Source organism: Canis lupus, chromosome 21, assembly GCF_048164855.1.
Source record: "Canis lupus baileyi chromosome 21, mCanLup2.hap1, whole genome shotgun sequence".
Lineage (NCBI taxonomy): Eukaryota > Metazoa > Chordata > Mammalia > Carnivora > Canidae > Canis > Canis lupus.
This window is the reverse complement of record NC_132858.1, coordinates 20,754,991-20,899,169: the sequence shown is the minus strand read 5'-3', so window position 1 is coordinate 20,899,169 and position 144,179 is coordinate 20,754,991. Positions and strand designations below refer to the sequence as shown.

The 144,179-nt window shown below is 44.4% G+C and overlaps 2 long non-coding RNA genes across 3 annotated transcripts; one reads left to right on the top strand and one right to left on the bottom strand.

The window, feature by feature from the left end:
• Nucleotides 1–26,730: 26,730 nt before the first annotated feature.
• On the bottom strand, nt 26,731–61,789 carry LOC140612839 (uncharacterized). Of its 2 annotated transcripts, XR_012013952.1 has the most exons (6): nt 61,541–61,789; nt 51,345–51,794; nt 50,183–50,307; nt 35,114–35,248; nt 33,619–33,853; nt 26,731–26,931 (listed from the first exon to the last, which is right to left on the bottom strand). It is a non-coding gene; the product is annotated as an uncharacterized lncRNA (long non-coding RNA). The 2 variants fall into 2 exon arrangements; XR_012013951.1 differs by lacking the exon at nt 50,183–50,307 and having other exon boundaries at nt 61,541–61,775.
• Nucleotides 61,790–102,401: 40,612 nt separating this feature from the next.
• LOC140613473 (uncharacterized) lies at nt 102,402–106,534 on the top strand. Its single transcript, XR_012014485.1, has 3 exons — nt 102,402–102,489; nt 102,608–102,700; nt 102,908–106,534. It is a non-coding gene; the product is annotated as an uncharacterized lncRNA (long non-coding RNA).
• The last annotated feature ends 37,645 nt before the right edge of the window (nt 106,535–144,179 follow it).

Genomic DNA, 144,179 nt, shown 5'->3' with positions numbered 1-144,179 from the left:
AATAAGCAATATTGGAAGAAGATCTGGAAACGTGTATTCTCCCTGGTGTTCATGTATGTTACTAAATAAAACAAAAAAGGAATACCTTTTAAAGTTAATTACTCTATCAAAATCTGCAAAAAAACAAAATTCCCTTTTTCCCCTTGAAACATATTTTAGAATTATAATGCTTTTCCACTGGGGTATCTGGGTGGCTCAGTAGGTTGGACGTCTGCCTTTGGCTATGGTCATGATCCCAGGGTCCTGGGATCAAACCCCACTCTGGGCTTTCTGCTCCACTGGGGGATTACTTATCCCTCAACCCCTGCTTGCGTGTGGTCTCTCTCTCTCTCTCTCTCTCTCTGTCAAATACATAAATAAAATCTTAAAAAAAAAAAAAAAAGAATTCTTTTCCACCATTCGGCCCATGGTAGGAGGTTACATGACTTTTGGCCTCAGTTTAGGCTCAGCTGTATCAACAGAGATCAATACATAGATTCTTCTGATTGAGTTGCCAACACTTTGGAAACCCTATTTGGCCATATTTGGTAACTGTGAGTTAGACATCCTTGTGGAGGAAGCAAGAAAGAAAGCTGAAAGCCAACTTGAATCAAGTTAAGTCATCTGCTCTTTATTATTTGGCTCTAGTCCATGGAGTAGAATGGTTGATGTGGTCTTATCTCTGAAGAATTGGTCCCTATGAAAGTCTTTTGTGACAATATCGTGATAGAGTGGGAATTAGATCAAAGGAATGGTTGCAACCAGGATTTTTTTTAGGATGTGTAATGGACTGAATGTTTTCATCCTCCGCAAATTCATGTGTTGAAGGCCTAGCTCCCAGTGCGATGATCATTGGAGATGGGACCTTCAGGAGGTAATTAGGGCTGGATGAGGTCATGAGGGTGGTGCCCTCACAATAGGATTAGTGTCCTTATAAGCAGAGACACCAGAGAGCTTGCCTGTGCCCCACCCCTCCATGTCTGCCATGTGAAGACACTGTGAGAAGGTGGTCTCTCCAAGCCAAGAAGAGAGCCCTCACTAGAGTGGAGGCAGCTGGCACTTTGATCTTGGACTTCTCAGCCTCCAGAATGGTGAAAAAATCCATTTCTGCTGTTTAAGCTGCCCAGCCTACAGAGTTTTCTTGAGGTGACCTGAGCTGATGGATACAGCATGCTTCAGTGGCAGTGACAGAAACTTGAAAGCAGCTTTGATTATAAGAAAACGTGTTGGCTCATATATCAACACACAAAAAGAGGGCAGACTCTGAGGTTGATTTGGACCAATGTTTCTGGCCCTGTTTTTTGAGCTTCTGCTGTCTCAGTCCTCTTCTGCACCCCAATGTCACCTTCAGCGTGGTACTGAGGTGCCTGTGGTAATTCCAGGCTTTGCATCCGAGGCAGGACAATAGCCTCAGACACAGAGACTGGCTTTCCTGGGGTGTCCCTCTTAACAGTAAGGACACTTTTTCCAGAAGCCCCCATCAACTTCCCTATGTAACTTATTGGTCCAAGTGAGATCACATGTTTATCTCCACACAAATTCTTCAGACCAGTGGAATGCCATGTTCTTATTGGGTTAGCAGCGAGTTCCTAAACCAGGGGGCAGAGGGGGCCCCTGGCAGTCGGCTTCGACTGTCAAGAGTCTACCCCTAGAGCTAGAACCCACTCCCCAGCCACTAGCCTCCACACAGTGGAGGGGGAGTAATGAGTATTCCGGAGCTCACCAAAGTGTTTACCTCATAATCCTTCAATTTTACTTTATTAAAAGGATTTAAGAATCTAACCCAGAAAAAAATTCACATGAGCCAACATCCTGTAAGCACTATCATTAAAAACCTCATCCCCGGATCCATAAATTATTCTTTATTGCTAAGAGGATATTATATCATAATGATATCGCTAGTGAATTACCAGAATGAATGTTACAAAAGTCTTTATGCTCATCTATTGGTCGACAAGGGAAAACATGAATTTAGCAAAAAATAATATGCATGCCTTTGACAAGTTATAGTTTATTCCTTGCCAACACATTTTTCCCCCTGAAATGAACTCATTTATGAAAGGATTTTGCTGCCTTGGTTAAAAACTATCCAAGGCTTGTAATATCTAAATGTCAGAGAACAATGGGATGCATGCATCTTGATTGCTACAGTAATTTGTACCAACCAAAGGGGAAAATTACTGATGGGCCAGATACTGCAGGTGAATAAGTGAGTCTTTGGACCCACTGGAAACTTTCAGAGGGTTATCAGCTTCCCACGGTCATTAAGTAGACAGGACTTCACTTATGCCTCAAATAGCCTGGAAATTAGAAAATAAAGAGAATTAGTAGACAGGCAGACAGAGGGGCACAACAAGCTTTGCCATTTGCCAGCCTGTGACTTTAGGGAAGCTACTTAAGCACCGTGGGCCTCAGTTTCTTCCTCTGTAAAATGGGAACAATCATTTCTGCTTCCAAAAGTTTTATGAAGAGAAAAGGTAATGCACATAGCTTAGAACAGAATTTGTGATATAGTTGGTGTCTAATAAATGACAGCTATCGGGGTGTCTGGGTGGCTCAGTCGGTTAAGCATCTGCCTTTGGCTTGGGTCATGATCCCAGGGTCCTGTGCTCAAGCCCCACATGGGGCTCTCTGCTCAACAGGGAGCCTGCTTCTCCCTCTCCCTCAGCCCCTCCCCCTTGCTCATGCTTTCTCTCTCTCTCTGTCTCTCTCTCAAATAAATAAAATCTTTAAAAAGAAAATGATACCTCTCGTTAAAATATCCAGAGTATTCCAGAGGTTACTGGATTTTTTAGGAAGAGGGCTTTTAGGTGAACCTAGGCTTCTGTGGGTCAGTTAGCTCTCAGTGGACTCCATCGAGCCACAGACCAAGCAGGGGGTCACTCCATGGCCACCCACGGTGACCCCAAATTAGAAGTGTTTTGAGCCTGGATTTATCATGTAGATTCATGACATGGACCAAAGTTTAAAGCAGTGTTTGCTTGAAAACAAGAACTAAGGCTAACCCAGAGAAGTCTCTGGTCTGATATAAGCTTTCTGGGTTAGCTTCTTCATGACTCCTCAGTTGATAACATGAAAGCACATGAAAAATTCTTTTTCATTTTGTTCTTTTTTTAAAAAAAAATTCAGTTTTCTTAAAACTTTTTTGAAAATGCATAGTATATCAGAAAAAAATATTCAAGCAGTATGTAGTGAAAGTCCCTCTATGATCCAAATTTCCCTCAAGATTGGTTTGTATCATTCTTCTAGAACTTCCAAGCATATGTGAATGTAATAAAACTATATGTATTTCAATATAAATGGGAAAATATTCCATCGATTACATTAGGAGAGAGAGAGAGAAAGAGAAGTCCACCATTCTGTGAAATACTTCTTTTCCACTTGGTGAACACCTTTCAGTGTGAATGCATAAAGGCCTATCTTTCTAACAGCAGCAGAATATTTAATATATCTCTTACATTTTGTTTCTAACCTTTCATTATTAAGAAAAAACCAAAAGAATGAACGTCTCGTGCATACAACTTTGTGCACTTACCTGCTGTCCTTGTTTTTACGGAGCCTGTGAAACTTTTAAAAATGCAAAACAAATCTTTGAGCACAACACAACAAATGTATTGGACAGGTCATGGACGAACAACCTACTCCTGTGCAAAGAAAGCAAACTGAGCTACCTGAGCTTAGCTGAAATCTTACCAGTCTTTGGGCCTTGTGGTTAAGAAGCTGCCTTTGGGGGAAACGGAGGTCCTGTCCAGTGTACTGCGGTTGCCATGAATTCTGGAAATGACTGTCCCTGGGTCATTCCCAGAACTACCCAGTCAGTTCTTCTCCACTGGGCTCAGTCCAGCAGGTACATCAAAGTGGACTTGAACGGGCAAAGATTTCATCTGACTTCTAGGGGTTTCGTGCAACTACGTAACAGAAGGCTGCTGCAGTAAGTTTTGGAGCAATTTATTCTATCTGATGCCGGCAGGTTAATTCATTTTTTCAGTGTGGATATCTGTTTATGTATCTAGGTGCCTATGCATCTATCATCTATCTATCTATCTATCATCTATCTATCATCTATCATCTACCTACACACACACATGCAAACATTTAGCATTTTCTCAATTTTTTCTGAGCTTTCTACCACTTCAGAAATATCACTGACCAAAGAAAAACATTTTTAACCCAAGTCAAAAAATACTTCCCAATGCACCATCTCTCCTTATTGGTAAAGGAATATCCATGGTATTTCATCTAAGAGCAAAGTCTCAGCTCTCTTGTAGTATACAAACATATTATTTCCTTCTGGTACATTAATTTTTGGATTACTTTGGGGGACAAAACACCACCAAAGTAGTGGTTTGGCTATAAACTCCCTTGACATCTGGCCAAACCTCCAAATAACAAGGATGTAATTGCTTTCCAGCTCTCACTACTGAGATTTTCTGGCCACCTCTTGCATAAATGAAAAAGTTAACATTTATACTTCTGTGGTAATAAAACCCACAACCCATCATAATATTTACCAAGTTGTGATAAGATAAAAGCTCACTTTGGGGGACATCAGGAATAATATTTAGCACAGTCAACTAGGGAGTGGTGAGCATTGCCAGAAATGACTATTTCTAGAAGCTCCTGGGATTTTAGCTTCTCGTCTTGTGCCATGAAAGGCACAGAGACAGCTTCTAGATTCTTCTAGAGGAATTGTGGTTTTCATGAGTTTGTGCCTGAGACATTGCCTAAGGTGCACAGAAAGTTCAGGGTGAGTTTGTGGGTGAGCTTCCTTTTGCTCTTCGTTGGGCTTTCCTGTCTGTGTCTTTGGAAATGAGTTCACCCTCCCATAGAGGGTCCTTCTCTAGGACTGTGTTTTCTAGAACATGCGACACACACCTCTAGTGGGAGAAGAGAATGTCTTAGGTAGTACCCAGCCTCTAGGCACTAAGGCACTAAACTTGAATCATAGAATGAGAAAGCTCTTCCTTTCCTAATTCTCCTTTGAGGCTCTGATTACCCAGAAGAAAGCCTCTATATGTCTGTACGGCCCTTGAACACATGCTAACTTCCCTTTTGAACAAAGGGAATACAGGCTTCCGGCTCAGCCCACCAAAATCTAAGTAGAATTTAGTGATTTGGACTTACATTTGACTTTCAAGTGACTTTCTGCTTATGGTAAGCAGGTGTTATTGATTTTCTATTCATGTTAACAATGCCAAATTTCTTTGGCAGTACATTTAAGTGAAGCTTTGTAAAAGTGAGTCACTTTAAAAAAAAAACACACAGGAAGGACATAAATGAGGTCAAATCCACAAGGGTGGTATGGGAATGAGGAGGTTTGGGAGAATCTGAGGGAAAGCTCTGGAGCATTCCCGACACTGCCCATCCCACCACCCTTCTTCTCTCCTCTCCTACACTTCACTTATATCTTGCTGGTTTCCCTGAAGTTTCCAGAAGATGCCTTGTGTCTCTGAGCCATCTCTGTGGTTCCCTCTACTAACACTTCCTTCTCTCCAATTTCTGGTTATTTCTGCTTATCAGATAAGACCTGTCTCAGGAATCGGGATGTTTCCTAGCCTCCTCCCTCCGTCTGTGCCTTTCTTGTGTTCAGCACCCAGAGATTCCCATCAAGGCACTTCTTGCACTGTCATTGCAAGTTCAATGTCCTTCCCTCCACGAGCTCCTTAAGAACAAAGACTAGGTCTTATTTGTCTTCTCACACGCTAGGTGGTGCTTGGTACATAGTAGAAACCCCAAAATGTGTGTTAAATGAAGGAGTCATGGCAAATAAATGAAGAAGGAACTTTTGGCTTCTCAGAGCTTCTCAGCTGCCTTGTGAATCTATCCCAGAAGACCCCACCTAAGCTACCCAGGGAGTCCACCCACCCTGCGTGTATGTCCTCGGGGAGCAGCTGAAGCTGGGGACGCACCCACCTCAGTGACAACCACCCCTTGCTGCAGCGAAAGGATCTTTTGCCTACTGGTTGTGCGTCGCTGTTAGCAGTGAAGGCCGTGCTCACAAGGACATCACATTGCTCCTGGAGCTACTCTAAGGGCCTTGGAGGGAACCCAGGGCAAGGCTCTGCTCTGACCCTGTGCTCAGGCCCCGCACACTTGCCGGGCCTGGGACAGGTGGCCGAGCCCAGAAGGCTTGGAGCAAGACTTGGCTTCAGCAGCCCCAGGGTTAGAGCATTGGCCTGGGTAGACCTTAGGAGGATGGCGGGAGGGCGACAAAACAAAACACAACACCTTTTTTCTATTATAAAATGGATACCTTCTCATTACAAAATAAATTGAAGAACACAAAAGGAAGGAAAGAAGGGGTTCGGAGGGCTACCTGGAAACCTTCCAGATTTTTTGCTGCCTTTTTCTTCTTTTTTTGGCTGTTAAAAGATGGTTATATTTACACTGTAAATACTGTTTTGTACTCTGATTTTGTCATATTTTTCACATTCTTGGTAAAATCTGAAGATTTTTCTTTATCTTTTATCATGATCATCATAAAGAATAATCTGAATACCTTTATTCGAAGGAAAACAGTCGTTGCCATGCATATAGTAAAGGAAGAAAGAGAAAAGAAAAAAAAAATCGCCTGCGCTTCCCCTCACTGGTGTTCACATTTTCAGGGGCATTATTCTGGTCCTTCTCTGTCCTCCTCCTCCCTGTGCATCTGCGTGTTGTAACATAACATTAATGGTTACCATTTGCTGGATCCCTATGATATGCCAAGCACTATGCCAAGCACTTTACCAACATTTTCTAATTTAAGCATTCCTTCAGCCCAGTCCAGTAATGCAGTCCCACTGACAGAGGAGGGGACAGGTTTAGAAAGATCAAATGCCTCGTCCAGAGTGACAGGTCAGTGAAGGAGTTGAGTTTACCTGCGACTGTGTGAGGCAAAGCCAATGCTCTTAGCCCCTAGGCCTCCTCTGCTCGGTCTCCCACCTCATTTTTTTATTGCTTTATAGCAATCCAGGAGGGTTATCTCCACAGTAGAGGTTCTCAGCACCAGTTGTGGATGAAAATCAACTGAGGAACTTTAAAAAAAATGTGGATGGTGGGGCTTCTAGTCCAGACCTTCCCACTGGGGCTAAATCAGTAGTGTTTTCAAAGCCCCCAGACAACCCTTACAGGTAAACAGGGCCGAAATGCAATGTTCCTTAGTTCACTTAATTTGTGGAGTCTCTGCTATTGAAAATGCAGAGCCTGAAAACTAAATGGAAGCTCCAACCAATCTGCTAAATAAAAACAAAGCAGCGGGGCAGCCTGGGTAGCTCAGTGGTTTAGCGCCACCTTCGGCCCAGGGCACGATCCTGGAGACCTGGGTTCGAGTCCCACGTCGGGCTCCCTGCATGGAGCCTGCTTCTCCCTCTGCCTGTGTCTCTACATCTCTGTCTCTCTGTTTCTCATGAATAAATAAATAAAATCTTAAAAAAAAAAAAAAACAAAGCAGAGCCTGGCCACTGTGCAAAAGATGATCTCCGTGTTCATAAACCTTTCGCTGGCACAAAATTGAAGGCAAACATCAATCCCTTTACGTATGACCTCAGAGGAGAGTAGAGGGCCAGTGATGGGTGGAAGCTGGTATTCAGGATCCCTAAATGTGAGTGACCCGAACCTTGGACACGTGCAGAACATTTTGGGTCACTGGTCCGTGTGTGCCTGAGTGAGTGCCTAATTTCCTTTTTCAGACCTCAGTAATTTCTAGCAGAGTGTGTAGAGTTCATGACACAAACACATCTGGATTTGGGGGTGTGGGTCTGAAATATGTGCAGGCCGATATGTTGGGAGCAGATGTTGAATTGGCAGCCAGGGACGATGGGGTGATCTCATTGGAGGCCCCATCTGGGGCTTTGCTTGGAGCAACGTAGCCTTCCCTGCTGACTTCAGCTGTGCCCTAAATGTGGCTGCTTCCCTGCCTGCCCAAAGGCATCTTGTAGCCTTCTCCCTCACAACCAGGGACACCCAGAACCTCGGCCTTGCTGTATCTCGTGCAGAAAATGTCAGGAGGATGGAAAACAGTTGCTTCTTAAAGGAGACGAGTGTCACTGATCAAGACCAGTCCAAGCTAGACACCGTGTCAGCTCAGCAAGGAGCCCTTGGAGGCCAGAAATAAGAGTCAGGCCCTGCTCCCTCTGCATGGTGAGGAGAATGGACCGGGAACTATACAACCAGACAGGGCTGGGTCTGAATACAGAGTCTATGACTTTCTAGCCTTTTGATCCTTAGATGAGCCATTTCTCTGAGACAGTTTTCTTGTCTGTAAAAGGGGGACATGAAAGCTGCTTGCTGGATTGTTCAGCCATGGGTAGATGTCACCTACAGGCTGCCTTGCCTCTCCCTTCCCCTTCACATAACTGTATATCATCATCCAAGAGCCATTCACTGTCGCCAGACTGGCAATTCAACAGAACTCAATTCAACAAGTATTTCAAGGACCTCCTGTATGCCAGGTGCTGTGGTCCTCCTTGTTCTGTCTCTGGGCCACCATTCATGCTATTCCTTTGCCTAGAATGTGTTTCTCCGTATTTCCTCCTATTCTCCTCCCACTAGGTCTGTTCTTACCTTCTCACTTCAATTCTCCTGGCTGGATGTTATCTTTCCCCTTCTAGACTACCACAGTGCTGAGGCCAGACATTCTCAAACGTTAATGCATGGAAGGGGCACCCAGAGCCTTTAATGCTCTGGGCTCTCTGTCCAGGTCCACAGGATAAAGATAGCCACTCTCTGAGTTATTTGTTAAGTGTTTGGTGAGAGGTCATATATAAAATATTTAGCACAGGGTTGGACATATAGTAGATGCACAATAAATGGTGGCTAATATAAAAACAACATGTTCTAATAAATAATCATAGTTTATATAATGTAACAAATTTTGACCATAAGTAGAAGAGGAGGGAATAATCTGGGACTGGCAATTGAAAGAGCAGGATTGTAAAAACCAAATAGATTCCCAGACACCAGCTTCTGGAAATGTGACTACACTGCTCAGAGTTAATGAGTTGCTAGAAGAAAGTTCTATGCGGAAGGAAGAGGTTTCAGGTGCCAAGTTCTATCCACTCCAATTCTCATGCATTGTAACCCTTGGCAAATCTTCTTCACCCAAGAGTTCTGATTCTGGCTCAGCTTTCAAGCATGGTACCAGTTAATTACAGTAATAGGATAAGGCATTCTTGGGCAGCAGGTAGGTGCTGGACAAGTGTGGGATAGCAGGGTATGGGGTAGGGGATTTATCATAAGCCAAATAAATGGCATCAGAGGATCGATGAGGAAGTTGTGACCCCCGCAATGAAGTCAAGGGCTGGTGCCGTGGGGGGACAGCTCAAAAGGAAGATTGGGGAGGATGCTGGCACAATTGTTTCATGGGGATCAAGGGGCCATCCCAATGTGTGAACATGGAAGAGAACTGGAGGGGTGGGGAAATTGCCCTGGGTGAAGACAGAAACCAGTACAGACAGAATGAAGTGACGTGTGCTATATATCAGGGCCACGAGTTACCCACAGGCCCTGGAGGAGTCCTCCAGCATGGATGTCTTTCCTCTGGCTGGATGTAGCATGCCCAGCTGCTCTGAGACAGGTGTCCCCCCCTCCACCTTAACAGTCCGTCAGAGCCCATCCTGAGGCCTCTCTCTGCTGACCTGGAACGTGTTCTATGATCCAGAGTTCCCCGACTCTGAGATGCCAAACATCACTAGTTCTTTCTCTCTTTGACATCAGCCCACTTGAGCTCCATTTCCTTGTTTAGCACACGCTAAACATCTTAGCCCGGATGTTCCTTTGCTCTGTTACCTTGGACAAAGTACCTCGCCTCTCTGAGTCTCAGGCTCCTCAACTGTAAAATGGGGATCATTCAACTCATTTTACAAAGCTGTGAATAGGAACAAATGAGAGAACAGAGAAGTTTGTGATAGAGTGGGATAGTAGGGCTGAAGAAATGAATGTCTCAACAATTAGCCGTCTGGGGGCGGCTTAGTTCATTTCATTCAATCCTCCCCACCATGCTGTACCTATCCGCCTTTTATATAGGAAACGATGGCTCAGAGAGGCTAGGTAACTTGTCCTAGGTCACAGGACTAGAACGTGGCCCAGGTGGGATTTGAACCCAGGGCTCTTGGACTCTACACCACCATCCTGCCTTCCACATCAGGTTCCTGTGCATCTGTGGGTTATCTTGTTTCTGAACACAGGCAGCGTTGGCTTCTCTGCTGGACACAAGAACCCTGCTGGACCTGCTGACACTAGCTCTAGGAGCCCCGCTTCTTGCCCTTTCTCTTCTCATTTATCCACAGACCCCCAGATGGCCATGGAGGTAGCCAGGTGGCCAAGAATTTCAGTTAGAGAAAACTCCATTTGCTTCCCATCCAAGATGATCGCGCATTTTCCAGGTAAAGTCAGGAGCCCCTAATGCACAAGAGCAGTTGAGTGTGGCCTGGGCAGCCCCTTCGTTTCTGAGTCAGTCCCAGCAGAGGGCTCGCCTGTGTTGTTATGTGTCCTTATTCGTTAAGGATTCTCTATATTGAGATGCAACCTAATTAGGGTTGAGCTCAAAGCCTGTTCGTTTGGGGGCTTAGTTCATAAAAGATTAATGTTCATTTTCCTTGGGTTTTGTTGCAGAATTCAGCTGGAAAAAATCCAGGGTGCACTTCTTCCAGGAGAAGTAGCACTTTGGTGGTTTGTGAAAATCCCTCTTCCCTCACGTTAAAACCTTGTTTTTATGTCTTCCTCCCCCTAGCATTTTAGTTTCTGAAGATGTATGGGAGAAAAAAAAGTGAATTCTGGAGTCAGAGAAAGCTACTGGAGATATTATTCAAAAGGAACACATTTACTTATGATTTTTTTAAAAAGAGGTGGCAAATTAAACACGGAATATTGAAAAAGTTGTACATTTATTCACTTATCCATTCCACCATTCAGCAGCCATCTATCGAACACCTGTTATATGCCAGACACTGAGCATGTATATATACATATTTAATATGTATACACATATATGTATATATATATATATTTAATTTTCACCTGATTTTTTCTTTTTGTGATTTGCTTGAGCAATTTAATTCCATCATTAGAGTGTTAATACATATGAGTGAGTAGCTTCTGACAGTACTTCTGCAGAACGAAAACATACCTATCCAGTTAAAAAAAAAAAAACTTCCATATTTTCCGATAACAAAAGCAATATATGCTGATGGTGACCAATATAGTTTGATCACATTTAAGAAGTAACAACGTTTTATAATCCCAACCCCTAGAGATTCCAATTGTTAATGGATTGATTGTATATTCTCCAGATTTAGTTTTCAAGCATAAACTATGATGATACCACTTTATTTCCAGAAATGGAAGAGAGCACTTTCGTTCTGTGACTTGCGCTGTTCACTTCAGAATGTCCCCTGTCCAAAAAAAAAAAAAAAAAAAAAAAAGAATGTCCCCTGTCCTGATGTGCTGACTACAGCCAGAGACAATGCTGTGGAGTATTCCATTGTATAACCTCACTTATTGCACTCATTCTCCCCCTCAAGATATTTTGTTTGCTTCCAACTTGCTATCATCACAAGCAATGCTTCAGTGGAGCTCCTCGTAACTAAGTTGGGGCATTTCTAGGAGTATTTCTCTGGATAGATCCCTGGCTGTGGAATGTACGGAGTCAAAGTGAGGAATACTTTTTTTTTTTTTTTTTTTTGCTCATTTCTCCATCGTATGAAATGTCAAGACCCCTTTACACACTGAAAGTTCCTCCTCTGCAATTCCCCCCCTCATATGTCCTCTTCTCTAATGCCATGCCTCTCAACACAGTTTTAAAATAAGCCCAGGACCCAAACAGGTGTTTGGGGGAATGGTGCTCCAGATGTGAAGGGAAGAAGCAGAATGTTATCTTTGCTCGGGGCATCTCTGGCTTCCTGTGAGCGAACAAAAGTAGCCTTTTCTCTTCCTTTGAGTCAACATCCTAACAGATTCTTGCTGAGGTGATCTCACCACCCCCCCCTCCCCAAGAGAGGCAAAGGCCAGGTTTGCTTTTCTCTGTGTTCTCTAGGTGACCTGGCTGGCAGGAAACAATAGTCACGGATACTTGTGGGGGAGTGCACCACTTACGTGTGATGCAAGTGACCATATTCCTGAAAGCCACAGTGGCAACTTGGCCGGTTTTCTAAAACCCTGCAAATTGTCATCTCAGGATAAAGCGTCTTAATGGTGTCAGATGAGGCATTTCTGTGTTGCACAAACTTTGGAATAAAATAGTTCTATGTCTAGTTCTCCAGTGTAAACTATTCACCAACACGGATCTCTCCAAAACCTACATCTTACTACTTTTGACATTTTTCTCTTTGTTGAGACTGAAAACCCATGACTGGATATATTGTAGAAATGCACATCATTGTGGATGTAGGCGCCTCTAACATTTTTACTTCTATTTTTCTTGTGCTGCACTTGAATGGGAGATCTGTGTCCCCTCAGCCAAAAGACCCCAAGGAGGCTTTCTCCAGAAGGCTGAAGCTGCAATGCTTTCTTGCCGCCCGGCCGATTTTGCTAAGTCTCCAACAGAGGGCAGTACATTTCTCTCGTTGGGCTGCTTAAGTTTGAAAAATATTAGGTAAAAACAGACTATTTTCAGCTCTCAGAATCCAAGCACTTTTCTCTTTGTGAAACTCACTCTGGCCCACTTCTGAGAACAATATGCCAGGGAACATTTCAAACATAGGATAGACACAAGAGATCTAAAGGCTCCTTACGCTAGAAATAGTGCCGTCTTTTAGGTTCAAAACTATGAACAGAGTGAAGTATTTTCCTAAGGTCCTGAGTTGGTGTTTTTTTTTACTGCTTGATGTTTTTGCTTGAGTTCTGGTTGTTTAAATCTCAGTATCCTGAAAGGTCAAGAGAGTTGATTTTGAGGATTCTGTGATTCTAGATGGTTTAATTTGTCCTCATACTATTCATTATCAAGTTTTATCCATTGTCAATTTAGATATTTCTTATGGGGGATAAGAAGAAGGGTTAGAAGCCTGCTGAGTTCCTGAGCTAAGAAGGGGGGGGCCGGGAGTGATCATACTTTGTTGTGTTGATGTGAGGAGCTGCCACTCTTTGGCGAAAAGAATTTGCCATCAGTTGCAAACAATCCCACACAGTCTCTCTTAGATTGGCACAATGATTTTCAGCATAATGAAGAATTGGGTCCAATGCCAATCACTGTCTGACTGCCAGTTAGAGTTTCCATCCTTCAAACTCTACCACGAGGGAGATAAGGCTGAGGAAGAACTGCCCAGAGAAGTCTGGGGGGAGAGTAGGAGAAAAGCAGAGGAAGGAAACAGTTATTGCCAGAGCTTGGGCTTTGCCCTCTCTGGATCACTGTGTGGAGACTGTCTGGTATCCTGAGGGCCTCGGCCTAGCTGGCCTGCTTCCTGGTGGAGCAGCTGAGACCCGAGCTGGGTTCCTATTGCTTGCATTCAAGTGGTAGTTTGTCTCCCAAGGTGGTTCCCATAACCAAGGGTCCTGGCATTCATACCCTGTGAGGCCCCCTCCCTCCCCACCCCAGGAATCTGCATTGTTCCTATGACTCACTTCCACCAACAGGATGTGGCGGAAACGATACTGTACCAGTTCCAAGCCTTAAGAAGGCCTAGATAATTCCACTTGTGTGCTCTTGGAAACCATCCACCATGTAAGAAGTCCAGCTACCCTGCTGGAGAGAGGCCACCCAGTGGGGCCTTGGAGGGTGACTCCCTATGGAAAAAGATACCACATGTGAGAAAGCCATCTTTGCCTTCTGACCCGGTGGTCCTCAGGTCCTCACGTAACTCCAGCCCACTCGCCATCGGATTACAATGGCAGGAGTGCTTCCCAAGCCCCGCCAGCAGAAGAACTTCCCGGCTGAGTCCAGTCAGCTCACAGACTCATGAGCAGGAATAAAAACTATGTTAAGCCATTAAGTTTGGAGGTGGTTTGTTATGCAGCGTTAAATAACAGAAGCTATTGCTTTAGCACTTTCTGGGTGAACGGTCTTGATACTCTATGAGGCATAGAGTCTGGTTGCCATGAGAACCAGACTTCCGGCTCTGCCGACACAAAGGAGGAAAGTGAAGGTGGTAATTGTGAGGCAGAGGGGAAGAAGTTCTCTGCTGTGACCGGGAGACCTGAGGTCTAGGCCTGGCTGTGGCACCAACTAGCTGTGACTTCTTTCCTAGCTGGCAACTCTGCTCAACCATGAACTCCTGAAGGCCAGGAACAGAGTTGTATTCATCAATATATATCCTCAGCACCCTGCCTGTGACTAGAACCTGCTATGGTTAGATAGATACTAGATGGGTGACTTATGGATGAGTTAATGAAATATCTCATGGCAACGATTTCATTTATTAGTCTTGTGGCGCAGCCCTGGGTTTGTTCTTTGGGGCTCCAGCCTTTCACACCCATCTTCAACAAAAGTTGAACACAGGCTTTGGTGAGCTTGAGCTTTGCAACTAAAGCCCCGCCAGAAATCAGGCTCAACCAGGAGGCACCTAACAGTGTCCATAGAGTCTTCAAAAATTCTTGATTGATGTCACCTGAGACCAGGGTCATAAACTCACATGCTGGCAGGACAGATAAAGTGAATGATGCAGTGAGCATGTTCCATGCGAAGGCCCCAGCCCCTGTGGCTCTCCCACTGACAGTCAGTCACCATGTGGGGTTATGAGTCTCCAGGAGGGCCAGTGCTCTCTCCAGCATCCAGTCTAGTGCTTGGCACCAGGATGTTTGTTGAACAAACGACTACACCTACTTCCCTTTCTAGAACCATCGGAAGAATCAGCAAAGAAAAAGGAGAAGCGAGGAGGGAGAGGTAGAAGAGGAGAGGAGGAGAGCAAAACTGGTTACAATTCATTGAGCATCTACTATGTGCCCAGTGTGGTAGTAGGATTTTTTCCCCGTGTTACCTCGTTAAACCCTTACATCAAGGGTGAGAGCCTGAATTTCTTTCTTTCTTTACCTTTTTTAAAAGATTTTATTTATTTACTCATGAGAGACACATAGAGAGAGAGGCAGAGACACAGGCAGAGGGAGAAGCAGGCTCCACACAGGGAGCCCGATGCGGGACTCGATCCCAGGACCCTGGGATCACGCCCTGAGCTGAAGACAGACACTCAACCGCTGAGCCACCCAGGTGTCCCAAGAGCCTCATTTTCTGATCCCTGTGTAATAAATGAGAGGCTTGGAGCTCAGAGGGGTTAAGTATATACCCACGTTCACACAACTAGGAATTGGCTGAGCTGGAAACTATACTTCATCTCACATTTGAACAACTCAAAACTGCTTTTCCGTCTTCTCTGGCCCAGCTGTGTGACCTCATTATTCGGTTTCTTCACCTGCAAAATGGGGATAATAATAGTACCAACTTCACAAGGTTGTTGTAAGGATGATACCAGCTACGACACGTAGGATGCTCAGAAAAGTGCATAGTAGCTGCTCAATTAAAAAAAAATAGCATTGTGTTCATTTTTGGTATTTTCCTTTTTTGCTCCACTCGCTGCATTTTGCCCAACAGTGATTACACCAAAAATTGGGTACCACTCTTGGCAAGTTGCCTACAATTCGGAATCTGCACTCTGTTTTTACACTTTATTTAAAAATGTTTGCTGCAACTGTCCCTTTTCTATGGTTGTTATTCTTGCCTTTGTTGGTTGCTTGCTTGCAGTCTGCTTTTAAACGTCCACATTGACATGAGCTAGCGGATTGCATTTGTACCTTCTCAAAACGGACCAGTGCAGAGAAGGTTTGGTGTGTGAGATGCTTTCAGATGTTAGAAATAGCGATGGTCTTGGAGGAAGAACGCCTGGGTATGGCCACCCCCCGATTGGCTGCATGACGCCGGCAAGTCACCCCATCTGTCAGAGCCTTGGTTTCTCCATCTGTAAAATGACAACAGTCGTGAGCTGCTCACGTCCCCCTCAGTGCTGCTTTGAGGACCCATCGCAGGGCTGCCTGGGGCTGCACAGTGATGCAGATGGATGAGAGGCTGGCCCTGGGGTGCCGCAGGGTCCCCAGAAGCTGGGGCGAACCCTGGGCAGGTCAACAGCCCCCTTAAGAAGGCTGAACATCTGAATAATGAACATGTTATTTAAATGGAGCTGTGGCCCTGTGGAGTGCTGAGAAGTCATTTTCCACAGCTCACTGTTCTGCTAGTCAATGGGGCTTGACTTGATTATCCTTCCTCCGGGCTTCAGGAGATGTGGGCAACATTTGAGATTTGTTAAAAATTAACGAAATAAAATTGCCCCCTCCTCCCCAGCAATAGTTTCTGTGAGTGATGGGGCTTTCATAGGCTAATTTCTTAGGTGGGTGTAAATCTGAACACAGAAAATACACTCCATATGTCTATATATGTAGGGCTGTGTGTGTGTGTAGATAGGATTTTTCATATTTAGAGAGGAAAAAAATTAAAACAAAAGGCCCGAATAGGAGCCTCCAAATAAGAGTGAGCTTCGTCGTGCTGATTTCACGGACGCTGCCCCTTGCCTCCCCCTGTTTGGCTACTGTCTGTGTCTTCAAACAACTTGAAATGTTTTCAACCGAGACATAACACCTATGAGTGAATGAATTAAAATGTTATTTAAAAATAATTTTTAATAAAGAACCCTATTTGCAGCTTCTAAAAGTACACTGCGGAAAATCTGAAAAGTGCGGAAAATAAAAATCACTACGACCATCCCATTCGGAAAGGATAATTTAGGCATTTTCTTGCCATCTCATTAATGTACACACATAAATCTACATAGAAACGCCCGGGCGAAATTGGATCATGCTGGATATATGGTTTTCTGTATTGCTTTTTTTTCACCTGACATTGTGATGTGCACTTTTTGGCTTCCTAGGCTTCTTAGCCACCATTTTCTCCTGACTGTTGAATAGCTTTCAAAATCATGATTCTTGATGGTTGCATAATTTCATCAAATGGATGGGGGATGATTTATTTAAACACCTCTTGGTTGCTGGAAATTTAGGTTGCATTGGAATACCTTTTCCACAAGAGAAAAAATGATGCTAGCTATTTATGAGGCAACAATGATTTCTCACCCTGCATGAGCAGCCAGCAATAAAAGTCAGTGACACAATCTGGTATGTGATGAAAGGTCCAGAAATGGCCAGGAAATGGATGGAGAAATCGTAAGGGATGAAGTGAGTTATTAGTGTTTATTATTTATATGGTACAGTAAATACATACAGCTCAGGACCAAGCATTCACTTGTCAGCAACCTGCAACTAGTCAATGGTCCCTCGGAGCCTGGACAATGCTGAAATCCACAAATCAAGGCAGCACCTTTAAGGGACACGGTGAGTCGGCCATTCCTGATGGAAGAGCTCCTTCTGGACTATCTCAGTGTAAGTCTGCTCCCTTTGCCTTGGGAGGTTTCATTTCAGAGGACAATACCGATAGTCCCCTGACAACTTGGCAGGAAAGAGAGAGAGAGAGAGAGAGAGGGGAAAATGTGTGTGTGTGTGTGTGCATAGGAAGGAGGAGGAGTGGCTATTTCCTTTGTATCTTCAGTAGTTTTGTCTCCTGGGATAGCAACCTGCAGCGGCCACACCCTGGCCCTTGTTTGTTAATCTGAGATGAGGAGGCTTCTCCAGCTCATGTACAGAAGCCAAAGATTATTATGTCCAATTTACAGGTAAGAAAATACAGTCAAAGACAAGTGCAATGGCGATCAAGACCTCTTTGCAAATAACAAACCAAAACTAAGACTCAAGACCCAAAGTCCTACACCAGCTGCCACCCAAGGACAGCATTTGTGAGTGTCTTTCCAGGCTCTGCTTTCCTATTTATAGTTATCTGACAGTAAAATCTCCTTGATGAAGTAGAGAAAGGTAATTTCTTATAACCAGAAATGGGGCTTCCCCTCAAACCCCACAACCGCAGTGCTCTTCATTCTTCTTTCCCATTCTGGTTTTCTCTAAAGCACGTATCCCATCTAACATAGTGTAGATTTTATGTAGATTTTACTTAAAAACCAAAATGTCTCCCCATTAGAAGTAAACTCCACTAGGTCCTTTCAAAGCAGTGTGGAGACAGTAGTAGCTATCAGTAATAGCTAGGATTTATTGAGGACCTTCTATGTGTCAAAAACCTTCCAGACATTAATTTTTGGAGTAGCTTAGTAGGAGGAACACATTTTTACCATGTTTTTACAGGTGAAGAAAACCACAGCTCAGAATGGTGACTTCAGCACCTCCGAGTTACAGAACTCTTAGAGATTGGGTTGTAATCCAAAGCTGTTTCCCCTCACATGGTTCTGGCTTTAGAGGGTTGAGGAGAGACTGTGGCATCCAGCCAGGTGTTTCCTGCCTGATGTCTAGGTGATGACTCGGGGACACGGAGCAGGTCCTGACTCTTAGGGCTTTCCAGGAAGGTTCCTCAGCCTCCGAGACTTCTTAGCCACGATTTTCTCCTGACTGACAAATCCCTTGCTTCCTTCTTTCTCTGAAACCATTACTTGTCCTTGTAGGACATAAGCTTGGACTCTCTCAAAGTTGCTTATGAATGGGTTTATCAGATTCTGCTCTGGGTGCCGAGAGCAAAAGTACCCTTGACAGCCCAGAAAAGGGAACATTTAGAACACTGGGCAACATAGAAGTCAAATTTCCCCCACTTCTGCACGTACCTCTGAATGGAAACCAAGCCCCTGATTTAGACATATTTCCAAACACAGAGACGTAGGGGAGATTTTGTAAAATGGCCTAAAGAATCGAAAGCTGTATCCTTTCTAATGAAGGCCCCCCTCTGCACACATGCATGCATGATCTCAGAGGTGGGCAGTTCCTTGGGGAGCTGGATCTATATCACTGGCCTTATCCTTTGCCAGCTCCTTTGGGACTTTGTAGCTAAATATTTTAAACTCCTTTTAAGGAAATAACACCTGAATATTTTCATCAAAGAAAACCTTACCTTATAACCTAGTATGCAAATCAAAGCAAGACAAGGGTGCCTGGGCAGGAGGTGGAAGTCTCCCAATAGCCCAGCCTTGCTTCACTTTCTCCCTCTGATCCCAGATCTGTCTTCCCCCAGGCCCCTAGGGCCTCTGGAAGGACTGTCCTAGGCCATCTGAGTCAGGAGAAGAAGGCTTCTAACAGCCCAGAAGTGGCACAGGGCTACCCCCCAAGTCTCCATACCCATTAAAGATAGTAATGGACCCACTGGAAAAAGTGCATTCCGGTAAATTCAGGTGGACAGCAGTTGTGACTCTGAACAGGCCAAGCTTAAGCCAACACTGTGCCTGTGTCCCAGACTATCAGAACCCCCAGTGCTGGGAACAAATGTACTGGGTAGCCCACATGGGGTAGGGGACAGAGGAAGGAAGCATATGATCTGAATATGGAATCAGTAATTTCCCATGATGTGGCTCTCAAGTTTCTATTCTTTTTTAAAAAGATTTTTAAAATTAATTAATTAGTTTATTTATTTATTTATTTATTTATTTGAGGGAGGAGGGACAGAAAGAGAGGGAGAGAGAGAATCTCAAACAGACTCCTTGCTAAGCATGGTGCCCTACACGAGGCTTGATCCCATGACTGTGAGATCACGATCTGAGCCAAAATCAAGAGTCAAATGTTTAGCTGAGAGCGAGGGACCCAGATGCCCCTCAATTTTCTGTTCTAACCAGCCATGAATGTCATCATTTTAATATCAGTTTAGAGAACATAAAATCTCAGATTAAATTTTACAATTTACACAACTGATTTTATTCATTCATTAATTCTGCAAATATTGTCATGGGCCTCTAATGTGCCACGCCCTATTCTGGGCATTGGAAAAGTAAAAACGAACAAGATGAATGAAAATCGTGGGCGTTTCACAGTTCAATCCTATTCTTTTTTTTTTTTTTTTTTTCCAATCCTATTCTTGACGGTTATAAACAATACTTTTCCTCTGGTTGGTTGGGTTTATGCTCCCCAGTACCTCCTCCCATGTGAACACCCAAAAGTTAACTTCTATCCTCCTAAGAGGAGACTTTTGATCTGAACTTCCTCATGCCATCAGAATGGTTATTTTAAACTGGTCTGGTCTCTGTAAAAAAAAAAAAAAAAAAAAGGCATATATTCAGATTTGCTGCACTACTTATAACACAAATTTAAACCAGTTTATGATCAAATGGCATTTTGAAATTTGTCTTGATTCATGTGAAAGTAATTTGGATTCGCATTAGTGTTCTGGAAACTGATCATTAACACTTTTTAACTGATTTTGTAAACACATTTTGCTTCCAAAATAAACATAAACAGGAAAGGCGAACGCTGAGTGTAGCTGAGGCATGAAGACACACACATTAAGAAGAAGGGCAGGATCCCCACCATAAAATGGTGAAGGCATTTGGGAGTCGTTTGATTACCAACTCGCTTCATGAAAAATCTGCAAGAAAAATGTGAATAATTTAATATTTGCCTGATTGGCAGGGGGGGGGCGGATTTCAAGCTACAGAGTTGTTTGTCTATCACGGATCATTGCAAATAATTAAGATGGGGTGGGAGGTGCGTACTGATTAACGTTTAATAAGTCAGGAGAGGGACAACGTGGCAGGGATGAGCAAATTGGCTGAGCTTTCTCCATCCTTAGCCGGGATGGGAGTTTTAGGAGATACATAAAATTGGAAAGGTGTGGTGATCCAATCACACCTGGGAGTCTCTCACCAACATTCCCACTGAGGGGTCACCTGGCCTCAGCCTGGATACCCCCAGCAGCTCCGCTCATCTTCCTATGACATCCTATTGACCCACATACTTTAGTCCTGAGTAGTTTGGCATTTAAACATACCTCTTCCAAAGGAACCAAAAATAATCGTAGTGTCTACTGATCCCATGGGAATCTGATTCATAACCCCCAGCAACAATCTTGTACCCCTTTTTTCTTCTCATGGTGGCCTCATATCCCATGCTCTCATAGACACGCTTCCCTCAAACTTCCCTCAATTGCCTCCATCCTGCTAAGTCTAGAATGCCTGCTACTTCTCCTCCTCTCATTTTTGCTCTAGATTTTGGATGCAAAAATGTGGAATAACCCTAGAGTCCTCTTGGAGGGCGGGAGAGGAAAAGAAACGCCTTCAGTAAGACCAGACTATTCTATCAAGCCTCTTATATTGACCTGCAATGTGACGCCCCATAGCTTCTGAGTGGACACAGCATGTGTGATTTAGGCACATGGGTGTAGGAGTCAGGAAGATTCCTGGAAGATCAAGCATTTGGGCCCAGTACATGCTAGGGAAATGTTCTTACCACTCCAGGCTTGCCTCTAAACGTTCTAGCATCTTCTGGTACCAGAAGGTTCTGAGCTGCTCCCTCCTTGGTGTTAATCCAATTCAACAGACATCGACTGAGCACTTGTTCCTGCGAAGAGCTGTACTGGAGCTGCAGATTTGGAGGTGACAAAGGCAAGATCTCTCTTCCTGAGAAGCACCAACACTCCCTTGTCATTCCTTATGGAATTCATGCAATGGAACCAATAAACTAAAGTTTGCATTTATGGAAGAAAAGGGAAAGACTCTCCTTTAAGATAGGCCAAGTTGTTTTGCATCTGCGTTGGTCTGAGGCTGGTGAAGGAGAAGCCAAGGTGTTCTACTACCCCTTAGCTATAGATGGGTCAAGGGCCTCTTGAAGCCTCGGTTTATTCTTCTGTGAAATGGAGATTCTATAGCTTGCCTTGCCTGCACCTCTAAGCCTTTGTAAGGGGGGAAAAAAAAAACTAGGAGAGTGAACGGGATTTGGAACTGTAAAGTGCCAACTGTAAAATCTAAGGTCATTTCGTGAGAATGACTTTGGATCCCCCAGTTTTTCCTCAGCCTCCCCGCTATGAGTTGGAGGGGTAGAGCCCTGAAGATGGTACAAGTGTAGGAACCTTGCCCTGTCCCCCCACCTCCGTTTCACCCCTCCCCTAACACGCTGGAAGAGCCACTGCCAGCAAGCATCAGGACTCTTTGGTTTTAGGTGACAAAGACAAAATCTAAACTTGAGAAAAGAAAAAGACTGCACAGACTGTGTAGGGTGCTCATGAGTCATAGGACCACTCAGAATATGGTTCTGGGAAATGCTCCTTCAAACTGTAGAGTTTTTGGAAAGGACATCTCTGGCCTCAGTGACTGATCCATAACAGACACTGTGCCTGCTGCTGCTGGCCCCCGTCTAACCTGCACACGGGGCAGGCTGCAGGTGCCAGAGGTAATTAATACACCCCAACCTGCGACCAATGAAGGGTAAGGGTTGGGGAGTAAATATTCCAGCTTTCTCACTCTTCATTTGGTGTCTACCGGGTCTGGACCTGGGTGCCAAAAAGGGGGTGCCCAAAAACCGGGTAATCAAGATAAATCAGGTTCTGAAGCAGTATTTTTGAAAAATAAAAGTTAACGCAAAAATTCCGTGTGTACAGAATATCAAAAGTTTAAATAAGAACAGCACTGGTATTGCTGATTTTTCTTTTTGCCTCAAGCTTTTAATATGGCCCAGCTGGGCATTGGTGTGTGTCTTGTAACCGCTGTTTTGCATATTCAGTAAAAAATGGAAGTGAAAGTTGCCTCAAACAGGCTGAGCTGTCCTCCTCATCTGGCTTCTCACTCGGGCAACCTGTGGTCTGCCTTGGCTCAGGGTGCCACCCCCCACCCCCACCCCCAAGGCCGCCCATGGCTCCCAGGCAGGCAGGGGCATATACAGGGACGTGTGGGAGCAGTAGATCAAGGACATATGGCGGTTTATTCTTCGATGTCCTTGGAAGAGTGGTCACAGATTGCATGATATAAGTCAACAACCAGGATAGATAACCCTCAGGAGAGCGAAGGTCATTTCAACTAACAAATCACTTGTTCCATAATGGAGAAAGCAAATAGATCAACACACAAACATAGTAAGTTCCCATGAGAGGGCTTTAAACCAGCTCTCTCTTCTCTGTCACTCTGTCTCTCTCTCTCTCATATTTTCTTAACATCTGTGGATACCTTTGCCAGATAACTGAATAACCCCAAGCACATGGCATATAGAAGAATGGCTTCTTCTTAAGCACACCCCAAACGACAGAACTATCTAGAGAATAATGCCCCTTTTTTGTGGGGAGAGTTTGATCCTTGTGCCATTAGAGACCGAGGTTGGAGGAAGCCAAGCCCACAATCAGAATGTAATTGAAGTATGTTACCTATAATAGGTTCAGATGTTTGTGATCTTCAGCACTTTATGAATTCTGCAGCAGATGGGCGAGGGCCAGGTAGCGGGCGAGAACAGACTGGGTAAGGCAGGCTGGCACTCTGACAAGGGCAGCCCCAGCTGTGGTTCGGGTGTTATTCAGCACGCCCACCCACTGCACCAGCAGCCTGCCTTCCCGATCTCACGGCCACGGCCGCCTTAATGAAGAGTGGAGGTAAGCATGAATCCTGGCTTTCCAGGGGTCACAACATTTGAGAAACCCAGAAGAATCGACATGATGGAAATGGTGCCAAGTTCTTTTGCCTCTTGCTTTTCAACAAAAAGAGAAAGAAAGAGAGAGGAGAGAGACGGGATCTGCTAATAAAATGCGTGTCTAAACACTTTCTAATTTTCCTGGGCTTTTAATTTTTTCTTTCCGCCCTCAAAAATTCAGTGCTGGAGAGGGGAAAGCAGAGAGCACAAGCTGACAAAAGGAATCTGGAATGGAAACGAGAATTTACCTGAGTTGGTCGAATGGACAAGATGCTGTAGTTGGAATTTCAAACCCTTGCTCTGTCAAATTCCCATTGTGTGACATTGGGCCAGGTTCTTGACCTGCCGGGCTTCCTGTTTCCTCACCTGTCAAATGACCAAAATACTGAGTGTCTCATAAGCTGTCTGCATCATGAAGTGAGGTAATATGTTAATAGCTCATATTTACTGAGCCCTTACCGTGGGTCAAGTTTTTACATACTAACTGTTAAATTCTCCTAACAACCCTGTGTGGTAGGCTCTGTTGTCATTCTCACTTAGAAATGAGAAAACTGAAGGCGGAGAATATAAATAATTTGTCCAAGGTTATAGTCATTAAGTGGTGGCTCTGAATGAATGCCAGCTCTGGGTTTCAAGCACTGGGCCGTCCAGGTCCCCAGGTAGCACCAACATCCGAACAACCGGAAGTTCTTCTAACTCATTTGGCTCAAAACTGGACCCAACTTGGATTGTTAAGCACCAAAAACTCACCTGAGCTGACTTGAGGTTATAGTGTTTATTTGTCCCAAGTAAGGTGTATATTCATACATTTTCACAGCAAAGTATACATACACATTTGCTGTTTGATCATGGGGGGTGCTGCTTCAGTTGTTGCTGGAAGTTAGGTAAAACACCCTTTATAAAATTTGGAAATTCTGAATTCTGAAACCCTTCTGGCTCCAAGGGCTTACTACGGCATGGTGGATCCATGCTGCCTTTCCGATGTAGGCACTCAACACGAGCTTGATGACGTCAAGATTTCCTTATAATACAACAAATGCAACTAGTAAAATCCCTTAAAAACAGATTTGTTTGGGTATTCATTCAACAAACACTTTTTGCATGTCTGCTGTGTGCTAAGTTTTAAGTGCTGGGGACAGAGTGGATGAAGTACGTGCTTTCCTTGCCCACATAAAACTTATAGTCTAAGAGAAATAATAATAGGAGAAAATCAAAGAACAAATGTTAACAATAAGGTGCTATGGACCAGAGTATATGAGGATGCCCTGCATTCTTCTATGTCTCTAAGCATACACAACAGAAATGAGCATAGCCTGTAATAACGGAGAAATAAAAGAATTTGGGAGAAAAAAAACAACAACCCATAATTATTCTGAGAGTAAAACTGTGTGCCTTGAAATATTGAAGTAATTATCAGGTTAAATTTCTATGATCCCTGCAATTTCCATGAAACCTGGAAATGTTGGGAGCGTAGGCCTGGCATATCTCTTAAAGTAAAATTATACTTCTTTTTCACTCAGACTAAAAGGTCATAATTAAAGATATAATGAAGCTAAGTGAGTAATGGGATCTGTGACTCACTGGGGAAGCGGATGTTGCCTGAGGCCCCCTCCTGCCCCTGAAAGTGGAGGTCACCAACTGAGAGGGCCCTGGCACCCCCCTCCCCCAGAACCCAGAACCCTCAAGGAGACGAGAGCTGCTTACCAGGACCAGCAGGAAGTGGCCCTTCAAATACTAGGCCAGAGGAGAAGCTTCCCACATTTATTTTCCCCCAGGATTTTTAGCATTATTTTTCTCTGAATATTAAAGAAACACCTATTCACAGTAAAATATTCGGAAAGCTTTTATAAAAATCCAAAGAACTATGAAAATGTCACCTATAATCATCTTGCTATTAGTGTCTTAATATATCTCCTTCTAGATCTTTCTATGTGCTTTTCCTCATAGTTGAGATTTGCCCACTTTTTTCACTTAAAATTGCCATCAATAATAACAGAAGGAATTCACTGACCACTTTCTACCCTCCTTATTTAAATCTATAACAATCTCATAAAATTAGTTTCACAACTGGCAGTTACTTGATATCTCTATGACTCAGATTCCTATCTGTAAAAGGGGATATTAACAGTGCCTAGCCTGTTGAACTGTTATAAAGATCTTGAGTTAATATATCTAAAGCACTTGGCTGGCATATGATAAGCACTAGATCGTGTTGATTATTCCTGTTATCGCATTTTGCAAGCGAGATAACCCAGGCAAGAAAGGTTAAGTAGCTTGCCCTAGGTCAGTAAGTAGCAGGGAGCAGGGTCATGACTTGAACCCAGGCAGTATGGTTCCAGAGTCCATGGCTTTAAGTCAAATATAGTAAGAGTCAAGGTGCTTTTGAAAGAAAAGGCTAGAATTTGGTCCACAGTTGGGATTATGGCATACAAAGTTACAGCTGATGGATTTCCTGGTGCTTTTATGGACCAAAGCGCCAGAAAAGACATTAGGAATCCTGAGGGAAACTCTTTCGTAAGGAAAGCTGATGTCTCCAGGCTCCTTGACCCAGAAACTACATCTGTACTCTTTGCTACTGTATCTCTAGTTCATAGGATGGTGGGATCTCACCTGACACATAGTAGGCATTCAATAAATGGTTGTTGACATGATAGAGTCACATGTAGCAAATGGCTTAGAGATCAGAGAGACTGATGGTTTCAGGGTGGCTGCTGACGTCAGAACTCATCCTGACTTACCCATCTTGGTAAAATAGCTGCTCCTTGAGAGAAAGAGTCATGAAAAGCATACTATGAAAAGAGCCTCTCTAAACTCTGTAATGCTGGAGAGCTCCTGCTGTGGGATTCCCATTCTAACTTAGCCATTCATCTCCAGCTCATCTCTTGAAACCATCATTGACAAGGACACACTGCAATCGAGTCCCATGGACATCTATCAAATGGTGATGGAAACATGGTTCCCACCTGACCTGTACAGAGGTGATGGTAGTTACTTAGGATACAGGGAGGAAGCAAGGCTCGAATCAGAAACAAAGAGCTGTGTTAGTAAGCTAGGAAACATTTCTATCTGCTGTATTCTATCCTCAAGTGAACGTAGCTCAAGTAAAGGACAATCTTACTCATTTTGCAAGTAAGGGAACTGGAGGGCAACCTACAATGTGGGGGAGGCAGTAGCAGGACTCCTGCTCCTTGACATCAAGATATTGTCAGAGAGTAAAACTTCATGTCCTCACCCAAAAAAGAGGTAGATACATGAAGTGATTAAATGTGTTTATTAACTCAGTGTGTGTGGGCGTGGATCCTTTCACAACATATACATACATCAAACGATTATGTTACACATTTTAGATATTGTACAATTTTATTTGTCAATTATACCTTGATAAAGCTGAAAAAAAAGATATTGCCAGAGATGTGCCACAACAAAAGTGGCACTGGCACATTCCAGCTCATGTTGTAGGCAGAGGTTCTAGAAGACCAGCTGAGCTAGACATAACGGCAAGCATCAATCTGGACACATTCATTTCAGTCCTTAGTAGAAGTCCAGAGAGGAGTTTCCTTCAAGAGGTTGTACCTACAACGTGAGTTAGCAGAGGTTTGGGGTTAAGGGAATTTGGGCACTAAAATGCTAATGGAATATTTGGTTGTGGTGGTTACTCAAGTTCCACGTAGCTGGGGAGGCAGGTGGAGTGTTTTTTTTTTTTTAAGACATGGGTTTTGAATTCAGATAGGCCTGGGGTGAATTTCAGTTCCATTTCTTGAGCAGATTATTTAGACACTCTAGCTTTGGTTTCCAAATCTATAAAATGGAAATGAAAATACCAACCCAACTAAGGTTTCTTGAGGATTAAATATGCAAAGTGCTTAGCGAAGGTCCTGGCATTTATCATCTATTGTCAATAAAACATCCTCCTGCTTTAGCACAGGCATGTTCATGCTTGTTGCCTCATTTACTCCTTGCAAAAACTCTTTAAGGCAAGTATTGTTATCATTCCGGGTTCATGAAGGAGGACACCGAGCCTTAGGGACCCTGAGCAATTGCTCCAGGTCAGCGATTGTAGTGGACCTTCTGGGTCCCTTAAATTGTTATTGATAAGTAATTTAATAAGACAGTAAACTAATTGACACATAAGAGGTTGGCTCTTCCTAGTGCAAAATGATCCTGGGTGCCGGACTTAAACCACAAGCAGTCCTCAAATTTAAGACATCAGGCTACCTGTTTTTGGAAGGAGTTGGGCCCCAAAAGGTGACACCGCCTCCTCTCAGAAACATCTTCTTATTTCTCTGCTCCTTTGTTGCCTGAAAGAGTTCCAAAAGACCCAGGAAGATAACAATGGCCCTGAGAACATGGAATTAAGGATGTGGTAAATTACTTAAAATGTTGTTGCAGTGGGGGTGTCTAAGTGGCTCAGTCAGTTGAGTGTCTGACTCTCAATTTCAGCTCAGGTCATGATTTTAGGGTCCCAGGATTGAGCCTTGCTTTGGGCTCTGCTCTGAGTATGGAGCCTGTTTGAAGATTCTCTCAAAAAAAAAAAAAAAAAAAAAAGATTCTCTCCCTCCCCCTCTGCTCACGCTCTAGCTCTCTCTCTGTCAAATAAATGGATAAATCATAAATAAACAAATAAAATGCTGTTGCAGAAATATGTCTAACATTAACAGTAAGGAAAGTTTATCATGGAATATTATCACAACACAGTAGGTTATGATCCCATTTTAGACCAAATATATCATATATGTATGGAAAAGACTCTGGAAGGATATATGTTAACATGTTGCATTGGTTGAATCTGAATGAGATTAAGCGTATTTTTTAAAAGTTCGTTTTGCCTGTATAATCTAAGGCAAAATCTAAGATCTAATCTAAGATCATTTCAGAAAAGCTGGGGTGAACTGAACATATTACCTAGGGTTAGATATTCATGATCTGCTTCCCTTCAAAGGGACAGTTAAGTTCAGACTAGAAATTCTTTGAGCGCTCAGAACCACACTCACCATAACTTCCTAACCCTTTGTTTCTATCTTCCTTACCACCAACCACTGGATATTTTTTAATTATTCGATTGCACTCTGAACTCCCAGTGGGAAGAGATAAGTTCCAGAGTGCGGGGGGTTTAGTCTGTTGTCCACTGTCTGGCACAGAGTATATGCCTAATACCTATTTGTTAAGTCCCACATTTGTTAATAGCGGTCAGATGACTGAAGGCCCTTATAGAACTTCATTCTCCCATGAGCGGCAACTCCTCCTCTTCCACTACCAGGCCTCTCCCCAGCACCCATCATCATCATCCGTTGATACTGTTCAGGACCTAGAGAACCCTGGTGTGTAGTAGCTAACCTGTGACATCAGTGTTTGTGACAATGATTTACATCTCTTGGGTTGTAGGATGTTTTTCTGTATATTGTGTTTTCTAGAGTTTTCTCCCTATTTGTCCTTTAAGGCTTGTGGCAACTGTTGGATGCTGATGGAGGGGAGAATGTGGTGGCCTGTAGGAGTAGGGATAGGAGGTTAGGTTATGGGGTGAAGAACAAATGGGCTGCTACTCATCGTTGTTAGTCCCCAGCCTCCGATGGGGAAAATGAGGACAGTGAGACTCAATGATTTGCTCTAAACCCCTAGGATGTTGAAAGCTTCCCTTTGAGGACCCATAGCACTTTCCAATGAGGCACTCATGCTTATCTGAGTCTCATTAAACTGCAAATCCCTGAGGCTAGGGTCTAGGTTTTGTTTGCTTTTATAATCCCACAGCCTAGAATGGTACCTGGCACACAGTAGGTGCTCAATGAATATTTGTTAACTCAATTGCCTAAAGTAACAAAGCTAGTAAATGACAGACTTTTGACTAAAGCTCAGGCCTTCTTACCTTTGCATTAGATAAAGTCTTGGAATGATCCATCTTTCATGTAACCAATGCAGTACTTCTCCACTTTGAGTTTCTCATCTCTTCTTTTCCTGTTCTCATTTTACCTTTTGTGATCGCTCTGCCTTCCCATCAACCACTCCTTTGCCGGGTCCTTTGGTGGCCTTTTATAACAAAAGGGGGTTTCTGAGCAATCATCAAAAGATCTTTGCAAACTGAGTCTCATTTATGGTCAGGACAAGGTGAGGAATCCAGGGGTCCCCCAGTGCCCCAGCCACTCACTAGTGGGTAGCGTTCCAAACAGCAGCAGAATCTTTTTGCCTCTTTATCCATGCTTGAAGAAGAGGGTGAGAGAGGAGGGATGTGGAAGCAAGCTGAAATTTTAAGGAGCTACAGAAATCCATCAAGTAACCCTAAAGCCCCAGGAAGGCAGGCTTTGAATAAAATTAATGGCAGTTAAGTTTCACTTACATGCCGTGTGTTGTGCTAAAACCCTTTTCATCAGACTTCTTATTTAATCCGCCTGGCGATCCTAGAGGACAGGCCTTATCATACCCATTTCGCGGAAGATAAGACAGAGGCCAGGAGAGGTTAAGTGACTTGCCCAATAGCACACAGCGAGTTTTAGAGTCGATGTGAGAACCCAGGGATATCTGTCTCCCGAGTCAGGTTATTGATGCTCTTCTGGGATGCCCATGCAGGATGTGCCTTTCTGGGGGTGGGGGGTCCCTCCTCTGAGCGCCCCCACCACCCAGGGGAGGGCGCTGTCCCTGGGCCGGTGCTGTCCTGGGCCAGGTTATTAAGGCTTTTCTTTTCTTTTTATTGGAGTTCGATTTACCAACATGTAGCATAACACCCAGTGCTCATCCCGTCAAGTGCCCCCCTCAGTGCCCGTCACCCAGTCACCCCATCCCCCCGCCCACCTCCCCTCCCACTACCCCTTGTTCGTTTCCCAGAGTTAGGAGTCTCTCATGGTTTGTGTCCCTCTCTAACTTTTCCTACTCAGTTCCCCTCCTTTCCCTTATAATCCCTTTCACTATTTCTTATATTCCCCGTATTAGTGAGACCATATGATGTTTGTCCTTCTCTGATTGACTTACTTCACTCAGCATAATATCCTCTAGTTCCATCCACGTCGAAGCAAATGGTGGGTATTTGTCGTTTCTAATGGCTGAGGAATATTCCATTGTACACATAGACCACAGCTTCTTTATCCACTCATCTTTCGATGGACACCGAGGCTCCTTCCACAGTTTGGCTATTGTGGACATTGCTGCTATCAACATCGGGGTGCAGGTGTCCCAGCATGTCACTGCATCTGTATCTTTGGGGTAAATCCCCAGCAGTGCAATTGCTGGGTCTTAGGGCAGATCTATTTTTAACTCTTTGAGGAACCTCCACACAGTTTTGCAGAGTGGCTGCCCCAGTTCCCATTCCCACCAACAGTGCAGGAGGGTTCCCTTTTCTCCACATCCTCTCCAACATTTGTGGTTTCCTGTCTTGTTCATTTTCCACATTTTCACTGGTGTGAGGTGGCACCTCATTGTGGTTTTGATCTGTATTTCCCTGATGGCAAGTGATGCGGCGCATTTTCTCAGCAGACATGAACAGAAATCTCACCAAAAAAGACATACACATGGCTAACAAGCACACATTGATGCTTGTCGGGGATGTCCATGCAGGACGTGCTATTCCGTGGCGGGGGGGGGGGGGGGGAGGGCGGGGGTGTCCCTCCTTGGAGCGGCCCTGCCCCCCAGGGGAGGGCGCTGTCCCTGAGCAGGTGCTGTCCTGGACCAGATTACTGATGCTCTTCTGGGATGCCCACGCAGGACGTGCTGTCCCCGGGCAGGTGCTGTCCTGGGCCGGGTTACTGGTGCCTGTCGGGGATGCCCACGCAGGACGTGCTGTTCCGCGGGTGGGGGGGGGTCCCTCCTCGGAGCGCCCCGCCCCCAGGGAGGGCGCTGTCCCCGGGCAGGTGCGCGGCTCAGGGCGGGCGGCGGGCCGAGGCGGGCGGGCGGCGCGGCCGAGCAGATGGCGCCGGCGGGGGGCGGCCGTTTGGCGATCGTAGCACTTTCCTCCGCGCATATGTTGCCGACGGGCGGGAGGAGGGGACGACCTCGAGCCGCGGGGGCGGGGGGAGCGCGGTGGTCCTGACGCATCCGCTCAGCCCTGGGGAGGGGGGGACGACCACACACTGCACTTGCTCCTCTCCTCTTAGGGCCGCGAGGATGGGCTTAGTCCCATTTTACAGCTGGAAAACTGAGGTCCAAGAAGGAACTGTCACGGTGAGCAGGCCCCGGACTAGAACCGTGACTCCTGCCCGAGTGCTTGGCTCCAAGGGGGGACCACTGCGTCCCCCCCCTAAGGGGCCCATCAAAAAACAAGGAACTTTCTAAAGTTTGCCTGTCCATGTTTCAAAAATATTCTTCCTTCCGTAGGGCCTTTGCATATGATGTCCCTTGGACCCCTCTCCCCAGGTCCTGCCAGCACCTCCTTCGGATCCAGATGGAGCCCTAGTCACAGCTCTGACCACAAGGCTGATGTGTGTGTTCCCAACCCCTGCCCCTCAAGCTGCGGGAGGACAGAAAGTGGGGGGCGGGGGACGCACTTTTTGTCAGCATTCTATTCCCAGAACATAGTAGGCACTTAAGAAATAGTTGTGAATGAATGAGTAGTTGAATGGATGAATGAATAAATGAACAGGCTTTGTAAACTAGCACCTGCTTCCTCACCATCCAGTGATCGGCTGGTTGGGGGTGTGGGGGAGGGCAGGTAATACAAGAATGAAGGGCTGTTTGGAAATTCTGGGCCATCTCAACTGCAGCTTTTTATTAATTGAATGTGTCCTGTGGCTGTTTCCCCTCCATCTCTAACCGCCCCCCCCCCCCCCCCGCCATCCCCCCCTTACCCTGTGACTGGAGACCCAGCCCTTCCTCTCCTGTTGACAGAATGGAGTCTTCCTTATGCTGATGAATGAAGTGACCCTTAATAAGATGCAACCAGGCCAGAAAAAGCCAAATGAGAAAGTTGGCAGCATTGTAAGTGGTTTTTTTCAAGGGAAAAGTGGAAAAATGGACATTAAAATGAATACTTTAAGTTGCTTTTCTGACCTGCTTGGTGGGAGAGCTAGGGATTCCAGGACGTTGGAGAGCTTCCCAGATGGGAAGAATTCAGAAGCAACAAATATTTACTGATGTCTACGAGGTGCCAAAGGCTCCTTGGGGCTTTTTGACAAATAGCTCGAAAGACGCTTGGCACATTCAAGACCTCATTTGAACCTCCCCCAACCTGGGGCCTGAGTTCATTGCCTTCATTCTTCAGAAAAGGGAACAGAGGCTCATGGAGTCAAATAGTTTTCGTTGGTTTTTGAAAAATCCAAATATGATTTTTGGGGTGATTTTTTTTTTTAAACCTCTTAAGTGTGTTGGTACTCAACTTGCGGGTTGATAATTTCACTGCTTTTTTACCATTTCCCTGACTGGAAAAACGATTTCCTCCTTGAGAGGTCTCGTTTTGATAGAGGTTGATGTACCTCATTTACTGAATTCAGTAACTTGCAGGTCATTCAAAAGACTAAAAGTAATAAGTCCTTAATAGGACTAATAGGGCTTATTAGTACTCATCACTTATTGACTAAGTGGCACTATTAAATTAATATGTCAAATGCTCCCTTAAACTTTACAACAACTCCAATGAAGCAAGCACAATTTCAGGCCCCATTTTACACATGAAGGAACTGAGGGTCCCAGAAATTATGCCACTTCCCCCGAGATCAAGCACTAGTGAGTTACAGAGTCAGGATTCGAACCCAGACAGTTCGCCACTAGGTGCTGCCATGTGAATAATCTCCAGGCTGCTCTCCAAGGAACCCCAGGGTTCCATCCAGAGGTGAAAGAGATTAAGGCAAAGGGACTTGTGGCTGGGCAGGTCTGAGAGCCTAGTCCACTCCAACCAGCTCTGCTCTTTTTCCCTAAGGTGAATCTGCATGATTTTGTTGGGCAAAGAGTTTCCAGTGCTAAAAATATTTATTTATTTATGCTTTTAAAACGCATTTATTTGAGAGAACGAGCGAGCATCGTAAGCAAGGGAAAGGGGCAAAGGGAGAGAATCCTCAAGTAGCCTCCCTGCTGAGTATGAACCCCCCCACACACACCCCTACCCTGACCCAGGGCTTGATCTCATGACCCATGAGATCATGACCTGAGCCAAAACCAAGGCAGACGTTTAACCAAGTGAACCACCAAATGCCCCTGCAGTGCAAAAATATTTAAAAGTTGGGATGTAATAGACACTATTATTGGTCCCACTACTTCTGGAAATCCAGTCTTGTCTCCTCTTTGGATCACCCCACAGTACCCAGGTCTGTGTCTCAGTAGATAAAAGGAGCATTGAATGAAACGTACTGGAGTATTTGGTCGGGGGGTAACTACTCCACCGCACTTTATTCTTTGCTCCTTCCAAAACTTCCAGGGACACCTGCAGCTGTGCAGAGAAGAGTTTTCCAGATCTACCTCCAGCTGGTGGTCATGCAGAGGAAGGATTTTGTGCAGGTCAGAGATGAGACTTGGTGGAAATGGCCTGAGAACAAGCCCAGAGAACACCTTCATACTGTGGCCTTGATTTGTTTCCAGGAATTTCCTAAAGTTATAGGAAAGGTCAACAGCATTCAGATAGAGAAAAATAGGAAGCCCCAGGCTTTGGAGGTGGGGAAGAGCTGCTCTGCTACCTGTAGAAAAGATAACGATTCTGCCTTTGGGTGATGTTGAAGACTGAGGCACTGGTATACATACAATCAGCCTACTGGCTGTCTAACTTAATCCCCTCTCCATACCTTTCTCCATCTACACCCACAAATTTTTGTCGTCAATATCTTCAGGGTTACTCTTGATGTTTATTATGTACTTATATCCCATTACATTCTCCAGTGTCAGACATGTGGCAAAATTGGGCAGTAGCAAAAACCAAAACTAAAACTAAAAACTGGGCAGCCAGGGTGGCTCAGCGGTTTAGCACCGCCTTCAGCCCAGCGTGTGATCCTGGAGGCCTGGGATCGAGTCTCACGTCGGGCTCCCTGAATGGAGCCTGCTTCTCCCTCTGCCTGTGTCTCTGCCTCTCTCTCTCTCTCTCTCTCTCTCTCTCTCTGTCTCTCATGAATAAATAAATAAAATCTTTAATAAAGTAAAAAAACCTTAAAAACCATTAGCTAAGACTAAAATCTGATAAAAATATAAATTAAAATAAATGATCAAGACGGAGAAGAGAGTTAGAATGCAGGTGTACAAATATTAACATTCTAAACAGTTGCTAAAGACGAGCTTCAAAACTAACTCTGGGCTTCCTAGTGGCCAGTGTGAAAAGGAAAACAGAATCTGTTATATGATTCTGATTTTCTTTGAGGAGATGCTGAGCTTTTCTTAGAACCTAGAACAAACAGAATTTTCTTGTGCAGGGCTTCATCTACTAAGCAATGTAGAGTGTAATGTCCTCTACAAAATTCTTACAGTAAATCTCAATGTGGTTTTCATTTCACAAGATAAGCAGACAAAAACACAGAAAATTGCACCTCAGTGAAAACAATGCTTTGAAGGGCCGTGAAGATATGGTTTTAAAGGTCCTTGAATGAAGAAATTAAGGATAGGTTTTGGAGAGAAAGAGATGTCCTTCAAATAATCCTCCCTAAATACTGCTTCCCTCCAAGTTAAAGACTTGGATAGCAGGTGGTTCAAGCTTTGAGTATGGGTACTGTGTTTGTTGATTAAGTGCACGTCCAGCCTCAGACTTTCTATCCAGCCCGTGACCAAATTCACTCAGTCAGTGAACATTTGTTAAATCCAGAGAAAAAGCTGAATAATTTCTGTGAAGTGTATGTCACCCAAATGCATATTTTTAAATTCTTACGATAAAACTTGTATTGATCTCATATAGGTGCCTCTTCTGCTGCTTCTTTTCCAGATCCTGGTCCAAGCGAGTTCTGGTAGTCTATTTAGACCTGGCCTTGGTATTTCTGGTTCACTTAGCGGGTGCACCATTCAGCTGCAAGGAAGGAAGAGAATAAAGATGTCATCAATAATATTCCTACAGAGCGTCCAAGTCAACCAAGTTCTCCTAGTGTGGGAGGCAGTAATTTGTTCCCTGATATATGGGGATTGCTTTTCTTCGGTAGCTGAGACCCAATCAGTCTTCAGAGGTGGTTGTAATTAATAGGTAAGGAAGTGCAAATACATCTGAATTAATAGAGCCACTAGGTGTGACTAACTATAATATGATTACATGTGAAATTAACCCAGAGATCAAACTTAATCAATCCAGACTAATAACTGCCAGGACAACAATTTGTGGTTTTAGATGAGTTTACGTCAAGGAACTAAGGAAAATGAACTCCGTTAGAATGTAAGGGCTGCATTTTTTTTAAGTGTGAGCAGCATACTAAGATTATAAATATGCATGTAGATGATATTAATGTCCAGATGTCAGATAACCAAACCATTATTTATATTGACAAGTGAGAGTAAACAGAATTAGAAAGTCAGAATTCAGTAAAGAGAAGCAACAAACTTTTTTAAGAAAAGATTTTTAAGTGATCTTTACACCCAACATGGGGCTTGAACACATGACTCAGAGATCAAAAGTCACATGCTCTATGACTGAGCCGACCAGGTGCCCCAAGAGAATCACAAGTATAAAAAGTGAGGCTGAAAGAGTATAGAACCTAGATTCCCAATGCTGTCACTTTTACTTTTATTATTCATTCATCTGACTCCAATAACTTAAAAAAATACTAGATAATATTTCCTACACAGAATACGCATTCTATAAAGAGCAAGGTAATAAACAGCCATGAACTCGCAACCCAGCTTGAGAACCACAACGTCAACAAATTCATGGCAGCCCCTTGTGCATCACATCCTCCTGCTTATAAACCTTCCTGCCCCCACCCCCATCCCAGAGGCAAACACTATCTTGACTTTTGTGTTTTGTTATTGTGGTAGATTATATTGCCCGTCCTGATTCTTCACCCCTCGCTGTATCCACACCTTTTTCCTATTGCAGAGCCCTCTCACTATGGGTAGGGCACATTTCCCTATTCTTTTTCTTCATCTGGCCACATAACTTTCTTGGACCGATAGAAAAAAAAAGCAGAAATCATATATTGGTTCTGAGCCCAGGCCCCAGTAGTCCTTCCGTCTTCCCACTTGCTTTTTTGCATCTTTTCCATTACCATAAAAAGAACCTGCCTGGACTGGTATGCCAGTCAAGGAGGAGGATGAAAAGCATGTGGAGCAGAGCTGAGTTATCCCAGCAGGGCCCAGCCTAGATGGGCCAAATCCCAGTTCCGTGAGAGTAAATGACTATGGCTTCAAGGTACTGAATTTTAGGTGATTGCTTCTACAACACTTTTTGGGGGGCAATGGCTAACTTCCACACACATTCTTTATAGTTTTATTACAGACGTGCCTTGAACATATTGCTTCAAACTATGAAAGCATATGTTTTCAAACTTTATAGAAAAGGTTCCATTCTGGTGGATTCTTTTGCATAGCAGGCATTAGGATGGCAAAAGTACAACTCAGTGATTGAGAAGAGCCCTATATCAGCCAAGAGTTTTATGAAATTATAGTAGTAAGCAGGTAAGCAGACTGCCAAATGGGCATCTGGCCAAGAAGCGTCTCCAGCCAGGTCAACATAAACAATCAGAGCACCACACAGATGATACTGCTGTTGGGCAAAACAGCAGAGAAGATGAAGAATGAGCCCTTCCTTTGTGGGTGCATTCCATCCAAGGGAGACTGGAGTTAGGGAGACCCATTTCATGGCCTCACACTCCTTTCCCACTGCTGTAAATTTGAGCAGTTATTTTATTCTCTAGGGGGCTCAGTTTTGCCATCTGCAGAATGGGGATGAGCATGTCCCCCAGCAGAACACTGAAAGACCATCCATTCCCTCACTCCTATGAACCCAAGGGTTTCAATTCTAACTTTATCGTGGAGATGAGAGGTGATAAAGTAACGGCATGGGGTGGAAAGGAAGAGGAACTCTTTTTCTTCTGAGGCAGGGAGGACGTGTGAATTGAAGGAAAGATACTGGGAGACCGTCCTGCTGACATCACTTCCTTTCTCAGTGACGAAGAAGACAAAGTCGTCTACAGATGTGGGTGAGTCAGTAACAGAGATAAGGTTCTGTGGAGAGAGCTGTGAACAGCCAGAGGAGAAAAAGGCCACTCACATTAATTGGTGAAAGAGATCTTGAAATACTTAGAGAATATCAGAGTATATTAGATTACATATTGAGGGGACCCTTGGGTGGCTCAGCGGTTTAGCACCTGCCTTTGGCCCAGGGCGTGATCCTGGAGTCCTGGGATCAAGTCCCGCATTAGGCTCCCTGCGTGGAGCCTGCTTCTCCCTCTGCCTGTGTCTCCTGCCTCTCTCTCTCTCTCTATCATAAATAAATAAATAAATAAATAAATAAATAAATAAATAAAATCTAGTTCATTTAAAAAAAAAAGATTATGTATTGATTTCAGAAGTATGTTAGGTCAACACTCCCATTCTGCATGTGTGACACCTGAGGTCCAGAGATATCAAATCTTGATAAAAGTCATACAATGAATTAGGGCACATCTGGGATTTGAATCGTGGGCTTCTGACTCCCGTTCATTCTGGTGCTTATTCGTTACCATTTGTTTCTAGAACCTCTAAACTTCCTCTTGAGGAATGGTATGTGTAGCTGTCATATTATCACCCCTTTTAAGATTGGGCAAGCCAAGTTTCAGTGATATTTCCTCATAAATTCCATTGCAGAAAACCTTAACCAATTTTTTTGTCTTTGTCTAAACTTTTATCTCATATTCTCCTGATCCTTCTTCAGCCAGAATTTGTCCCACCATTCCTTCTTTTCTTTTTTTTAAGATTTTATTTATTTATTCATGAGAGACACAGAGAGAGGCAGAGACATAGACAGAGGGAAAAGTAGTAGGCTCCTCGCAGGGAGCCTGATGCAGGACTCCATCCCCGGACCAGGATCACGCCTGAGCTGAAAGTAGATGCTCAACCACTGAGCCACCCAAGCATCCTTCACCATTCCTTCTTAACAGCTCCCGTGATGGGTCACCAAGACTGCCATGTTGCTAACTTAAGTTGTTAATGACTCCTTTTTGGCAGAGCCGATCCCTCTTTTCTCCTTAAAACACCATGCTCACCTGGTCTTTAGGACACCATGCTCCCCTGGGTCTCTTCCTACCTCACTACCTGCTCCTTCCCAGCCCTTTGATGTTTTATTTGTATGTGCCTGCCCTTTTATCATTGGAGTGCTCCAGGTCTTAGTTCTTGGGCCTCTTTATCTAAATTCACTTAGCTTGGTGATTTCATCCACTCATGTGTTTTTAAATACTATATACATGCTGATGAATTTCAAATTTATGTTGTCAGGCTGTATCACTACCCAGAGCTCCAGATTTATATATCCAGCTGCTCAATCAACATCTACCTGGATGGGTGAAAGATTTCTTAAACTTACTTCCAAAACAACTCCCCCATCACTTTCTCCCCAAAAGTGTACTTCCCACAGTCCTCTCTAACTCAGCAAATGGCAATCCCATACATTCAGCTGCCAGTTCAAAATTATTTTTTTAATATTTTATTTATTTATTCATGAGAGACAGAGAGAGAGAGAGAGAGGCAGAGACACAGGCAGAGGGAGAAGCAGGCTTCATGCAGGGAGCCTGATGTGGGACTCGATCCCAGGACTCTAGGATCATGCCCTGGGCCGAAGGCAGGCACTAAACTGCTGAGCCACCCAGGAATCCTCTCAAAATTCTTGAAGTCATCTTTGACTTCTATCATTCTCTCACGTCTTACATCCGGTCTATTAGATGCACTTTTAAAATATGCCTGGAATCTTCCCATCTCTTGACATCTCTACCACTGCCATCTTGGTCCAAGCCACCATTAACTTTCACTTGGATTATTCCAACCTCTGCCAACTTGGCCTTCTTTCTTTCATGTTTCCCTATAGTCTTTTATAACATTATCCAGAAGGAACACATGTCATCTCATGCCATATCATGTCACTTTTCTGTTCAAAACCCTCCAATGGCTCCTCATTTCTCTCCCAAATAAATCCAAAGACCCAAGGCTCTGCATAGTTAGCCACAAGGTAACTCTGACTTGACTACTACTTTCCCACTTACAGACATCCTCCACTGTCCCCTTACATATGTGATCACACTATATACTGTTCAGTAGTTTGCTTCAACTTAACACTATATATATCTTTTTTTAATCTTTTTTTTAAAGATTTATTTATTTATTTATTCATGATAGACGTAGAGAGAGAGAGAGGCAGAGACACAGGAGGAGGGAGAAGCAGGCTCCATGCCGGGAGCCCGACGTGGGACTCGATCCTGGGACTCCAGGATCAGGCCCTGGGCCAAAGGCAGGCGCTAAACCGCTGAGCCACCCAGGGATCCCCAACACTATATATATCTTGACACACTTTTTACATTGGCATTATTTACTCCACCCGTTTTTTAAAAAAAGATTTTATTTATTTTTTCATGATAGACATAGAGAGAGAGAAAGGCAGAAACACAGGCAGAGGGAGAGGCAGGCTCCATGCCGGGAGCGCGACACAGGACTCCATCTTGGGACTCCAGGATCATGCCCTGGGCCAAAGGCAGGCACTGAACTGCTGAGCCACCCAGGGAATCCCTACTCCACCTTTTTTAACAGCTTTTTTTTTTTTAATTTATTATTTATGATAGTCACAGAGAGAGAGAGAGAGAGAGAGAGGCAGAGACACAGGCAGAGGGAGAAGCAGGCTCCATGCACCAGGAGCCGGATGTGGGATTCGATCCCCAGTCTCCAGGATCGCGCCCTGGGCCAAAGGCAGACGCCAAACCGCTGCGCCACCCAGAGATCCCTTTAACAGCTTTTATTAGCAAAGGAAAATGTTTATATTACTTAAGTGACAAAAACTCTATATAAGAAAACATAGAGGAAATATTGCCTTAAACATGCAAAACAGCAAAAATATTAGATATAAATATGCCAAATGTTAACAATTTTGCAACTGATTGATAAATCTTACTGAGTATTTTCTGCTTCTCTTTGATTGCCCAATTCCTTACATAATAATTACATAAATTCACACAGTATTAGATGCAAATATGTATGTGGGGCAAAAAAAGGAAAGGACAGTCCTATGTAGAATCAGAAGGAATAAGTTGGTATGCCCTTTGGAATAATAAAAGTTAAGACTTATCTAGTACTTATTATGTGGCAGGCCCTATTCTGAGTCTTTCGCAAGTATTATATCGTTTACCTTTCCCTAGAACCCCTATGAAGTAGATACCATTATTGTTCCTACTTTATAGATGAGAAAACCAAGGCAAATACAGATTGAATGATTTGCCTAAAGTCACAAAATTAGTGTGTGTTGGAGTTAGGATTTTATCCCAGCATGTTGAAAAATCACCTGGGGGTGGGAAGTGTGTGCTACTGGTATCCAATGGGTAGATGCCATGAATGCTGATAAATGTCCTACTATGCATAGGACAGCCCCATGACAAAGAATTATCTGGCCCCAAATGTCAACTGCTTATAAATCCCATGCTATATTTTATATTGGTTAGGGTATGGCGGGGGGAGCCAACCTTCCTCCCTCACAAGAAGCATGTTACATCAATACTATTGGTGTTACTGGGTGAGGGCATGTGATGTGATGAGCACTGTTACATGCAAATGATGAATTACTGAACTCTATATCTGAAACTAATAGGTACTGTGTGTTGGCTAATTAAATTAAAAAAATACTATTGGTGTTATACTTCCTTATAAGAAGGTGGGTCTGGTTATTAAATGTAGTGACCCAAAGGGGCACCTGCACTCAGTATTTTTAGCAGCAATGACCACAATAGCTGAACTATGGAAGGAGCCCAGATGTCCTTCGACAGATGAATGGATAAAGAAGACATGGTATATACATACAATGGAATATTACTGAGCCATCAGAAAATGAAATCTTGCCTTTTGCAATGACATGGATGGAACTAGGGGGTATTATGCTAAGCGAAGTAAGTCAATCAGGGAAAGACAATTATCATGCTATTTCACTCATATGTGGAATTTCAGAAACAAAACAAAGGAGCATAGGGGGAGGGAGGCAAAAATAAAGCAGGATGAGATCAGAGAGGCAGACAAACCATAAGAGACTCTTAATCGTAGGAAACACACTGAAGGTTGCTGGAGGGGAAATGGGGGGGTGAGGTAACTGGGTGATGGGCATTAAGGAGGCATGTGATGCAATGAGCACTGGGTGTTGTATGCAACTGATGAATCACTGAACTCTACCTCTGAAACTAATGATTACACTATATGTTAATTAATTGAATTTAAGTTAAAAAACAAACAAACAGAAAGTGGGCCTGGTTAACTTTAGGGGGTTTGTTTTACTGAGAGGACTATGCAAGTCAGGAGCCAGAGCTGAATTGTTTAAGATAATAAAGGAGCGATGGAGCATTTTGTGGTAGAAGGGCAGCAGTGGAGCAAGGCCACAGGTGATGGTGGGGTAGAAGGTCACTGAGGAAGGACACATACATGTGGTGAAGGTGTTTGGACAGTTTTTCTGTAAGGGGTGCACACAAGCCCTGTCTTGCAGTTCTCTGAAAACATTTTATTAATCTGCATTGCCTGATAATATATTTTACATAATAGCTTTTCTCTGAAAGGAATAAAAAGAAATGTAGAAGTATGTACCCCCTGACATAAACATCAAAGAGTGGAATGGGCTGCTTGCTCATGAGGAACATGGCAGTTACACTCCTCAGTCACTTCTATAGCCTTCCGGAAAGAATGAAGGCAACACATCGTCTATATACCTAGCACTATCCATAAAATTCTGGGTCTGGTCTTCCACTCTCACTGCTACCTCCTGATGACCCCAAATTTCTGTCTCCAGCCTAGATCCTGCTCTGCGCTGCAGACCTGTTAATCCAAACTCCTCCTGGATATCTCCGCCGACTTCTCAAAAATCAGTATTTTCAAACCTGAACTCATGACCTATCCCTCTCTCTCTCCCCCTTATCCTCACCTTCCTGGTCGTTAGAATTACCCTGCAACTGTGTTTAGCCAACAACCAGCAGAGCCCCGGTGCTGCCTCTCCATGTCTTCCTCATCCAATCACCCAATCCCTCTCCAAAATATCCCTTGACTGTGACCCCTCCATTCTCATCCACAAATCCCACAAATGTGTGTCTGTTGTTATGAATATTCAACAGCAAAGTGGAAGGGCTGAAACACAGTGCCTCCAAATCAATATCTTGGGCTCTTTCTGCCTCTAGCTTTATAAATGACCCAGAAAAAAAAGAACAAATGTAAATTCATGGTGAGTGCTGATGATACAGAATTATGTGGCACGCTGAGGCTGGGGGCAAGGAGCAGGAAAGATTCATCATGACTTAGATCAGCTCAGCAATCGAGCTGACACATGGCCAATTAAGTGTGTTCATGGGAGGCACCAGAGAAGTCTGCAGCGAGGCCCACAGAAAGAAGGCAGGCATGGACACGCTGATTCAGAACCAAATCTCATCACCTCGCCTAGAGAGGGAGCCTCAGCTCCTGGCACATGAACGGACAGGGTTGAAGAGAGAAGCTGAGATCCACCAATCCCAGGCAGGGATATTCCCCCCTCTTCTTTCTAATATTGGAGCAAACATAGTCAGTTTTCCTAAGGATTTTTTTTTCTCATTACTGGGCAAACATGTCATTTGGATTGCAGATTTTGTTGATCTAGAAAGGCCCTGAGAGGTCACCAGGGCTGAGGCTCCCGACAGTGGACTATGAACTTCTGGGGAACCTTGAAGCCGTTGCAAGAGATGCTCAAACCCATGTTTACGCTATACCTGTCTGTGGGCTGAATCAACCTGTGAGGCTTAATCCAAGGGCATGACTCTATCCCTAGGCAGTTCATGGTGGATGTTTGGCCTCTATGAACCTTCTGAAATTAACTGCAAATATTGTTATATGTATGCGCATTTGACTATTTTTCTGGGGAAAAAAAAGGACCATTGCATTGTATTAGCATCCCACTCACAAAAACGTTCTACCCAATGAATACCATGTATAAATCTTTTAAACATATATTAGATTTTGTTATGATTAATGTGCTACAAATTCACTTAAAGCATTGATTGGGAAAAAAAGAGCAGTTTCTTATTATTATTATGTATTTTCTCAGTCAAAGGATTCATTAGTACTATACATTATGATCATATGAATCTCCTGGAAATGTTTTGTTATTTTTAAAAGAAGAAGTCCTCACAAAATGCATATTTGATAAAGGACTTGAATTCATTGACCTCTCACACCTCAGTAACAAGATAGGATTCTATTTATGTGCCATTCTGGGAAAGGCAAGACTTTAAGAGTCAGGAAGCAGATCCAGGAGATGCCAAGTCAGGGCTGGTGGGCTGGGACTCACTGCAGAGAGGCATGAGCAAACCTTTTGGGGTGATGGAGGTGTTCTATATCTCATGTGTGGTTAAATGACTACATACATTTGTCAAAACTTATCAAACGTTATACTAAAAAGTGTGCACTTTACCATATGTAAATTAGACCTTAGTAAACCTGACTTAAAAGTAAAGAAGTCCTCATATTTGAAAACCTGTCGATTTAGCCCAACCATTGTGTGTGTGAGGAAACTGAGATCCAGACAGGGCAGTGATGTGCCACGTTCCGCACCATTTTCCACATCTGTTTGCTATAGCTGGGCTCTCACTCCATGTTCCCGCCCCTGGGTGCAGACCAAGCCTGGCAGAGTCTTCCATGATTATTTCCATGACAAGCTGAGGAGCCACACATCCCAAGCTGGCCTAGGAGCCACTCCTCAGTGCCTAGAGGGGTGAGACCTCTATTTTGGCATCCCACCTTTTGAGCTGTCTACAAAAGTCTGCAAGACTCTCCACACAGTAGCAGTCCTGGTTTTGAAAACTGCTCACAGAGTATGGCCTACAGGGAAAGGCAACCCTTCAAGACTGACCACTTGGAATCCTTGACATGAGACTTCTGGCTTTTTTGTGGCGGGGCCTGTCAAATGGTAGGATGGAGGTAGACCTCATAAAACACCGTGCTACAGTATGACAGTCATCGGAAGCGAGTGCGGTGTGCCCAGAAACCCTAACGACCACTAACTTATGTTGTACATATGTAGGACACTGTTCAGGTATTTTCAGGAATATTTGGTAGTGGGAGCTGGGGACACAGGTGAGGTCTTGCCTGAGGAGGCAGGGACGATGTGATCTACGATGTGATCTAAGGTAAACATGACCTTGTCGATATCCTCAGAGGCTGGGAAACTGACTTCACACAAGCCACCCTGGCCACCATAGAAAGGACTAGAACTTAGCTCTCATGTTTCCTTGTCTGAGTCCTCTTGTTCATTCAATTTCTTATGAAGTCCCTAACTCCACTTTCAAAAAACTGTGGGGTGCAAGGGAAAGGGGACAGTCCTTGAGACCCTGACAAGACGCTTTAAGAATCTGTTTTTTTGTAAAGTAAATAACTATGCATAGTTGTTGAAGCTTTTTTTTTTTTATTTAAAACTTTGCGGGGGGGCATCTGGGTGGCTCAGTCAGTTAAGTATCCAACTCTTGATTGCAGCTCAGGTCATGATCTCAGGGTCATAAGTTCCAGCCTCACTTCAGGCTCTACTGTGGGTTATAGAGCCTGCTTAGAGATGCTCTCTCTCACTCTCCCTCTGCCCCTACCCCTTGCTCGTGTGTGCATGCTCTCTCTCACAAAACAAAACAAAACTTTTTAAAAAGCTTCCTAACCTTTCCAAAATATCCTCACAGATCCACGTGTTTCCAGAGTGAAGTCCCAGGGGTTAGGCTAGGCTGTGTGTGTAGCAGCTATAGACCCAGACATGACCAGGCATTCTGTAGCCCCAAAAGGTGGCCTCCTGGGGGCTACATGTAGGAGCAACCACACACCTCATAAGAGGTGAGCTTCAGATGGGAAATTCTGTCCTCCAGAATTCTTCAAAGGGAAACCACAGAATTTGTTAGAAGGAATGACTTGATGAACCCTCTTGGGGTAGGAGGTGAGGTCCCAGGGAGGGTGTGTTGGCTGGCTCCAAGACTTTGGGGGTGAGGGTAGCAGTGTGATAGAGGAGGAGAACTGGATTCTCTAAAAGTCAGTCCAAGGAGAAGGTGAGGAGTAGAGGTAGGAGGAGGGAAGAGAGAATACAGTAAGGCTGTGTGTTCCACAGTCATTCCCCCTCACCCCATCACCACTGTATTTGACTCAGAACTTAATCTAAATTGATGAAGGGACTAAGGTTGAGGTCTGCATGGCAGTGGGAGTGGGGAGGGCAGTGGGCTACATGGGCAAAGTAGGAATAGCACGTGGGCATTCAGGAGCTGGACCCCTGAACAGAAGCTCTTGGAATTAGCAGACAATGTAGCCAGGACTTTAGACCCTTGGAGGCCATACAGATGGCTGGGACCCAATCTCTGTATCTCCAAGGATATCTGGGTTATATATGGAAAGAGAGAAGCAAGCTTGGCTAAGAATAATGGGGAAAGTTGTGCCACTCATATTTCTATTTCCACCCTCTCCCAGCATCACGCCAGCAAAGAATAAGCTCAATAAGGGAATGATCCTAATGGAGCCCGTCAGCCACCTCTGGGAGGTCTGTGCCAATGCTGAACTCTGGAGGAGGAGAGAGACAACAGAGGACACCTGACAGCGTATGGGAATAAGAGTGGAGCCCTTACTCCGGACTCTGGACTGGCTTGGAAGCGTTCGAGAGGGGCTAGAAGTCCCTAATTTTGTAGGTGGGAGAGGAACAGAGAAATACTGTTTTGTTACTATTGTCATTTCTGTTTTGTAGGCTCAGTTGAATACCACTAGGATGCGTCACACGATTTTGAATGTGTTGACACCTCGGCCATGGAGCAGCCATCTGGTAGGAAAGCATTTACCCGGGCAAAGTGCTCTGGTGATTTAGATGAGTCAGTGACTGGGTGACAATGGCCAGAAGTCAGAAAATGGAGAGAGGAGGCACCATGTGGCAGAGATTATGCTAGATCAGCATTCAAACACCTGAGTGCAAGTTCCTGCCCTATTGGTGGGCAGATTACTTATTACCTATTGTCTGTGATACTCAAGAGACATCAGTGAAACAGGATAATGTCCCCAATGCCACAACGGCAGACCCCCTCATCAAGGCACAACCCCATAGCTTGTAAGCTGCTGCTACAATCCTTTCTGCCCTGGCTTTATAAATGATCCCCTCTAAAGAACAAATGTAAATTCATGGTGAGTTTCGTAAGCCTCAATTGTTTCACCTGTGAAATAGAATCAGTAACCCCTACCTCGTACGCCTACTACATGTTTATGAGATAATGGCTGTAAATGTATTTCACAAACTGTAAAGTGTTGCACGTGTATAAATGACCACCATTAGGTTAAACCACCTGATATTCAGTCATTTTAGAACTACTACAAAACAGAAATTTCACATGGTTCGACCTAAAACTATCATTTTTTTGTGATTATCAACATTAGGGTGACAAATCGCGTCTGTGGAGATTTCAGGAAAAGGTAGGTTTAAAAATGGACTTTTGGGGATCCCTGGGTGACTCAGTGGTTTAGCGCCTGCCTTTGGCCCAGGGCGTGATCCTGGAGTCCCGGGATCGAGTCCCACGTCGGGCTCCCTGCATGGAGCCTGCTTCTCCCTCTGCCTGTGTCTCTGCCTCTCTCTCTCTCTCTCTCTGTCTCTCATGAATAAATAAATAAAATATTTTTAAAAAATAAAATAAATAAAAATGGACTTTTTGGTGCATGAAGGTCTCTGATCGCCTCTTTTGCAAGGGCTTAGTTTAATGAGTTAGTCTTGGTTCAGCCTAAGTAATCAATAACCAGCCATACCTCTGCAGTATAAATTGCTTGAAAAGGGTGGTATGTTTGCAATTCATAATAACGGCATTTAATTTGAGGCCTAGGCATTTCATCTTGAAAATAAATGTTGCCAGCACCAGCAGATACTGGTGGAAATTTGTATGACTCGAGAACGGCGTCTTGGGAATCTGAGTTTGCAAACTTTGCATCCTAAATCTCTTCCCTCAGAGCTGCTGCCATTCTGATTTCTGGGCCCTTCCATTCTATAGGAATTAACTGGCGTCTTAAAAGTGATTCAAGTTTCGATGTTGGATATTTTCAGAAACACTTAACAACTAAGGGATAGTCCTAGAAACAAGTTCTTTCACTTTGATTGCGATAAATATTAGTATCCTCATTATATAAACTGAGGTTTCACAGGATACATAGGTTTCCTGAGAGCTTACAGCTCTACCACTTTCTAGACTTTTGTCTGTTGGGTGTTTTAACCATTTTATCCTTAATGTCTACCAGAGAGCCGACACAAAGTCGGCACTCAACATTTGTTGGATAAATTAATTTAGTCATTGAGACAGGGTGACAGAATGGGAGGAGGAGAAAAATCCCAGGAGACCCCTAGTCTGGGCTCTACCCTCCTCTGGAGAAGGAAACGGGTTAGTGTCTAACTAGTGTTCTCTGTTGAGGAGCTGGCACCTTGAAGGGTAAGAGAGATGGAGGTTCTCTCTAGACCAGCGGTGAAGCTTAGAGCTTAATATTTCACCCACAAGTTCTTTCCTTGACAAAAAGGACGTTTTTGTCTTTTCCTCTTTCCCCTTCTACCGTGGGGTTAGGGTCAGAGGGGGTCAAACAATTTCTCCACGGTTCTTTAGTAATGGCCTTATCTGTTCCCGAACTCTCCAGGGTTTACTTTCTGCGGCAGAGCAGCATGGAGGCAACATTTCCACTCAGAAAATTCTCCCTACGCCCTTGACTTCAGAAGGGCTCACTCTGCTTCTTAGGAAAGTGGCCACCTGGGTGTTGACAATCTCCTGCTATTCACCTTTGAGCTTAGACATAATCCTTCATTACACAAACAAATAAGAACTTGTGTCATTTGCCCAGAAACGTGCCAGTGCATGTGTTGCTTCCATGGTGGCCATGCTGCGGAGGACACCCGGGAACGTGGCTCCCTCTATCCCAGGAGTTGTGGCTCATTACACTGTCTCCAGGGACCTCTTACCCTGAGCGAAGCATAATGGAATGACAGCTCTGCAGCTTCTTAGCATGAGAGAGATTCCATTTGATTCATGGTTTGCCTGGAGGGCTGAGAGGCCAAGAGGCCATGGGGTTAATTCACTCACCCAGCTTAGGTTCAAATCCCTCTCTACACACAGAAGTGGACGGGATGGGTGGCAATCAATTTAGCATTTTAACAGACAGCTGCCTACCCCACCAAAGCCTCGTGGCTTCCCAGGGTGCTCGTCTGGAGCTGAAGAGAGCAAGATGGTACTGGAAGGTTAAGGCAGTGGAAATACCCCATAGCTGAACTGTGCTCCTGGATTAATGAGCTTTTGAAAAATCATTCTTTCAAGGAGCTCTTTGCTCCTGGAGAGAAAGGAAGCATATTGTTCCACAGAGCAAAGGAAGTCCAGAAATCCAGCAACTTAATTGCCCTGGAAGGTCCAGTCCATCCAAGTACAAACTGACCTGCTGAAGACCCAGCTTTTTATGACACAAATTCTGTTATGTCATTAAAAAGGAGATGCCCTCTTCTTCTCCGAGCCTGGTTGTGTCAGGCTTTGATATAGTTGAGGGATTTCCATGTGTGTGTGGAAGGAAACGGATTCTATACCAGAAAAAAACAGAAAAAAATAATCAGGCCATGTGGGTATCACTGAACTGAAGGCAGAGGAGCCTAATGGTTACAAAGCAGGTTCTAGAACCAGGCTGCCTGGTGTAATTCCTGCCTCCACCACTTACTGAGTGAATGTGAGCATGTCTATCAGCATTTCTGTCCCTTGGTTTCATCAGTTATAGAAGGAAGGTTAATAGCATTTCTAACTCAATGGGTTGTTGTGAGGATTAAATTAGTTAGTACAGGTAAAGTGTTTAGCATATGCCAGGCATGTAATGGGGACTCAGTAAATAGCTACTATTGATGGCAATTTGGCACAATTGTATATATATATAAAGAGGACAGAAATTAGGAGAAAGTAAGGACCCCTGTGTGCCTTGGGCTTACTTTCCTTCAGTCTCTTGTTTTTTGACTCTTTTGGCATCTTTTTGCTTCTGTCTCCTTACCCCACCCCATGCCTCCACATACCTCCACAACCACCACCAATGGTATGTCAACAACAAAATCTGCCTATAATAAAGCATATTTTTAATTGAATTTTAAAAAGATTTGTGGTTCGGTTTGGCTTAGTTTTCCTCAGGAAGTTCTGAACACCATTCAAGATTGCTTCTGAGATTCCCGTTTTATAGCTCAGAGCTCGCAAGCAACAGTCCTAGAATAAGTCATCCCAATGGATACAAGAAATAACTCAAGGGGATCCCTGAGTTATACAAGAAATAACTCAAGGGGATCCCTGGTGGCTCAGCAGTTTGGTGCCTGCCTTTGGTCCAGGGCATGATCCTGGGGTCCCGGGATCGAGTCCCACATTGGGCTCCTGCATGGAGCCTGCTTCTCCCTCTGCCTGTGACTCTGCCTCTCTCTCTTTGTGTCTCTCATGAATAAATAAATAAAATCTTTAAAAAAAAAAAAAGAACTCAAGAATGATTTGAAAGTTCAAAAAAAAATGATGAAGCCAGTTCTTAGGTTCTGGAAAAGGTCACATTTTGCTTTTCCCTCTGGAATTTCTGGGTTGCAGGAAGACTAGAAATCCCACCAGCACCCCTGAATATCATGAATGGAAACCTAAAACAGGAATCTTCTGCTGGCAAAGTCCTGGAAGATCTCATTCTTCCCAGGCTTCCAGACCTGAATTACCCGAACAAATAAGATGTAGAAGACCAGGGAGTGGTCAGCCAATCAACACTTTGTTTTACAGCTGGGAAAATTCGAGCTCAGAGAAGCTAGACAACTTACCTCAAGTCACTCAGTCACTTAGACAGGCCCAGGATCCCCGACTGAAATCCAGCCTTCTGCTTACACTCTGCGACTTTCGATCTCTGCTGACCCCTGCACAGTAGACCGAACTTCCTCCAGAGGGTCTTATCAAAACCAATCTCTGACTGGTTAGCACATTTACTCTCACATTGTTCCAAAAGGAAGACCGTGGGGTCTCCACTCTCAGAGTCATCACTGAGGCGTGCCCACCCACTAGTCATGGTTATTGCCCTTCACAGGAGACTTTGGTTCACCTGCAATGGATATTTTCCTAAGAGGACTAAGGCTGGGAGGTGTGGAAGCATGATAAAGACTCATGCTGTGTCCCAGGATTCAGAGATCCCAAGAATGCTGGGATCATGGAGGGAAGTGTAAACTCCTGAGAAGGGCTGAACAAATCCAGGAAATCCTGAGATTGCACGTGGGCAAGACCAAGAAGGTTACATACCTTTTACCCACCCACTTTAGGATCCACTTTAAGAAGGATGGTATGGCATAGTGGAAGGGGAGAATAAGGCCCAGCTCTGCCACCAGTTCACAATGTGACTTGGGCTCCTGCCTCCACATCTGAGTCTCAGATACCCACTGCAAATGAGGGATTACATGATCTCCAAGTCCCTTTCTAGCTATCAGAGCTATAGCTGGACATATTTCCCGCTATAAGGTATATTGCTCAATGATTAAGGCTCTAGACCTTGACATCAGATGGACTTGAGTTCAAATCCTACTACCACCATTGTTAGGCCTTCGGCAGGTAACTTCTCTGAACATCCATTTTCTCATCTGTAAGTATAGAAAATGGTACCATCTACTTTGAAGGTTGTTGTGGAGATTCAGCTGTGTAATACCCGAACAATATTCAGCAAGGAGATTAATGAATGCCAGGAGCTGCTCCATCTACCAGCCCCTCCTTCATCATCCAGAACAAAGGCCTGAAGCCCAGTTAGATTACTCTTCTTTTAAGCTAAGTGTCCTTGACCTTCCTGAAAATCTTACAGCAGTTGCATCAGGGTAATGTGATGTTGTCATGACTAGAAAAAAAGTAGAACACTCTGCTTTTCATTCTAGCTTGGATTTGTTGAAGGTGGGAAAAGCTGAATAGCTCATTGATTGGCTTTGACTTGAACCCCATACTTTGTACCTTGCTCAGTGAGTTCCAATTTAGATAGATCTTCCAGCCTGTGGGCTTAGCCTGAAAATCCCAGAGTTCTGCCCAATTAATGCCGAATAGCATTTCCTTACAAGACTCCTGGTACCTGGAAATGTCATTAAAGAATCACAGAGCCAGGGAAGGACCAGACAAAGGGCAGCTTCATCTTTCCTGTACATCAACACCATTAAACACGTTGTTACAACAACCACTGAAGCTGTCTGATAATATCATCAGTGGCAACTGGTCAGTGAAAATGTTTTTTAATTGTGACTTGAATGTGTTTATCAACCTTGCTTTGTGACATCGAAAAGACAGCAACAGAAACACAGGGAACCACAGTCCTCCAGGGAAAACATTAGTCATCTGTGAGTGCGCAGGCCTTGGCAGATGGTCAGCTCTTCTCCTGAAGTCAGACTTCCAAGCCACCGCACAGCGTCACTGCCAGAAACGAAGAGTGTTATCTTGACATTAAACATCTTTATAATAAAATTACTAATTGGTGACTAATACCACAGGCTTTGAGCTGAAGAAAAAAAAAATCTCATAGAAGCTGTTAAGTGGTTGGCTGCATATTCCATAATTAAAAACGACTCCTAAAAGTCCACCAGTGCTGTACCACGGCCTTTCTAGACTGTCCAGGTGATCTTGATTGCCTGAAGAGCTACCGTTAGATATTCAGATACATCATAATATCACAGCAGTTAAATTCCTATTTTTTAACATCTTTAATTATACTATTTTGCATTACAGTTTCCAGGATCCCCCCCACCCCCCTCATATTTGGCAACTCCACAGCATCTGTCAAAACAAATTAGCACTTTGGGTGGTAGAAATATATTTTTTATGAAAGCAGCAAATGTGTCAGTATTGGACAGAAGCTTAAACCTGATTTATTGGTTTGTTTTCTTGGGTTTCAGACCCAACAGGCAGAAGCTTTGGAAAGAATTTTCCAGTCGCATCACTGGCGCACTTGCAAAATATGTAAAACACATTCAAATTCCGCCAGAAAGAGTCACTAATTATGATATGTATTTGCATATGTTTAATCACATATATCTTATTTCATTTTGCTATTTCTGCAGGGCCCCTTGCTTCAGGGAGGGGGTCCTCGGCGCTGGTACCGCCTGCGCTCAGCAAAGTTCTCTCTGGCAAGCATTCCGCTGCCGCACTGTTAGTTTTTTGTGTTATCTTTTCCAATGAAATTTGAAATTTACAATTTTTAAATGATGTGTGTGAAATTATATGACTCTATTATGTCATAATATTATACATCCCAAAATATTGGTAAAGGGTTCTCCCCCCTTTATCACCTCCCCCCCAACCAGAGATCAGAGCATTACTGAGAAAATAATGATTAACCTTTAAAATCAGATTGGCATTTCTTTTTTCTCCAAATCTAGAATTAATACGCATTTTTTAATCATTAGTGTAATGTTCAGGATGATACTTTTGTTCTTTTGCCTGTTGAACTGTTACGGCTGCTAGTAACCCTTCAAATTGTTTGCTTCATTCAAGCATTCTTTCCTGAATAATTCATTAGGCATTATTATCCAAGCGTGGAACCCCTCATTTAGCACTGCTGATCTTTTCCTTATGTGTAGCTGACAGGCAATCAAAGTTTTTATCAGTGCAGAAAATTTGCAATTCAGAAATGTAGTTGCAGCAATTAGTAGCTATCAGGTAGCATTGGAGGGACAGCTTCATAAAAAGACAGAGTTGAATGAACGCCACTGATGTTAGCACAAAAGTAATGGGTAAAACTAACCAGCTGTTTCTAAATTTACCAAATGGAACATTCCCTTCTTCTCAGAGTGGAGGCTTTAATTAACTTGGAGTTCTGTGTGGCTTCCCAGAGGGGGAAGGGCGTGGGTTAGGGCCCTGCCTCTACTTGGGGCTGGGGCAGCGCTCCGCCCCGCCGGGAGGGAGCTCCGGGCTGCCCTCTCAGACGGTCCCGGAGGCAAAGGGAGCAAGGGAGTGGCACTTTTGCCAGCAAGATTCCAGAGGGGAGATGCCCGTGAGATGCCAGCTGGGCTCCCCCTTTTGGCATCCCAGATGGGATAGCTCTGGATGCTGCACTTTTGTCCTGCTCTCAAACTCCGGCCCTTCACCCACACGCTGGCCCCAGGACCTAGACCCATGCTGAGGCAAAAAGGCGGATCTGGGCTTCAGTCGTTCCTTCACTGGCTGACAGATTCATTCTTTTCTTCAGTCTTTTGTTTCTTAGTTCATTTTGATTCATTCATTTGTCCATCAGTTTGTTAGATCATTTATCCATTCATTAGTGCATCCAAACATTTATTGAAACCTCGGTGGAATGCAATCTTGAACCCACACGGTGGGGCTCCTGGTTCTGTGTGCGGGACTCCTAGGATCTTAGCCCCAATCTGTCCATCAGAACCTGCTCTCAGTCTGAGCCGCCCATTTACACAAGGGGTAAAGTGCAGCCCATCTGGGAGAGGGGGCTGGGCTGTTGCTTGGTAACACACTGGCAACATCAGCCTCTGGGGAGGCTTTGTGGGGTCTCTGAAACCATGGTATGGTATAGGGGTAGCCTCTGCTCCATGTCCTCTTGAGGCTGCTGCAGCCAGGAATTCATCCCAGAGTTAATGGGAGATGCTGAGGAAGGACCCAGGTCTTGTCTATTCTCTACCTACCAACCCCAGGATGGCTGAGGTGCCTGCTAGGTGTTGAGCGACCACCCCAGAGCCAGTGATGGAGAACTCAAGCTGCAGAATGAAATCCACTGAGAGCCCAGCTGGGATGACCAAGCAGCCAATGGCTGCCCAGACCCAGATCTCCACGTCATGTATCAACTTCAGCTGTGTTCACAGGCTGTATCAGAGAATAGAAAATAGCACAGTACTTTCACAGCTCAGACTTCGGAGTCAAGGAGACCTGGATTCAAGTTCCATCTTTGCCACTTGAGTTGTTATGTGCTCCTTGGAGTCATAATTTTTTCATCTTGTAAAATGGAATATTACTCCCTCCTTCATGGGGCCATTGTTAGAATTAAATGCAAGAAAGATATTTTAAAAGAAAAGAATAAATAAAATATTTTTAAATGAGTAAATAAAATATTTTTTTAAATGCAAGAAAGAGTGTGAAGGGCCTGGCATGGTTAAGCACGTGATAGGTGTTCAGTCAAGACTGTCATTATTATCACTAGGCTGTGACTTCTGTAACAAGAACACTAGAGGTTGGAAGCACAGACTAGAGCCGGAGAGCTGAACTCTATTTCTTGTATTCTAAGTAAACTTGGGCGAGGAGCTTAATTTCTGCATCTCAGTTTCCTCATCTGTAAAATGGGAATACTAATAGTACCACCGCATTGAACAGTTCTAAAGATTAAATGGATTCATATGTATAAAATTCTTAGAACTGTGCCTGGCATGCTAAATGCTTCAGAAGTGTTCACTGTGTGGGTGTGTTTTTTTAATTTTTGTATCTTCAAGGATCAGAGAATGCCTAGCTAGCAGAGAAAAACAGTGAGAATGCAAACCTTGGGACTCTCAGGCCATTGCCCTCCCCACACTCACAAGATACCCTCTTGTCCTTGACCTTGGATGACTTTGCCAAGAAAGCAGCCAGTCTCCTTTGCCCACTGCCCCTGCTCTGGCCAGAATCTGTCCCCTGTTTTCTATAGGAGACCAGGCTGCATGGAGGAGTGAAAGAACCCTGAACCAGGTGTCTGGTTTCTGAACCTGCCTTCTGAGAACAAGCCTGCAGGACAGATAAGCTCTGTTCTCCTTCTAGCACAATATACACTAAGCTCATGGGTCTGGGTTCCCTCTAGTCTCTAGACAGCTCGGTTATTGGAGCAAAAAAGAAGCAGCTCTGCTGGAAGATGCCACAAGCCACAACCATACAGCCACTTGACTACCTTGTCTTGTCCTCATCTTATCCAAGACTATTTTGGTCTCGTGAAAATAATGCTTCTGTACAAGTTGATGTAGGTTTGTGTCTTCACCTGCAGAGCCCTATTTTATTTCTAACACAGCAAGAGGAAGTTAGTTACTCAAGGATGCACAATGAGCTGTCAAGAAACAATCCCTCAGCTCCCGGTCTAGTGCACTTTCTACCACACCAAACACCTCTTCAGAAGGGGATGCCCCCTTTGAAATGTAGAGAACCAAGGCCAAGAAGTATGTATTTAATAAAAAGCCTTTCAGAATATCATTCCACCATTAAAATGAATCTGCGTGTATTGTCATGGAGAGATGCCCATCGTTCAGTGAAAAAAACAGGTTACAGAATATGTGTGATATAATTGCGTTGGTGTGTTTTGTGTTTTTAAAGAGTCTAAGAGAATATTTAATGAATGACTAATGAAAATTATTTCGGTGGCAACTAGGTGACTCAATCGGTTAAGCTTCCAATTCTTAGTTTCAGCTCAAGTCAAGATCTCAGGCTTGTGGGATCGAGCCCCATGTCGGGTTCCCCCCTGAAAATGGGACATACTTAGGATTCCTTCTCCCCCTGCTCTTCCCTCTGTTCTCTCACTCTCTCCCTCAATATAAGTGGATAAATTTAAAAATCTAAAAAAACTTGATGATTATTCCTGGAAACATGAGATAATGGGAAAACTTTTGCTTTGACCTTGGTTCATACCTCTGTATTGCTTGCATTTTTTTTTAAACAGGGACCATGAACTGTTTTATAATCATCAAAAATGATGAAGATGCATTTCTAGAGAGAACACTAAATGTTCATATCCTAATTGCCCAGGAGGGCCTGAAAAAAATGAGGTTACTTGGTAAGCTTTAGTGTATCACATTATTTAGTTAAGTTCCAGGGACTGGAGAGAAAGGAGAGATACTGGGATGGATGGCGGTGGGCAGGCTTCTTGCTATGGAGGTAAATGTGAATTTGGAGGGGTGCAGAGCTGGACACCACACAGAGAAGCCCTCTCCGACAGAGTGGGAAGGTGCCCAGCAAATGTTCATGTCCACAAAAGGTCCCCAGGCATGGCTTGGCACATCCATCTCTTCCAACTCCTTCTCTTTGGGCAGAAAGAGGGAAGGGGCATGGCTGGCATTAGGTGGGGGAAGAGAAGATGGAGATAGTCCAGGAATAGGGGTAAAGTGATGGGATGCATGAAGTGTTGGAGCCTGGAGGCCTTTTGAGCAATTCAATGTGTTGGTGGAAACTTCCTGGAGGACAGTTCGGCACTTTTTAACCGTATTCAAATATGTCATACCCCAGATTGTATGAACCATTTTTGTATCCCTGCTAATGATAATGTATTTGAAGTAAACAAACTAACTAAAAAAATTTTAGGTCCATGAAAAGAAAAAATTCATACCCTTTGGTCCAGCACTTTGACTTCAAACAACTTGTCCTCCATAAATACTCGGAAAAGTGTACAACCACATATGCATTCAAGATATCAACAGAAACTATACACACATCACATCTTACAGTGTAGGAACTTTACATATATCCACCTATTTAATCCTTGCAATAATCTCAGGAGGTAGGTGCTATTGTTATTCCCATTTTTGAGATAAGTAAAATGAGGCACAGAGAGGTTAAACCACTTGCCCAGGCTCACAGAGCTATTAGGTGCTGGAGCTGGAATTTGAACCTAAGCAGCCAGGCTCCAGAACGTGCACCTATAATCCCGGTGCTGTCCAATCTGTCCCTGTTGGCACTTTTTTTTTAATTAAAAAAAAAAAGTTCTGGAAGTCAACTAAGTGTCTACTACTTGTAAATTGTTGAAATTATAATTTCTTCATGCAAGGGATATTATGTGAAAAGGAACGAGATCAATCCATTGATGGTGACATGGAAAGAATGCCAAGGCGCCTGACGGTGTGAAAGAAAGTGTGCAGTGGTATGTATGTATCATCTCATTTGTATAATTAAAAATATGACATGAATATATTTGCATGAAATTTTCTGGACATACCCACACAGAAGTATGATTATGGGTACCTATGGCAGGTAGGAGGAAGGAAGGGGCAACTATATGTGAGTTTTATGTTTCAGTGTTTGCCTTTCTGCACGTTTGAATATTTTTACTCTGAACAGATGTTACCTTTGTGATAACAAAAAAATGGGGACCAGGTCACACCCATTAGAATGGCGACCGTAACAAACCATAGCAAGTGTTGGAGAGGATGTGGAGAAGTTAGAATGCTGGTGCACTGTGAGTGGGAATACAAAATGGTGCAGCCACTATTGAAAACTGCATGGCAGGTCCTGAAAAAATTAAAGGCAGGATCTCAAAGGAATGCTGGTATACATTCATAGCAACATTAGCCACATAGTCAAAAGGTGGAAGCAACCCAAGTGTCTGTAGACAGATGAATGGACAAACGAAAGGTGCCATAAACACACAATGGAATATTATTCAGTCTTTTAAAATGAGGGAAATTTCATACAAGCTACAACATGGATGAACCTTGAGGACATTATGCTAAGTGAAATAAGCCAGTCACAAAAAAAGACAAATACACTATGATTCCATTTATATTTGGTGCCCGGAGCAATACAAGACAGAAATACAAGACAGAAAGTAGAATGGTGGTTGCCAAGGGCTGGGAGGGGAGAGAGAAATGGGGAGCTGCTTAATGAACATAAAGCTTCAGTTTTGCAAGACAAAGGAGCCCTGGAGATTGGTTGCACAACGATGTGAATATAGCTGACACCACCAAACTGTACACTTAGAAGTGGTTAAGATGGTAAATTTTATGTTAAATGTGCCGCAATTAATAAACAAACAAACTAGGGATTTTTGTTTGGAGAGAAACAAAACTGCTATTCCCTAAGTGCTTAATTGTACCCCCTGGGGCTCTCTCACTTTCTCTCACCCACTCTTCAGAAAACACCACAGAAAGATCCAGAAACTGAGAGTCCAAGTTTCAGTTATAGAAACAACCTTTCCTATTCGTAGAGCACTTTCCAGTTTTACTGCGCTCTCCTCATTTGCAATCCTTGGGAAGGACAGGGTGGGTTTTCTGTTGTTCCAGTTCTACGGATGGGGAAACTGAGGAAGAACTCATCCCATGTCCCTAATTCCCTGGCTGTGAATTCACAAGGGCTGGCCTCCATAAACCTTGGAAGTGTGGACGAAGAGGCAGAGAAGGACAGGAGGCCCTGAAGGATGTGGAAAGTTCTATGGCCCCAGGCCCAGCAGGGTGGAGGCAGGGCTCTTAGGGGTTAGTAGTGAGTCCCATCCCTTGAATTGCTCAGACCGTCAAGATTCCGTCCTTCCCACGAAACTCTTGGACCTTGACTTACTGAGGTATCAACGTTTACATCTGCCAATTAACGTTAAAAATGAAAAAGTCAACTATCATCCGCTGCCACCATTTTAATACCAAAAAAAAGAAAAACCAGTCACTTAAATGGAATACATTTCGTTTTTTGAAAAAATTATCATACTTTCCCTATCTTTTCGCATTTCATGCAGCCTGGAGAAAAGAACGGCCTCCACCAGCATTTGAGGACTTCTGATCAGTAGGGTTGTGAAGTCATTCACAGTATTTGTTATTGATCATGATTAAAGCAACAACATGTGTGAATGAGTTTTAAATAATTTTGAGCAGATTCAAGGTTATCACATGTGCTAGGCAAAATAATACCACCACCACCCCACACACACACCCTGAGATGTCCACATCCTAATTCCCAAAACCTAAGAACACGTTGTATTACATGACAAGGGGGAAACTAAGGTTGCCAGTGAAATTAAGGTTGGTAATCCCTTGATCCTGAAATAGAGAGGCGACCCTGCATGAATGAGGTGTGTCCACTATAATAACAAGGAGTCTTAAATGAGGAAGAGGGAAGTAGGAGAGTTAGAAGCCAAGAGATTGCACTGTGGGAAACACTCAGCTGATCACTGCCGGCTTTGAAGATGGAAGGTGGTACAACTCAAGGGATGGGGCAGCCTTTAAAAGACAAGGGATGGGGGATCCCTGGGTGGCGCAGCGGTTTGGCGCCTGCCTTTGGCCCAGGGCGCGATCCTGGAGACCCGGGATCGAATCCCACATCGGGCTCCCTGCATGGAGCCTGCTTCTCCCTCTGCCTGTGTCTCTGCCTCTCTCTCTCTCTGTGACTATCATGAATAAATAAATAAAATCTTAAAAAAAAAAAAAGGCAAGGGATGTTTCTCCCACAGGGAATCTAGAAGGAACACAGCCCTGCCAATACCCTGGATTTTATCCATTGAGACCCATTTCAGACTTCCACCCGCAAGAACTGTAAGATAATACATGTGTGTTGTTTTAAGCCACTTAGTTCATGGAGAGCTTGTTAACACAGTCATAGCAAAGAAATACAGATTTCGTGCAGTCTGGAGAAAAGAGCTGCACTCACCTGCCTTGGAGGACTTTGAGCAATATCAGTTATAAATTTGTTCTCAATGTGTTACTGATAATGACTAAAGCTATAGGTGTGAATGAGTTTTAAACAATTTTGAGTCCTCTCAAGGTTCAGCCTACAGAAATGTTACTTTCTCTTTTGTTCTGACACACAAAAATCTTTATTTTTTATTAACTTTTTAATTTTAATTCCAGTAGAGTTAACGTACAGTTCTATCAATTTCAAGTGTATAGAGATTCAACATAGAGAGTAGAAATCTTTCTTTCTTTCTTTCTTTCTTTCTTTCTTTCTTTCTTTCTTTCTTTCTTTTTCTTTCTTTCCTTCTTTCTTTTTCCTTCCTTCCTTCCTTCCTTCCTTCCTTCCTTCCTTCCTTCCTTCCTTCCTTTCTTCTCTTTCTTCCTTCCTTCCCTCCCTCCCGCCTTTCTTTCTTCTTTCTTCTTTCTTTCTTTCTCTTTCTTTCTTTCTTTCTTTCTTTCTTTCTTTCTTTCTTTCTTCTTTTTTTCTTTCTTTCTTTCTTTTTTCTTTCTTTCTTTTTTCTTTCTTTCTTTCTTTCTTTCTTTCTTTCTTTCTTTCTTTCTTTCTTCTTTCTTTCTTTTTCTTTCTTACTTTCTTTCTTGCTTTCTTTCTTGCTTTCTTGCTTTCTTGCTTTTTTAAGAAAGAAAGAGGGGTGGGGTGAGGTGAGGAAGGGGCAGAGGGTTGGGGGAGAGAATCTTAAGCAGGTGCCATGCCCTGTGCTGGCCCAATGTGGGGCTCAATCTCACGACCCTGAGATAGGACCTGAGTTGAAATCAAGAGGCGGATGCTCAATCAACTGAGTCACCCAGGTGCCCCGAAATGTTACTTTTCTAAATTGCTTCCCTGAGTGAGCGAGAAAGAGGGTGGGGTTATAGGTGGGGCCGAAATCATGCATTGCTCACAGCTGCCTTGCTTTTCTTTCTAATTGAGCACTTATTTTGTGCTGAGCACTGTCCTCAGTGCTTTATGTACACAATCACATTTACCCACTCACCCATCCCTACAAACCTTCAAGGTAAACACTATTAATATTGCTGGTTCGCCTGGGTGGCTCAGTGGTTGAGCGTCTGCCTTTGGCTCAGTTTGTGATCCCGGGGTCCTGGGATCGTGTCCCACATTGGGCTCCCGGCATGGAGCCTGCTTCTCCCTCTGACTGTGTCTCTGCTTCTCTCTCTGTGTCTCTCATGAATAAATAAATAAATCTTAAATATATATATATATATATATATATATATATATATATATATATATAGACTCGAGAGGTTAAATCATTCACTCAAGGTCATGCAGCTGGTGAGTGATGGAACCTGGCTTTGGACTTGTCACTTGTGTGACACTGACTGTAGTCATGGCTGTGTGTTGGGCATCCTCATGCCATCGGTCAGGGGTGTGGTACAAGAGGAGGCTGAGAACCCTGGCTAACACGATGTCTCTTAAGCTACCCTGCCGTCCTCCCTGGGCCAGGACACCCTGCTGCTGTCATCACACAGGGCAGTCATCTTCTCCCAATTTACAAAAACAAGACAAAAGTAATAATCATTTCAAGGGAAAGGCATTTCTCAATATGAATTTTTCTCTGGTACATGTTTTAAAAACTTTTGTTACTTGCCTACTATTGATGGAGTGTCTACAACGTGTCAGCTCTAGCTGAGATAAAATATATCACTTTTTGTCATTCAGTCCTGACAGCAGTAGTTGTCCCTTTGACAGATGAGGAAACTGAGGCACAGAGATGTGAAGTAAGTAGTTCAAGGCCAAACAGCTAACAAATGGCAGACTACAGTCGGGACTATCTATGACTCCGCAGCCAGATGTCCCAAGTTGTATAGTTAATCCTCTACCTGTAAAATATTGATGCTTCATGTTTTCTGCAAAAATCCTCTGGACTCCCAGATGCTTGGGCATGGATCGGAAGGTTTGGGGTTTGCTCTGTTGGTCACCTGGTGTCCCCCACAAGCAGACTGTTTATCAGGCCCCAGCCGACGCCATTCTCCTCCCAGTCCCCTGGCAGTTATTATCTTGACACTTCAGAGGTTTAGAGCAAACAGGGATTGGCTAACAAAACATTCTAAAGCAGGTGAGTCATGGCTAAGTCTTGGCCACGCGAGGAAGCCAAGTGCAAAGTCTGAGGGGATTCAAAGGGATTTCCCTGCCTCTCCTGCCTTCCTCCCCCCCTCCCCGAAACCCAACTGTGCTCCCCAGATGCATGCGACATGGCAAGGTCACGGCTATCCCAGCACACTAATGGGATGGATTCTGGGAGCGATAAAGGCCAGAGGATGGAAGCACTAAGAGAAGCTTTTGTGTCTCCAAGCCTCCGACCCCTTTGATGAGACAGATGTTTGAGCCGGGCCCTCCTTTAGAGGGAGAATTAAACCTCATTAAACAGCAGGACAACCTCCTCAGTGGCGATGGCCAGCCCACCTGCTGGCCTTCCCTGGCAGCAGACGGGCTGGGAGAGAGGTGGTCTCCTGTCATCAAGCCCAGCGTCCCCTGGAGACTCCAGAGCCGGTGTCTGTGACACGTGGTCACCTTGGAGGCTTTGATTTATGGTTGACTTTCAGGAAGGCCAGCCCCCGACCTTGGCAGCCTGTCGCGTCACCATCTTTCCTCTTGGTTGGGAAGACCTTCCATCAGGATCAAGGAGCATCCCAAGGTTGACCCCCAAATGGAGCTTCGGAGAGACCCTTCTGGGTCAAGTGAAGCAGAGAGGCTTCAAACAGAGGCTTTTCCTGATTCACCAGCGTCCTAAGATCGCTCTGCAGACACGCGTGGGGAAATGCAGGGCTAAAATTCTCCGGTGAGTCGACTCTCAGTGCAACATCTGAAGACAGTATCATCCCCAAGCCCATCTGGCTTTTCTAGGTTTATTCTGAAGCAGCAACTGCCCAGCTGCCTTGCCAGGTCGCATTACAAAACAAAAGACATGGGAGTTCCCCAAGGATGACTTTCTCAAGCTCTGCCAAGGAGTCCACACACAAAGTTCAGGGTGTGGGTTTGGGTGCGGTCAATTTATTTTCAACAAAATTACAGATTTAGCGTCATCTTCCTTGAACTGGAAACATCTGCATGGAACATATCAGTGAGCAAGAAGTTAGAAATGGGTCTGCCTGGTGGGTATAAGGAGGAAGAAGAAATATGTACGAGCTGCGTTTAATTGAATAATAATATTATTAACTCATACACGTTGAGTGCTTGTCAGGAGCCTGGCACTGCACTAAGCATTTTACATGTATTGACTCTTCAATTCTTTCCAAGGAAGCAGACACAGAGAGGGGAAATAACTTGTCCAAGATTGCACAGCTATTAGGTAACAAAACAGGCTCGAACTCAGGCGGTCTGGCTCCAGAGTTCATCTCCTCATCATATGATCTTGCCTTAAAAAATTACCGAAGAGTGAATTAAGGAGAGAGGGTTGCCCCTCTTGAGACAAGATCCTACTCGGGGTTCAGATTGGCTGCATAGAGCATGACACAGAGATACACACATACACACACATCATGAAGGGAGCCTCACAGCTCTCACAGGCGCCCTGTGCCCATCTCCTGGGAGCCCAGGGACAGGTCTCACCTCTCCAACTTTTGGGCAGGCCCTGAAGCTGGGGAGACCTGGCCTGAGCCAGAGGCCTCCACTGGCCAGGCGACTGCCGGGAGGTGGCGCTGTGTCACTTTCCTACTCTGGAGCTTTTGTCTTGCGCGGGCTGCGGGCTGCGGGCTGGAGGCGGGGACCTGATTTGAGCAGAGCCTGTCGCCAATTTCCCTGATTTGAAATCTCACTCTCTACTGTCACTTCCTCCAAATGAGCTCGGAGATGTTCGTCAGATGACAGTCTTGAAAACGAGCCAAAGCTGTTCTCTTAATCCCATCTCAGGTTGGATTTGAAAGGGTGTTTCCAAAGGAGCAGATTTCATCTGTCAGAGTTACACTCAAGCTGACCTCTTGGCACTGGAAAGGAGAGAGGAAAAACACACCAACACTCAACCAGCTTGGAAGTAGCTTTGGGAGGGTGGTGAGGAAGACTCTGGCGCTCACTGTGCCCCAGGCTCAGGCCCCGTCACAAACAAGGATGCACGCTCTCTCCATCTGCAGGACAATCTCAGGCCTAGCTGAGTGCACCCCAGAGTGGCACATCTCCCCAGGCCTTCCCGGACTTGCCCAACACCGGTCCAGGCTGGCCCACCTGCTGCCATTCTCTTTCCGAGGAGCTGAGCAGCAGAGAGCCCAGGGCCCTGCTGACATGTGCAGATCAGATGAACCACGGGTCACAGGAAGGATCACTCAGCATGGTGATGCTCAGGGCAGGGAGGGGCCCTCCAGTCACTGAGTTTCTATCTCCCAGTTTTCCAGATGAGGAAACTGAAGCCCAGAAAGAGGAAGGAAATCACGAGCTTAAAAAGTGGAGAAGCTGCAGCTAGTTCTCAGAATGCCCCCAGCCAGCAGGGTCATCACTTCCATAAGAGAGAGTTTTCATCCTGAGACATGGCAGGGAGATTAGGGCTTCGGACTCAGACACACCTGAGTTTGGACCCCAGCTCTTTGAGGCTCCATCTGTGTGACCCTGGGAAGGTCACTAACCATTCCTGAGCCTCAGTTTCATTTGAAAAATGGGGGCCATAATAGCATCTACATCATGGGGTGTGGTGAAGAGTAAATGAGATAACATACACATAGAAAGAACCCAACACACGTGTCTTCATCCCTCTTGGGGGAGGGGGGTGCGGTGCGTATTTTAAACCTCAACCAGAGAAGCTGGTTTGAGGTTGGGTGAGCACACAGGTACCATGAGAATCAAACTGTGCTCCATATCCTGCCCTCAAACCACAAAACTACTCTAATCTTAACTTGTTAAAGAAGAGAATTGTCTTTTTTGTCCTTTTAGATCTGGAAAACAAGCCAGGCTTAGGCATAGGCAAGTAGCCACATAACATGCTAGGGAATCTAAGAAGGCTCTCCATGCTTAAATATTTTTATCTTTCTAGAATTCATCCTTTAGTAGCCATGTGTCCTAAATGCCCTTAGTAAGTGCTCTAATTTGGGTGCATATAATGCCTTTGTATAAAATCAAATATCCTCATGAGTGTGATGGTGACCTCAGTCACTAACACATTAGTATGAATTTTTTCAATCAGATTGCCTTCTTGCTAATATCTGCATTAAGGAACTAGGCCTTTTTACGGGGATTGGGGAGAGGCTGGAAAATAAGGGGTGTAATTTTTCAGGTGGCTCAAGAAGAAGTTTGAGCAGCGAGAGGTAGCTTAAGAACAGTGGGGATGGAGGAGCGTCATTAGGAAATTAAGTTTGTCAATCTTAGTGCAACAGGTATCGATGTAGGTAAGGTGACTCAGAAGTACCAAAAGGCTCAATGGCCCCCGAAATAGCATTTGTAAGGGCCTGTGGAAATGCCTAGCACTTGGACGCCACTTTGAGACTCTCCTAAGAATGTGAACGAAGTCTTGTTGTCTCAGGTAAGGCATATTCCTGGTACACGCTTCTCCCTGCTTCTCACAGGATGGGCCCCTTTGCATCATTCAGTCTCAGCTCAGTGGTCACCTCCTCTGATAGGCTTCTCTGAGGCCTCTCCTGACCCCCAAATCTAACCCTAACCCCCACGCCCCACCCCACTCTCGTCTATTGTACCACTTCTCACAAAATGTAAGCTCCATGAGAGCCAGGAGCTGCTCCCCCTCCACAGCTGCATTCCAGCAAACTCTTATCTCTCTCACTTTGCTGTTTTTTTCCTTTGCCTACAGTATGCTCAAATTTCCAAGCTCCAGCTATAATTCAAGTGGAAAATGTGTCATTTCCCCTCAAGCCTGACATTCTTTCCAGCTGCCGTTTCTTTTTCTTTCTTCCGTTTCCAGACTCCTTCCTAGGGTCACCTTCATTGGCCCCAACTCCTACCTTACCTCCCATTTCCATCTCACCAGCTTCCGATGGGGCTTCTGCCTTCAGCCCTTGGCTGAAAAGATTCTCATGAGCAGGCTGTCCTCAGAAGCCACACAGGTGATGCACTACAGAATTGCTGGGTCACCACCCCACACACAAGGGTGTGAATGGCTCCCCCTGGAGGTGTGCAGCTTGTACTACCTCTCCTGGCTGCCTCGCTCAGAAGCCACCTTAATCACCAACCATATCCTTTTCTCAATCATCAATCTCCTTGATCTCTTGGCAACCACAACACTGTTGGTTCTCTCCTCCCTGGCTTGATGAGGTACTATCTGCTCTCAGTGTCCCTCCTACTTTGACTTCTCCCTCCCGGCCTCCTTTCCTAATTCTTCTTGCTGCCCTTCTTACTAACTGTGGGTGTTCTCTCAGCCTTTCCTTGTCTCCACATGGCCTTCCTCAGGGATCTCTGCTCCGACTCCCATGGGATTGACTGTCATTTCTACACAAATGACCTGCCTCATGGTGCTGCCTGGATGCCTCCGCTTGACATGGAGGGGACCCCAGAACCCAACTCTACCTAAAGCTCAACCTTTCCAGACTCTTGCCCTAACTGGACCAGTATTGAGGCCATGCAGGAATGTAGCAAGAAACATGGTGCTGGGAATTATCCTGGCCTCCTTACCTAATAGAATCCTTCACAGCACCTCCATAACTGGACCCAGGCCCACCTCATGAATAAATAGCTCCTCACACTGAAGAGCAAGCAGACTGGTGAAAAGGTGAGGAAAAACACCCAGCTGAAACTGTCTCTGCTTGGAAAGAGACAGCCTGATTCCAGGGACTTCTCGGGTCACTGAGAGTATTTACTGAGGAGGGAATCTGTCCATACAGAGATTGGAGGGAGCCAGCTTTGACAGGTACAGAATAAAGAGTTGGCAGGGGCAGTGAACATTTCAGAGAAGAATGGGGGGAAGCCCTGACAGCAGCCTGACCTGGTAGTCAGAGCCTTCTATTTACACTTGACTTCCAGTGTGGGTGTATGACGAGAGTCAGCACAAGAGAAAGAAGGGAAAGGAAGGGGTAGTTGCCTTGCACTGGCATCCACCTGTCAAGCTGTGGAGACATGATGCTGGAGGCTGGAGGTGGATCTGGGCACTGCTGCTTCTGCCCTGGCCGAGGGCTGCCCGAGTCCAATTGACACGTGTGACCCTTAACCTGCAGATGAGTTGCCTTGCGCGGGAGTGGTCAGATTGTCCCCAGAGACAATGGCCCAGTGCCAGCTGCCTTGGAAGGACTTCCTATTTCAGCAGCCTTCATGGAAGTCCGCCCCCAGTGCCTGCTGTGCCTTTTCTGCACCTACAGGTCTGTGGAGGAGGAAAAGGAGCCCTGGATGCATTTTGTTTTCTTTTGTGTTTGGGAACTTGTCTGGTTTTCATTTGATCCTCTCTAGAGCTGGTGCAGTTTAGGAGAGTTGGCCTTTTATTTCAAAGTTCAGTTTAGACTCCAAAGATTCAAATGTTGCTCTATGTGGGTAGGTCAGAAATGCCCCCACTGTGTGGGGACAGATGTCCAGCTCTGACAGAGCTGTGCTTTCCACGATGGCTGAACAGAACTCCTCAATGCCCAGCTCAAACCTGGGAATCCCAGCAAGAGGGAGGAAGACTTACTGGGGCAGGAGCCTGCTCCGTTCAGAGGCCAGCTAGGTACTTAACACAGTACTACTCAGGGTAAGGCCCATGGACATGATAAATACAAAAACAGTGGGTACGCAATGAGAGATTTTTATAACAACTAGACATTATGTGACCATGAACTCATCCAAGTCATGTGGGGAATATGCATGAGCCATGAATTTATCTCACTGAACTGGGCTTATCTAGGTTGGGTGTTGGCAAAATTGTGTGGTAAGCTGCACACAGAGGCAATAGGATTGTGTATTGGTTGGAAATTTAAAAGTCTTATAAATCACCACAGACAGTTCAAGGAGCTCTACTTTAACCTGTTAAATTCTCTGAGAAGTACTGCCATAGATAACAAGTTTGCCTTTGTTAAATCCAATGCTTCCCAAACTTATTAGCTATCAGCTCCTTTTGGGGTGGGAAAGGGGGTGCTGCTAACATATCAAGGACCTGCTGTTCCTCAAAACACCCGTTGGAGAAGACACTGTAGATGGTGAGAATGAGCAAGTAGATAATCCTTTGGTCTAGAATCTCCAAACATTTTCCAACCACAGGTCCCATTTGGCTAGATGAGTTCAGGGCCTCAGGTAACTACTCTGTTTGGATTAACTGGAATAATTTAATGACTGCTCCTGATCACTTGATGTCTTGGAAGATCTTTTTTCCTGCTCTCAGGGGCCCAACTTCCACCCAGGGTGGGGCAGCAGGCACCACCAGCCCATTATCTCAAGCTTCTGGTTTTAATTAAATTACAAAATGGCGCATCTGAGGTAACAACAGCACAACAAGGCCAGGTAAGTTGGTCACTGAGGGAGAGGTATTAACTCCTTCATGCCACAAGGGGCCCATTTACTGCAACCTAGAGCTGGACCAGGGCACCTGGGATCCAAGACTCGGGTAACTTCTAATTCTTGCCTCACAGTCCTCTGTATGTTATAAACACAGACTTGTACATTTTCATTTTAAGTTTTACTAGTTATGTTAACTACTTTGAGCACCAAGTCATACAAAGACTTCGGTTTTCTTTCCTTGTAGTAAATAGTACGCTGGTAAATGTTTCACAACTGGCTCTCCATGGAAGGTGAGAAAGTTTTGCCTTATAGCATTTGCCAATTTCTGTGGTGTAAATACTCCCATCATGGCCAAACTCAACCTGCCGTGATGACCTGACTATGAAATTGGGAAGTGATACACACATCATCAACCATCAGGAACCGGTGCCAGCCAAGTCGGCATAGGCAAAATGCTGCTTAAAGTCTGACTCTTCATAATACCAAAGTCTGATTTTTTTGAACCATACAGTGTCTGAGCAGGAAAATATCTAGATGATCTAATCTAGTCTAAATGTCCTTATTCGATAGATGAGGCAATGGGCCCAGGGAAATGCAGTGACCTGCCCAAGACCACCCAGTAAGGTAATGGCAGATGAGATTCATCTGGATCTTCTGGCTCTTTCATTCATACTATGCTTCTCTTTAAACGTATGATCTGATTTGATTCTCAGAATAGCCAAGTAAGAACTCCTGTATCCATTTAATAGAGGGGGAAACTGATAGAAGGGTAGTTTTTAGCTGAGCAGCTATATCCTCAGCAAAAATTTGAGAGGTTTCCTGAAGAGAGGAGAGGAGAACACATAGTGAGAAATATTTAGCAGTTGTGGCTATGATGTCTGAGATGCTGGAGCCAGAGGAAGGGGTGGAGATGGGAAGGACGAGAGAAGGAATTGTGGAATGTAAAGGCAGCCACACAACCTGAGGGAAAGTCAAGTATAAGGAAAACAATTGCAATCAGCCTGTGTGCCCTGCAAAGTCAAATACCTATCATCCTAAGAAGTCTAATATAATCTAGGAAGTTTCTGGTGATAGCTTCAAAAATTTATTTTGAATGGGATATTCAGAGGGTTTTCTTATGACCAAATGTAGGCCCATGCTTTCTGATAGGTGATGCCATCTTCAGGCAGCATCACTCAGGACTGTAAACGGTAAGGCCCCAGGGTACAATGATCAGACAAAGGACTCAGGGCTTCAACTTCAGTCGTGTGGACTGGGTTGAAATTTATTTTTATGCTATTCCTCCCCTCTCTTCTGGGGCGCAGCATGGGGCTCTGCATTTTCTGCTCACCTTCATCCCAAGCCCTGCCCCTAGCCACCTTCAGAAAGGCCATCGCGTGAGCGTTAGTAAAAGGCCTGGTGAAACAGAAACCAGAATAAGAGGATGCATACCTTTCTTGAATCTCAGCAATGATCTTCTGTGTTACCCAACCAAAGTGACTGTACCTCTCAGGGCATCCAACTTCCTGCTTGAGGGATGAGAAACTACCTGGCTCCACCTACAGCTAAAGCATAAGGACTCAGGTGAGAGTTCCCCGTTGCTCTTCAATGAAAGAAAGAAAAATCAAGATTCAGAATCACTGAGAAAGGCTTTTGGGGGTTGATACTGAAATGCTTAATCCTTTAAAATACTTTGAGACCCAAAGCTCAAATTCTGGACAACCTCTCCCTTTTCTGCTTTTGATTCTCTTGAGTTTTGCATACATACCCGGAGTTATGAGTCTGCTGCAGGGCAGGCAGTTTGCAAGGCTGAGGTGGTCCCCAAAGAAAATAGAATCTGAGTATATGGAAAGCCACAGGAGGCAGCCCATAGATGTTAGGAGACCTGCAAGTACCCGTGTCCTTCTCTTTTGTCTCTTGCTATGATCCTGAAGAGAACCACGTCTGAATCATCCTTGTGTTCCCAGGACCCCTCAGCACAGTGCCTGGCACATGGGAGGGAGCTGATAGTTCCGGATGGATCAGTGACCACTTTAACCCTGCCCTGAGGTCTGATTTTACCTTTTTAAATTTCTTGACAATGTTTCCTCTGTGTTCCTGAAAAACAGTGACCATTAAGAAATCTACGCTCCCACCCCCTCTCTGTCTTTCGTGTTCCAAGAAATGTTTCACTGTGAAGAACTATCCTCTCCCATATGACTCAGGTGAGATTCACAGAAGACCCCCTTGTTAATCTGCGATGCGGTCAGACACAGGCCCTCCACATCCATTCTTCCCCTCATAGATGAGTAGTTGAACTGTTTGTCCCTACTGACCAATCTAGACAAAATGCCTGCCAACTTGACTTGACCAAATTTAATCAGGCTTCTGTTCTTCCTCCAGGTCCTTGAACTTTGACCTACCCTTGAGCATTCAAACATGGAACAACTCTTCATTAATTTAAGGACCTGCCAGAGAGTCAGTTGACCTCAGGGAAAAACATTCCCTGAACAGCTACCCCATAACACAACCCACTAATCCCATTCTCCTGTACTGGGTTCTTTCTAGTCTTATTTATTCCTTCCAATAAAAGCAAATTCCTTTCTATCTGACTGTGAGGGCACTTACTAACCTCATGGTCAGAGCAACCTCTCTATGGCCATAGTCAGCCTCCCCTTATTGCAATAGTCTTTTCAATAATGTCTCCCCTTACCTGAGTCCAGATTTGTTTTCATTTGACATCCTCACCACTATCTGCTTCAGTGCCCTGGGCCTTCTGATCTTGACCTTGACCTTGTGGCTCTCTCCCCACCCTCAATCTCCACTCCTCCCCCGCAACCAACAGTGTCATTATTCAGGACTTGTCACTGCACTATTTTCTTCTCCACAATTTCAAAAGTCAGAATGCTTTCTGAAAATGCTTATATATATATATATATATATATATATATATATATATATATATTCAGTTGCTCATAATCACAAAAACAGTCAAGATATCCCATTATCACATGACATTGTCCAAAGCAGGAAGGAACTGAAGGGATAAAGAGTTTCCTTGATGGTCATTCTCTTTTTCATGGAGGAAATCTTATTCACAAGCTCCTTGGAGATTTCCCCTTACATCTCATTAACCAAAGCTGGTCCCCCCCAAATGAGGCTGGGAAGGTGAGTTGTTGGAATTTTCAGCCCCAACTATGGTTGGTGGTGGGTTCCGTCAGTTGGAGAAGAAGGGAGGAGAGGGATGGCTGTTGTATCTGCCCCCTTGTGTGACCCATAGGACCTGTTCTATGCTCTCCAAGGAATCAATCAGTCAGCCATTCTGATAAATGTGTCTCTGGGTTGATGGGCTGGAAAACCTCTCTCTTCTAAGTCTGCTCGATAAAATCAAAGCTTTTCTGAGTGCAGAGTGCCCACACAACCATCTAATACTTTAGTGAAGCTGGCTTTTTCAGGCTGGTAGCATAGCCAGGTGGGATCTCAGAAACCTTTCAAGTGAAAACCATTCAGGAGAGCTTATTCTCCAATGCCCCCATTTCCCCATCTGTAAAATGGGGTAATAATACCAATTGCAGAGGGTTATTGGGAAGATTGATGAAATGGTGCTGTAAGGTGCCTATCGCAGGGCCAGCCACATGGTGAGAGCTTAGTATGAGCTAGTTTTCCTTTTCCCATCCAGAGGGAAGGAGCCTGAGCCCCAGCCGCAGACAGGCTGCTGTCTCTAATTCAGAGCAGATTAAGAGATAACAGGGAGAGCCTTTTGCATCCCTATGCCTTCCTGGGGAGTCTCTTCTCTTCTACTCAATCCCACCAGAGTACATTAAGTGCCTGCTGTGTGCAAGGTTTTTTCCCCAGGGGACTAGAAGGAGATGTCAGACACCATCTCTGCCAGGGCTGAGCATGTACCCTACCAGCAGGAGGACCAGGACGAGAGTTCACATAAGTATAAAGCGAGGCAGACATTTGACACTCTGGAACTTGCCTCATTACCTCTGAAAGCTCCCTCGCATAGCAGGGAGTTAGCAGGATGTGGTTCTCATAAACCCCAAAGTGGTGATTTCCATATTCAGTGACTTTGATTTTTTTCTCCCACCACCATTTATGTTTTCTGTTTCAGGAGATAAAGCCCTTTAGAAAATTCTAATGCATTCTCTTTCTTAGACATAGAGCTGCTTTGAACAGCCCAAGCTAATTGGAAATATCTCCTAAAATCATGCTGCATTTTCCAAGACCACTTGAAAATTTGTGATCAATATTCAGATTACCTCTGTGAGTCTAGCCATTGGAGTCTTCATACTATTTAAAGTCCCAGCCTTGACTTTGAGAGCAGATATTGTCAATCTGCAAGTTACCCCTAAAAGTCACAAAAAAGACAAAGCTCTCAGACTGAGGAAAGGCCCTCTCTGATTAAGAGTGAATCTTCCATTATGAAAAATGAAACTGCTTCCATAGATGTCACTAAGCTTGATATCAAGGGACCTTCCTACGTTTAAGAAGTCCAGGGCAGGGCAAGAAGCCTCTGAAAATAATTGTATGAGAGTGTCATTAGAGTACTAACCAGGCAGGCAGGGATTTTGCTTGATTCCTAGGCTGTCTCTCTGACCAAACTGCCAGGGCTTATCTGACACAGGGCCTGGCCCATGGTGAGTACTCACTAACGAATGAATGAATGAATGAATGAATGAACGAATGAATAATAAAATGTGTCAAAAACTGGCATGAAAAGGGGCGATACCATGACAAGATGTGATCTTGACAAGTCTTAACAAGGTAGGTCATGAAAGTCCCCAGTGGTCACAGCTCTACCTCCAAGAGACCCAGAAGAGAGGGTTCCTCGATCGTCAAAATGTCACAACACATTTCCAGTTTTTGTATTTGATGCTTTGATATCTTGGGGCCTCAAGGGCCCTGGAGGGCCCTGGAGGGATTGTCCCTCCCAGTGTTAGACAACACGATAGTAAAAAAAAAAAAAAAAAAAAAGACAACACAATAGTAGAGAACTCACCTACAAGCACAACTTCCTATGCAAGACAACCCGTGCGGAGCCCACATGGCCAAGCTTTACAGAGCTTTTATACTTAGGACCACCATTTCCCTGCTCTAATCACTGCAGGCCCAGGTACCAGACAGCCAGGGACAACCTCTATGCCCAGAGCCTGCCAAAATTATTCAAACTAGCCAATCCTAAACTTGTCTCCCCACTACCCGTTCCTTCCCGTGGAAACCACAATAAAGGCTCTTGCTCACGTTTTCCCCTTACTGCCTGTGCCTCTTTGGGGCTTCCCCCTGTGGTCCCCTGTGGTATGGTACAGTGTGCCCTCTCCTCTTGAGGTCCATGAGTATAACAAACTATTTTCTCAAGGGCTGTCATCTCATCTGCTGGCCTCACCATATGGGAAAAATAACAAAACCTATAAACAGAAATACTCCTACCATAAGAAAGTAAAGGATACCGATATGTTCACTTATTTATTCATTCACTCCTTTATTTACAACATTTATTGAGCACCCACCATGAACCAAGTACTCTGCTAGGCTCTTGAGCTACTATAACAAAACACTGTAGACTGAGTAGCTTAAACAACAGGCAATTATCTCACAGTTCTGGAAGCTGGGAGGTCCAAGAGTAAGAGGCCCACAGATTTGGTTCCTGGTACAAGCTTGATTCCTAGCTACAGACAGCACTGTATGCTCACATGGCCTTTCCTCGGTGTATACAAGTGGATAGAGAGAACTCTTGTGTCTTTTTCTCTATAATGGCATTAATCCCATCAGTGGGGCTGGGGTGGGGGAGGTGGAGGGGAGGCACATATTATAGGGAGAGAGAGAAGAGGTTCATTGGGCATGTTGGAGTAGCATGCGGGTGGAGAGAAACAGCAAAGGGACCATCTCTTTCCCTAACTACCATAGAACCAGAGGTGGTAGGGTTTTTTGCCTTTTCCTATGTGTCAGGAGCCCCTTTGCCTCATATCCTGATTTCCACTTGTGGCTAATGTTAGTTCTTAACATTCACCTTCTCTAGGCTTGACTCTGGATATATTCATGGGAACTTACAGACTCTAGAAAGCACTTTTTTTTTTTCTCAACAAAGCTTGTCCTCAAAATTACAGCTTTGTTAGAGACTCAGAAATCTCATTTTGAAAGTCAAAACTGGAAATTTACTCTTCCCTTTGCAATCTTCTTGAACAAGGCCAGTTGTCTCCAAGCAATAGATGCCCCTGGCATAATGGGAGAATGTCACAAGCACAGAAATATATGAGAAAATCTTATTATATCTTTTAAAAATATTATCCCTTAAGAGAATGAAAAGATAAGTCATAGACTGGGTTGAAAATATTTGGAAAACATATATCTGATAAAGAGATTTCTATCTAAGATATACAAAGAATCTTTAATACTCAACAATAAGAACACAAACACCTCAATTTTAAAGTATGGTCAATATACTTGAACAAATACCTCACCAAAGAAGATATACAAATGGCAAATCACCGTATGATGATATTCTGAACATTATATCATTATGGAATTTCAAATTAAAACAACAGCGACAGGAAAAAAACAAAAACAAAACAACAGTGACAGGAGTTGACCAAGATGGTAGAGATACCACTAACCACCTATTAGAGAGGCTAAAATCCAAAACACTGACAACACCAAATATTGACCAGGATGTGGAGCTCATTTGTTGTTTGTGGAGCCCAACCAAAGATGATACAAAGTGGTATAGTCGCTTTGGAAGACAGTTTAGCAGTTCCTTACAGAGCTAAAGCTAAAAATAGTCTTCCATGTGATCCAACAATGATGCTCCTAGGTATTTACCGAAATAAGCTGAAAATATACATACACAAAAAATCCTGCATATAAGTGTTTACAATAACTGTATTCATAATTGCCAAAATCTTGAAGTAATCAAGATGCCTTTCAATAGGGAATGGTTAAACAAACTATGGTACATCCATACAATGAAATATTATTTAGCAACAGAAAGAAATGAATTATTAAGCTCAAAAAGACACAGCGGACCCTTAACCACATTTAGTAACTGAAAACCGCCAATTTGAAAAAAACTACACACTATGTAATTCCAACCGTATAACATTCTGGAAAAGGCAAAATTATGGGGACAATAAAAAGATCACTGGTTGCCAGGTCAGAGAGAGAGATGGAGATGTCTAAGTGGAACACAGGGGATTTTTCAAATAGTGACACTGTTCTGTATGATACTAAAATTGTGGGTACGTAACATTATGTATTTGTCAAAATCCATACACATATACAACACAAGAGTGAACCCTAATATAAACTGTGGACATTAGTTAATAATAATGTCTCAATATTGGTTCATCAATTATAACAAGTTTACCACACTAAGCAAGATATTAATAATAGAGAAAACTGTGAGGGAGTGGAGGAAGACGGGTACATGGGAACTCTCTGTACTATCTATTCAGTTTTCTGTAAACCTAAAACTTCTCTAAAAATAGCCTATTAATTATAATATGTATATGATCCTTGAACTTCTATTTCTGTCAGTAAGACAGGTTAGATACCAGTGGAGATGAAATATTGCTACAATTTTTTTTTTGCAGCTTCTCCCCTTGAAAGGTAGAGTCTATTTCCTTACCCCTGGAATCTAGGCTGGCCTTGTGACTTGCTTTGTCTAAGAGACCATTGTAGGAATGATGCTGTGACTACTAGCCATCATGCACAGAAGTCCTGGTGACTCTCTGAAAAAGGGCCTGAGTAGAGAGAGGCTGTTGAGCAACAGTTAGAGAACTAGAACCCATGGACCAAATCCAGCCCTTTATGTGTATTTGTAAATAAAGTTTTATTGGAACATGGACCTGCCCACTTATTTATGTAGGTTCTATGCCTGGTTTCTTTCTTTCTTCTTTCTTTCTTTCTTTCTTTCTTTCTTTCTTTCTTTCTTTCTTTCTTTCTTTCTTTCTTTCTTTCTTTCTTTCTTTCTTTCTTTCTTCTTTCTTTCTTTCTCTTTCTTTCTTTCTTCTTTCTTTCTTTCTTTAATTCTTTCTTCCTTTTACATATTTTTCAAATTTAAATTCAATTAGCCAACATATAGTACATCATTGGTCTCAGATGTAGCATTTAACAATTTATCCATTGCATATAACAGCCAGTGCTCATCACATTTTTCCTTCGAGAATGGCAGAGTTGAGTAGTTGACAGTAAGTTAGAAGTTAGAAATTTTTAGATTAGAAGAGGACTAGAATAATCCCATTTGTCTATGTATTTAAAATCACATTTTCAAGATGACTCATTATCTAAGAAGAAACAATAATGAACTTTAGAGAGTAATTAAGATGCAACATAATAAAAATACTACGTATTTTTAAAATAAAAACTGGGATTCAGCTAAAGTCCTGCTTACAGGGAAGTGTATCGCTCTAAAATGCTTATATTAGGTAAAAAGAACATCTTAAAGTAAAGAAGCCAAAAATCTATCTGTTTAATCAAATTAAGCAGATAGAAAAATAAACCAAAGAAAATAGAAGACAGAAAATAATAAAGCTGCAAATTAATGAAAGTGTGAAACAAACATGGATATAGAGAATCATCAAAGCAAAAGTTGTGACTTTGAGAAAATGAATAATAAAGACAAATCTCTAGCAAGATTAATGGCAGAGAATCCAAATAAACAATATTAGTACAAAAGTGGGATGAAATCATACATTTTACAAAAATTAAGCAAATAATAAGATGTGAACATCTTGTATTAGTTTGCTATTGCCACCATAATAAAATTCTGCAAATTTCGTGGCTTAAAGCAGCACAAATGTATGATCTTACAGATCTGTAGGTCAAAAGTCTGACAAAGGTCTCACTGGACTTAAATCAAGGTGTCAGTAGGAGTGCATTCCTTTCTGGAGTTTGTAAGGAAGAACCTGTTTCTTTGTTCATTCAAGTTGTTGGCTATCTGCTGAGGGTCATTTCCTATTTTTAGAGGCCACCCACCGCCCTTGGCTCATGAACTCTTTCCTCCATCTTTAAAGTCAGCAATTGTGAGTCAGGTCCTTCTCTTCCCACTCTCTGACACTTCTTTCATCCTTGGGTGTCTCTCTCTAACTACAGCTGGGAACGGTTCTCTGCTTTTAAGGATCCATGAAATTTGACTGGGTACACCTGGATATACCCAAGATCATTTTCTCTTCTCAAGACCCCTACACTTAATCATATCTGCTAAGACCCTTTGCCAGGTAAGGGAACATATTAATTCACAGCTTCAGGGAGTGGGACATGAACATGTTTGAGGAGCCATTATTCTGCCTACCATACAATTCGAATTTATAAAATTTGAAAATTAGATGAAATGGGCAAATTCCTAAAGAAATATTACTTACTAAAACTGACTCAAAAAACAATGAAAAGAGGAAGAGTCTGTAACTATTCCTTAAATTTAATGAGTAGCTTAAAACTGTCCCATAAAAGGAAATATTCCAGTTGGTGTTATAGGTTAGCACTACTGAAATTTCCAGGAATAACATTAATTCTAATCTTATATAAATACTCTGGAGGATAAACCACAGAGGAAGCACTCCTCAATTGTATGGGGCCAGTCTAAGTATGACGGTTTCAAATCATGTCATAAATTCGTTGACACTTCTTCCATCAAAAGGTGAAGTGTCCCCTTGAGCCTGCTTTGACTTCCTCACCATACAGGATGTGGCAGAGAGGTGTCATATGACTTCCAAAGCTAGGTTAGAAAAGGCTATGCAGCTTTGACTGGTTTCTCTTGGACACTTGCTCTGGAAGTCTGTGGTAGATGTCTAACTGGCTGAAAGCTGCCATGCTGGATGACCACAAGGAGAGATTACAGAAAGGTAGAAAATGGTACCAAGGAGCCCCAACTGTATGCATCTTCCCTGCTCAAGCAGCAGACATGTAAGTGAGAAAGCTTTCCAGATACCAGCCTCAGCCACCATCTGACTGCAAACACATGAGCAATCCCAAGTGGGAATCATCTAGTAGAACTCAGGCAACCCCCAGAACCACAGCAGATAATAATAAATAATTGAGTTGTTTTATACTGCTAAGTTTGGCATAGTTTGTAATGTAGCAACAGATAATCATGACCCATTTTTATGTAGCAGAAATAAATGCATTGAACTAAGTGCCCAAATTACTCAAAGAGAGAAGAAAAACAAAAATGACCAAAGTCCTGAACAAAATATTGGCAAATTGAATCTGAATGTGTATAAACAAGGATAATGTATATGACCAAGTTGGTTTATACCAAGAATGCAATATTAAAAAATTAATTAATGAAATATACCCCGTTAACAGACTGAAGAAAAAACTATACAATCATTTCAGTATATGAAGGAAAAATCATTCAATAAAAAGTAACATCTATTCAGGATTTTTTTTTAACAAAGATCTTCTCAAATGAGGAATGAAAAGGAATTACCTGATAATAGACATCATCAAAAAGTGAAAAGAAGAAAGAAAGAAAGAAAGAAAGAAAGAAAGAAAGAAAGAAGAAAGAAAGAAAGAAAGAAAGAAAGAAAGAAAGAAAGAAAGAAAGAACAAGCCACAAAAATCATTCAAAATGATGAAATGCTGAAACTCACTTTAAGATGAAGAACAAGACAAGGATGGCCATTATCAACATACCTATTCAGCTTAGGACTAAAGGTATGGGTCAGTGAAGCACAGAATGATAAAGACTGGAAACAAAGCAAAACTGTCCTTTTGCAGATGCCTTAATTATTTACCCAAAATATATGTCAGTCTACAGATGTTTTAGAATTTGAGAGTTTAGCAAGGCTTCTAGATGCAAAAACAGTATTTAAAAAGCCAACTGCACCTTTAAACATCAATAATAAGTTGGAGTATGTAATTTTTAAAGATATTATTTTCAATATAGAAAATAGAAAATAGATAAAATGATCGTGCAAATGTGGTGAAACACTAATATTTGGAATCCATGGGAAATCTTTGTATTAATTTTATAAACTTTCCCTAAGTTTGAAAATATTTTATTTAATTTTACTTTTTTAGTTTTGAAAATATTTTAAAATAAAAAGTTTTAAAATAAGTTCTTCCCATTAAGGAAAAAAATTCCCTGAAGAAGTTAAAGAGAAAGCTTGAAACTCAAAATATGTTTACAACACATATAACTAACAATTAATATCCAGAAAATATAAAGCACTCCCACAAATCAATATGAAAAAGAAAACCCAAAAGAAAAATAGGCAAAAGGGTTTAACACACCTTTCATAGAAAAGGAAGTACAAATGGCCCATAAATATATGAAAAGATGTCTCAACTTATTAGTATTCAGGAAACACCATAATTAGATAACCACAACACCATAACAAAATACTATTTTACACTCACCAGAATGCCAAAAATTTACAAATTGATCAATATCAAGATGAAGAGGTTGGAGAACAATAGAAACTCACATCCACTGATTATGGGAATGAAAATTGGTACAATCCCTTTGGTAAACGCTTTGGCATTATCAAGCTGAACACAAGCGTGTACTGGAAACTCGCAATTCCACTGGAGGTATTTGCCCTAGTACAGCTCTTCTACATGGGCACCCACAGATATACACGACAATGTTCACAGCAGCACAGCTAATAAGCCAGAAACAATCTAAACTCCCATCAGCGATAGAATGGATAAATAAACTGTGACGTAGTCATACATTGGAAGGCCATGTAGCAGTAAAATTGAATAAACCACAGCTACATGAATCAATTTGGGTGAATCACTAAAACGTAATATTAAAGAATTAAATCACAGGGAAAAACATATAATACATCATTCTGTTATACAAAAACAGGCAAAACTAAATAATCTATACATATATAGATGATAAAGGAAAAGGAACAAGAGACCAGACCTCAACAAAATGGTAACAACATTCTGCTTTGTAAGCTTGGTGGTAAATATATGAGAGTTTGTTTTATCATTGCTCTTTAAACTGCATATACATAAGGCACATTTTTATGTGTGATATGTTTCTCATTAAAAAAAATTTTCTATGGGGACACCTGGATGGCTCAGTCAGTCAAGCGGCCAGTTCTTGAGTTCTGCTCAGGTCAAGAGTTTGGAGTCTTGAGATCAAGCCCTGCCTCAGGCTCTGCGCTCAGCAGGGAGTCTGCTTGAGATTCTCTCCCTCCCTCCGCCCTTCCCCCCCAACCTCAAATAAATAAATAAATAAAATCTAGGAACACATAAAATACCTATGACCCTTGCCCCTAGGATTCTAGGATGGGCGTTGAGCTCATTTCTACCTGAGGCACAGTATCAGCGGCCAGTCCTGTTAGAGCAGCTGTGCACTTCCTTACCACATGCCTTCAAACACCTTTTCCAAACTGCAGAGTTAGACAACCATGCCTACCTCAAGGACAGTTAATGAGCATTGAGTGAAGTAATGACATATAAGATACCTACCACGAAGTGGGCTTTCAATGCACCTTATTAAAAAGTAGCGGCCCTAATAGGGTCACTAGAAACTTCTATAAGAATTTTTTTTTATTGAGATAAAATTGGCATATAACATTATATTAGTTTCAGGGTGCAACATAATGATTCAATCTACGTTGTGTGAAATGATCACTGCAGTAAGTCTAGTTACATCTATCACCATGTATAGTTACATATTTTTCTCATGAGGAGGACATTTAAGATCCATTCCCTTAGCAACTTTAAAATATATATTTAAAAAAAGTATTGTTTACTGTAGTCACCATGCTATACACTACACCCCCAGAATGTACTAGTCTTATAACTGGAGGTTTTATATTCTGGTAACCCGGAGTCACTAGCAAATTTTAAATACACTTTCAGTGCGCCTTTTTCAGATTATATTGATACCAACCAGCTGGCAGCTGTCCCAGGGAACCCTCATTGTTCATGGCATTTTTGTTTTGGGGTCTGATAGTTCTGGTTTGTGGTGCCAGGGTCTTCACCAGGTCCTGCGTCTTCCACTCCCCGGGCTCACCAGAAGGATTTCTCCATCATGAGCATCGTGGCCACTCCACTGAAATAGCCCCAACCTATTATTTAGTCTTGTTTTTAAAAATATACAACGGGTCCCCAGAATTGTCTCTCATTAGCAAGAGATAACAGCAATGGTCCTCAGCCCTTAATCTCCAGGGGGACTGTTCTTTTTCAAAATAAGTTTTTAAACTTCCTTGGGCCCTTGAAAATGGAATAAACACAGCCTGAGCTGAAGCTGAAGGGAAGGTTCTTGGTTAGGTTTAATCCCAGACCACTGGCTTCAGGCCATGGTGAGAGGTCAGTAGCTCTTTTTATCTGACTCCCCAACTAGACCATGTGAGCCTTTCAAGACCAGAAGTATATCTTACTCACTTCTGCATCCTTTCATGCAGGATACATTGGTATACAGTAGGTGTGCCATAAATGTTTTCTGAATGGAAATAAATTGCCTGAGAAAAATGTTGGATGGCCAATGTCTATAGAGCCTCTTGAGGCTCAGCAGCAGATTTCCATATCTTTACATGGTACCTGGCACCATGAACTAATAAATTGCATGGATTAATTAATTAATTAATTGTTTAATTAAATAATTTATTTGGGGGCTGGGAACTGAAGACTACTTGCAAACAGAGATCGAGCAAGGCTCCGTGTTGGCTGAACATGGCAGTAAATGGGCTTCCCTCGACTGTGAGTGGAACAGAGGGAGTGTCCTAATGCTGCCGGCCAGACCAAGGAAAGTCTCTACTTGACTTTGCTCTTTCCTTGACAGAAATGATCTTCCAGCAGTCACTCAGGGGCCCTGTTGGCACTTATGAATCCCTCTATTCCAAGAGCAGCCTCTGCTCATGGATCACACCCCCTCCCAATATCAGAGACCCCTGATGAGCCAGGTGCCTGCAGGCTTTTCAGTCCAAGCTCTGTCCGCCTCACTAGGCTGAGAGGCACATGCTTGTTAAGTCTGAATCAACGGGGACTCCCTTGACTTTCTACTCAGGCTGAAAACCAGAGGGCTTTGGTAGAACGTGCTGAGTTGACTTAAGTCGGTGAGAATGCACAGCGGAAGCTGGAGTGGCATTGACTTCCTCATGAATGGGAGAGACAGGCTTTCAAATAAAAATGAGAACAGTGTTACCAAGCAGAAGGGCTGCTGGGCAGCCCCAGTGCCCACCTTGACAGCTGCCATGGGGAGACTCAGAGTTGTGGTTCTGAGCGGTAATTCATCGGAGAAGAAGCATGGCCCATGGAGCTCTGAGGCCCAGGGTACCCACTCACCTGCTACTTGACCTTGAGCCAATCACTTCTTCTCCTCAGTCTGCCATTCTCTCCTTTTTAAGAGAAGGGGGCTGGGCTAGGGGATTGCAAAGCCTCTTCAAGTCCTAACATTCTACAGGTCTCTGATTTCTCATTCCTGTCTGTCATCTGAGCAGGTATGAGAGAGAATAATTACTAGCTGTGGGATTACCCTGGCAGTGGTTTTTTTGAACAACAAATATGAGCTTGTTCTTGTCATTTGTGAGGGGGCTGCTTAATTGGGGTCAAATTCTCTGAGGTTCCTTTTGTCAGTCGTTTAATGGTAGTTGTATCGCGAAGCATTGCTTAAAAATTTGGGAACTTCAAGTGTCTCGCTGAAGTTTTCTCAAAACTGAAGAAATGTGACTAGTTCAAATCTGATAAACTGGCAACATGTCCTATGTAGGAAGAGCCATGAATAAATTGAATGAATTGACTGGATTTTTTCAGAGCAGACACTGTACTTACTTGGCTTTATATCTCTAGTGTCTACTGCAGAGGTGGCCATATAGTATAACGACACAGCCCATTTTGTCATCTGATATTCAATGAGCACCTGCTATGTGCCAGGTACCTTGCAAGGTCCTGGGGATGCAATTGTGATGAGATAATGTCCTGGCACTCAAAGAGCTCCTACTCAAGTAGGATGGGCAAACAGTAAACAGACTAATATGATAGGTGGCTGCTACCAGAGAAGGAACAGTGATGACCAAGTACTGGCCCTGACTTGGGGAGTCAGGGAAGCTTCTGTGGAGGTGACAATCAAGCAACCCTCTGAAGCTAGAACTGGAGTTGTCCAAGCAAGAAGCTCAAAGTACTAGAATCCTCCAACTGAAATATTAGCAGGGCAAGAGGAGAGATGAGAGAGAGAGAAAGAGAGAGAGAGAGAGAGAGAGAGAGAGAATCCAGTTCATAAAGGGCCTTGATGTCTTACTAAGGAATTTCCTTTTTTTTTTTTAAGATTTTATTTATTCATTCATAGACACACAGAGAGAGAGGCAGAGACAGAGGCAGAAGGAGAAGTAGGCTCCATGCAGGGAACCCGATGTGGGACTCGATCTTGGCTCTCCAGGATCACACCCCAGGCTGCAGGCGGCGCCAAACCGCTGCGCCACCGGGGCTGCCCCACTAAGGAATTTCCTTAAGGACACTCTGCAACCAGCTGTAGGTTTTAAGCAGAAAGCAAATAGATGTGCATTGACTAATAAATCTGGTGTAATTTTTTTGCATGGAAATGTCCTCATCTCACCATCCTGGGGTTGGATTAGATGATTGCCAGGACTTCTTCTGGTTGTGACATTCTGTGAGTCTTGAAGTTTCTATTCTGATTCGGGTCAGAGTTTCCTGATGTTTGGCCTCTTCTCACTAGCAGCAGAGGTTGTTCTGAGCAGAATAAGAGAATCAACTGCACACATGGTCTCTCTCTCTCTCTCCCTCTTCCCCTGTCTCTCACTCTCTGTCTCTCTCTCTCTCCCTCCCTCCACTAGACGGATGAGCGAGTTCCATTACAGAGGAGGAGAGCTTCCTTGTGACCAGCCTCGCACCAATCCATCCATCAGCCGATTAACAGTGGCTGAAAGCCACTTATCAGGAAGGCTCCTGCCCTTATCACTGTCACCGTTTGCAAATAAACATCGACTTTATGCTGAGTTTCCATATTTAACCACATTTAAGTAACTGCTGATACTTTCATTACATGACATTTGCACTTCAGAATTTAAAATTAGACATGTGCACGCAGCTCGTCCATGAAATAGGAAAGATTGGGTTGTTTGGGGCCTTCCTGCCATTTGTTTTCAAAGAAAGGGAGCTTCAAAGTGAATTCTGCAGAACACAAGAATCTCTTGTACTCTGAAAACAGTATGGACAAGAAAGAGATCGGGACGATGTAGTTTTATTTTTATTTCAAAAGGTCGGTACCTCATGTAAAAGCTGTAACACATCCATAATGGATGAGATGCATAAATGATACATCAAAGTCAGAAAACACAGTCCTCTGAGGAGCAGAAAAATCTTTCTTTTTGAGCTGGATTTCACAATATAAAAGCTTAATGCCTCACACAAATTCATTACCTGATGATGAAAAGGAATGTTGCTCTGGATAGAGCATGAATTAACAAACGCGTATCCAGGGCTTAATGGTGTGGGTGCAAATTCTGAACCTATCAGTTAAAAAATAATAATTCGGGATAAATTTACCCCTTTGAAAAGACTCCAATATGATTATTTTGGTTAAACATAAGGTGTTGATGCTCATATTGTGATAACATGTCCTTTTGAATTCACAATTTTGATTATATTCCCCTTTTTGTTCTGTCTTGAAAATGTTTTATCTCCAATCCCTTAGCATAGTATCTGGAACATAGCAGGTGCTCAATAAATGTGATTTGCATGAATAAAAGAAGAAATAGGGGCAGCCCGGGTGGCTCAGCAGTTTAACGCCACCTTCGGCCCAGGGCCTGACCCTGGAGACCCGGGATCGAGTCCCATGTCGGGCTCCCTGCGTGAGGCCTGCTTCTCCCTCTGCCTCTCTGTCTCTCATGAATAAATAAAATCTTAAAAAAAAAAAAAAAAGAAGAAGAAATAACAATTGCTTAATGTTTGGAGTCCTAACTATATGCCAAACAATGTGCTTAATATTCTCCTTGTGTTATCTTATTTAATCAACACAAGTAACTTTGATCTGGGCTGTATTCATATTCCTATTTTGCAAATAAGGAAACTGAGTCCTGGAGAGGTGAAATAACTTGGCCGTGGGTGCATGACTAATAGTACTGGTAAGTGGTGAATCTGGGTCAGATTCAGATTTTAGTTGAGCCCAGAGCTTATATGCTGGGCCACAATGGGACAATGAATTAATAAACTGGCTGCTTGGGCCGAGTGAATTAAATGAGAGGAGAGTATTAATGGAATCAAGGGACCAAATTCACTAAAAATAAATTACAGTAATAGATCTTTCAAGAGCTTACTATTATAAAAAAAAAAAAAAACAGAGAGCTCTGCAACTACATGCTCTTCCAAGAGTCATTTGTGTGATGCCGAATGTGCTCCATAAAGTGCTCATCTACACTGTCCAATAATACGGTAGCCATCAGCCACATTTGGCTATTTCAATTTCACTAAACTTAAATTAAATGAAAAATTCACTTTCTTGGTGGCACTGGCCACATTTCAAGTGCTCAAGGGCCTCTTGCAGCTACTGTGTTGGACAGTGTGGATGCAACATTTTCATCACCCTGGAAAGTGCTGTTGGACGGTGCCATGTGAGGTTGCCTGGCCCTGGATATAAATACCACACAGAACCTGCTCTCTAGGAGCTCATTGTCTGCTGAGGGAGAAGGACATGCAAACTGCAGGATAATGTGAGCCAATAGAAGAGGTTTGGAACCCAGTTTGGTGGGAGATGAAGGGGATACGGGATGGCGAAAGCAGAAATAGGAAAGCTTCACAGAGCAATGGCCAATTGCTCAGAATCTTGATGGAAGAGTAAGAAATTAGCCAGCAGGCAAAGATGGGACCTCCTTGAGAGAGAGAGGGGGTTCCGGACAGAAGGAATCTCAAGCCCAAAGGCTCAAAGTGAAGAGGGAGCAGGGAAAAGGCAGGAGGAGGAGGGAGGGGGAGGGGGTAGGGAGTGAGAGAGAGAGAGGCAGAGAGGGAGAGGAGTGAAGTATTAACATCAGACACCTCTCTCATGTATTACAGGTCATTGAAGTTTGACCTGAGCCCTGTTCTTAAACCCCCATCAGCATTCTCAAAAGGCGTTTATTATGTTTATTTATCATGTGTTGCAGCAGGTGAAGTTGGAATAAGTGAAATTTAGATGCCAGCCGCAGCCCTCCTTCAGGTCTCGAACAAAAGTGCTGCCTTCCCAAGGGTTCACATATTGGACACAATGTCTCCCTACAGAAAGATCCCCCTACCTCTAGCCACTTCCTGTGGTATTTTTCCATTTTATGTCCTTCTGAGCACTTTTCACCATCTGAACTTACACTATCGGTGTGTTTGTTTGCTTACGAATTTATTATCAGTAATAAATAATTACTGATGTATTATTTAAGCCCCACTAGGATTTAAGCTCCTGGTCCGGAGGAACCTTCCAGGTTGTTCACAGCCCTGTTCCCATCACTGGAGTGTCCCTGGTACATCATAAGCCTTGCTAAATATACATGTTGGCCCAGGCAACAATCACAACAAGAAGTGTAATAGTAGGAGTAATGGTGGAAGTGGCGGCTCACATTTCACACGACCTCGTCACAGGCCAGGCAGTAGGCTAAGTGCTCTCACTGCAGTGTCTCGGGGGTTTCTCACAACAATCCTGTGAGATAGGTCTCTCATAAACCCCATATTATAGCTGAGAACGCTGAGATGAGAGGTAAGGAACCCACCCTGGACACACAAGGAGTGGGGAACCGAGAATTGAACACAAGCCCTCAGAGAGTTTAGTCCCTAAGCTCCCAACCTCCTCACATGGTGGCCTCCTCTTTAGCTTTCCTGACTCTACCCCTCTCAAATGGCAGGATCAACAGAATGAAGCCAGGAAGACAAAAGCAACTTGGCCAGGTCAAGGAGTAGGTGTGACAGTGAAGGGTCTTGATTCCACATCCAAGCACCTTGTCTTCTGTGTGTTGCTGACTCTTCCTCAAATTTGGAGATATTCCATCTTGATTTGTTGACCTCAGTATCTTCATCTGGCTCCAGGATGTTCTCAGAACAGTGCTTGCTACAGTGCTCGATCAATGTTTGTTGAAGGAATGAGCAGTGCCTCTACTGGACACAGACTTTTATGATATGACGCCCCAGGGAGATGTTCTGACTAAAATTTGTTGGCACGTTCAAGTAACGTTACAAATGACTACTCTATTTTTTCCAGACGTGCATGGATAACTGCAAAGATCCTGGAATAGGAAATTAGGTTATGCAAATACCTTCAAAGGCCAAATGAAAGTTTCTCTTCATTTGAGGGGATTTATTGGCAATTCTTACCTTTTTCTCTCCCATGCCCTGTTTTACATTTCTGCTGCATTTAAGTTGAATGCTCCACTTAGACAATCTCCAGTACAAACAAAACAGCCAAATTAAGGCCAGTGAAGAAGCAGTGTTGGGTTTTTTTTTTTTATATGTATATATAGTAAGCTTAAGTGCCTGAGCAAATTATAGCCCAGCTAGCCAGAGCAGCAATGAGCCATTCCAGTTGTAAATAAACACATACATGGCCTATGGACAGCCAGGGTGCAGCAGAGACAGCTCAGGCAATTCATTAGAGCCTTCAAAAGGTTAAACCAGAAAGCAAGATTGGATGGGAATCGTGTCCCCAGCACCGAGGACATCGGCAGCTAAATAAATGCTGAAATGATACATGGTAGGTGCTAAAATAAATATTTGCAAAATGAATAAAGGGAGAACTGAGTTTGGTTTCCTAGAAATAGCTTCCACAGTGACCTGTTTGCCAAATGATAATGATCATGTGATTCCTGTAGAGGATCACGAGGACTCAGCTCCTTTCTTTATCAAGGCAATAATACCTTGTTTGAGGTTCATATTCTAGAAGAAGAGCTCCTAAGAGAGGAGTGCTTTTTTAATGGACATTTGCTATTCTTGCTTGGCTGGCGCTTATCCCCCCCACCCCCATCTTCCATTAACACCCTCCTCATTCTCGCTGGGGGACTATGTCTCTCCCAGTCTTAGTCAGTGTCGGTTTAGGTGAAGATGAGTCTTTGTCCAGCTGTAGGGAAAAGTATGTAAGCCAGTCTGGGCCAAAGAGAGGGTAATATCCCCCTAGCCACAGTCACATGTGTCAGTTTAGGCCAATCAGAGCCAAGAAGTCTCCAATCTGGAATTTTGCTGGGACTACTGGGAAAGAGGTAAGCTTTCCCCACTAGGGCTGATGGGAAAGTAGAGTGAAGATGGAGCTTCTGGCATAATCTTATGAGCAAAAGGGGAGACCTTGCCTAAGAATTAGGCCGGTAGAGAATAAAACAAAGTCAAAGGTTAGGGAGAAGAAAACCAAAGTCCTGGACTCAAGCATGCCTGAATGCATGGTGCCTCTGGAGTTTTAATTAGATGAGCCAGCAAATGGTCTTTTTTGCTAAAGCCTGTTCAATTTAAGGTCCTGATATTATTTACAGATACCACTTTTTTGATGGTAATAATATTTCATACACTACCTCAAATGATTAATATTGAAAAATTAACATCTACCAAGCCTCCATCTTATAGTGCCTTGGTAGGTACACAAATATAGAGAAATGAAAGCCTTAGAAACATCGAACAGCCATTAAGCCACCTCCTTTACTGACGTAATAATCTCTACTTTGCATTATGGGATAAGAGCTATAAAACGTTTATCCCTTCTGACTTAAGGAAATAATCTTAAATAATAAAACAATTTTATACTCATATACAAATATTTATCATGATATTATTTACAATTACAGAAAATCAGAAACAACCTAAGTGTCCAATATATGGAAAAGATCAGATAAAATTTACCACATAAAGTTACATAGTTATTAAAATTACACTTTTTAAAGGTTTTCAATAACGTGTTTACAGCATAACATTAACAGGAAAAGAGTTTTGGGTATTGTACAATCACACCATGTTTTTAAAAAATCCATTAATAGAGAAAAAAATATTGTAAGTATCTCCAAATGCTAACATTGGTTATCTTTAAGTGATGGGACTATGGGTGATTTTCTTCTCTTCTTTCTACTTATTTGTAAATAAGAATCTTTTTTTTTTTGTAATTAACAGATATTATTTCACAGAAGAAAGTCTGTTATTAAACTTTTAAAATAACTGTCTCTACCAGCTCCCTGAAGGAAGTCAGCTAGCCTTGACTTGGATATGTCAAGCCTGCCTACTTTGGACCATGAAAACTTGTAAATGCACATAAAAGATCAGAGGTACAGCCACAAACCCCTCACATAACTGAACTCCGGACTTGTACAGTCACCCATTCTATGAGCTCAAAATGAGAATGCATTAAAAGCTCTTACCACTGATCTACTTTCATCTCTACAGGGGCTCCGTACCCAAACCTATAGTTGGGACTATCATTACATTATTCGCCTTATTAGTGAGGAAAGTTCAAGGCAACTCCTTAAATGCACATTCCTCAAATGTTGCTTTTCAGGTACTTCTTTTCTCTGGGGGCAGAAATGGAGGTCTTCTAGACCAAAATATTGAGATTCCAATTCCCAGAGCTCTCACCTTTCTTGAATAAACCAGTAGGCTGGGCACTGAAACGACCTCAGAGTTCGATCTTGTCCTTGTCTAAAAATAGGCTCTCAGACAAGTAAACAGACCAGGCCAGAGGGAAAAGCTGGGAGACACAGTGATGAAATCAGTGAGCATGGCTATGTCTATTATTAACTGATCTGAGCACAAAAGATGCCTCTGGAACATCATTCAGGGCCTTGAGCAAACACAACTCTCCCTCCATATGCCAAACTTCCTATCACTCTGCGCCTTGGAAAATCATTTTGGCTGCCATTTTGTCTCTTGATCAATGAATATAAGCCATATTCTGGGCCCCATTCCTAGAATAATGAACTGAATAGATACAAATATGGCAATTTTTATGAAATTACCTGGACAGAGTCTGCAAGCAGGAAAAAAAAATGTTAAATAGATATTCATCCCAGAGAAGAACGAGTGCCAGGAAGAAAGAGTCCTTCCTGACACTCCTGGACCTACCTAGGACAAGAGGTGAAGCAGCAGGTTCTCTACAAAACTGTGCACTTAGTAGGACCTTAGAAATAAGTATACCACTTGGTTTTATCAATATATTTAGTGTTTGAAGTGTCTGTAGCAGCCAAAGTCCACTGATTCCAGACCAGAAAAATAATTAAGCCCTTTCCATGAAGCAGCTTATGTGAAAGACTTTATACACCTCTCTAATCCTCATAACTATGAAATAAGTATTATTAGCACACCCACCCACTTCCATTTTACAGATGAAGAAATCAAGAGAGTTTAAACAAACCTCCTGAGGTCACATAGTTAGTAACAACCAAGACAATTACAACTGGGGCCAATCTGATTCCAAAGCCTGTGCCCTGACTACTTTGCTCTGTAGAGACGCAGAAGAGTCATTCGATAATGTATATGTGTACAAAATTGTCACGTGGTACACTTTCAATATATACAATTAAATTTGACAATTACTACTCAATAAAGTTTAAGAAAGAAAGAAAGAAAGAAAGAAAGAAAAAGCCTGGGTGGTATTAAAGAGGGCACGTGATGTGATGAGCACTGGGTGTTATACACAACTGATGAATTATTGAAAACTACATCCGAAACTAATGATGTACTATGTGTTGGCTAATTGAATTTAAATTTAAAAAAAGAAAGGAAAAAAACCCAAGCCACAAATTCAAAGGAAAACCGCCCATACAGCATCTGACCCAGCTGACATTTAAAATTTCTCTTTGTAGTCCAATTTCTCAATGAACAGTGAAAGACATCAGACCCTGCCAAAAGACTGACTCCAGTTGCCAGACAGAAGAAATGTGTGGGGACAAGGTGGCTTCTGAGTGAACCTGAACCTCATTCCATGGGTGGCCACTTGGGTCACTTTCACAAGATCCAGAGGACATGCTGTGTGGTCAACAGCAAAAAGACCCACAGTGGCACCACAGGGCTGGGTGAGGAATGGTCCACCCCACCACTGGGATCAGAGCCTTTGGCAAGTGGGTCTCCCAGGAGCCCCCTTGCAGACTCCAGTGGCCACTTCTACCCAAGTACTGGCTTGTCTCCCTGTGGTCTCCAAGGTGCCAGGAGTCAGGGGAAAGATAACCAGCCCTACAGACTTCCCATCTGTGATGCTCTTCTACCTTCAGTGGGAACAGAGAGCTCGGGCCTTCTGACAGTTCCTTCAGCATCTTTTTTAATATCTTTGTTCCTTTAAACAGGAGGAAGATAAAGGGGAGCTGGGATTCCAGTGGTGAGAGCCAGCCTCCTGTGTGAAAATCACTGTTCATTCTTTCCTTGTCCTCTTCCTTTCTGGGGACCTTGCCATGTTTTTGGGGAGGAGTTGGCTGAGGGACACTGTGGGTAACAGGGGAGGATGGAAGGGATGTCATGGGCCACGTCACAACTGCCATCCCTCCAAAATGCTCTCATGCTACATGTGGCAAAAGAGAGGGGGGATTCCGTTCTGCAAGAAACCCGAAGAAATGCCTCTGCGGCACTGAGCAACCTCCCCCAGCCAAGCTTCTCAGAAAGGGTAATAATGTAAACATTCAGCCATTAGAGGAAAAACCTTACCCTTTATGCCACCCTCCCCACCATTAACGACATTGGCAGCCCTATTAAAATACAAGTCTGATTTGTGTTTAATGATCTTGAAAGGAAAGTAATTGCTTGGGTATTACCATTCGAATGTTCTTAGAAGCACAGATAATATTTACAATCGGATTGTCCTTTCTGAAGGGGGCAGACAGGCAGCACTCCCCAGGCCATTTGAAGCTGAGGCTGGGAGAAGTGACCTCAACAATAGGCTTAAGGGTCTTGGAGCCCAGCGTGTATTTTCCTCTTTCTTCTTTTCACTGTCAAGGGACTCCTGGGTAATAATCCTACCCCGGCCTTCAAGGAAGGGGATGCTCGGTGGTGAGGAGCAATTTTATGGTACAAGTTAGAATGCAACCCAGTTGTCTCTTGGGAAAGCAGCAGACGGCATTTCTGTCAAGTCAGTAGTTGAGGAATTTGAGGCAGACCCAAGTGAGGAGTCAAACCCAATAAAAAAGCAATGATAAAGGAGAGATCGAATGAAGTGGTAGCCCCAAAAGATGGATTTCCATGTAAACCAAACCGTGAGGCTATCTACAGCTGGGTTCCTGGAACATCAGCTTATAGATTTATGAGGCCAACATTGCTGTTCCAAGAAATACACAGCTGAATGCATGGAGACCGGGTGAGAGCACACGGTATTGACCACCCGAGCTAGGAAGAAAAACAGTTCCTGGTTCAAAACCCAGCGTGGCTACCTAATAGCTGTATGACCTTGAGAGAAACTGATTTAACTTCTCTGAGCTTCAATGCCCTCATCTAAAAAATAGAAATGATAACTAGACCCACCCATTTAGGGTAATTGTAGGAATCCAGAGACATTCTGGAAGCAAAGGGCTTTGTAGAGGGCCTGGCAAAGAGCAGATGCTCAACCAATGTCTTGGTTATTATTAGGAGTACTGTTTTTAAGATTTTATTTTCTTTTAAAGATTTTATTCATCCTCTTGAGAGAGAGAGAGAGAGAGCACATGAGCACGAGTGGGGGCAAGGATAGAGGGAGAAGAACAAGCTGACTCCTTGCTAAGCGGGGACCCCCCCCCCAATGCTGGGCTCAATCCTAGGACCCTGAGATCATGACCTGAGCCAAAGTCCAACACTTAACTGACTAAGCCACCCACGTGCCCCAAAGATTTTATTTTTAAGTAATCTCTACACCCAACGTTGGGCTCAAACTCACAACCCCAAGATCAAGAGTCGCATGCTCCCCTGACTGAGCCAACCAGGTGACCCTTCCTTGGGTATTATTGACACTAAAGAAGGTGAATGAGGTTCTAGGTGTCTTCAGTACCCAGCTTCACATTATACTAGTTTGGCACTTGTGTTTTGCATGCTCAACATTAGTAGCATCTTGGTCTTCTGGCTGCATGCTCAGTTCTTGGTGCTCCTACATCTAGGAGGTTGTAGAAACTGTGCCAATTCTGCCCATTTTACAGGTTAAGAACCTGCTGAAAGCTTTGCCAAGGAACTGAGCCCTCAGGCAGACCTCAGACAGGAATGGATTTGGTTTGGTCAGGTTTAGCCTTTCCTTTCCCAGGCCACGCAGTCTTCATTACTACCTGCCTTTTGTGGACAAGTCTGGCCTGTGTACCTTCCCTTTGAGCTAAAAATCTGGGCTGGAGGCCACAGAGCGTGAATCCTCATAGTGAGAGCAGAAAAATCGAGAAGAATCTGAAAGGGTCTTGAATCTGAAAGACAAGGAAAGATGTCGAAGGAAAATTATCTCATTGAAATCCCAGCTCATAGGGTGCCTGCCCCAAGCAAGCGGCTGAAGATGGAAGGCGGCATCATTGTCAGAGTTATGAAGTGGGCTGTTTGTAATCTGTGTATACTTTCTTCCATTCTCTTTTATCTCCTTCTTCCATCTGGCCACTTCCCTACCTCATAGAATGGGGTTAATGCATTGCTAGGGGAGAGACTCACTCCTTTTCACTAATAACTGCCTCCCTCTCTCATCAAACTTCATAAAAAATGAAGACCTCTGTGTATCTTTATTCCCAAATGTAAAACTACAATCTGTGGGCCATGGTAGCCTCACATCAAACCTAGAACTTCTCTTTTATTCCTAACCCTAGAGACTTAGCATGCACATAAGCCATAGAATTCTACTGCCAAAGGAGACCTTTGGAATCATTAAGCCCCATCTGGTCATTTTACAGATAAGAATGCGTGCAGGCCCAGAGAGGTTAAGTGACTTGCCCAAGATACACAGCTGCCATTAGCTGAGCCAGAATTTCTGACTCAGATTCTGGCTTCTCAATTAATATTAGATTAAGTGGTAACTGAGGTTATACTTGTCAGGGATTTAACCTAGCATATACATGTGTGTGCATGTTGTGCATGTGTGTGTAGCAGATAACAGCTGGCCCTTTTAGGGGGAGTTGGGTTGGGTGGGGATGGGAATATTGGGAGTTAATATCAAACAGCAGCATCCGTAAGCATTCATGGAACCCCACAGGACTTTCTCTGCTATTTATGTCCCATTTTGCTAAGTTTCTTTAACAGTGTTCCTCAAAGAGTAGCCTCTCATCTAACATTATCTGGGTATTTGTTACAGATGTGAGTTTTCAGACCCTAAGGGGACCTAGTGCAGGTGGCCCAAGAATCTCAGTTGCGTCAAGAACTCCCCACTCTTCTTTGTGTGCCCAAGTATGAGCAGCTCCGGAGTTAAGAGCCATCCCAGAGGTTATTGGACTGTCCCATACGCAGAGTGATTATAAGCATGGGCTTGGGCCAGACAGGCCTGGGGTCAAATTCTTATCCTGAGCTCCAGCACCGTTCCCTCTTTCCATATTTCCATCTGGCTCCCTCCCTCACCTCCTTCAGGGGCTTGCTTGGAGGCAGTGAAGTTACCAGATCACTCCTTATGAAGCAATAACCTACTCCCATCATGAGAGTCAGGACTCCTTTCTTGATTTATTTTTCTCCATAGAGCTTATCACCTGACCCGCTATATATATATATATATATATATGTCTTATTTATTTGTGATTATCTATTTCCCCACTCCCCACTCAAATGTAACCTTTGCATTTTTGTCTGTTTTGTTCCCTGCTATAATCTCAGCTCCTAGGAGAGTGACTGGCATAGAGAAAGCCTTACTAAGTATTTGTTGGATGAGTGAATGAGTGAGTCACTTGCTAGCTGTATGACTTTGAGACAGTTACTTATCTTCTCTAAGCCTCAGTGTCCTCTTCTGGAAAATGAGTGTGACAGTCACCTCACAGGGCTCTTAAGGGGAATAAATAAGATCATGTATATAAAGCACTTAGCACAGTGCCTGGCACACAGCTAGTCATCCATGCTAACTATGCTATAACTTTGATAAAGTGACAGGAACGTCTCTGAGTCTTATTTCATTTTCATGGGATAATGTTTAGGGAGTGGGCAAGGAGTTCTTTGGTGTTTGTTTGATGATAATGTATTTTTTAAGCCAGCTGCTTAATAATTCAATTTTAGGGTCACAAAAGAGATATGAATGTCAGAATGGTCATATCAAAATGCCATTGTGTATTACATTTATCACAAGACTGGGCCAAAATTAGAAGGAGTTGTTCTACAATGTATTTATTAAATTGGGGGAAAATATTGGTTTACACAAAACTACCATGAACCCTTGCTCTCAGGAAATGAAGACTCCACATCACATCCCCTGACTTTTTATTTTTTATTTTATTTTTTCCCCTGACTTTTTATTTTTTGTTTTATTTTTATCCCCTGACTTTTTATTTTTTTTTCATCCCCTGACTTTTTAATCATTCTTCTTAGTTATGGTAATTCATGGGGTCCATTCAGCAAGAATGAGGTGTATGTGTTCCACATTAGAGCCCAAGTTTTGGGTCATGGAGATTTGACCTCTTTGACACACCTCCCACAAAGGAATGGGATCTAGTCCCAGTCTCTTAAAACTAAGCAGGCCTATTCCTGCTTCAACAATAGAATGTAGCCGAAGTGATGTTCTGTGACTTCTAAAGCCAAATCAAAAAGATCATCTGACTCTGCTTGGCTGACTAAGAAGTTTGAGTGGAGAGGCCATGTGTAGGTTCGGGCCCTTGGTCCCAGTGGAACTTGGCCTTGAAGTCATCCCTGCCAAGATGCAGACAGATAGGGGAAGCCTCCAAATGTCACTTGGACCCTTGAGAACAATCTATCCTCCAGCTGAATACCACCAGGTGGCTACTGTTGATGCCATGTGGAGCAAGTGAATCACCCGGCCATGCCCTGCCTGAGTTCTGGCCTGTACAACTGAGAGATATGATAAAATGGTTTCAAGCCATCACATAGTGGGGTCATTGGTGACACCGCAATGAATAACTGGAACAGACATCTTTGAAAATAGACCTGCCACAGTACTGGGCCTGAAGATGTCTTATGAATAACTGCAGAGCACAAGACAGGTGAAAAAAGAAAATATTCCCTGTTATTTGCCTCTTTGTCCTATGAATATCATTGATGCGAGCTGATTTTTCTGAATTGTTTGAAAAGACTCCCTTTACGCGCAGAACTCCGCTGTTAGAACAAGTTTGTTTCCATAACACAGGCCTCAGGCAGACCTTCTCCACTCGTTTTCACTCCTTTAGTTGTTTCCCCTTCCTCTCTCTCACCCCCAAAGCTGAGCCCTTTTTGCAGAGCTCAAGAATTCAAGTGCTTGTTAAGGAGAAAGTCTTTAAAAAGAATCTCAAAATTAGTTAACAACAGTAACAGAAGGATGAATGAAAGGAGTGCAGCACACAGACTTAAATTCAAGGCCTTTGTTGAGGGCCTTTCCCCTCTGTGTTCCTCAATCATAAAATGACAGGGTTGGCCTTTGATCCCCAAATGATCTGCCAGCATTAGCATCGTGAATTTTCAAAGAGCACGAAGGGCATATGAGAAGGCATCCTGTTCATTGCTCGATCTCAGCTCCACAGGGGCAGGGGTACATTTGTCTTCCTCATAGCTACGCACCCAATGCCTTAGAACACATTATTAAAAAATAATATAAACGGTGATAGGAAACCATTACTGAGCTCTGTGCCAGACACTATGCTATGTAGTATATGGGCAGTCTCTCATTTAATTCCCACAACAGCCATATGAAGTAGACACTAGTATTACCCCAATTCGATAGATGATGAGCCTGAGACTTAGAAATTTATGTAAGGAGCCCAACAGTACAGAGGTAGTAAGCAGTGAAGCTGGAATTGGAAGCCAGCTTTTGAAACAGAAAGCCCCAGCTCTTGATCATAACTATTCGCAGAAGGAAAGGCAAGAAAGAAGCTATGTTTTCTCCCAGCCTGTAAATATTTGCTCTGGTTGCAAGGGTGGCTCACAGAAGAAATTCGATCTAAGGCCTGTATCTCCTGAACAGCTGGTCTCTTGAGTTTCAGCCATATCTCTCTCACTGGCCATAATCCCAGGCCTCAGGACTTCCTCCTTGACACCTCTGGCCCTTATGGACAGGTACTTAGTTCTCATCTAATCCCCCACATTAAAAGGCTAGCTGCACAGGTTCCTGCCAATGCAGCAGGAGGCTCAGTTAAGCCCAAGAGTTCACGTCAAGGGAGCCATCATTTGAGATGGTGTGTGGGAAAGGCCTTTAGGGAGGACCACGAGTCCAAATCTGTTATTAATAAAAGTGTTGTGTCTGGGGAAAGAATTTTTCAGGGCTAGTGAATGGGAGCTAGTGTAGAGTGGGACAAGGTGCTATGGCCCAGAAGCCATGAGACAGGGGTCCTTACTGGAGCTCTAAGGCAGATTGCCCAGGTAGATGTGACCAAGCCCTTCAGGCCCTGGGTTCTGTGATCACTAAGGCCACTCCTTGCTCTGAGATGTTCCATCTTATCCCATGATGTAAAATATCCCCATGACAACATTGAACCAGAGGCTCAATTTGTGGCACAGAGAACATAACAGAAGGCTTTGGCCCTTTGATTTGAACTTTCAAACAATTCCCTTAGCAGCCAAGATCTGCTCCTAAATGTCATCATTCTCAAACCCACTTCTCTGTTGCAGTAGCACGACATCATTTTGTTCATCGTGTTGAACAAGATGGGGCTCTGGGGTTTGGTAAAGAACCAGATAGGGGTGCTTACAGCCTGAGAAATTACAAAATGCTTTCTTGCTCCCACGTAACGCACCGCATTTGCATCCTGTGCCTGTGTTTCTTTAACTCTCTGTCTTTACAGGAACATGTTGTTGTTGACAAATAAGTGAATCCATTCAAATGAGAATACTACTCAACTTGCTCAAAACCATGTCCATGTTCTTTTAAATAATACCCGTGGAGATGCAGGCATGCCACACCAGCCAAAACCATCACCCCCAAACATGGCAGTCAGCCTCCTCCTTTCTTTTGCAATCAGTCCTCATTTGAATGAGGATGGTCCTTGTACCATTGTCTTTCTAAACCAATGGCCTTATGTCTAGGGAAGACTGTTTCAAATTTGCTTTTCTCTGTTTCCCTGTCTGGTGACTTAGGTGTTTTGTTCCTTAAAAATCATCTTTGTGCTGTAAGGGTGTTCAGTGCATATTCTTCCCTACTAGGACTTTCCATCATTTCCTCTACAACCCAATCCTAGGGCTGTGCATCTTTTAGCTTATTTCCTTCTCCTAACTGAGCAAGGACCCAGTGTGGGAAGTGAGGACTTCCCAACTCCCTAACAACCTATGAGAGAGCTGTGGCAGTAGCAACCAGCTTAATGACCCACCAGATAAGACTTGAAAGTAGTTCTTTTTTTTTTTTAAAGGCTTAATTTATTTATTCATGAGAGACACGGAGAGAGATGCAGAGAGATAGAGGGAGAAGCAGGCTCCCTGTAGGGAACCCGATGCAGGACTTGATCCTGGACCCCAGGATCACGCTTTGAGCCAAAGGCAGACACTCAACTGCTGAGCCACCCAGGCGTCCCTCGAAAGTAGTTCATTGGTTCTGGTAGTTGAGGGCTGCTGTGCTAATGAACTTCTCTTCTGTGGGGGCTTACATTACTGCTCCCAAGTGTTGGCTACATCTCCGTGTAAGAAGATTGTACTTCCAGCCCAGTTAACATCAGGCATGGCTATGTGATTTGTTTTGGTCAATGGTATTCGAGGGGCAATGACATATGTCACATCCAGACAGAAGTTGTAAGAGCCATCATGTAGTTCTGTTACTGTCATTTCTCTTCCAGGAAAGCTACACAATCTTCATCCTGGATCCCTAAGTGGAGACACATGGAACAGAGCTGCAGGTCACCCACTGCTCAAATGTGCTGTGATTGTCATGAGCCACTGAGATCTCAGGGCTATTTGTTACTCCTGCACAATCTAGGAAAAGTGAATGCACTATCTTAAAGGGTGGAACAGTGCTGTTCTGGAACGCCTGGAAAAGGCAATAGATTCTTCTTTCTCGGGATCCCTGGGTGGCGTAGCGGTTTAGCGCCTGCCTTTGGCCCAGGGCGCGATCCTGGAGACTGGGGATCGAATCCCACGTCGGGCTCCCGGTGCATGGAGCCTGCTTCTCCCTCTGCCTGTGTCTCTGCCTCTCTCTCTCTCTCTCTCTCTCTGTGACTATCATAAATAAAATAAAATGTAAAAAAATTAAAAAAAAAAAAAGATTCTTCTTTCTCCTTGAGGGAAATACTTCTCTTCCTGTACTGTTCAAAGCTCTGGTTACCATGAAGACCCTCAACAAGTGCTACATAACTGTGAATACACATATGGCTTTTTACAGCTTACCAAGGCCTTCATATTTGCCCAATGTCTCATTTGATCCTATCAAATGATGTGATAGGCAGGGATTCCTATTCCAGTTTATAGAGAAGGGAAGTAAAAATCAAATGATTAAGGTACTTTGCAAAGATGATGTGGCTCTTCAATAGAGCAACCAAAACCAGTACCCTTGTACCTTCTAGACAATTTCTACTCCACTAAGTTGCCCAATGCTGATGCTATAGGAGGGTTCACTTGAGTGTAGTCTAGGGCCTTGCATGTTAAAGTGCCTTGAGAAGCCACAGGAAAACATCCCTGCCCTGTCCAGTAAGATAAGAGAAAATCTTGGATAATGGGATGTTCTCATTCCATTCACCCAGCTGCTCTTTGAACACAACACCCAAGTAAACATGGGTGCATTTTAAACTAGCTTTTAGAGAAAAGCAATGACGTTTTGAAACATTTCATCCACAAAATCAATGGATCAGGACCTTGTCAGATATTTGCTAAGACAAATAAAAGCTATGATACATTCTATAAAATTTAAAACACATATACAAGACGAGTGGTGCAATTTTTTGATCCAACTTTTGGCCAATCAGACCTTGTACTAGTGCAGCCAATCAGAACTCACCAAAGCCCTAGGTGGCTCTTCAGAGGATGCAGCTTATCATCTAAAAACCTAAATGAGCCATGCCTAATGACTAAACAGAAAATTATAAGTAACATGTATTAATATCAGTAATACACTTATGTTGCTATAACTACTAACATAATTACTGTGAAATAATTAACGATTAGTAAACTGTTAAATCCTGCTCTTGACAAAGGCAGAAATTTTGAATTAGACTATGTAATAAGGCAAAAGCAGGCCACACAAGGAAGAGACGCTTTGCTTTGTGGTGACTTGACCTTCTCAAAGCCCTCAGCAAGTCCCAGGTACCAGGCTCTAGGTTCTACAGCCCCCTCCAAAAAAAAAATAAATCCATCTGAACACTGAAAACAACTAGTTTCCAGAGGACCACCTGCTCCAGCATTTTCTCTGCTTGTTTAAATGTCTAGGCTAGAGCCACTTCTGAGCCAGTATAATTGAATTACATGTTTCTCAAATGGCTATCAGACCCAGTGGTGAGCTAGACATTTGGAGATTTATAAACAAGAAGTGAGGGGTGAGTGTGCCATCAGCCTTCATCACTTAGAATTCAGGCACTGACTCCATACCTTTGTGCCTTTGCCTCTCCCCCAGCATTCACCTGTAGCTCAGCAGTCAAAATTCCTTTGATGTGCCTGGCTCAAAATTTGTTCAATTTTGATGGCACAGGGAGGGAACAAGAGAGAAGAAGTCAACAATACTGACAACAAAAAAATTGCTAAGACATAAGTCTTTTGACTTGTGTCATGATTGAAAGATCAAGTGAGTCTTGGGCAAAAGCCACTTCTCTCTTATCACTGATGTGGGTAATATTAGCAATAGTGTCTGCTGGTGGCCTCTACTGAGGACTTTCTTCAGAGCATCTTTGACACATATACACGGAAATACATATTTCCATCTTAATTAATACATCTTAAGGAAACCATAAGTTCATACACCAATATGTGGACTAATTTATATCATATCTATTTCCAAAAAAAATAAGGAGTGTTTTTAAGCAACAAATGATTAATTAACAGATTGGTTTTCCCCAAGCACTTTCCATTCTGTTCTAAACCTCCTCCCGTGTAAGCAGCCAGACCTTGTGCCATCCATTTCCTCAAGGTAGGGTTGCTCATGACAGAACAAGAATAATTCTTGGTTTCGGTGTTTAAAAAGCCATGGCTTTTAATTTGCCAAAGGCTGACTTGGGGATCTCAAAACACAATAATAATTTGCCCACGTATCCCTGTGGGATATAACTCAAAGGCAAAAAGAACTGAAGAGGGAAACAAACAAACAAACAAACAAAAAAACCACTTTAAACTGTTTTTCTGGGATGCCTGAGTGGCTCAGTGGTTGAGCATCTGCCTTTGGCTTGGGTCAGGATGCGGGATCCTGGGATCAAGTCCCACATGGGGCTCCCCACAGGGAGCCTGCTTCTCCCTCTGCCTTTGTCTCTGCCTCTCCCTGTGTGTCTCTCATGAATAAATAAATACAATCTTTTTTTAAAAATTGTTTTTTGTAATTATATTGTTGATGGTAAAGTTGGTATTCTAACACTGTTGTATACCTGCTGTGAATTAAAACAAATGAATGATTATGTTGGGATTCTTAGGAACCAGGATTCGGGTCACATAGAAGAAAGAATTATAAGACAAGTAAAAACCCTTGATATTCGGCACCCCATTCCAATATATCGGGACTTTTTTTTTTTTTTTAAGATTTTACTCATTTATTCATGAGAGACACAGAGGGAGAGAGGCAGAGACACAGGCAGAGGGAGAAGCAGGCTCTATGCAGGGAGCCCGACATGGGACATGATCCTGGGTCTCCAGGATCAGGCCCTGGGCTGAAGGCAGCACTAAACTGCTGAGCCACACGGGCTGCCCTAATATGTTGGGTCTCAATCCATGTACCAATAAGCATTTCATGGACACCCTACAGCCGAGTGTCTATAAATCCAACTCAACTCTGACACTATCTACCTGGAGATAAGCATCGGATTCAGGAGGTTAAGGGCTCAGTCCCACAAGAATGCCCTCTCTTCTGATGCCAAATCACAAGTTTAGGTTGTTACTTGTGCTTCTGAGTGGCCAGCTATAAATCAGAAGTTCCTAGACTCCTTCCTTGGATTCAATTAATTTTCTAGAGTGGCTCACAGAATTCAGGAAACTAGTTCACTCATCGGATCACCGGTTTATTATAAAAGGATATAGCTCAAGAACAGCCAGTGGAAGAAATGCTTGCATAGGGCAAGGTATGTGGGAAGGGGTGCAGAACTTTGTGGTCTCTGAGCACCCAGGAGCTCTCCAAATCCTCTTCTTTTAGCTTTTTATGAAGGCTTCATTACATAAGCATGATTGATTAAATCATTGATCATTGGTGATTGAACTCAATCTCCAGCCCCCTTGTCTTCCAGCAGGTCAAGGGGGGTGAAGCTGAAAGTTCCAAACCTATAATCACATGGTTGGGTCCCCTAGCAACCAGCTTTCATTCTCACGTGTCAGCTTCTGAGTCATCTCATTAACATAACAAAAGACACCTTTCCTGCTCTCCTCACTTAGGAAATTCCAAAGGTTTTAGAAAAAGCTCCGTGCCAGAAATGAGGATGAAGACCAAGTATATATTTCTTATTATGAATAAAAAAAAAATCACAGTCTTGAATTTGAAATGACATATCAATATGAATTAATTACGGTCTATTTTATCTTTATCCCTACCTTTGCCCACTGAAAAGGACAGGAGATAATATCCAAATGCATAAAACATTTACCACCAAGACTGAACCCTAATGTAAACTATGGACTTTGGTTGACAATGATGTGTCAGTGTAAGTTCACTGATTGAAACAAATGCACCTCTGTGGGGAGAGGATGGGTGTTGATAGTGAAGGAGGCAGTGTCTTGGAGGGGCAGTGGGCAGATGGAAAATCTCCGCACTTTCTGCTCAATTTTGCTGTGAATCTAAAACTGCTCTAAAAATAAGTCTATTTCAAAGGTGGAGGAGAGACATGATCAAACAATTTTCTCATTCCTAGGTGGAAGATGCCATGAGCTGGAGAAGAAAGAGAGTAAAAGAAGAAGGAATAGTGAGTGTAGATGCCAACAGGTCCCCAAGGAAGTGCCCTGTGCCTACAGCCAAATGGTCGGGGAAGGGCTGTGCTCGGCTCATGAGGAAAATTCCAGGCTTCCCCATTTCCTCTGCCAAACCATGTGCAGATGTGGTAGTAGCCTTCCTGTTGTAGCTACGAGTTGTGTTTAGACAAGCAAGTCCAAGATGCCTCTTTGCAGTTCCTGCAGATCACAGAATGCCATGAGTGGAGGATAGCGAGGTGATTTCCTGAGAGCTCAAGTGTGGCATGAAGACATACAGGACCCTAAACAGCTACCCCAGTTCTCCAGTGTGTCATGAAAGCCCGACAAAGAGCCAAACTAGGAGAGTCTTTGAAGTCAAATGAGAAGTTCTCAGAAGCAGCCCCCAAGAACCAGCACTCCAAACCCAGAGAAAACAAAAAACATCACGATAGATGCCAGAGAGACTGCATAATGATGACCCAGAGGTGCCCATTTCACTACCTCCAGCCACCTCCCTGCTTTGAAACAAAAGGAACTGAATTGCCTAAGATTATGATCCTGCTATTTAGCAGGGTGAGAGCTCAAAGTACAAAACAAATTTTCCTTTTTAAAAACAAACAAAGAAACAAATTTTCTAAGTTCACTTACAGGAATATAAAGTTCTATTATCCCTACATCTAAGTTTGTGCTAAACAAGATTTCATTAATCTTCTTTTTTAAGCCAACATCCTCTGATCCACCCCGGCTATGCCTTATGCCATCAAAGACAAATTACAATGGAAAGGGCTCTAAAAAATGCTCCGAGAGAAGGAGACTCAGGGAAGGATAAGAGGGGTCTCAGAGGGCCACTTCACCCTCACCATTTATTTGTTCAGATCTGAGAACTGGGAACAGGTGTTTAACTTTTTCAAAGTACTAGCTGTGAAATAAGATACAACAAAGATCATGTATGATATGATTTGTTTCCAAGTCAAAGATGGTTGGTTAATCCCAAGGATGGATATGTATCAAGGGCTATATGTGAATACCTCATGTCAACAACTGTTACCATAGCTCCTCTACAGATAGAGGCATTGACAGTCAGGGACCAGAGTAGCTTGCTTGAGAGCCGCACACCTGGCATTTAATGGCCATTTGGCAGGAACCCAAGCATGGTGGCTTCGGGACCTAGGTTCTTGGCCACCCTGCTCTAGGGTCTCTATTGCCTCAACACAGCAGACATGTCCAGTCCATGGCCCACCACTTGTGCGCTCCCTCCAGGCCTCCACTCTGGAGAGGTGGAGCAGTGGAGACTTGCTCGCACTCAGCGATTTTACAAAGAAGAACCCTGCCTTCAGAAAACTGATGTGGGCAAGCTCCAGATGAGGCCTGAGTTTGCTTTAACAAAAAGTGTTTGTTTTGTGAAGACAAGTGTCAGTGGCTGTCACAGAGAGCAGAAGGGGGCTAACTAAACTGCAAGAGGCCAGCCAGGGTCACTCCTGACCTCGAGGCTCTGCTTAGCATAGGGAGGGGAAAAGCAAAATACACTTGGTTATCAATGAGCTATTTCAATCCCTCTCTAAATAAGCCACGCGTGAGAAAGCAGGTCAAAGTTCATTTGTTTTAGATCAGGTGTGAGAAGGAAGTGTACAATGCACCTCACTGAGGTTGGGGGTGTTTCTTTGTTCTATAATTTGACATTCAGAATTGGTATGAATAACATAAGTGGATAAAGTCCATTAATGGCCTCAATTCTCACTGCTTATAAATGAGTTAGGCTTATATACATAAAGCCTGATGGTTTGATCTACCCTGGGAGCGTCCAAGTTACTCAGCCCAAGGCCCAAGTAGAAATTTGGGACTGTTTGTCCTGCTGCCACCAAGAAGAACATTCCCTCTCAGCTGCTGTGGAACACAGAGGAAGGGACCTGACGAGCTTCTGGGTTATTGTTGGACATAAAGTGACCTGGCTCTGGGTCAAAACAAATTTGGCCCTTTAAAGTCTCTGAGGGTTGGGACGAGTCCTGAAAAATAGTGACAAGACCATAATAGGTCCTTTATGAACAGTTCTGTTCTCAGACGACATTGAGTCTGGTGTTCACAGGCGCTGACCTCAGATGTGTCACCTCAGGAGCAGCCTGGGGCTGCAGAGAGGCTGTGCTATAAATGGATGCTGTGCAGCTGTGAGGGGAGCTATTTTGGGATCCCAGGGGGTCTCATTTGTACTTCAGGTTAGGAGGCTTCCAAGTGAAGGAGGAGCCTTCTGTGTGTGTTGGGAGGGGGACCAGGCAAACCAGACCAGGCATAGCCCTTCTTCCTCCCTGACCCCTCTGCTGCAGGCCCCATCCCTTTTATCTCTTTCTTTAAAGATGTCACTGGCACAGGGCACTGGAGTTTTGTGGAGGAGAAACACAAAAGAGAGAAGAAGGAGCAAGTCATCTCCTAGCCCAGAGTGATTGGGAAAATTGCTTCCTCAGCTGTGTTCTAGATAAGACCATCTGACCTTTGCAGGGCTGGTGGAGGTGCCAAGGCCTCAGGCTCTCAATGCCTTTTGCATCCACGTCAGTGGCTGTCAAACAGGAAGTAACCTGGGAGCAGAGGTGAGAAAACAGGGTGTTAGACTCCTCTTCACAGCTCAGCTCTGGCCCACTCTGAGGGGCCAAGGGGTTGCTTCCTTGTCTCTCGTGGCCCAAGTGCCATGGTTTAAGTTGGTGTGGCCTTAGAGCCCTCTGAGCAGTACAGCTTCTTTCCCTTCCCTTCTACCTGGCTTGAAATCACCTCACTGGTCATGTGAGGTTAGAAGAAATGGCAGGTTAATGGTCTCCTCTCCTATCAGCCCATGTTTAATGGACCACATTAATGGCAGCCATCTTGAAGATAGACCCAGTGTCTAATGGAGCAGCTCGCATTGCTTGCGCATGTGCACTTTAGAGCACACAGACCTGGGTTGGAATGCCACATTGCTTCATCTTAGTTATGTGGCCTTTGGCAAGTCTTTTCATCTTCCTCAGGCTCAGGCTTCACTTCCAAATGGGAAACATTCGCATATCTGCCTCGTGGGGTTGTTGTGACAATTAAATGTGGCAAAATACTTAGTACCACACGTGCCACATGGTAAGTGCCATGTAATATATTACATTTCTGTAATGGATGTATTATCAGCTCTAACCAACAGCTGGGGAGACAAAATTGACGAGGAGGACTCTTGAGGTTTAAAGCTGCATGAGGACCCTAGTTCTGACTTATCTTGTCATTGTTGAAGGACCACCCCTGAGCTAAGAAAAAAAGAGTGACAAGCGGAAAGAAGGGAGCAAGGCTGTAGGCAAACTTCCTCTGCCTTCTAATTGGGCCTCAGGCTGGTCCTGGCTGGTTGAGCTATGAGGAGCTCCTGGTACTGACAGCCCAGAGTGCCAAGCATTGAGGAAAGATGAGTACCTGTGCCTGGGCTCAGGCTACAACTAATGAAAAACTATCTCTGTGACTCTGTAGGGGAATTATAGCAATGACACTGCAAGGGACTATACAAATAGCAGTCATATCCTCCTTACACACAAGGAAATGAAGGCTTGGGAGGTAAAAGGACTTACCTGGATCACACTGATGAAAGCAGCAGATAGGGATCCCTGGGTGGCGCAGCGGTTTGGCGCCTGCCTTTGGCCCAGGGCGTGATCCTGGAGACCCAGGATCGAATCCCACGTCGGGCTCCTGGTGCATGGAGCCTGCTTCTCCCTCTGCCTGTGTCTCTCTGCCTCTCTCTCTCTCTCTGTGTGACTATCATAAATAAATAAAAATTTAAAAAATAAAAAATAAATAAAAAAAAAAGAAAGCAGCAGATAGTTTGTGAATATAGCACAGAGTGGTCTGGATTTTATTGCTCCCGTAAAAGAAATCTTGTTAGTGGATGGGAGGGGACCTGCACTCAGCCCCACGAAAGGGATCCATGAATCTATTTAAGGAAGCAACAGGCATAAGAGCATCCACAGCACCCTAAACAGATCCAAACTGACCTGACCAGTCACTTGCAAAGGCCAAGATGAGCAAATGAGCCAAGAAGGGGTTCCCTGTCATTGTAGCTTTTGGTAAACAAGGACCCTAACATCATGCAAGTATTAAGAGCCAGACAGCTGCAGGAATTTCTTGACAGTAGGAGCTTCCCCAAATTCTAGTTGTTTCTGAGCAAGTATGGAACTATGTGCTGCTCACAGTGCCCTGATTCTCAAAGAAACCCTACACATCCTCAAGGCGTTGGTGGTTCCAAAGGACCTTTGAGGTCCCTGTCTAATCCCCTCTGTAAAGGCAGACATTTAAGCCATCTTCTGTGCTGTTAATCGATGTCCCTTCAAAGAGTATGTCCTTCTAATATGGCATCCAAACCAAGACACTTTTGAGTGTGAAAGAGGGCACTACCACCAAGTTCCCTGGGATAACATGTATAAACTGTCCTGGCCCATCAGGATGTGTGGTTACCCTACTTATAAAAATCAACATGATAATTTCCTCTTGAAATGTAAAACATAGGGTAGCCCACCTGGGTGGCTCAGTCAGTTAAGGGTCTGCCTTCCACACAGGTGATGATCCCAGGGTCCTGGGATGGCGCCCCTCTGCTCATGCTCTGTCTCTCCCTCTCTCTTAAATAAAAAAATAAAATATTTTTTAAAAAATGTAAAACTTAGAAATATATGTCTTCTTTGAATTGATGTGTTTCTTATTTTAATCAGACAATGAGGTAGGGAGTAGAAGCTATATAATCTGCCCCTTCCTTTTTGCATGAGCTACTAGGAAGTTCAGAGTTAAGTTTTATGTCAGTTGTAACAATCATCACTGGCCCTGAGACTCCTGGTACAATTATTTTCTCTTTCCTTTCTCCCACCCCATTCTCTCGCTTCAACATTCATGCCCCTTGATCATACTCCTCACACCACATCAAGATAGGAATTTGATCTTTATTTTAATAAGTTACCTCAAAATCCTTTGTAAGCAGGTCAGTACAGCAAGCACACATTCTAGATTTTCTAAGACAGTCTGCTATCATGTAATTCAGTCTATTTTCCTCATAAACTGTATGAGGCTCTAAGGAATTCCCCAACTTGCCCTCCAAAACGTATCATTTCCTTAAGCAAGCACTTTTTGAGCTCCTACCATGCACTAGAATGGGGACAGAAATATTATCAGTCAACAAAATAGACAAAAACTCCTCCATTTGTGTAGTGTACATTCTAGTGAAGGAGATAGATGACAAATGCTAAGTTCAACAAATAAGCAAATTATATAACAGGTTATATGGTAATAAGTACAACGGAAAAAATAGGACAAGAGGGGGAGTGGGGAATGTCAACTGTTAGGCAGTGCAATTTAAATGGGGTGATCAGGGTTGGCCTCACTGAGAAAGTGATATTTGAGTAGAGTGAATATATGATTTATCGTCTAAATTGGGAAACTTTTTTAAATTTGAGTATGGTTTACACACAATGTTACATTATTAGTTTTGGGTGAACAACATAGTGAGTGGACAAGTCTATATGTCATGCTGTGATCACAAGTGTAGCTACCACCTGTCACCGTTACAGTGATATTTCAATATATTCCCTATACTGTACCTTTTATTCCAAAGTAGAAATCTTTAAAAGTGCAAAGGGAAGCTATTCCCAATTACACTGGGACAATAGGTGCAAACTGGGACTGTCCTGGTCAAAGAGGGACATACGGTCACCCTACTACATATGAGCAAAGACTTGAAGGAAGTGAGAGAATCAGGAAGGACTGGCTCAGGCAGGGGAAACAGCAAGTCCTGAGACCAGAGCAAGGTGGAGCAGTAGCAAGGCATGCTGTGTGTTTGGAAGAGGGTAAGCAAAGGGACAGCTGTGGGAAATGGAGTCCAGGAGGCACTGTGGACCCCAGACTGTGTGGGCCATTTTAAGGGCTTTGGTTTTTCTCTGAGAGAGATGGGAAGCCATGACTGGGTCTTCAGATAAGATCTGGCTTACATTTTGCCAGGATTTACCCTACTGTGCTGAAAGTAAACAGTAGAGAGGGTGAACAGGAAAGCAGGGAGACCAGATAAGAGGTGTTAGTAGAAGTGGTAAGAAGTCAGATCCTATGTGGATTTTGAAGGTATAACCTTCAACAGGACTCCGTTGAATTAAATGCCAAGTAGGAGGGATGAGCCAAGGTTGATTCTGGGGTATGAGGCTTGAGCAACTGACTAGGAGGATGTAAGTACTGAGATGGGGAAGACTTACTGAGATGGGGAAGACTTTGGGGAGAACAGGAGGAAAGGAGAACAACAGTCATGGTTAGGAATCCAGATGGGGATCCGAGAAATCTGAAAGGTCTATTCAGAGCTGTCTATCAAGGCCCCTGGCTATCCAAGCCTACAGTTGAGGGGATAGGATTAGACAGAGACACATTTTAGAGTCAGCAGCATGTGGATGCTGTATAAGACATGAGAAGGGTGAAGACTCCCCAGGTCCCCCAGACCACCTCTAGCACCTCGAGGCAATGCAAAAACCCTTCTACGGATCAAATTTTTGTTCCTAACTTGCCCAAAATCAGAATGCTCATCCTCCAAAGCACAAATCTTAATTTTTCATGAAGTTTTTCCTAATTACTGCAGTCCCTATGGGATGCTTTTAATTTATATAATTGTCTGCCTCACTGATTCATCAATTAATAACTATCTACTGAGCAAATTCTGTGTACATGGCCCAGTGCTGGGTGCTGTGGGGGATGCGAAATAAGAACACCTGGTCCCTAACATTCAAAAAGCTGATGCCCACCTGAGCAAACAGAACAAATGTCATCCAAAGCACTGGGGATCCCTGAGTGGCTCAGCGGTTTGGCGCCTGCCTTCGGCCCAGGGTGTGATCCTGGAGTCCCAGGATCGAGTCCCACATCGGGCTCCCTGCATGGAGCCTGCTTCTCCCTCTGCCTATGTCTCTGTCTCTCTCTGTGTGTCTCTCATGAATAAATAAATAAAATCTTTAAAAAAACAAAAAACAAACAAACAAACAAAAAAAAAAGCATTGAAGAACATCAAGTTCTTTAAGGAGCCAGAGTCAGTAACATGGAGTGGAGTCTTTTTTTTAAAAGATTTTATTTATTTATTTATTTATTTATTTATTTATTTATTTACTTGAAAGAGAGAGAGAGAGCATGCACAAGTGGGGAGAGGGGCAGAAGGAGAGAAAGAAGGCCAAGGAGACTGCATGCTGAGTGTGGAGCCTGATGTGGGCTCGATCCCATCACCCTGAGGTCACCACCTGATCTGAAATCCAGAGCTAGACACTCAACTGTCTGAGCTACCTAGGTGCCCCTTGAGCTGAGTCTTAAAAAGGCAGCTTCTGGGGACACATAGAATTTTCTTCCAGAGGAGTAAGAGTAGGGTGGGGTGGGGGGGACATTAGAAGTGGCTGCCTAAGTATTAAAGTGTTGGGGGCAGGGATCCCTGGGTGGCGCAGTGGTTTAGTGCCTGCCTTTGGCCCGGCGCATGATCCTGGAGACCCGGGATCGAATCCCACGTCGGGCTCCCTGCATGGAGCCTGCTTCTCCCTCTGCCTGTGTCTCTGCCTCTCTCTCTCTCTCTCTCTGTGTGACTATCATGAATAAATAAATAAAATCTTTAAAAAAAAAAAGTGTTGGGGGCAGGAGTGAGCATGTGGTGGGAGAGGAGATGGTGAAAGATAAACTCTGGGATGGACCCTTCAAGTGAAAAGCAGCAGAAAGAGAGTCTGAAAATAAAGGAGCACCAGAGTCCCTCTTGTGTGTGATATTGCAGACTACATGGAGTGGCACAATTAATGGTTGTGTTACATGGGTAGATTGAAAGAAGGGGCAGTGGAAGAAATCAGGTGGAGCTCTTGTCATTATCCAGAAACAAGGTAATAAAGGCTTGACTGAAACAACTGGTTAGAAATGAAGCCTGGGGTGCTTTTTTTTTTTTTTTTTTTTGCCTGGGTGGCACAGTGGGTTAAGCATCTGACTCTTGGTTTCAGCTCGGACCCTGATCTCAAGGTTGTAAGATCCAGCCCCACACTGGGTTCCACACTCAGCATGAAGTCTGCTTGAGATCCTCTCTCCCTCTGCCTTTCCAAGTTGTGCTTTCTCTCTCTCATTCTCTCTCAAATAAATGAATTTTTTTTTTAAATGAAGAGTAATAGCAGAATTAGGAGACCTTTCAAAAAAAGAAAGAACGGTGTGGCAAGAAAAGAGAATAGAGGCCAAGAAAGGGAAGTGTGATGCCAAGACTCCAGGCCCAAGAGGGGAGAAGCAGTGGAACCACTAACAGATGGGAGTGTAGAGGTGGCTTTGGTGGATCATTTGAAGTAAGAATGGAGCCCCCAGGAGCAGGAGAGGGTCTAGGTCAGAGATAGAGAAGTGGGACTCAGCCATGTGGAGCTGAGTTGAAGCCATGAGGCAGGATAAACCCAAGGGGGACTGTATTTAAGAATTAATGACCTATGTGCATCTGCATGTTTTATCTTCCCAATTGGATACATGACATACTTCTTTCTTATATTCTTGCAGTGTGTTGGGAGGCAAAACAATGTGGTGATTAATCATCTAGGGTCTGGTGTCAGACTTCCTCCATATGAGTCCTGGTCCTACCCAGCATTGGCTCTAGCTTCCTGACCCTGGACAAGTTACTTACTTTCTCTAAGCTTCAGTTCTTTCATCCGTACAATGGGGGAGACAAGAGTAGTTGCCTCATAGGAGTTGTAAAGATTAAAATAGACTTGGCACGTGGAAAGTAATCAGTCATGTTGCCATTACTCTACATGGTCACTTCTCAATAAATATTCACAGAAAGAAGAGCCCATAGAACTAATATTTAAATCCAGGCAATTCTTAAACCCGTTTATCAAAGAGAAAGTTAAAGGAGAGAATGAACATTTACGGAGAGAATGAACGTTTACTGAACACCTACTATATGCCAGACCCTCTTTTACAGGCTCAATTGACACACCAACCCTATTATTATAGACTAAGAAATAGTGGCTCAAAAAAGTTAATAAGCTTGACCAAGCTCATGCAGTTAGCAAACAGTATGTATTTTTATGCACTTAAAAATTCTGAAGGGATACGCTCCAAGTTGTCTTCCTACTTTATATAGCTCCATATTATTTAAAATTTCAACAAACTTCTGTTATTTCTGCAATCATAAAATTTGCCCCCCACATGGGGGGCAGGAGGGAAGGGTGAGGAAGCCTGGCAATCTCAGCTGCTTACCTAGAAATGAAGAGCCTCAGGGCCTCCCTTGCAATGTTGCCCTGAGCCACGGGAAAAAGGATAAGCTCTGTGTAACACTGAGAACTAAAGAAATCAGCAGGGAAAAGACAGAAAAGGAAGATGGGTAAGCGTGTAATGTATTTGAAAGAGATTTCCATCTAAGATCCTTAAAATAATAGAAAAGTTTTCATGCTTAAAAGGATAAACTTCCTTAATCTGTCCCATACTCTTAATCCCTACATGAGATGTCTCTGTTCTTGGAAAGTGGACAGTTTCCCTTATATATTGACTGCGAGGGCCTCAGACAAGGTACCAGCGTGATTAACTCTGCAACACTAACATACGCTAAAGAAAAAAACATGGAAGGCTCCAGAGTCCAGATCACATCTGAGGTCAAAAGTTTGTTCTCATCACAATCAAATAATAACCTTCTGAAAAAATACAAGGGGAAATGCCCTGATGAGGGGAAAACCACCTCTGCAAAGGATCACTTTGATTAATTGAATTCTGTTGTTAAAAAAGCATCTCTGAGGTGCCTGGGTGACTCAGCTGGTTGAGCGTCCAACTCTAGATTTCAGCTCAAGTCACAATCTCAGGGTCATGAGATCGAGCCCCATGTCAGGCTCTGTGCTCAGTGGAGAGTCTGCTTAAGATTCTCTCTCCCTCACTCTCTGCTCCTCCCTACCTAAATAAATTAATAAATCTTTAAAAAAAAAAAAGCATCTCTGGTCTCTGTCATGTTATTTGTGTATATTGAATGTGATAATAATAGTAGACATGTCAGGCATGTTAGAGGAAGTTGTTTCATTTTAAAAGTGTTTAAATTACTGTGCTATATTTCTAAGAAAGTCACAGAAGGGAAAGATATTTCCATCTAAGATTTTCATCTTTGACAAGAATCAGAGAGGTTCGCTGAAACTCCCAGGGGTAAACAGGGTGATCTGATAGAGAGTGAGATGAGGAGACTTAGAAGGAATCTTGACATTAGTCAATACAGCATCTTTTAAAAAAAAAAAAAAAACTTTTATTTATTCATGAGAGATACAGAGAGAGAGAGACAGGGACAGGAAGAGCGAGAAGCAGGCTCCATGCAGGGAGCCCGACGTGGGACTCGATCCTGGGTCTCCAGGATCATGCTCTGTGCCAAAGGCAGGCGCTAAACTGCTGTGCCACCCAGGGATCCCCCTTCTAGAGAATCTTGATCCTGGCAGATGCATGTAAATGTAATTCAAGTCAACTAACAATTAATTTCTGAATACTTACTGTATTCCAAGCATGCAAAAATGAAAAAAAGGTGTAGTCTTTCTTCTCAAGGAGGTCATAACAGATTGCAATAGAATGTGACAAATTCTATCTACACAACACACACACACATACACACACACAGAGAAAGGGAGGGTGGGGAGGGAGAGGAGATAGAAAGAGGGAGAGAGAGAAACACTGGGATGAAGGATGGAATAGCCATTAATAATTCAGGGCCAAAATAAAGGACCTAGAAGATCAAAGAAAACTATCAAGACATGCTTTGGCAAAACTAAAAGACAACCTACAGAATGGGAGAAGATATTTGCAAATGACGTATCAGATAAAGGGCTAGTATCCAAGATCTATAAAGAACTTATTAAACTCAACACCAAAGAAACAAACAATCCAATCATGAAATGGGCAAAAGACATGAAGAGAAATTTCACAGAGGAAGACATAGACGTGGCCAACAAGCACATGAGAAAATGCTCTGCATCACTTGCCATCAGGGAAATACAAATCAAAACCACAATGAGATACCACCTCACACCAGTGAGAATGGGGAAAATTAACAAGGCAGGAAACCACAAATGTTGGAGAGGATGTGGGGAAAGGGGAACCCTCCTGCTCTGTTGGTGGGAATGTGAACTGGTGCAGTCACTCTGGAAAACTGTGTGGAGGTTCCTCAAAGAGTTAAAAATAGACCTGCCCTACGACCCAGCAATTGCACTGTTGGGGATTTACCCCAAAGATTCAGATGCAATGAAACACCGGGACACCTGCACCTCGATGTTTCTAGCAGCAGTGTCCACAATAGCCAAACTGTGGAAGGAGCCTCGGTGTCCATCGAAAGATGAATGGATAAAGAAGCTGTGGTCTATGTATACAATGGAATATTCCTCAGCCATTAGACACGACAAATACCCACCATTTGCTTCAACGTGGATGGAACTGGAGGGTATTATGCTGAGTGAAATAAGTCAATCGGAGAAGGACAAACATTGTATGGTCTCATTCATTTGGGGAATATAGATAATAGTGAGGGGGAAGGGAGAGAAAGGGAGAAGAAATGGGTGGGAAATGTCAGAAAGGGAAACAGAACATGAAGACTCCTAACTCTGGGAAACGAACTGGGGGTGGTGGAGGGGGAGGAGGGCGGGGGGTGGGGGTGATTGGGTGACGGGCACTGGGGGGCACTTGACGGGATGAGCACTGGGTGTTATTCTGTATGTTGATAAATTGAACACCAATAAAAAATAAATTTATTATATAAAAAAAAGACATGCTTTGGGCTGAAGATTTTCTAGGATATCAACGATTAACTTATCATTCATTTGCATCAAGCTGCCCGGAGCCCCCTTGAGAGTCCAGAAATTCACTCTGCTATTCCTCACTTTGCTTTAAGAACCCTGCCTGCTATTCTTAGCTCTCAAACAAAGTCTGAGGGCAAAACCATGGCAGTTCTAGTTCTCAAGAACAGATTGAACAATTTAGAAAAAAAAAAAAAAAGAACAAATTGAAGCCTCTTTCTAAGAAATTGGACAAATTTTAAAACTTTCAACATAAGAGAAAAGAGGCAAGAAAAAAAAAAAACAGCTTCTTTCTTCCAACAGAAGCTGATGTTCCTTGGTAGAGATGGAAAGGGAAGGTATAACAAATCTCACTCCACCCCACCATGACCTCTACTCCCTCCAAACAAATACTGAAATCCCACCAAGTGTAGAGTTCCCTAAGAAATAAGGAAGGGAGGAGCATGGGGTCATCTCTGCCTACTTAGCTAACCCTGCATCCAGCTACTTCTCTTGGCTTCTGCTACCACTTCAAGACAGTTGGCAAAGTCAGGGACCTTGAAATTATAACAAATTGACCAACAGCCTCCAGGTCCAAGTTACAGTCCAATGAGTCCACGTCTCCACACACTGAAATATAGGTTGCTCATGAGTTGTGTTGGTCTTCAAGTCAGCCCACATTACCTGAGGTGCCCAGCAGGTATTCCTAACTTGATGATAGCGACCCAGGTGATGAGGGTTACTGTTTGTTTTCCTTGAAAACTCTAACAATTTCATCAGTCTTCCATGGCCTGCCAATGTGAACAATGCATTCTTCTTTGTCACTTTTGGCTGTTTTCAAAACTGCAAATCCTCATATCCGTGAGTTGGAACCCCTTCAGTGTTTCCCCGTGAACGAACTGCTGATTTCCCTAGTGCTATCTGGCTCCTGGTCTTTCCATCCCACTTGATGCCTCTCAGGCACTTAGATAACAGTTGTCCTTATTTGACCAGAGAGAGAGAGAGAGAGAGAGATTAAAACAGAACAAAACAAAACCTTAGAAGCATTGACACTTTTTGGTGACCTCTTGGTTACCAACTTCTCCTTGGCTTCTAATAAAGGGGTGATGTGTTTCTTTATCAGCAACTTGTGCATGGTTTACCTAAAGGTTGGTCTTCTAGTGTCTGTATGTACCTGATAAATTGAGCCTCTTCCGTGGGCTGTTGGAAGCCAACTGCTTCAAGGACAGACTCCACCAAAATGTGGATACAGAGTATCACTGTTCGGCTGATTCCATACTCTGTTATGCTCCTAGTGCAGTCTGTTTAGTGTATCTCTCCACGCATGAGTGATTTTTTTTCCTCGTGTCTTTTAGTTTACCAGCTTTCAAGATCCATGTTCTACCTTCCCCAGGCAACCTCGTCTGGGTGTCCCAGCCCACAGAGAAAAGACATGGGCGACTCATGAAAATTAGACAACTATCAACATGGTGGCTTCCAGGGGGACTGGCCCAGCCTCAAGCACTCATTAATGGTGAATCCAGGATTACAGTCACCTGGGAGTCAGATGGTAGCCCATCATGAACCAGGAAGTCTCTCTAATGCCAGCCTGTCATCCTGGGGCTCAGAGAAAGGGCCCAAGTCCTGAGAATTTGGGTGGCAAGAACAAAATAAGATAGTAGGAACCAAAATGAAAATTCATGGGGATGCCCATGGGGATGGGGAACGCAATATTTTAAGGAGTAAATAGAGGCAGGAGATCAAGACAGGATACATATATTAACTTCAGTTAGCTTAAGTGATTACACAAAGAACAATACAGGAAGGAGTCCAGAGACCAGCCATAGTACTTAAGAAATCCATGGGCTATGGAGTCTGGGTTCACGTCCTGAACCAGCCGACTTAGATCTCACTAGCTTACTTAGGTCTTGGCCACAGCTTCTTTAATTATAAAACAGAAATAATAACACAATCGGACTCCCTTATCGGACTCCTCATAAGGATTCAATGAGATGATGGGTAAAAAGGCAGTTTTCTCCAAGCCTAGCACATAGTAAGCATTCAATTAAAGTTAGCTATTTGTGTTTTTTTCTAGCTCATAGCATTGTACCTGGCACATAGTATATAGTCAATAACCAATCATGACCAGGTAGTGATTTAATGGATCCTGGGCCTGAAAGAGAAACTAACACCAAGTCCTACCAGAAAGGGGAAGAGGGACGCCTGGGTAGCTCAATCCATTAAGTAACCAACTCTTCATTTCAGCTCAGGTCATGATCTCAGGGTTGTGAGATTGAGCCCCAAGTCGAGCTCCATGCTCGACAGGGAGCCTGCTTAAGATTGTCTCTCTGCCCCTTCCCTACCTCTCTCTTGCTCTCTCTAAGAGAAAGAAAGAAGAAAGAAGGAAAGAAAGAAAGAAAGAAAGAAAGAAAGAAAGAAAGAAAGAAAAGAAAAGAAAGAGAAAGAAAGAAGAAAGAAAAAGAAAGAAAGAAGAGAAAGAAAGAAAGAAAGAAAGAAAGAAAGAAAGAAAGAAAGAAAGAAAGAGAAAGAAAACAGAAAAGGGAAGAATTAATTATGGGGCTGAGTGGTGTAGTCTAAATTTGGCTCTGGTCTAGTTTAATATGGAAATATGAGCAAGGGAGAGGATGGCAGCGAAAGTAATGGCAAAGGAAATGGGACATTTCTGCAACTTTTCTCCAGATCAGAAATTTTCTCAAAATAAAAAGAATCTTTAAAAATCCCATGGGCTTTGCTAAAAGTAATGCTAAGGAGATCCCCTCTCTTCGATATACTCTGTAAAATGTCCTCTTTCCTCACCCCTCTCATCGACAGCTGCTCTGGAAATTTTCTGGGCTCCATGGTTTTCTGCTTCCCTCCGATCTGTACACTGTGCACCGCGGCCCCTCACCCCTGTACTATGCGGGACTGTGGCTCTATCCTATGTCAGCTCCCTCTTCTTGGCCAGATGAATAGCTTCCTGCTTGAGGTTCAATCTGAAAAATCCTCATATTGGACGGAAATATGGATTCCATGAAGCATCCTATATGTCACAACTGAACATCGCCCTAGGCTGCTACAGCTCAGGGATGTTTTTGTTCTAATAATTCCACCCCAGTATCACAGAGGCCATGAGCTCACCTAGTGAAAATCTCACACAGGCCACAGCACCTGCACCCCTTATCACACACCTCCAGCCTCCCTCCTGCCTCATTGCTTTCATGCGTCAGGTTGAGGAAGCTTGAGGAAAGACGGTTGATACCTGTTATTGTCTTCTCTGCAGGGTCTCAGTGGGACCGAATTTCATCTTAAGGTGTGGGCTTTTTAAAACCCCACATCTTGAGACGTGCTGGCATGGAGAATAAAAAGCTGGTTTATTTCTCTAGAATCACACCACCATGGCCACGTCTGGAGCCGTTCTCCTCTCCGGAGCCACATGGGGTGAGACTGGCCTGAAAGCTTGAGGAGAAGGCAGAGAAGGACTCTCTCTTTCCCCTTCTCATATATTTTTTTGTCCACATGGCAACCCAGGGAGGGTAGCTGGACGCATATGGCTATTTCCATTTACGGGGTCAGAATTTCAAGGCTTGGAGAAATGAATAAACCACCCACCTGGGTCACATGGTCAGGAGCAAGAGCACCAGGAGCAGACAACAAGGTGAAGAGGAAGCATGTGGTGTCATCAGAACAACCGAGAATGAGAAGCCACACATCTTGGCATTAATCCTAGTTCTGAGGTCATGGAACCTTGGATACTTGGTTTAATGCCTCATCTGCAAAACCAGGGCAATAAAAATCTACTTCCAGGACTGGTCTTGAGGCTTAAGCAGAAGAACATCCAGTGCCGGGTAGACTTCAAAGACATCATTACTTCCCTTACCCTGCTTTCCTTACCTTACGTGCACTCCCCTTACTCTGGGACATGAATAAAAATCAGCACCTGCGATGCCTGGGTGGCTCAACGGTTGAAGGTCTGCCTTCGGCCCTGGGTGTGATCCTGGAGTCCCAGGATCGAGTCCCGCATCGGGCTCCCTGTATGGGGCCTGCTTCTCCCTCTGCCTGTGTCTCTGCCTCTCTCTCTCTGTGTCTCTCATGAATAAGCAAATAAAATCTTTTAAAAAAATTAAAAAAAAAGAATGACAGGGAGTAGAGTCTTAATATTTTTCTTTATTATTAGGCTTATAAAGCATTAAATATTAAGACTTCATGCACATGGCTGTTGTGTGCACTGGTACGAGACATGCTGTTTTACTGTGGGAAGCTGGAAAACAAAGTCCTGAAGACTGGACCTGGACAAGGGAGCTGGTTGGGCAGAGCCCATGATCTTCAGCATCAAGAGGATACACTCGCTCTCACCACTGCAGATGGGGACGTGCTCTGGGGAATACTCGCACCCGCCCAGGATGGGTTGGTGGGTGGGTGTTCTTGCCACAAGCATTGCAGATGATACTGGATCTTGGGCTGAGGTGCTCTCGGAGCTTGCCTGGATTCGGTTCACCCAGACACAGGGAAGGGTGTCCCTTGATGCTCTGAAATAGCCACAGTCCCACAGGGAACTCTGGCCGCCTGGGAGGTCAGTGGGCTGGACTCCTCACCCGGCCAGTCTATTTATCAGAGACGTGGCCCAAGGTCACAGAGGAGAATTTTGTGTGTGTGTGTCAAGCATATCTTCAGAACGACCACTTCCCTCACACCGAAAGGCCAAAGTCTCACCCTGCCGGGTCACAGAGGCCATTTTTAAAAGTTAAAAATGAACCCAAGTGAAGGAGTCATTGTCCTGGGACACTCCCCAGCCTGAGGACAGAATTGACTGTTTGGAGGGAATGAAAGTGGCCTGAACTTTGTGTGTCTAGAGCTGACAAGGGAAGCACTTTCCACCCCCACCCTAGCTTTAGTTTCCTTTCTAGCCACATCTCTTCTCAGCAGCTCCCAGTAATTCTCTCAAGAGAATGGGGGGAGGGGGGCAGGGGCGGGGACATGACTCAGCCATTGTGTGCGAAGCCTAAGGCCCAGACAGGGAAAAGCCTCTTGACTCATTAGAGATCCCGGCACCAGAACTTCAGGGCGAGACAGGCCCCTGGGGGGACCACACGCTCTTACCCCCTCTGACGTTTGTGAGCTGCAGACAGACAAGCATAGGCCTTGGAGAACTTCTGGGACCTGGCCTCTTACTAAGACTCTGTGACTCTGGGCTGGCTTTCAAGTCACCTGAGTCATTTCCAATCTTTAGTTTAAGAAACAGAAGGATTTGGGTTTTGTTTTGTTTTTAAGATTTTATTTATTTATTCATGAGAGACACACAGAGAGAAGTAGAGGGAGAAGCAGGCTTCCTGCAGGGAGCCCCATGGGGGACTCATCCCAGGACCCGGGGATCACGACCTGAGCCAAAGGCAGACGTGCAACCACTGGGCCATCCAGGCGCCCCAGAAGGATTCATTTTAAAACTTGAGTGTGAGGGATCCCTGGGTGGCTCAGCAGTTTGGCACCTGCCTTTGGCCCAGGGTGTGATCCTGGAGTCCCAGGATCGAGTCCTGCATCGGGCTTCCTGGATGGAGCCTGCCTCTCCTCTGTCTGTGTCTCTGCCTTTCTCTCTCTCTCTCTCATGAATAAATAAATAAATAAAATCTTTAAAACACATATATATAAAAAAACTTGAGTGTGAAAATAAAAATAAAGATAAAAATAAAAATTAAGTGTGTCTCTTTGTTTCTCCCTCCTAGAGCACCAAATGTCTTTGAGTTCGAATAAAAGATTCTTCTATCCTAATAGGCAAGGTGGCTCAAAAAACCAGGTGGTCCTCCCCCGACCCCGCACTCAGGCAGGTAAAAGTGTTCATTTTTATTATAGAAAGCTGGGAGAGGTTAAGGAAGTTACCCAAGGTCACACAGCTAGAAGTGCCAGAGACCAAGGAAGCCTCTCCTGGTCTCTGCGTGCTCTGGGCAGGCAGCTTGTCAGAAAGGAAGCTTTTTCTGAATCCAAGTCTTTCCTGATCCCAGGTGAAATCAGGAAAAGAAAATAATAATAATAATAATAAGAGAGGAGCCTCCACAGGGCCTCCGGAGGGCACCTGAGCTGCAGAGAGGCTACCTCTGTCTACCAGGACCAAGTTCCAGGTTGACCCCAGACGTCTCTGGCCTGCGCAGGACTGGAGGCACCTCTGTCCATGTGCCTAATGAGGTGCCTGGGAGATTCCTTTCTCCATCACTCTGGGGACAGACGTGGGGACAGACATGCCTTCTGTCTCTCCAGAGGACATGCGGCTCCATGTAATTACACCTTTTTCAAGCTGGGTAGATTGGAATTGTTGGAAAAGCCCCATTGATTGTGGGCTTGTGAATTGCTGGGCTCCAACTGGGACAGCTGATAATGATAATGATCTTGCATTTATACAGACCTTTTCATCCAGATGGATCCATAGAACTCAGCAGAATTTACAACCGACTGTACAACTGTAGAGCCAACCTCGGCCCTGGGCGAGGTGCTGGCAACCCCCACAGAGGTCACAGTGCTGCTGAGGGTCTCAGTCAACATTGTCTCTGCAGCGGGAGCGGGTTCCAGGGCGCTTGAGCTGGAGAAGGAACTTGCAAATCACCATAGGCCCTGGAACAAAACAGGCTAGAGAGCTGGAGCCATGGGGAGCTGCACCTGTGCAGGGGAAAGCGGGATTCACCCCGCTGCTGAGTGCGGGGACCCCTTCCCTGCACGTTCAGCAGGAGAGGCAGGGGGAGTTGAAGTTGGGAAGTAGCTGGCTCCCTAAAACCTACTCACCCTGCCTCTGCATCGGCCTTTCCCTAGGTGTGTCCCACAAAGCATTAATCCCTCCTGCAAGAAGCTCCTCAAGCAGAGATGCACTTGGGAGTTAACTAAGTTTAGGAAGGGCAGCAACTGGATCCTCCAGCTCAAGAGTCACTTCTCCCAAATTAAAGGTTGGGAGAAGGCCTCAAGTCAAGAAACCTACCTAACCTTAAGCAGGTGTACCCAAGCTAATTAAGGCGCAGTGCCCCCCCGCCCCCCTTTTCTCCTTTGCAGCACACTGCAGAACATGTACACACTTTGACTCAATCTGCTGTAGATTTAGACCAATCTGGGCAGCCTGGGTGGCTCAGCGGTTTAGCACTGCCTTCAGCCCAGGGTGTGATCCTGGAGACCCAGGATCAAGTCCCACGTCAGGCTCCCTGCATGGAGCCTGCTTCTCCCTCTGCCTGTGTCTCTGCCTCTCTCTCTCTCTGTGCCTCTCATGAATAAATAAGTAAAATCTTAAAAAAAAAAAAAAAAAAGATTTAGACCAATCTGAAGTAAGCTTTTCCATCTACCTGTTTTGCAATCAAAAAAATGTATATATTCTTTTAAAAAATGTATATATTCTGGGAGGCCTAGGATAATATTAAAGAGCTGAACCATTGTGGGGTGCCTGGGTGGCACAGTTGGTTGAGCATCCAACTCTTGGTTTCAGCTCAGATCGCAATCTCAGGGTTGTGAGATGGAGCCTCCAGTCCAGCTCCATGCTCTGCACAGTCTGCTTGGGATTCTCTCTCTCTCCCTCTGCTCCCCCTCCACACACACAAATGCACCCTTTAAGAAGAGCTGAACCATTGTTTTAAACCATCTTATTCAATCCCTGTTGTAACCATAAGGAAAGAGACTCAGAGAGGGATGTCACACGCCAGATTCACACAGCTACTTGGTGGCAAAGCCAGGGCCAACCTTAGACCCATTAGACATAATAGGACTATAAATGTATTGACCATTTTTAAAAAACAAAAATGGATACAAGATGTACAGCAAAGAAAGTCTATATAATCCTTGCCTTATTTCCTGGATTCCATCCTGTCTTCTGCTTTAAAAAGAAAAGAAAAGAAAAAAGATTTCATTTATTTCCTTGACAGAGAGCAAGCAAGCGAGTGAGCACAAGCAGGGGGAGTGGCAGGCAGAGGGAGAGGGGCAAGCAGACTCCCCGCAGAACAGGGAGCCGATGTGGGACTCGATCCCAGGACTCTGGGATCATGACCTGAGTCAGAGGCAGATGCTTAACTGACTGAACCACCCAGGCACCCCTGTCTTCTGCTTTTTTTTTTTTTTTTAAGATTTATTTATTCATTCATGAGAGACAGAGACAGAGAGAAAGAGAGAGAGAGGCAGAGACACAGGCAGAGGGAGAAGCAGGCTTCACGTCAGGAGCCCAATGCGGGACTCGACCCCGGGACTCCAGGATCACGCCCTGGGCCAAAGGCAGGCACTAAACCGCTGAGCCACCCAGGGATCCCCGGTCTTCTGCTTTTTTAAGGTAAAAGGTTTTCCGTATGTAGTAAGAGGCTCCCTCACTCTGAGTCTGTGGTATTTGTGGGTCAAGGGTCTTAACTAGATCCATGGGAAGCTCTGCAGCATTCCCATACACTCATGAATGCATGTGTCACTTCCCTGCGTGCACACACACACACACACACGCATATACACATACATACACACTTGCACATATATACAAGAGAAATTTCCAAGGGACCTGGGGTGAGTAGGAAAAGAACGACTGAGGGATACAACCCTAGACCCATGCTGTTCAATCGATATACTGGCCACTGGACACATGGGGCTATTTAAAATTGTGGTTGAAAAAAATAATAATAATAATAAAATTGTGGTTGAAATTTGTTAAAATAATTTAGTTCCTCAGTCACACTGGTCACATCTCAAGTGCTCAATAGCACTCGGCTGGTGGCTAACATGCTGCACAGCGCGGTTAAAACGTTTCCATCATCACAGACGGTTCTGTTGGATGGCCCTGCTCACTCATCCGCAGCAGCACGAAGCATGGGCTCCTCGTGCTCTCTTCAGGGCAGTGGATAATCCTGGTTTTCTTCAAAGGGCAGGAAAACCTGAATGATGAACAAGAGAGCTTGTGGATTCTTAAAAATAACTGGACCTCCAAAATACAGGAGTGAAAGGCCATGATCACGGAAAGACCTAAAGGCCTACCAATAAGACTCAGATAATATGGCAGGCATGATTTTATCTACTTCCTACCTCCAAGCTCTCAATTAAACTACCACCCCATCAAATTTTATATGACACGGATGTCTGGGGTCTCCTTCATCTCTTTTACTACATTTACCTTGATAAATAATCACTGTTTACCCAGTTCCTGATTACTGGTCTTTAGAGCCCAATAGTTAGTTGGCATTTGGACCAGACAAGAGATACACATGGTTGATCTCTTCTTAATAGCTGCTCAGTGACTCCTTACTCAGCCCCAAGTTTGCAATATGACCCCCAAGGTCAACTTATTTTACTGTCTTTCTTTAAAGATAAAGGTCCCCACCCCACCCCTCTCCATCCCAACACTGCTCTGGCCGCCTCTCCCCCATCAGCATCTTCCACCAATGTGGTCCCTTTATTATAATCAATGAACCAAACTGACACATGATTATCACCCACATATTCCTCGTTTACATCAGGGTTGGCTCCTGGTGTAGTACATTCTCTGGGTTTGGACAGATGTATAATGACATGTCGCCACCATCGTAGTGTCCTACAGAATATTTTCCCTGCCCTAAAAGTCCTCCGTGCTCCGCCTTTCTGTCCCTCCCTCCCCCTAGCCCCTGGCAACCAAACCTCTTTTTCTTTAGGAACTCCATTCATTTTCTGGACATTCCTACCCCTCGCTCCTGCTGACAGCAACCTTACAGAGCAGCGAGGACAGCAGATGTGCTCCCCGTCTTCTAGCCGGATAGACCCAAGTCCAAAAGCGCAGACAGGGGCGGCAGAAGGAGGGCCGGACGCTGGCTGGGCCCTGGGCTCCCAGCTCTCCCTCCTGGGCACGTTTGCTGCATTCTAGAGCTCTCCCCCTTCTCCCGTTTGTCACCATGACCTCATCCTTCCCACTGTGCGGCCTCCCAGCCAGACCTCGGCGGCAGAAGCATCATCGCTGCCGATTTTGTTCTGGGATTCGGATGTTCATTCTTTTCTCAGGATCCCCCAGGTTGCTCAGACAGAGTGGCTGCCAGTCAGCCCCAAGAGTTCTGGAATTTGGCCTCAAACCAAGTTTGCCTGGGGCCAGTGCTCTGCTTCTCCTCCGCCCGGGGCTGGCAGCAGGAAGGGAGAGACTCAACTCTGCTCTTTGGCTCAGGGAAGAGAGCTTCAGACTTGAGTTTTAACGTCCAGCTTTCTTATAAAATTCTGGAGTCCATCTGACATTCTCCGGGTGGCAAAAGTTGCACAGTGATTTCCCTTGGAGCCAGCAGAAGCGTGGCTTTCTTGGAGCTCCATCATCTAGAGTAAACCCAGATGCCAGGGTTCTTTCCCACTGGCCTGCTCTGGGCAGAGCTTACCCTTCCCCATGGTAATAAAACTTGTAGCTGGGCCCTGCAGCCGCCCAGAATAACGGGACATTTTTCCCTTTTCCTTGGCAGCTGAGCCTTGAGATCCAAGTTCTAGCGTAACAATTTGTGCAGGACCTTGAGTACGCAATTTCCAGGAGGGAAAAGAGCATGAACTTCTCCTCCCCTTTCCTTCTTCCTTCTGGCTAGGATGAGACATGATCGCTGACACTCGGCAGCCGTGTTGGGCCATGAAGGTGCCTTGGAAATGGAGCTCTGCAGAGTAGATAAATGAGATAGAAAGAACCTGAATCCCTGGCACTGGGTAGCCTCACACCAGCCTCAGACATTCCTCTTGGACTTCTGCATCAGAGAGAACCAAGATTCTATTCATTTAAGCCACTTATTTTGTGATTTCTGTCATTCACAAATGAGCCAAGTGCTAATAGATCGGTCCCATGTATTAATAATAGCAGTAATATTAAGGAAAACAATAGCTACAACTCTAAATATGGATTATCTTGCTGGCAGTGTGCTCAGCACCTTAGGTATATAATCTCATTTCATCCTCACAGGAGCCCTGCCAGGTGGACACTGGCCTCACCACTTAACAAATAGGAAACCAAGGGTGAGAGAGAGTAAGTAAACTGCTTCAAGTGATTCATTAATAAATACCAAGAATGGGGTTCAAAACACTGCTCTGTCACAAGAAGGGGTGCAGCCAGGGATGAGGAAAAGGAGAACAGCAGCAGGTCAGCCAAGGGAAGAAGGCAACCCAACAACCTTCTGTCCTGAACTGCACACTGAGGCTCCCTAGGGTGCCAGAGAGACCCTTCAGGGCTGCCTCAGGATGTTTTAAATTTTCAAGGGAAGCCCATCACTACCTGACATCTGTCAGACGCAGCACGAAACTCCAGCTTGAGGCAGCTCACAGCTCCATTTATTGCCCTACATTTCTCAGGATGCCGGCCCTACTGGGGGAAAGTTGGACTGTCTCTGCTGACGATACTAAGCAGGTGAGACATAAATCTGGTGTCCGTCCCTGGTAACAGAGCCAAAGCACAAGAAAGAAGAGCCGAAAGAGACACGAGAGACAGTTCTATTTTTTTTTTTTTTTGAGAGACAGTTCTGATACCATCACGTGAGCACCTGGATCAGCTGTGTCCAAGGTCTTGCCTTTTCAGCATCATGAGCCACTTGGACAATTCAACTACTCTGTTTTGGGTTCCTGCCCCTCGCAACACAGTCTTGGTTCATACATCCTGAGTGGGCTTTACAAATTGGCGGATGGGAGGGAGCTGGGAGGAAAAAAACATCTTGCATTTGAAGTAATTATTTAGAAGTTTAAAGGTCCCAATCTTTTTTTTTAAAATAAATTTATTTTTTATTAGTGTTCAATTTGCCAACATATAGAAAAACACCCAGTGCTCATCCCATCAAGTGCCCCCCTCAGTGCCCGTCACCCAGTCACCCCATCCCCCCGCCCACCTCCCCTTCCATCACCCCTAGTCGTTTCCCAGAGTTAGGAGTCTTTCATGTTCTGTCTCCCTCTCTGATATTTCCCACTCATTTTTTCTCTAAAGGCCCCAATCTTAGGGGTTCCCATTGTCAGCATGAATTTTTAAAAATTAGAGCGAGGGGGGTGAGATCAGAAGGTGAGGTTACCTACAGTGGCCCTCAACCGTTGTGACCCACGAGGACGCGGTGGTTTCTCTGGCAAAGAGACAGATGACCTCTCCACACTTCACCAGTGTTGAGATGTCCAGAACACTCCTGTCCTCACCGCCAGTGATCCCTCCTATGTAAATTTTAATCCACCAGTTTAGGGCTGGGCCTGAAGGCTGTTGACTCTTTCCTCAGCCACTTACTATCTATGTGACTGTGGCCTGCTTCCCTGTCAGGACTCGGCTTCCTTGTCAGGCCTCAGCTTCCTCATCTATAGGATGAGGATGTTAAACCCTGTTCCAAGCCTGTGGATACTATACTATGAAACGTGTGCAAATGCACCATGGTACCAGCCCAGTGTGGACACGGAACCTGTGGGTCCTCTCCCTCTCTTTTATCCCTCAGGGCTGGGCACACATGGGATACTTAATAAATTTACATTGGATGGTTGCTTTTTTTTTTTAAGATTTTATTTTTTATTCATGAGAGACACACAAAGAGAGAGGCAGAGACACAGGCAGAGGGAGAAGCAGGCCCTATGTGGGACTCGATCCCGGGACCCCAGGATCATGCCCTGGGCCGAAGGCAGGCGCTAAACCGCTGAGCCACCCAGGCATCCCATGGAATGGTTGTTTTTGTTGCTGTTTTATTCTTTTAGGATGGTTGCTTGATCCTTAGGCATTAACCCAAATTTGTACTGAATTTACATAGTGCATTTTCTCTCATCGAATCAATACTGACATTTTTACATTTAGGGTAAGACCCCAAGATCTGAAAGATCGCTCAGCTGCAACCTTCAGGATTTACTGAACTTCCATGTGCCACATACCACGCCTGGCCCGATAATACAGGGGTGAATATGGCACAGCCCTGACCTCAGTGGGGTCCCAGTCTATCCCCGATGATGGCATATGGGTAGATGAGGACTTTTACAGTCCTAAGGTGGCTGCTTTATAAAGAGTCTGACTTTGGGGGCTAGATATAACCTAAAAGGCCTTTTATTCCATCTTCCTCTTCGCTCCCATCTGACATTCGCAAGCTTGACACAACGCACCCATGATTGTTCAGCCCATGCTTGAACTCTTCTCCTGATGGGAGACTCACCTCCCTCTGAGGTTGCCTGGTGCATCTTTGCACCGCTCCAGCCATGAAGAACCACAGATAGGAAGTTTTCTCTGACCTGAAAGTGTCAGCTATTCCATCAGCTTTCTGCCTGAATCTGACAGAGAACAAAATGGGAATTAGATACGTGTGGTGGTTTCAGCATGAGACAGTTACTCGGTTTAATGCCAAATACAAAACAGAGAAGAAGGGGGGACGCATTTGCCAAAGGGAACCCTCCCCATGGGCTTTGGCTTGGCCCCAAGCTGCTTGACAAAGAGCCACAAAGATGGCAACGTCAGAGCCCATCAACCAAATGGACTCATCACTCCAAGGGTGGAAAAATAGTGGGTCTCCATGAAAACTACTTTTTAAATTATTATTAACTGTTCCTCTCAAATGAAGTTCTGCTTTCCTTTTTCCTTTTGATCTTTAAAAAAAAAAAAAAAACTCTCTTTCCCAGTCATTGAAAACTCTGACCTTCAACACCACTCCTCTTCAAATCTGTTCCGTCAGTGTAGACCTGTGCTGTCCAACACAGGAGCCACTAGGCACATTTAAATAAAATGTAAAGTTCAGTCCCTCCCTCACCCGGGCCACATTTCAAGCGTCAGTAGCCGCAGGTGGCTCGTGGCCACCAGACTGCACAGTTCAGACACAGAACATCTCTGTCATTGCAGCAAATTCTACTGGACAGCCTTAGTCTACGTTAGAGCGACTTCGACCTTTTTTGCTTACCAGTACTGAGTAAACAAACATAAATGGTTTAACCACACAGACCTGGAGTCTAATCTCATCTTGGTCACTGTGTGACCTTGGACAAGTTACTGGGCCTTTCTGAGCTCTACTTTGAATCCCTCCTCCCGTACGCTGTCACTTGAGATGCCTCCTCCACACACATTATTTGCACCTCTCACTAAGTCACTGGCAACATGCTGCCTTAGATCGGAGTTACTGATGCCTGTTTCAGGCCTTCCCACCAGCACATTCATCTGTTGTTCCCCGACAGTGCATAACGCGAAGTGGAGTTTGTGGCGGAGCCTCAACTGAGATTAGATTGAATTCAATCACCTTCTGGGTAATGGAGGCAGATTTACATAGGGTGTAATTCGTGGTCTCTCTTGCTGCCTCCAAGAAAAACCCAAGGCTTGAATAATCAAGATGTTGGTTGAGTTAGGCCGGTATCATAACAGTATACTTGCAGGTGTGGGATGAACATTTACTATGCATCAGCCACTACGCTAGGTGTTTATATAGGTTTTCTCTTCACAGAAATAAAATAGATAAAAGCATCACCGGCTAATTTGCAAATGAGGAACCCGAAATTCAGAGTGGTTAGGTGATTTCCCTGAAGGCACCCAGCCAGCTGGAGATGGAGCTGATGTTGAATCTAGGCTGACTCCTGGGACCACAGGCTGGGGCACTCTGCTCAGCTGCTTCCTGTGGGACACTAATGGAGGTGAGGTATAGGCCCTGCTGCCCTCATCCTGAGCTGCAGGTGCTGAGCCATAATCACCAACACGATGACTAGAAGTTTCCAAAGCTTGGATTTGCACAATCAAACCTGCCTTAAAGTATCAGGCTTATATGATGGAGGGTGAGGATATTTACATTGGGTAGGATTGGGTCTGGGGTTGAGACTTAGCTCTACAGGTCATTTTTTAAGACATTCTAATAGACACTGGGGATTTCTGCCCTCAAAATACGCACACATATCCACTTCGATTTAGTAATTTCTTTTTGAAGAATTATATTCTAAGGTACTCACCAGGAATGTCTGTGCATCCCAATTTAGTTACAAGGAAATGCACGATAGCATTGTTTGTGAGAGAGTAAAAAAAAAAAAAAAAACCAAACAAACAGAAAAAAGCCAAATGTCCAACAGTTGATGCTTGATTAAACAAACTATGTTTCATCCATAAGTTACAACTAGTCACTCAAAAGTCACGGACACTAGTTCCTTATCCATGGAGATACAGATTTAATGCCATGGAAAGGTTCTGTGCCACATTAATGGAGGAGAAAAGCAAGTTAGAATGTGGGTTTTATTTTATGGTCCAGTTTTTGCTCAGTATGTGGTAGCAAAAGTTCTCTAGAATGAAATGCACCGAATGTTGGCTCTGGACAGAAAAACTCACCTGATATTATCCTTTCCTTAAGTGTATATGTATTCCTTTCCTTATATGTATTTTATGATTTTTCTACAATAAATGTGTAATTTTTGTAGAATTTATCATTTGCTATTTTTAAAAATCTGGCTTTACAAAACTATCATTTTGCAATTTACACATACGTTAATTCATTATGCTGTACACCTGAAATGAATATAACGTTATGTGTTAATTATCTGAATTTTTTAAATAAAATCTTTCTAAGGAACCATTTTGAAATTCCCATTTTCACCCAGATTGTCACCCTGGCTCCCGCTCCATCTCCTTAAGGAGAGGCTGCCTGAGGAGAGTCAGGCTCTGGGGTTGGCCACAGTGGTCTGAGCAAAGCACTTTCCCATTCCCGGGTTCACAATTGGCCTGCGGTTTTTATGTGCAAGGCTATTTATTTTCCAATCAGAGGCATTGAGTCGGGACTTCTGGGGGTAAACTGGTAGCTCTGGGCAGCTTTGAAGCATCACAAGTGGGAGGTTTTGTCCGCTGAAGATTTAGGAGGGCCGGCTCTCTCGACTGTTTTATTGGCTTCTTTTACATATGTATAGCCGCAGAGTGGGGTGGGGGCACTGCCCGGTGAGGACGGACCTCCCCAAAGGCAAAAATCCTCAGAAACCCAGGGAATCTTGCAAACGTCTCAAAAGTTGGTCCCTTGCCCCCCCCCCCCAGTCTAAACCACACCCCCTAGAGACCTCCTTCTTTATTCTGTATTTTCCTCTGGCAGAAGTAGATCTTAGAGGTGAAGATGAGGGACTTTGGAAAGACAGGGGCGCGCACCACAGCAAACTAATGAATTTCTTGGAACCACACACAAATTCCTCATCTGGAAAATGGGCCAATAGTAGTTGCTATTTCATGTCACAGATCGTTGTGAGAATGAAATTAGAGGATGCCCACAAAAGTGCTTAGCACAGTTCCTGGCACAAAGCAAAGTCCTCATTGCACGGCAGCTGTGGTCAGTTTCCCCTCCCTCCCCTCTGTCCTTCCCATCCTTCCCTTCCTTCCTTCCTTCCTTCCTTCCTTCCTTCCTTCCTTCCTTCCTTCCTTCCTTCCTTCCTTCCTTCCTTCCCTCTTTCCTTCCCTCCTTCCTCCCCTCTTCCCTCCTTCCTTCCCTGGTTACAGCTGGTCTGATACAGCCCTGCAGAGGAGTCTCAGGCCCCATACTCCCCTCCATCAGTCCCCTAGCCCTCGGCCCCAGAAATTTTGCAAACCACCCCTCTCCAAACACACACACACACACACACACACACACACACACACACACACACATCCCAGTCCTGCCTGTTCTTTTCGGTGTGGCCTTCACATTTCCCGTTGACTCAGGCCCCGGTGTAGGGACAAATTGGACGAGCAGAGTGTAAATGTTACCACTTTGGCTCCTCCTCAAGAGGGGCTGAGCACAGATGTTTGCAGGGGCGAGCGCAGCCCGGTAAGAATGGGGGCATTGTGTGCGGGCTCACACAAAGGCTCAGTGGCCCCACTCGGCTGCCAGCCTCCCGAGCATCCCCTCTTTACGCATTGATTTATTAGGCTAGGGATGAATGAAAACGTAATTAATATTACTGAAGCATTAGAGTCTATTTAATTTAAATGCCACTGAATATTTCACTTTCAGCTGGGAGTGACAATGTGCTCAGGCCCGGCTGCTGAAAGCTGGGGCCATCTGTTACCCCGGCGAAGGAGGGAAGACGAGGAGGCCGAGGGTGCGGGGCTTTGTGGACATTCCAAAGGTCCCCATCATCATTCAGCTCAAGGGCGGCCCAACCGCATTCCTCTGCACGAGCCCCTCTGGGGCTGGGACGGTGGGGGGGCTTACAAATGGGGGCGCAGAATGCAGAAAATGGAAAGATCTGCATCCTTGGGGAGGGGAGCCCTGGGGAGGCTGCAGGGGGTGGGGGTGAGGGTGGGGGCGCAAACACAGGGTGGATCATTGGAGAAGTAAGTGCTGACCGGCTGGAACTCCGGGTGGCCCCGAGCCGCACGTGGCTGTCTCAACTTAAAATTAAATAACATTTAAAACGCAGTTCCTCCATCCCACTAACCGCTTTTCACTTGCTCCGCAAGCCAACATGTGGCTGGTGGCTACCAGCGGCCGCGCTGGGCAGCCCAGAACACCTGTGTCATTGCCCAGAACACCTGTGTCATTGCCCAGAACACCTGTGTCATTGCCGAAGGTCCCGGACAACACTTATTCTGGAAGGTTGGAGAACTGGCCCCAGAAATCAGCCCGAAGAATCCTGATTGATTGATTTGGGGGGGGCTTTCTGACCCGTCAAGAATCACTGATGATCAAGAGCAGGTGCCATGGTGATAGTTCGGGGAGGAGGGTGCAGGGGTTCGAATCCCAGTTCTCTTGCTTGCCCTTAAACAAGTTATTTGATGTCTGCTTGCCTCAGTTTCTTCATCTGTAAAATGGAGAGAATAATAGGACTCAGCTGATTAAATTATTGGGGAAACAAGTATAAAGTGCTTCTTCCAACAGCACCTAGCTCACAGGAAAAGTCCAACATACAGGAGTTGTTATTGTTCGTAGACAGGGGTGCAGGGGAGAAGCATCCCAGGCCAGAGGGGAAATGTTGCCCCGATGTGCCTGAACTGAGGGGACAGGTAGGCTCTGAATTCAAGAGAATACATCTCCAGGCCGCCAGCCAGGGACCCGAACCCCGGATTGCTGGACTTCTGGAGCTGGAGGGAAGGGTTGGGGGATCCCAGGGCACTTGGTGCATCCACAGCAGCAGCAGCAGCAGGAGGGGGCAGGTTCTGTCCTTAGTGGGACGATAATTAGCCCGGTGGGTTCTCTCGTAATTGGGATCATTTGTTCTCCTGGTTTTTTTCTCTGACAAACTGATTCCATGCCAGGGGAAAGCTGTGTGACTCACACCTTGCCATGCCAATTAGCTGATAAACATCAAACGTAAACAAAGATGGCCTAATTAAAACTAGTCACTGAACCTCTGTGAGCATCTTGTCAAAATTGCACCAACATTCTGCACCCAGGCTTGTGCTGGGTCTCCAGAGCTAAATGAGGGATCCCGTGGAGGATCTGCAGATGGCCCCTCAGGAGGGGCCCCCAAAGCCACGGAGGAAGCAGGCCGAGGGCAGAGGAAGGGATTAGCTGGGCCGCTGGGCTTGGCCCCCCCTCCGGCTATTCCAGCTGCAAACCTCCACAAGGGCCCCTTCCACCCAGACAAACCGCCTCGGGGTTATTTTTGTCCCCATGTGTGGTTTCCAGATGGGTATCTGTTTTGTACTTTGGACGTCTCCCATCCTGAAACTCTCAAATCGCTGCCACGCAGTCAGCGACCCTCTCTCTGTGACTCAGTTTGCCACCCGAAAAAAATGAGGGTGATGGGATCTTGCCCAATTTGCCACCCGGTGTCCTGGGAAGAATCAAGTGAGCCTTAGGTACACGAAACACTTTGCAAGGGTAGAGGCTTAACTCCACTCTAGGTTGCCCGTCGGGCTGGTGAGAAGAGCAATGCTTTGGGAACTGGATGCGCTTCCATCCAAACCTCACCGCCGCCACTTTACTTACCCTTCCGAGCCTCCGTTTTCTCACCTGGAAAATGGGGCTGATAAGAATGAAAGGCTGCGGGCAGCCCCAGTGGCTCGGCGGTTTAGCGCTGCCTTCGGCCCAGGGCGTGATCCTGGAGACCCAGGATCCAGTCCCACGTTGGGCTCCCAGCATGGGGCCTGCTTCTCCTTCTGCCTGTGTCTCTGCCTCTCTCTGTGTCTCTCATGAATAAATAAAATTAAAAAAAAAAAAAGAATGAAAGGCTGCCACAAGCTCAGCACAGGGCCTGGCACATAGTAGGAGCTGGAGGCTGTACCCTTTCACTCCTTTACTGAAGGGGAGGGAAAAAAAATAGGAGAAGAATACATTTCAAGTGCCCTGGGCCCTGTCTACGCGTACACCCTCACTCCACCCTTTGATTCTCTCTCCTTATAACTTAACTGCATTTCAGTGCCAGCTTCTCAGCCTGACAAAGGCCACCGGGATCTGGGCCCTGACCATGCCTCGTGTCCCATCCTTCCCTGACTCTGCCCTCCATCCCACACACCCCCTGCTTCTGAACTACCAGCTGTCCCTCACATGTCCTAGGGAGTCTCCCCAGTGCTATTAGTTTTCACACACTAGTCTCTCTACCTGGAAGTAGTCCCTTCTCTCTACCTCCCGCCTGCCCCCACCCCGTTGCAACCTTTCTCAGTTCTGAAACCTCTGCTCAAGTCCTTATGGAGATTTTTCCAACCACCCTCTTCTCTGCCTCCTTCAGCCTGACCACTGGGGCTGTTTGTGGGTTGCACACCCTATGTGTGCAACCACCGTGCATAGTGCCAAAGTGCATACATGAATCAATGGTTGAAATATGTGGCAAGTATCTATCCCAGTCTCCCGCCCTCAAGGATATGAAATCTGGTGGAGGAGACAGACTTGCCAACTCTTTCCTGCCTTAACACATTACCTGGTGCTGAACCAAAAGAACAGCCTCCCCACCCCCATCCTGGGATGAAGATCCCTGGAGGGTAGTGACCTTATTTTAGGCATAATTGCATCCCCAGCACCCAGCACAGTGCCTGGACAGAGCAGGCGCTCCATACTTTTTTGAATGAATCAATGAATCAATACACAAATGAGTAAATAAGCAAATGCTTCATTTTCGGCCAATGATTTGTCTGCCACCTATCCACCTGAGGCACAGTGGTCTCGCCTAACTGGTTTTCTGTGAACACCCTTGGGACAGAGTCCCGTGAGAGATGCACTAACTAAAGGTCTTCACTTTTTCTAGTACAAATCCTTCTATTGTTGTGCCTTTCCGCACAAAACATCAATTGTAGACAATTAAGAAAGGCAAATACCAAAGTTAAAGAAAATCATCTGCAGATAGCCCAGGTGAACCCTTTACTCTCTGGCTCTCCAGGCCTCACCACACCAAACTCCAGTCACACTGCCTGGGTTCAACTCCTGGCCCTGCCATGTGATGACTGTGTGAACCCCAACAGTATATTCCAGCTGTCTGTACCTCCCTTCTTCCTCTAGAAGGTAGAGATAACCACTCTGCCCACCTCCCCGTTGTTAGGGGGCTTCACCAAGTGAACACGTGTGAAGTGCTCGGTGTGTAGTGCAAGCTCAGCACACATTAGCTGCTCTTACCCAAATTCTTCGTGAAGACTTCCAAAGCCTGCCCAGCAACCCAAAGCCATGCATGACCGAGAGGGGTGCAGATGGCTGGTTGGTGCCTCTGGAAATGAGTCACTCCACATTACAGCTCGGAATGTTAGGATTATTCCCCTCAAAGCTGGTTTCTGTATCAGGACGCAGGGCAGACGGGCAGTTGAAATGTGGCTCCGGCATTAAGACAATGCTGGTTTCACTGAGCTCACTGAGCTCCCTTAATGTAAACAAAAGGATTAAAACTGCTCCTCAGCCCCAGGTAACACTCTGGTGAGGCCAAGTTTGCCATATAAATAGAGACGCAATTCACTATCAGCTCTTTAAGCTGTGTCACCTGAATGAGGAAATGCCCACTCCCTGACAGGATGCAGGGCCTTGCCACAGCCCTCCTGCCTGCCAGGCAAAGAGCCCTCTTCCTCCTTCAGGTGGGTGCCTCAGAAAAGGGCTTTGTCACCAGCCTGGTCCTCCAGTGCCTGGGATCTGCATGCTGCCTGGCCTGGGCCGGTGCATGGCCCTCCCAGCACCAGGAACCCAAGGTTGGTTTTGGCAATGACCCCATTTCCAGAATAATTGTCCTGTAAGCATTTGGTGTGGTGGAAGGATTGTGGACTTTGCAGCCAGCCAGGTGGAGGTTGTAGTCCACACTCGGTCAGGTACTGGAGGCTGGGTAGCTCAAACCTCCAGATGCTTACTGAACACAGTGATGAGAGTAGCTCTGGGCGATGCTGCTGTGCAGTGACGGTTGTCACACAGTAGGTGGCCGGGTCGCAGAAGCTGTCGCTGCAAGTCCACAAAGGGGCAGCGGGGGTGAGGGAGCTGGAGCTCAGAGAGCAGGCTCTTGCCCTGGCTGCCTGCTGACCTGTCAGCAGCCAGCAGCCCTCCTGGGTGACAGATCTGGGAGATCCCCAGAGCTCCCAGACTGTGTCCATGAGGCTCTGGCTAAAAGGGTGTCACTTTCTTGTCCCCAGAAGCAGGGGCAGTCCCAGCGGAATGAAAGAGAAGGGCGCTGTCTAGGATATTTCAAGTGGAGAAGAGAACCGCCTTCAAGCCTTCCTGGTGGCCTGGGAGGGGCTGCAGGGACGGGCTCTGCCAAAATTCACCCCCACTCTCACCCCCGGGCCTCATTGTGTGACTTCAGGCTCGGTCCCTATTCAAATGCAAACACCAGGAGGCGCCTTTGCATTGTGGCCCAGGGCTCGGTGATAGGATTGACGTGCTGCGACTTCTCGGAGCCCGAGCTGCTGGGGAAGGAGTGAGAGAGGGGGGCAGGAAGGGGCCCCGCGTGCAGGCGGCCAGGAGGTAACTCAGAGTGGGGGGGCCCGGGCAGAAAGTGTCAGGTTGTGGCCAGAGTTGGCTCTGCCCACAGGCAAAGGACCCCTGCTCCAGGACACCCCCCCCCCCCGTGTCCCTTGGGGGCCACACACGGAGGACTGGCTCTGTGGCAAGGCCCAGGGGAGTGCATCCTCTGGAAAGGCAGGTAAACAGGAACCAGGCTGCCAGACTTGACTCCAGAGTTGGATCCAGGGCTTTCCGAGTGATCTGGATTGAGTGTCTCAACTTTCCTGAGCCTATAAGATGAGGACAGGAATGCCTACCCATTGTGAGGGTGGCAAATCAGAAGCAAATCAGAAGCACCCAAAAAAGGCTGGATCTGGATATTTTTCCAGCAGAAATGTGTTCCACTCAGCCCTCCAAGAAAGTAGCTCCAAATCCACTAAAAACCAGTAGGACCTAATGCAATGTGGCATCCTAGATTGTCTCCTGGAACAGAAAAAGCATATTCGTGGAAAAATTGGTTAAATCCAATCAAATCTGTAGTTTAGCTAATGGTACTATTGATAGTACTTTGTCAGTTTTGATAACTGTGTGCCCTGGTGACATTAGGGGAAGCTGGGTAAAGGGTAGGAGGGAACTCTCCATATGCTATCTTTGCCACTCTTCTGAACATCTAAAATTATTTCAGAGACAAACAAATTGTTTTAAATAGCAGGAAGTCCTGGCCGCGCTGGAAAGAAAGCAAACAGCACCTCGCTGCCACATTTCACCAGTAATGGCCTGTTCGTTCATTGCCATTCCTCCAGATGGTAAATAATCAAACATAAAAATAATGACTCTTGAGTCAGGCTCCAGACGAGGTGTAAGACGTATACCACCCCATTTAATCCTGACAATAACCCTGAACGCTGATATTTCTATTCTCATTTTACAGAGCACGGAAACTGAAGCTCACAAAGTTGTCCAGCTAAATGGCAGAGGGTTTCTAACCATTTCTGTCTAGTTCTAAAGTCCGAGTGTTTCACTGGAGGAAATAAGAGTGGGGAACACTGAGGGTTGCAGTCTTTCATCTCTGACAGCATGGATTTAAGGACCTGTGCCTCAGTGGGACCAATCTTGTAGGTTAGAGACTGATGAAGGATGGAAGGTGCCTGAAAATTGAATTGATCAAAGTATTAATATTCACCAGCATTGTTTATCACAGAAAAAAAAAAGAGGAAGAAAAAAGAAAAAGAAAAAGAGACTCAGAAAACATTTAGGAATTTCACAGAGGTGGTTCTGGTATCCCCATACAGTAATAATAAGCAGCCATTCAATGTGATTTTATATGATTTCACTGTGGACATACATCAGTCAGAACACTTTCAGCTGTAAGTCACGGAAAAATGCAACTCCACTCATCTAAATCAAACAATAAGTAATTTATCATCTAAACCAACATCCAAAATCAGAAGCCACCTGAAGGGGGATCCCTGGGTGGCGCAGCGGTTTAGCACCTGCCTTTGGCCCAGAGGTGCCATCCTGGAGTCCCAGGATCGAATCCCACGTCGGGATCCTGGTGCATGGAGCCTGCTTCTCCCTCTGCCTGAGTCTCTGCCTCTCTCTCTCTCTCTGTGTGACTATCATAAATAAATTTTAAAAATTAAAAAAAAAAAAAGAAACCACCTGAAGCTGTTGTAGTTTTAGCCATCGTGTGTAGGAATGACAATATATGGGAAAAGTGGAAGGGCAGTTCCAGAGCATCTCTGTTTAATCATCAAAGAAACCCACTCCCCTAAACCTGCCATCAGTCTTGGCCTCGCCTTGGCCAGAATTACGTCACATTCCATCATTATTCCAGTCACTGGCCAGAGGAATGGACTGCTATTTTAGCTAAGCCCAATCATCTTTTACCCTGGGGACTGGAGATAGAGTCTGCTTTCCCGGAAACAAATTGCCACTCAAAGAAGGGTAGATGCCTGAATTAAAACAGGGATTCTGTTAGGAAGAAAGAAAAGGCCAACAGCTGCAGGATAAGAAATCAACATTTTCAGTTGTAACCTAGAAAAATTAACATATGATTGAGTGAAAAAAGAGAATACATTTCAAAAGAGCTCAACAGTATAATCCTGTTTATATAAAATTATTCACATATTGATACGTGTATATGCATAGAGAAATATCTGAAAGGATATTCTTCAAAAGTTAACAGCGGTCATCTCCAGGCACTGGGATTCCAAGAATATTTTGCATGTATTGCATTATGCTGCATTCCTTCTGTTTAGCTATGCTGAACTGTTGGCTATACGTGTGCACTATTCTTACAAAGACAATAAGTATTTTCTTTGAGAGATTTCTGCTTTGTTTGAAATAGGCAAGTTCTTTGTGAGGAAGGGTTAGAAACTGCTGTTTCAGGCTTTGGAGACTTTTTTGAGGAGTTAGAAATTATGAGGGTTTTTTTTTTTTAAGGTTTTTTGTTGTTGTTATTATTTGCATGTGAATTTAAAAATATGTCCACAAATTCTTTGACATTCCTTCTAGTGAAATAGGGAGTCGGTGTCACTTCCATTTGAACCTGGGCAGACTTGAGACTGTTTCAGTTAATAGGGTGTGCCCGGAGTGCCACTGTGTCTGAGTCTAGGCCAGGAAATACCATACAGCCCACATCTGGGATGTTTGCTTTTGGAGTTTCAAATCTGCACGCGAGAAGTCTGAATAATCCGAGGCCACCTTATGAGGAAGCCCAAGCCACATGGAGTGACCATGGATAAGCCACTGTAGTCAACAGTTCCGGCTGAGTGCAGCCCCCGTGCCAGATAATTTCAGCCTCCAGCCACTCAAGTCTTCCTCACTGAGGCCCCAGATACCAGTGGAGTAGAGACACGGCCTCCCCTTGTGCCCCATCCGCATCCCTGACCCACAAACATAATAACATGGGGGTTATTTTATACAACCCAACGTGGGGCCATTTTGAATGTAGTGGTACAAACAAACCAGAGTCCATGTGTTTGTTTGTTTTAATGCTATAGACCTGTTCTCACAGGAACAAGGTGTGGAACCCATGGGTTTGTCCTTGAGCGTGTCAGAGGAGCCGGGAAGGCATCAGGAGTCACAATTTTCCCATATTCAGACTGGAGGGACAGGAGGGGCAGTCACGTGTCTCTGGGGCACAACTCAGATGGGTTAGGTTTTGCAGCCAGTGTGACAGGCAACAAGAAAAGAAAGGAGATATCTTGAGAAAGGGCTCATAGCTGCATGGGTTGCTGAGAGGAAGCCACACAACACCAGAGTTTTAAAGGTGGGACTCAATAACTTCTACCCATTAGCTTATGACATTGGGTAAGTCACTCAAACTCCCTCCGAAATGGAGACCCCACCACCACCACCACCAATCCTGGGAGGATTAGTCAGCCAAGGTGTGCACAGCTCAGTGGGCCTGTGTGGCAACCGCCCCCTACCTGGAGGCTAGACTGGTTCCATGGTCAGGTACCTCTTTTCCTTCCCCATCCCCCTTCCCCCATGGGCCCTGTCTGGGAAGCCCTCCCAGGAGGGCTGTTGGCTGCTGACAGGTCAGCAGGCAGCCAGGACTAGAGCCTGCTCTCTGAGCTCCAGCTCCCTCACCCCCGCTGCCCCTTTGTGGACTTGCAGCGACAGCTTCCATGACTCGGGCACCTACTGTGCCGGCCAAAGGCAAGAGCTAAACCGCTGAGCAACCCAGGTAACCTTCGTTACACCAAAACCTCCCCCTTCCTGGCCTCAGGGCCCTGCCCATCCAGGCCCCTCTCCCCAGAGCTCCCCTCCCTGGCTCCCATGCAGCCCTGCTGGGCTTCTCCCAGCCTTCCCGCCTTCTTCTCCCTCAGGCCTGGATCCAGGCATCCTCTCCTCCACACAGGCCATCTCTGCCCACCACCCACCAGCACCCTGCCCCCACCCAGGGGGCCATCAGAGCTTCCTCACAGCTCTACTTGGTATCAGAGAATGTCCATTTATCAACTGTATACCATTAATAATAAATATTGATTAATAAATTCAATATGGCTATCTAATGACATAGTGTTCTAAGAGCATTGATGATACTGCCCCCCACCAGAATGGGAGCCCCTTGAGGAGAGGGACTATGTCCTGGTCACCCCTGTATCTCCAACACCAAGAACTGCCATCTTGGCCCAGGCTACTTGGAGAACCTTGTCTTGGTAGTCCCCACCGTCTCCAACTCCCTCTGGCTGTCCTGTCCCCAACTTCTCCATCCCTGGAGCTCCTACAGTACTGATTTGGCACGAATCCCACATGGCTTATAATGGTGATTTTCTTTCAAACGTGTCACGCTTCCCTGGGGAACATTGTAAGACCCTTGGTTCCCCCCCCTCCCCCACCCCCGCCCCCCGCAGCACACACAGTACATAGCACAGAACTTGGAATGCATTTATTTTTTTGTTGTTGTTTTGTTTGGTTTTGGTTTTGGTTTTGGTTTTTTTGTAGAATGCTTTTAAAAATATCTACTATTTATCTGGTGGGTTGGCACTTTTATTCTCTCTCTCATCCCCATCTCCCTCCTTTGGGCTGAAGGTTTATCCCTAATTGTTCTCCTCCTGTGGTTTCTGCCATGATCAACTTTGCCTGTTGCTCGGTTGTGATAGGAACTTGGTTCTCCAAGGCCTCTCTGTGAAAGGCCGTCTATGCGGGCTTACTTGTGAAGTGAGTTCCCCGACTTCATGTCCAATGTAAACACAGGCAACTGTATAATTATCAAGCTTTATTACCACTTGTAATTACCCAGCTCTCCAGTCAACATTCTGAACTAAAGAAATGAGCATGAAGAGTAGAGTGTTTAAATTTTGCCCTCTTGCCCCTTAAAATATTTATTTTTTCAATCATCACTCCAAGCAATTTGATTATGTCTTGTTACCTAATTAGTGCATGTTTGTGGAATTTACAGGCCATCCAGAGCAAAGCTTCATAACTTTCTAAATGTCTGCATCTCACTGAGTGTCCCATCAAATATTTCCAAGTATTCATTTCCAAGGCACTGTTTCTAGATTGCTAAACACTACCATCAACGGCATCTCTGCAGCAATTGAGAAGCTCCCTGAGTTAATTCACTAAGGATTTCCGGGGAGTCCAGCATTGCGGAGGGTTCCCCTCACAGACAAGCTGTTCGCAGAGTGTGGCCCAAGGACTGTGTGCATCGGAATGTCTCTGGATCCGGGTGCCTGGAAGGTTCAGTCGGTCAAGCATCTCCCTTTGGCTCAGGTCATGATCCTGGGGTCCTGGGATCGGTCCCCTGCATAGGGCTCCCCACTCCATGGGGAGCCTGCCTCTCCCTCTCCCTCTACTGCTCCCCCTGCTTGTGCTGTCTCTCTTTCTCTGTCAAATAAATAAATAAAATCTTAAAAAGAAAAAAAATTTCAGGATCCCTTAAAAATGCAGATTCTCTGGCTGCAAATTCCCTGACTTTAATAAGTCTGGCATTGCACAGAGTGGAGCCAAGGAATTTGAATTTTAATGAGCTCCCCAGATCAGTCTGACTCAACAATGAAAATTCACTGGTAGAGCCACTTTCCTGCCTAATCCTTGTCCCAGGTCTTGGCTGAGAGCTTGCGCTGAGACAGTAGGAGAGAGGATCTCTGGCTAATGAAAACAAGGCTTACAGAGCTCTCTTCAACTCTGCTCTCCTGGAACTCCTAAATGTGTTTTCCAGAGAATTAATACTGATACCTGTGCTAGTTATTTTTTTTATTTTTTTATTTTTACCTGTGCTAGTTAGAATCCAGTTAGTCTCCTACACTCTCCAAATGACAGTGGCTTAGAAAAGATAGAAGGTTGTTTCTCTCTCACCTTCTAGTTAGAGAAGAAACTGGGATGTAAGGAACTGGGATGGTTGTGATGTTGCAGATCCTCCTACTTTGTTGCTCCCCCATACTTGACACCAGCACCCAGCTTCTGTGTCGCATCCGAATGTGGCTGCTCCAGTTCCTGCCACCACGTTTGTGTTCTAGCCAGCGAGAAAGAAAAGGCAGTGGGGAGCATGCCCCTTCCCTTTCCAGGCATGACCCCAAAATGGCACATATCATTTCCACTCATATCCCTCTGGCAACTTCTAGTTACAAGGGTGCCCCAGTTATAGATCTCCTTTTCTTTTTTCCTCAAAATTTTGCTCAAAATCAATTTGGAGGTTCTATTACTAAAAGAAAGAAGAAAATGCTTGTTGAATGACAAATAGCTGTCTTTTGCCCTAGTAACTCCAGACTCATAAGGGTATGCGTGCCTGTGCGTGTGTGTGTGTGTGTGTGTGTGTGTGTGTAATTCAATATTCTGGTTTTTTGTTTTGTTTTTGTTTTTGTTTTACTAACTTAAAGCTCAGTGGCTTTGCTGCAGTTATAGTGTTGCCAGATTAAAAACACAGGAGCTCAGTTATATTTTCATTTTAGATCAACAGCAAATAATTTTTCAATGCAAGCGTATCTCAAATATTCAGATTTAACTGGGTGTCCTATGTTTTTATTTGCTAAATCTGGCAACCCTATGTAATCCAGGGACCAGAGATTGAGATACCAGGAAATAAGCACGTGTTTTTCAACCCAGAGACTCAGAAGTGAGTCTTTTTAGCAGCTCTGTGCCAAGAAGTCAGTTCATTCCTCTCCCAAATGATGGGATTTCTGCAGTGAAGTAAATAGTCCCTCCCGTGGAGGACAGAGTCAGGAACTGGGAATGCACCATGGAGCCGCAGAAATGGGGATCGTGTGCAGGCGGAGAGCTATCAGCATGAGCAGGGGAGAGCACACAGGCAATTGGCAGGGGCTGAGACAATGAGAGCACCTGTGGCCTGGAGAAGATGACCGAAATCAGGGAAATCGTCTGTAGTAGAGAAGGTGCAGTCTCCAGGGAAAATGAATGGATTGCAGAAATGCATGAGTCCAGGCAAGCAAGGGATCAAGGCAGGAAGATCGGCGGCAAGAGCAGCAGAACCCCCATAAGAGACGTGCTTCTGGAACTTTCCAAGGATAAACTCTCGGTGAACAAAATTGTATTAAGGGGCTTACAAATGGACCTCTCGATGAATAATTGGGATCAACCCCCAAGGTGTGGAGCTGGCCTGTAGGGCCCCACAGAGAAAGCATCACGGGCACAGGCGGTCCAGTAGCGTTCTGGACCAACCCTGGACTCTTTTCCCCTCCTTCATCTTCCCCAGGTGGGACCGACGTACAAGCCTTTGTGAGATCCTCAACCATCTTGGTTGTCACCAAGATGTGACTCTTGGTGGCCTCCTGCCCATGCCTCACTCTAGAACTCTTGACTGCTCCCCAAATCTAGCTGCAGGGTCCCCATTACTGTGGTGGTGTTGCTAGTCTTCTTTCCAATAAGCCAGACCCCGTATCTGGGGAGAAAAACTGAAAGACCTTGAGTCTCAAGGTCATCTACCAATGCTTTGGTTTTCTGCCGCAGATCCAAGGGCCTCCACCTGAATCCCAGCAGGGACTAGGGCTCGGCTCCCTTCCTTAATTATTCTAACCTGCTCCTAGGGGTCCTGTTCCCAAGATCCGGGACGATAACCCAGGATCATGGGTCCTGTTACCCATGATCTCATAATGCAGCTGGTTCCTCTGAATTGCATGGCCAGCTGGACCACCCCTACACCTTGCTCCATGATGTTATCCCTCCCCGTAGGGATGGCCGTCGGAATTAGGCCTGAGATTGCTGTCCAATCAGAGGTTGTCATGGGGCTTTTTCAAAATTCAGATGAGCAGACCTCACTCAGAGCTACTGGACCTCTGGGGGAGGGTCCAGGGGTATGTGTATTATCTGAAAGTTCCATTGATGATTCTGAATGGGCTCCCTTGACGCGGATCTCCTTCTCC